Raw genomic sequence first — 144,179 nt, 5'->3', positions numbered from 1 at the left:
CTCTCACTTTCCTGAGAGACCTGAGGCCATTAGGCAGAACCTTTCTCAATGCCTCTCCTGTTGACTTTCATTCATCCTACTTTTTCCTCCTGTCTCTGAGGAAGGAGCACTTGTCTTTCTTGTCCTACGCTCTTGATCCTCGTCCCTCGGGGCTCCTCTGTAACTTTGCTCTGGTTATTGTTCCCTGTATTCTTCTGTTTTAAGGCTCTCCTCTCCTTTGGCTTTGTTCTTTCTACCTATAAGTGAGCACGCGTGCTCCGTTCCTCACAAAACAGCAACAACCACAAAAAGTCCTTTGACTCCTTTTATCCCTTGGAGCAAGTTTTCCATCTTTCTCTTTACCTTCAAATTTACTGAAAGAGAAAAATTAACCCATGATATGTTTTTCATGACTTTGTGATGGCCCAGTGGCTTTAGCCTTCTTTCTTCTCTGTGACCACCCCAGCATTCGACTCCATCGACAACCTCCCCTACCCCCACCTCTTTCTGGAATCTCTTCTCCCCTGATTTCTCTGAGGTTGCCCACACTTCGCTCTCTTCCCTTGGGGCCCTCTGACAACTCACTCTCTCTGACAACTCCTTCATGGATGCCTTTGGTTTCTCTCCCTCCACCTGTACAAACATGTAGGTATTTCCCTGGTCTCCGCCCTCAGTTCTCACCATGCTCTCCATATTCTCTGACCTTCGGTCATCTCTCTCCTCTAGCCTCATCACTCTGTGTAGATGGTCTCCAAATCAGTGTCTCTGATCCAAATCTCTGATACAACAAGCTTGTCCCAAATATTCAACCATCTCTGGAAATCTGAATATCTTATAGTGCCATAAACTCACTATGTCCCAAACTATGCTTACTTCTTCCTATAATCCCTCAACTTCTCCTACCACTGACTTACACTTTTCCCAACATTCTGCCTGAACACTCTAATGAGATCTTTGATTTCTCCCTCCCCATATCCAGTCAGTCACCAAGCCAAGGAAATCCTATACTCTTTTTATGTCTCCATTGGCCTCATCATTGAACATGCCCTTATTATATCTAAAAATATACATATCATGAAACATTTCATACACACAAACATGTATGATGTTATATTGTGGTTCCCAGCCTGCATGCAAGGCATCCAGGAGACCACAGTGAAATCGCAGGAGCACCACAGGATATTTTAAATTTTCAAGGGACGTCACACAATCTACTACTCTGAAGTTATTTGGAACTTGGAGCTAACTACTTAATAAACAAAACTGTTAGGTATTTGGTTTTGTTTCAGGACACTGAAAAATTTGCTGAAACACTAAGGGCACTTTGAACTGAGAGAGTTTGTGAAACTCTGATACATAGAGTTTCAAAGAAGATTACAATGACCGCCCATGTGCCTACAACACAGCACAAGAAATACAACATTTAAATACCATTTGAATGAGGACCAAGATGGTGACCACAGGAGGGTCCTGAACTTCCCTCCTCCCATAGATGTGCCAAATGTACAGCTACATACAGAGCAATTCCCTCTGAGAGAAATCCAGAAACCAGCTGAACGACTCCTTCACATCAGGTGTCTGAGAAAAAATCCACATCGAAGTGGGTAGGAAAGGCTGAGACACACTCTTACGTAAATCCCCAACCCTGGCACAATGCCGTACAATTGGCAGGGAACCCTCAACTGCCAGCTTCTCCCTGTGGAGTGAAGGGTTTGGACCCCATAACTAGCACCATAACTTAGAAGGCTCTCACCTGAGAGACAGGCCCCCAAAACACCTATCTCTGGAAGCCAATGGGGCTTGTGTCCATGAGACTGACAGGACTATAGAAAACAAAGAAGCAATTCTTAACCGGCATATGGGCACTGGCCGAGGCTATCTGCCCAGGGATCAGCACAGGAGAAGCAGGCAAAAATGCCCATCTCCCAGTCCTTCCCTGGAAGAGGATTGACTGCATACTTTACATCCTGCCACCTGAGGTCCAGGTTCTAGTTTGCAGGCATCTAGGAGATAGCTACAATCCTCCACGGAGCCCAGAGGAGCCAGTGGAGCTCCTACCACCTTCTCTCTCTGGCTCACTCCAACTATTAAATCAGATCACCAACATCTCTCTGGAAGGAGCTTGTACACATGCCTGCTGTCCCAGCTTTTGTGGCTGCCGTTCAAAGGATACTGTGTTGTATAATTAAAATTTGCTAAAAGAGTAGGACTTAAGTGTTTACACTCAAAAAGAAAAGGAAAAGGAAATATGTGAGTGATGAACGTATTAATTAACTTGATGGTGGGAATTCTTTCACAATACATACATACATCGAATCATCAGATTGTATATTTTAAATATATTACAATTTTATTTGTCAATTATACCTCAATAAAGTTGAAAATAAATTAAATTTAAAAAAATACTGTTTACGTCCACTGAGACTTCCTCCCTAATTACATCCTCTCCCCCTTTCTGTCCACCCTTGCCAGAAGTAACTATTGGCCTGAATTTTGCATTTGCAATTCTCTGGCTTTTCTTTGTAGTTTTTATTGCATATGATTGTGTTCTTAAAACATATACATACATACGCATATTTTTTAGATTTGCATGTCAACCTTCATCACAGTTTCCACCAAATGCTAACTGATCTCCTGGCTGATTTTCCTACCTCTTGCTTTACCCTATTGCCATTCCATATACTTCTCTGGTCTCTGATCAAGTCACGTCACTGCTCAACAGCCTTCAGGGACTCCCCATTCACCACTGAATCAATTTCCTTCACAACCTTAATATCCTGAGCTTCGCCACGTTCCTTAATTTCTCTGAGCCTCGGTTTCTTAATCTGTAATGTAGAAATGAAAATACTCACCTTGCAGGATTGTTTTGAGGATCAAATGAGACAATTATGTAAAGTGCACACCATGGGGCCTGACACATAGTAGGGGTGCAATATATTGGAGCTGATCTTCTTATTTTTATCACTCCTCCCCGAGCTGTTCTTTTCTTAATGATTATTATTACTCCTCTCTGAACTTTTCCCCAAGCCGTAGCACATGGCCCTGTACATAGTGAGTGCTCAGGAAACGTTTGTGGAATGTGAAATAAACCAGTCTTGGTCAACTCACACACAAGTTGATAATGCCCAGGGTAGGGACTCCTGTTAATGGGTCTTTGAAGAATCCCCAAAGGGAGGTCGATACTGTCTATTCTGAAAGGAGGGAGGAGGACACTGACTCTTGCTAAGGAAAGAAAATAAGATGTTATGAGATCTTTAAAACATTTTCAGTAGCATTGTGTGGGTATGGGCTTGGGCTGGGCTTCTCCTCCAGCTGGCTTTTGTCAGGCGTTAGTTGGCTGCACTCAAAGCAGAGCTGACTGCTTGGGAGGACTACAGGATTAGCTGGGCCCCCAGCTGGAGGGAGGGAACCCATTCCTCTGATGTGCACAGTTGCCTCGGGGCCTGGAACCCATTCCTTGCTCAGTTTCCAAGGGACTATTAAAGATCATGTAGACTTGGCAGGAGTCCTTGGTAAGCCCATGTCTTTGTGTGTGAACTGCTTGTTACTTGCTTCTTCCTCCAGGCTTTTTCAAAGAAGACGGAAGAAATTAATGGCTGTAAATGACTGAGGCCCTCTATGATGGTTTTATTTATGCATAATTTTGACAGGTTGTCTCCTTATTGAGAAATGGCGTGTTTCTTATCTTTTGAGAAAGATCGTTCTCATTAATCTGAGAAGTGGTACTATAAATGACGCTGAAGCAGGGCAACACGTAATCAGTCTTAGCAAAAATACACCCCAAGAGGCTTGTGGTCCCTACAGAACCACTTCATCTTTAATTTGGTTTGTTTCCCCAGTAGGTCCTCATCCCAGCCTCTCCATTACCACTGCCTGATCTTCAGACTTGCAAAGAGAAGTTGCCATTTGTTTTCTAAGGAGTGCCATGTTTTAGAAACTATGCACATACTGAAAAGCAGAACAACTTGCATACATGTGCAACTATTTGAACGTAATTGCACATGTATATTAATATATATCTATATATCAATTCAACAAAGTAGAAGAGTGTTCTATGATAAGAAATGCATATTAATTACTCAAAAAAATGATAAAAGTTTATCTCCTATCTTGGGTAGCACAGAGTGACTTATCCAATGTCAGTGGTTATGCTAACATTTACTTTAGCAAAGAGATAATTACAAGGGTTGAAAAGCCTATTGAACCCATCAGATTGTCCACACATCAGCTGGTTTTCATCCAAACCAGTTTATAATCTAAAACAGAAAAGTCTTTACTTTAGATGCAACCAAGGTCATAACCTTTTTTCTTTTGTTCTTAAAAAGGTTCCATGGCCTGAGTGACCCCAACCACTTTCACGTTGTCTCTGAACTTCTGAATGTGGCTCTGCTTCTCATGCCAGCAAGGCAAGGATGGGAGCCGACCAATTGCAATTCTAGTTGCAATTTCTGCCTGTGAGAAATGTTTCTATGGAGGCAGACATGGCCTCTCATGGGTGACAGGCTGAATGAGTTGTAAACTATATTTGAAGAGCCAATTCATAGGGTCCTGAAGGAGTAATAGGCAGGTTATCTCCATTTTTGTATGTTTTGTTTGAAAGTCTGGGTAACTCACAAAATAAGCCTTTTCTCAGAGATCTTAGTTATAGTTTGTGATTTGACGTTGAAAATACAGATACATTAGATGGTTTGAAACTTCTTGCTGACTTTTGTGAAAAAGCAATCAAATATCACTCAGATATGCTTCTCTGTACACAAAAATGTAAACAGTTGCGTCCAGAGCCAATGGTCTTTTTCCCACTGGCACTTGTCTCTGAGGTGCTTTGTCTTAATTTCAGATAGAACATCATTTGGCAGTGGCCTCTATCACTGAGGCTTTGCTCTGCCCACGCTTGGCATTATTAAGTAAATAATTGCTTATAGCAACTGGACAACTTCCTCTTTAAAGAAAACATTTTTTTTTGTAAAACAATTCTTTTGTGTGCCTAAAAATCGTTTGTAAAATAATTCCTCTTACTTACCCATTGTGTCATCTTCAATTTTCCTTAAAGCCTACCCAGAACACCTACATGGGTTTGCTACGCAATCGTGTAAAGTTTCAGGTTTGAACTTTCATGCTTTCAGCTAAACCTCACTTCCAGAAAGAGTGGGTGGCAGTTCCATCCTTCTCCTTTTCTCCGTTACTTCATTCATCCCTTCGTCTGACATTTATTGAGGTGTTCCTGTTTGCTGGGCACCACACTGGACTTTGTTGATCTCAAGATGAAAAAGACCCTCAATGGAAGAGGTGAATTTGTAAACAAATCATTGCAGCAGGGTCAGGTAATTGCCACCAGAGAGGCACTCTGGGGAGGGCCTGACCACCTTGCTTGAAGGAGTCAGAGAAGTTTCCACAAGGAGACGACATTCAAGCTCCATCTTGCAATGGTGTGCCAGGCAGAAGAGAAGGAAGGAAGGACTTTGAGGTTAAAAAATATCAGCATGAAAATGCAGGGGTGATATGTGGAGTATTTGGTGGTGCAAGGTGGGGAGTGGCAATTCATGACACATCCACACGTACAATCATGCGCCACATCACGACGTTTCAGTCAACAATGGACTGCATATATCACGGTGGTCCCATCAGATTCGTACCATATAGCCTACATGTGTAGTAGGCTATACCGTCTGGGTTTGTGTAAGTACACTCTATGATGTTTGCACAACAATGAAATCACCTAACGACACATTTCTCAGAATTTATCCCCGTTGTTAAGCAATGCATGACTGTATATAATCAAATGCCTACTATATGCCAAGCACTGGGCCAAATACATTTTATTCATGATCTCATTTAATTTTCATGCCAATGCTATGAGGTAGGAATTTTTAAATCATCATTTTACAAATGAGAAATGTATTATTGTTGCTACTTTACAGATGAGGCTCCACATGGTGAAGGGACGTACCTAAGGTCCTAGTGCACATCAGGTCTCATTAACATCAAAGCTTTTGCTCTTAGTGACTGTGTGAGCAGGCTCAGGCAAGGGGAAGAGGTCCTTCCATGCCATGTAAAGACTTTGGCCTTTATCTTGTTGGCAATGGGACACCATCAATGTGTTTCCATAGGGCAATGAAGCACTGTGATTAAGTTTCAAAAAGATAATGATATAGCAGGAATGCGGAAGAAGGGTTGAAGTGGGAAGAGACCAGTGACAGGGAAACCAGTTAGGAGGACATGAAAATAGTCTAGGTAAGGAATAGTGAGGCCCTGAACTAAGGCAGGAGTGACAGAGCAGCAAAGATGGAGATGAGAGATAATTCAGAAAATAGAAAGGATATATGCAGAGTGGTGGGTGGCCAGGGTTACCGGGTTCTTTGTTGCAACCCACAGAACCTATGTATTCGATCTAGTTTAAGAAGAAAATGAAATTGCTAAATGAAATAACAGAGCTTACAGAGTTTTCTGGAGAGCCAGAGAATCAGATCTGCAAGTCGCAGCTAAGAGAAGTGACTGAATTGCATCAAACTGCACTGGTTTAAGGCACCGAGGTATTCGTTTCCTCTTGCTGCTATACCAAATTACTGCAAACTTAGTAGTCTAAGACAACACAAATGTATTCTCTTATAGTTCTGAAAGTCAGAAGTCCAAAAGGGGTCTCACTGGTCTAAAATCAAGGTGTTGACAGGGCTGTGTTCCTTTCTGGAGGCTCTAGGGGAGAGTCGTTTTCTTTGTCTTTTCCAGCTTCTAGAGGGCGCCTGCATTTCTTGGCTCATGGCCCCTCCCTCCATCTTCATAGCCAGCAGAATGACATCTTCAAATCTCTCTTTCTCTCTGACTTCTGCTTTCATTGTCACATCTCCTTCCCTTCCTCTGCTTCCATCATCGAATCACCTTCTCTGACTCTGACCCTCCTGCTTTCCAAGGACTCTATGGGTTACATCAGGCCCACCCACATGGTTCAGGATAATCTGCTCATCTCAAGATCCTGAGTTTGATCACATCTGCCATGTGAGGTCACATATTCATATTCAGGTTCTGAAGTGTCAGACATGGACATCTTTGAAAGGTCATTATCCTGCCTACCACAGTAGCTTATCCCTCAAATTCTGGGCTCAGACCTCTACCCAAAGGACCTCACCACCCCTGTCTGTGAAATGTTACCGCATCCACCCTTACCAGGATGGCTTCAGCACAGGCCTTCTGGCCTTCTTCATGTCCACAGCTTCCAAATCACAGTCTCACATGGTTGTATGCAATCAGCGGAGTCAGGATCACGTGCCCAAACCTTAGCTACAAAGGAGGCTTGGACAGCAAGTTCTGACTTCTTCCTTAGGGACAAGCAGGCTCCTAAGAGGCAGTGCTCAAAAGTTGCTAGATGGTCAAAAATATGACAGATATCTACTAAACCTAGTCAAACCTCAGGTCATGGCATGGGTTTGGTTGTGAGTACCTCACTGAAGAGAGCATTTGCAAACTGGAACCAGGATAGCAGGGATGGTGAGGAAGCCTGACACCATGATTCAGGGGTATTTATAGATTTGGGGACATAAGGCCAGTCTTCAAGTCGCACGATTGATGTTTCCTAATGGTGAAGGAAGGGCTTGCCCAAGGAAGAGAGATTGGACTTGTGTGTCTCCAAAAGGCGATACTGGGACTACAGGGTGATATAGTAGCAGAGTGTTCTGCCTCTCAATCAGCGTGCCCCAAGGACAGACAATGGCCCCAGCAGGTGACGGGGTTGCTGTCACTTAAAGTTTTGAGGCAGAAGCAGATGACAATATGTTAGGGCACAAAGAAGGGATTCAAATATCAGATGAGGATTGTGCTAGATGGCTTCTAAGTTTTCATCATTTTGTTCTTACCTAATAACCCAGTTATTGGTAGGTACTAAGGGCCAAATCATAATTCTACATGAAAGCAGTACTTTTAAGGAGAAAATGCTTGATTTTTTTTTATCTTGTCTTTATATTTAATTTTCTGATTCCTGATTCCTTACTTTCTTTTTTAACAGTAACTAAGTAACATTTTTAAAACAGTATAGCTTGTTCCCAATCTGACTCCAAAGTCTGGTTTTTATCTCGGGCCTTCTGCGGTGTTGGAAGACTTGACATGCCTTTTGTGTTCTGTAATGTCTTCATCTGAGCAACGGGCCTGGAATGGTTGATCCCCCAGTGCCGATGCCAAATGTTGACTGGATAGAAGTTGATGAATTTATATAGGAACTAAGCGGTTCCAATCTCTTTTCTTTTTCTATGTATGCGATTCCCTGTCTGCATTCCAACCTTCGTAGAGAAGCCCTGGTCAGCTGCCCCAGTTTATCACCTCCATGCAGAGGTGGCGGGGCAGGCTTGGGGCTGGGAGTGGGGGCCACGTTAACCTACTTCTTTCCACACTGCTCATAGGGTTACAATTTACACACGCACACAAAATATGTTTTGGAAAGTTACTTTGCAAAACTGTGAGTCTAATGCAAGGCATACACACATTTCTAAGCTAAAAGTCAAAGTTTTTTTGCTTGGATTTAACCTAACCTTCTTTTGTTCTAATCCAAACTCCACATTGCTTGACATGACACAGATTTCCTGAGTGATCGAGGCACCATTAGTAACAGGCACTTAGGCCGTTGTGTCCTTTCTTGTAAAATGGGAAAAACAACTTCTGTTCATCTGCAAAGCGCAATAATGGATAGGTTTGCAGATAAGATGCCATGGTTTCTGAAACCGTCATGGACCCTGTGTTCAAAGAGTGGTGTATGTGTGCGTGTGTGTGTGTGTGTGTATGTGTGTGCATGTGTGCGATGGGGGTGAGGATAGGGAAGGGGTATAGGAAGCTGCAAAAATAATTTTAAAAAATTTCTTAGTGCTTTGCTGACCCTCTTCAACCAACTTTTAACCCAAATAACGAAAAGCAATTATGTGGTACATTCACAGGCATTTATTTATTTTTTCCTTTATTCTTAGAAAGCATTCCTTCTGGGTTGTTTTGTTTTAGTTCTGAGCAGACAGCTATGCTGTGTGAGAATAGAGGGAATCTTCATGAGCAGGTGTTGCAATCAAATAAAATTTACAACAAAAGATAGTCTGACAGATATTCACGATATGGATAATACCTCCAGCCTGCACAGTGATTAGCTAGAAACGCTAAGCAATGATTCCTATAAATGACTGTAATTAGTAATCTTTTAACACAGCTAAACCAACTCATGGTGTCTCTTAGAATTTCTCTGGAATCTATAAATAGAATATGTTAAGCATCCCCCGACAGTCTAATTCTCCCGCAGAGACCCTGCCTTGTTTCTCTGTCTCCACTCCCTACTCCCTTTCTTTCTCCTTCCTCCACCGATCTCTCTCCTGCAGCCAACCCAGCTCAAACAGTACTTTTCACTCTCAATTTTTCTCTCCTTTTCATTAAAAGAGAAAAATTTTGCATCTGATCCCCCCTGCCCCAGCCAAGTGGGCAGAGTTGCACGTGCCCATGACCTCTTTCTTAAAGACTCCCTACGGGGCACCCCAGCTGTCTCTACTCCCCAGCCCTGCAGGGAGCAGGTGGGCTCAGGAGTCCAGGTGGCCACGGGCTAGCTGGGGCGGGATGTGGTGGCCAAACCACAGCAGACATTTCTTTACCATGAGCCTATACACTAGTGAGGAAAGAGTGAGGTAGGCAGGAAGGAGGCTGGGCAAAGGGGTGGAGAATGGATAGAGGAAACCAGCTGGCCAGGAGACCTGTGCCCCTCAGAGCATTAACCCCACGGCCCCACCCCCTGCTCCAGGACAGTAAGGCTGCGGCCAAGGCAAATGACCGTGCACTCTTACAACTCACCTGCTCCCCCCATAGCTCACTCAGAGCTGCAGAAAGACAAGCAAGCCAGCTGTTCCCACCTCCAATTATATGCAGATTCAAAATGTTTAGAGGTCAAATGTTAGAGAGAAGAGAGAGGATGAAGCTACTGAGCATTTGAAGTGCAGCCCAAGAGAGGGTAATCAGACCGCACTGCGCCACCTGGGCAGTGCAAGAGTCTCATCTCCTCCCCTCTACCCTCCTGGCGTGCCTCCTACCCTCCACTTGCTCTCCCCTAACCCGCACACACACACTCAGACACCTTCAGTTCCCTGAGGTCGCATGTCAGAGGCAGTTATGGGGATTGGAAAACAGTAAGAGGCTTCTGAAACCTAAAGAGGTAGAATGCGGACTTTTTCCAAAACGCTTTCTGTTTACTGCTCCCGGCCCTGCAGCCATTGTGCCCCTACCTCCCAAGCCCCGCCGTCTATCGGGCTCCCCAAGTCTGAAGGCACAAGGTAGCTAAAAGGAGCTCTAATTCCTTCCTTCCTTCGCCTCAAGGAAGCTGCTAACAAGACAGATCATTCTCATTGTCTCAGCAATCTCATCGGCTTCTGCTCTGGTCCTTTTCCCGTGATTAGCCATGTCCTCTCTCCTCGAATTTCCCTGGGATTCTCTTCTGTTGCCACTGACTTCTTGTCCCTGGTACAAAGAACCCAGACCTGTACCTGTCTGCTTTCTGGCTGGCAAGCCAGGTTAGGTTAGACTGGCTTGCTTTTGCCTTAGGGGCTGGGGGAGGCATAACAAGCCAGAAGAGGGACCAGGAGCATCGACCACCAAAAGGAGGAATGATCACAACTTGACTGTTTCATCTTTACAATTGCCAACACTTTCAATACAGTATCTGATATTCATTCAACAAATCGCTATGGAGGGCCACCTCTGTGCAGTCACTGTTCTGGACTCTGGAGTTACAGAGGGAAAAAGACAAAGTCCCTGACCTCGTGAAGCTTCCATTCTAGTGGAGGAGACAGGCAATAGACAATAAACATACAGTAGAAAACCAGCTAGTGTAGTGAACATTTATCATTCTTTTTGGCTGCCCAGAATCTGAACCTCCATCCTGGGTCTGGAGATTCCCTGCCTCATGGAGTCTTGTGGGGATGCAGAGCCCATGGCCCACTACATAGAAACCAAAGATAGTGGTTTGATCAGCCTCCCTTGTAGAATGAGTCAAGACACACTGGCCCACACTTTGGGTCAGGACCCAGGGCCTGCAGAAAATCTCTGCTCGTGGTGCCAGCATCTGCAGTGAGGTGGAGACTCCAGGGCACTGGAGGCAGTGGGGTGCAGCAGAGCTAGTGTCTGGGACAATGGCATTGGTGACATAAGCTGTGGCAACGGGACAGCAGAGTTCTCACCAACTGGTGTGATACATGCATTGTTCTTGGCTATGAACCACTGAGCCTTCCCAACCATTCCTTGTGCTCCCAAAGTCTATTAATAAATCCCTCTTCTTAAACTAGCCAGGGTTTCTCGTGATTTCACCTAAGGCCAGGTAACACTTAATACGGGTAGTTACAAGAGCAGTGACAAAAACAAAGGGAGATGAGGGGATGGAGAATGATGGGAGGCTATTTTATTTAAGTGGTCAAACAAGCCTTTCTCTGGACTTTTAAGTCTCTCCAGAAAGCAAGAGAGCAAAGCCGCGTGAAAACCTGGGGAAAGAGAACCCCAGAGAGAGGCCCCCAGTGCAGATGTGAGGCGTAACCAGCTTGAGTCTAAGGAAAGCCAAGAGGGCCAGCGTGCCTAGAGCGGAGATATACATCATATAAGTTGAAGTCGGAAGGACAAGCAGGCACCAGAGCCGGGGCTAGAGCTGGCTAGACCATTGCATGGAGTTTGAATTTCAGTCTGTGTGAGGGAAGCCCCTGGGTGGTTTCGAGCAGGAGACGACATGGTCTGGAAGTTAAAAAGAATGCCCTGGCTGCTGTATGGAGAACGGCTCGTAGGCAGGACAAGAGTGGAAGCAGAAAGACCGGAGACTATTGTGGCAATCCAGGAGCGAGGTGGTGTGGCTGGTCTTCATCAAGGCCTAGGGTATTTGAGGTAGGGGTGGTGAGAGGAGGTCAGATGAGGAATACATTTTGAAGATGGAGCTGACAGGCCTCATTGTGGATTAGATGTGGGGTTGGAAGGAAAGAGAGGAGTCAGGCATGACTGCAAAGTTTTGGGACTCAGCCACTTACTGAGATGGGGAGATTAAGAGAAAAGCTGGTTGGCGCTCGGGGAGGACGAGATCAAGAGTTCGGCTTTATCTTCTGTAACGTCATGTGTAATGCTGCATGATCTCCTTAATTTTTGACGGACTATAGTTTATTTAATCAGTCCCCTGTTTTTCATCATTTAGGTTGGTTCCAGAATTTTCCTCTTATCAAAATTTTGTTAAAGCAAAGATTTTTATACATCCATGATTATGATTATAAGCTTAGAATATATTTCTAGATGTGAAATTTCTGGGTCAAAGGATGGCTTAAGACTTTTGATACATATTGTCAAATTGTCCTCAGGAAAATCACAACTAGTTACATTCTGCCAGCAATGGATGTGTGCCAGTTTCTTTACGTCTTATCAACGCTGACAATATTTTAGAAAAAGTTTACAATTTGACTAGCCATAAATTTCACTGTTTCAGTTTGCACTTCCTTGATTGTTAGTGAAGCCAAACATTTTATACACTTATTGACTATTTCTTCTTTTGTGAATTATTTGCCCTTTGCCAATTTTTAATTGGAATTCCACCTTTTTCTTATTTATTTGTAAGAACAATTTATATATTAGAGATAAGAAAATTTGATTTCATATACTTGCAATTTTTCCCCCAGATTTCTCATCTGCTTTTAAATATAGTTTATGTTTAATTTTTAAAATATACATATTCTACCTTTTTAGAAGTTGATTATGAGGTATTTCATACATTTTTTAAATTTCTACTGTATATAGCACCTTTTTCATTTTATCTTTGAATTTTTTACTGCTAGGACAAGTATTAATTTACATATATTTATTTTCTAACTGACTATTGTCTGATATCTCTTTTATATTATTTTCTTTTTCAATAGGTTCTCTTTGGTTTGTGGTGTAGATAATTACATCACCTGCAAATAATAATTTCACCCTCCTTTCTTCTATACCCTCCCCTGATTTTATTTAATTGGCTAGAACCTCCTCATCGTTGCTTAAATAGCATCAAGATGGCCAACTTCTTCCATTCTTCCCGACCTTTAACGTGAAGGCCCCTGTTTTTCCACTATTCTACATGGTGTTGACTACTGGGTCTACATTAATGTTCCATCATTTATTTATTTAAGTAGTAATCTTTAAAAAAAAAGAAAAGAAAAGAAAGAGTTCAGCTTTAGATCCAGTGAGTGTGAAACACCTATTAGACGTCCCAGGGGGATGCAGAGTCGGCAGTTGGCTGTAAGAATCTGGAGTTCAGGGGCAAAGCCAGAGCCGGACTAAGCATGTGGGATTCCTCAGCACAGAGAGGGAATTTATAGCCATGAAACTTGGTGTGTTCACCCAGGGGTGAATGTGCCTAGAGAAGAGGGGCCTCAGGACAGAGCTCTGGGGAACCCAGATGATGAGATTACAAAGACGAAGAGGATCCAGCAAGGGGACCGAGAAACAGGAAGAAAACCCAGGCTGCCGTGTCCTGGAAGTCAAGAAAAGAAAACGATTTACAACGACCCTGTGGGCTTCCAGAAAATGCTTGTATCCAGCAGGTAAAGAGACTGAGGCTCAGAGAGGCTGGGCCACCTGTTTCAGAGCTCGGCCCAGTACCTCTTCCAGAAGAGGCCCCCCGACTCCAGAATGTGCTTCACTCCACACAGGGCAGGCAGCAGTGTGGCCACACACCATGCCCGCCCCCTTTCTCTCTGAAAAGAGCTCATTGTAACTTCTTTAGGAAGGAAACACCTTCATCAGGAGGAACATGATTCACTTCCTGTTAGAACAGATCTAACAGATCCTAAGTCTGTTAGAACAGACTTAGGATCAAGCTCCATGCCAGCCCCACGCCCACAGGGAGCAATGAAGCAAAGAGGAGAAAGGGGTACCCCAGATGCACGCCTGTGGAAGTGGGTTTAGCAGGAAAGTCTCTGGAGAGCTTAGAGCATGGGGTGCTGCAGCTTGCACATGCAGCTTCTCTCAACCAGAAACTCTCCTCTCTCCTCCACGAGTCTGTCCTCTTGAAGGGTCTGAGAAGTGGCATAAAGGCAGTCTGTCTGGGTGCTTTGTGGGTGGGTTAGTTTAACCCTTAGAAGCCTGCCAGCTCTTTCCAGGGAAGGTTAAAGCCAATCATTCTTTCAGTCATTCAACAAACTCTGCTGAGCACCTACTTTGTGGTAGGCCCTTTGCTGGGTATGGGGACACAGCAGTAAAGAAAAAAGATTGTTTCACATCCCCCTGAACTTAGAGTCTAGTGGGAGAAATTAAACAACCACACAAACACCTCTATAATCACAAATGTAATGAGGCCCTAAGGGAAAGTTCCCGGGGCATATGATGGCGGTCCTGATGGAGGCCAGGCAGGGATTCCTGCCTGCAGAAGTAATAGAATCTGTAAAAGCAGGAGGGAGGAGGGCAGGAATTTGCCCCCTGGGCTTTTAGAAGATGGCCAGTCACTGTTGTGCCATAGCAAGGATGCTTTTGGTCCCGAAAGCCCAGATCAAATAGTGGAAGAGGAAAATGGGTCACCTATTCCTGGCAGGAACTGAGAAGCTGAATCTGGCAGCCTAAGGCGGCTGGTATGGGGAGTATTCTCCGGCAGCAGCGTGGGGTCCAGGTTCCTGAAGCAGAAATGACAATATCTACCATCACAGCAAATAATTGTGACTCTTTTGCTAAAAGAAGAGCAGAGAATCGTATAATAGTTCTATTTTTAATTTTTTGAGGAACCTCCATACTGTTTTCCATAACGGCTGTACTAGTTTACGTTCCTGCTAGCAGTGCACAAGGCTGCTCTTTTCTCCACATCCTCACCAACACTTATCTTTTGTCTTTTTGATAATAGCCACCCCGACAGGTGTGAGGTGATATCTCCTTGTGGTTTTGATTTGCATTTCCCTGATGATTAGAGATGCTGAGCACCATTCGAATTTCTTCTCTTGAGAAGTGTCTATTTTTTTATATGTCAAAAATATTCAATTAGCTGTTAAAAAAAAAAAAAAAGAAGAGGAGCAGAAGGAATGTCTATGCCTCTCGTGAAAGTCAAGGGAGAGATTCCAGACAGGCTTCTTTAGGGTTGCGACTGTCTCGGTAGCTTAAGTATACCCAGTTAGTCTGCTTAGTCTGTGCCCCGCAAACACGTACCCCGCAGACACACACCCCTGTCACCTCCACACACAGACTCACACTCCCACAGAGCTGAGGACAGAGAAAACTGTTAGGGAAGGAAAGTATAGGCTACCTCAAATAACTTATATGCTTTGGATTCAAGTGTTCTTTTATTTAACTTTCTGGGTAGCTGAATAAGCTAAACATTCCTTTTATGGGTGAAAATACCTTAGTCCCTTTTTGTACATGAATCTAATACACCAAAGATTATTAAATTGTTCGTGGACAAATAAGGAAATTGAATTTTATTCTGAATTTCAGTTTTCATTGTTATGAAAACTGTTTCAGTTTCAGTTTCATTGTTATGTTTGTATCTATAGGAGGTTGGGTTGAATGTATGGAAAAGATAAAGGCTTATTTGGATATAGGGTATTATAATTCCCAAGGTGTTTACACTACATTGCTGCATTTGATCGATGCAATTGTCCTGTGAATTAGGCAAGAAACGGTTCAGTTTTACAGATAAGGAAACTTAGGTCCTGAGACTTTAAATGACTTACTCAAAGGTCAGATAATTCATTTGTTTGGTTTTTTCCCATCATATTCCTCTGTGCTATCTTCAGGGCTCTAGAATGGAAGTTACGTATGTTTTAAACTAAATTCCTAGTTGTCTTAATATTCACCTCTTCCTAAAATCATGGTGCAAAAACTAAAATCTGTCTAACAAAGAACTCTAAATTTATTGTTTGTCTGGATAATTAAATTTTATTATATTTTGTTTTAATCCTGTTAATGAAATTACACAAATAGCCCAGGAGATCTCCCCTAGAGTCCCAAATAAAATACACATGGATCATATACACGTCCAGCTCAATTACACGGTGGTTCCAAACTCTTAATTTCAACCTTTCGTTGGAATGAAAATCTTTACTTTTTTTTCACCAGGTTTTTTTTTTTAACGGCTAAAGAAAGGAGTGGGGGTGGCGTGTATGGCGGCATCTTTGTCTCTTTTGACAATCAGCAGCGCCATCTACTGTCAAGAAATAAAATCATGAAGCATTACAATAACAATGAAAATTAGGGCTTCATGAGGGAAAGATAGTTTTATACCCCGGGGAATTTAACTGATATAGATTTGTGTACCCACATTTTTATTTTAGAGCACAACATCCTTAAGCAACTTACAGAAGGAGCCAGATGAAATTAAAATATTATTTATGTATTGCTTAACTTTGGAAAAGGATAAAAACGGGGTGAGGGTCAGCTAAATTACTTAGTAGATATGCGACTTCTCCCACCCTCAGTCTCTTCATCTGTAAAATAGGAATAATTGTACTTAAAAGGTTATTTTGTTGATTAAATGACATATGGAAAGTTTATCCCAAAGCTAGCAGAACAAGGTAACTGCTGTTAAATGACACTGACTAAGCACATGTTAAGTATCAGTCTGTCCTAGGTACTTTCTTCACAGCAATCCTGTGAGATGGAGAGATTCGAGAGAGCAGGTACTGTGTCCAAGATTACACAGCTAAGTGACAGCCGGGTTTAAATCCAATTTTTCGTCTAGTTCCAAAGTTGTTCTCATTCCTGTTAATTCAAAAACATGGCTCTGAATCCCCTTCTGATATCTTTCTGTGGATGTTCGCTCTGAGGCCATCAATGAGAATATGCTTTTCATGTATTGATATGGGCCCCATCCTTTGTGGTCTGATGCATGTATCTCATTGTATAGATGTGCCAAGTTTGCCTAACCATGCAATACATACATGCTGTCTTGACATGAGTGCAGCCATGTTTGGCCGCTCCATTGACCTACAGCCACCAGCACAAAAAGAAATATAAAAGCTGCTTTCTGTGTGGTGGGAACTGGCCTTTTCCCGGGAACTGGCCTTTCTCTCACGGAGGGAGTTGCAAGTTGTAACATTTCAAGGCTCTTGGAGCGTCGTAGCACGGGATGGACTGGCCATCTGTGCCGGGCTGGGATGATAACCAAAGAGAACAATGCACGTACACAACTACTGGGCCGGGATGTTAGCCAGGGGGCTCAGTGCACGTACGCCACTGATAACCATTTTGTACATGGGAACACTAAATGCTTGCTCTGCAAACTCTGTAATTGCTTACTCTGAAAATTACTGATGGTATAAAAACTGCTGGAAACTGAGACCCGGTGAGAGTTCCACCTGTGGAAGGGACACCTTGCCCAGGACGTGTGATCCTTGCCCAGCCGTGTCGATTGACAGGGCTCTCCCGGCAGTGGGGCGTGGATGTTGTGAGTAACTGATTTGATGTGAAGCAATTGATTTGATATGAAGTAATTGATTTGATGTGTTCTCTTTTTGGTCAACCTGGTGTTTCTCTTTCTGGTTGATTTGTGTCATTTCTCTTCAGCCGATGTGGGTGTTTTCCCTTTCCAGTCGGGCTGATGTTTTTTCCCTCTTAATATTTGACCTATTTGGATCTGTTTGCAGACTGTCACCTTTACTATCCTCTATATAATAAAATATACCTTCAGTCCATTTGTTTGGAGTGGAAAGTGTCTTTTACGTCTCCGATCGAATCCCCGAACCTCTCATAACACATGCTTAAGAAAGTAATTTCAGGAAGACTGTCAGAGAGTTTCATATGCAACCTTGATCATAACCAAGGACAAAATTGATGATAAACCTACAGTTCCACATGTTCTCGTTGCGTTTTATATGGATTTCTCTGTTACTATTATCTCATTGTGTTATCAAAGTTTTATACAAAGCTATCTTTCTTTCTGCAATAGAATTCCTCAAGGGCAGAATTCATGCTTGTTAAATGAATGAATGGATGAATGAAAAATGATTATGTTATTATTTCTCCCAGGATAGAGCTATGATGCCTCTGTAAGGTCTTTGAGGACAGAGACCTGAAATTCTCCCTGCTCCAGCACATAGTGATTATTCATTTGAGATTTATTGACTGAAATTGAATCATATTGGCTAAAAATTGTCCTCAAGGTATTTCCTTGCAGACAAACCACTTTAGAATGCCATTTTTTCTCCATTTTTTTTTTTTTTTTTTTTTTTTGGTGAGGAAGATTGTCCCTGAGCTAACATCTGTGCCGATCTTCTACTTTGCGTGCGGGATGCTGACACGGCATGGCTTGACGAGCAGTGTGTAGATCTGCGCCCAGGATCCGAACGCTCAAACCCCAGGCCGCCGAAGCAGAGCGCACAAACTTAACCACTATGCCACTGGGCCAGCCCCCATTCTTTCTCCTTTTTAATAACTAAATCCAAAGAGTATTTCTTTTAATTCAGATTTCTTCTTTAGGGAATGTGAGAAGATTTTACTGAGATTTAAAAATATCAACAATTAGAAACTGATAAAATGCATATATAAATCACAAAATTTTACTACTAAAGTTGCTTTTAAAACTAAGGGTGTTTTGCCACTCATCTGTTTAAAAAAAAAGAAGAAGAAGAAACCTACTGCATAGAAGCGTTTTGAGTATTCTGTGAAATAACGTGTGTAGAGCGTCTAGGACAGGGCTTACTCACTTCATTCTTACACTTAACAGTATATTTCCTGAGGTCCCACTGTCTGCGAGAGAGACAGTGTTTTAGACACTGATGGGACGACAGTAAACAAGAGAGATAAAATTCTACCCTCATGAACCTTCCATGGGAGATGGGGGTGGAAGGGCAGGAAGGGAATCTGACAAAGAATCTAACGAAAAGTGCTATAGAGAAGAGTCAGGCAGGGGCAGGAGACCAGAGCGCCAGGAGGCGCTGGTTTAGATAGATCAGTCATTGAGGGTCTCGCTGAGCGGTGATACTGGAGCGAAGAGCTGATAAGGAGAGAGTGCAGCATGGGGATATCTGGGAAAAAGCATTTCCGTCCCAGAGGACAGGAGAGATAAGGGTCCCCTAAGATGGAAGTATGCTTGGCTTAATAAACTCTAAGAGGTGTTCCTTCCCACTTCTGCTCCCACACCTGAGCCCTTTGGTTTTCCCAGTGGTGGCTCCCATGGTCATACTGATTTAAGATGCGTAAGTATTGGCCATGTCTGCATGTAGATGTAAGGACCTCATTGACAAAGACCTGGTCCTTGCAGTGTGCCTCAAAGGATATAAAGAAAAGTAGCCAAATTGAAGTTCTCCGTGGCAAACTTCAATTGAATTGAAGACCCTTTCTGCTTTATGGCTATTTGATTTACCATGTTGTGAAAGGTGACTGGGTTTCCAGGTTAAACCTCAAGACCCCACTTAACATCTAAAGTAGATGGAATGTGGGGGATTTGCAATAGAATACAGTAGAAAACACCTCTGTTACCAGCATATATAGCACAATGTCCTAACTTCCATTTCAGTTCTGACATTCTATAATTCTATGATATGTAAAAGGAGCAAAGGGAAAATTCATTACTTTTAGTAGAGGTTGAATGGGCCTTTGTGAGTTGACCTAGAGACCCAACAAACACTTATACCATTCTCCCTACAGAAAAATGAGTTCTGGGTTTCAAATGCTACACTGATGGATGTTCTGAACACAGACCATTCGTGAATTGGAGACTTCCTGTGGTGGATGAGAGTGTCCCTGGTGACAGTGGACAGGAAGAAATTAAAGAGCAAAGCCAAGAACTACTGTAGCTGGAACACTATGGGGGAAACACTAATCATGACAGCAAGCCAGATACAGAGTCCTCAGAGGGATGCAAGCTACAAAATTGCATGGCGAGTGCTGTTAAAACATAAGGCAGCAAACCACAATTTGGAGAACACACTGCAAGCCTTCTGTAGAAGTCAACTGATCAAGCTCTGGAAGAGAGTCTAAAAATATTAGTGTGCCTTTCTCTTTAAATATTGGGGGTACATGCCCTTCTCCCTAGGCAGCCTGAGGTGTCATCTGTCTCTAGGATTAAGATTGTTACAGCAGGAATGCAAAGTGGGGAAAAAATTGATATTTGGAATAACACCTTCAGTTGTTCAAAATAGGATTTTGTAGCAAAACACCAGTCTGGAAAATCAAGCCTAATTCAGAGTTAGAGAAAGTTGTTCCAAATTCTTTTATTTCCTTTTTTAACATATTAAAGTCCACACAGGACCGTAAAAGTCCATATAGGAAATAAAAAAGAAGTGAAAGGAAATTCTTTCTTTTTAGACTGGGGAAGTGTAGGAAAGAGAAAGGAGGAGGAAGCTGATGGAGTAGGTTAGACGACAAGCTTCTTCATATTCCCTTCATACTTCTTCATACTCTTATACTTCATACTCCCTTGGTGCAAGGAAACTTGCACCAGTGAATGTGAATCAGCTCACTGCTTTATTCATCGAGAAAATCATATTAAAAATCTTTTAAAAGTTAGCTGACCTACACAGTGTGCTCAGCGACATAGTAAAAACTGAATGATATCAAGGCCAACACGTTCAACTCAAATCGTTCTCTTTATTACGTATTAACATGGACGCTGAGCTATAACAATAACAACCGTTTCTTGATAAGGTATGATGGTTATTGAGGGGACCTATAATTACTGTCACTACAATGTGTAGAAACTGTGATTCTAAGCTTCTAACTTTTGTGCTTGCTCTTTGATCTTGTCTACCATTGAAGAGCATGCTGCCTGCCTTCCTTGCATGGCAGTATTATGATCATTAAAAATATTGAGGCCATCAAACAAATAAGCAAGTCTGGCTGTCCAGTTCACATCTACAAAAGCTGGAACTAAATTGGCTTCTTACCTTGGAGAAACGCTATGAGTTCATTTCATAGTTCAAACATTCTTGACTTGATGATCTTAATCCAGCAAATTGGAGGAACGTTATCACCAAACATCTTATGCATTTGGTAGAATGCTTTGAATTTTTCCATTGAAAGACAATTCACACATAAGAAATCCATGGATATGGAATCCATCTCTCTCCCTGAAAGATCATTTAAATATTCCACAGTAATGGGGGAAGAAAATAGTAGAACTTCTACTTTCATTTTTAATTAAATTTTATTAATGTTTAATATTCAAAATATCAGTAGAATTGTACATAATTCATAAATAAATATACATGTACTGGGGATGTGAGCTCCAACAATTTTTGCTGATTGGGGTACATAATCAGTAAAGTTTGGAGTCCACTGGATTAGAAGACAGAAATACCAGGATATTTTAGCCTGATACAATTAAAGATTTAATTTCTTTAATTCCCCTTGGACTGATTCCTGCTGATTATATCCTGCCACGTATGTATATCTATATGGAAAAAGAATGTTTATGATATAGACTTTGAATATTTCCAGACTTGTGACCATGATTTCTCATACTAAAGTAATAAAGTCGTTTCTGATTATGATTTAGTTTGCCATGTAGCTTAACTATAGGGGAAATATGTACATGATCCAGCCCATTTTTCTTATTGGGAACTGAGTAGTTGACATTTTGGTGTTTACTTCAGTCTCCTGAAGTTAGTCTCTAACCACAGTTAGTCTCTGAGGGTTTGAGGAGTCTGAGGCTTTCTCTTTGGGGATCCTGGAACGAGGTGACTCGGGCAGGAGTGATCCAGCAAAGATCCGCCAGCCACCTAGGATCTTCTTTTTAACCAGTGGTTTCCAAACTGTGCTTCCGGAGCCCTGCCCCTCCACAGTGTTCTGCATTCTACCCCACCTCCACCTTATAGTTCTGCCTCAATCCCTTTTCTATTTTCAGCTTTGGCATAAGATTTGCTTCTAAGAAAAGTTGGAAAACCACTTCCTTACCCGACTGCCACCATTTGCATTGCTTTCAACGCTGAGTTCTCTGGTTTCGTCGAATTGTACCTGTAAATCTACAGACACGTCTTTTCTCGGATGAGCGTTTCTTTACCAGGCTCCATTTGTCTGCCTCCACATCAGATAAAGGAACAGTTTGTATGAAAAATTGAGCTGAAGGAAGGGATTTGAAGCCAAGCCCACAGAAATGCACCTGAAGACTCAGAGAATTGACTGGATCCCCTTTTCCTTCCTTTCATATCCTGTTTGGGGCTCGTATTGATGGCTAAACCCCGGCTTGATATCTCAATATCGTAAAATGCTTTGCAGTCTGCACAGAACTTTACCATGCCCAATTGTATTTGATTCTCACAACAGCCCCATGCTGGGCAGTAATTATTATTACCCATTTTACAAACAAGGAGACCAAAGAAACTCAGAGGGGTTCAATAACCTGCCCGCACCCCTTTTGAAGTCAGGCCCTCAGACTTTAAGTTCAACGTTGCATCTTAAAGTCCCTTGAATAAAGACAGTGCCCTCTTTTGTTTGACTTAGTGGGAAGCAGCCCAGTGAAACTTAGTGATTTATGTTTACCTCTGAAGCGAGTAGGTGGCAGCACTCTAGATTAGGTGGAGGCTGAAAGGAAATATAAGGCAGGCTCCAGGGAGCTTGCTGCCTTGTCAGTAAAACAACACATATGCACATGAAACTCTTAAAGAAAAATAGAAGAATCCATCCTATTTTGTCATCAGGATGTACCAATTTCCCTACATAGGTAATATCAGAGGAGTACAGTTCACTGCAACCTTGCCTTTTCAACAGTAAGTGAAATAAATACAAAACCCAGCAGTAGAAAGTTTACTTTTTGGATGTGTACCCATAAACTGGGAGAAAGAATGGGATGACAGATTTATTTAATGGGGAAGAAGGATTTCCCAGGATTGGAAAAGAATATGGAAGAAAGAAGAGCAACCTATTCTGATTGTAGCATTGGGAGAGGCATGAAATTCAGGTAAGGCGTGTCTGCTGAACCTGCCAAGGAAAGGAGTTATGAGAAGACGACTCTAGACATCTTCAGATTTGTCCTCACCTGTCTGGGTTTTTCTGCATGGTTTTCCTCTGTGGAGGAAGACACTAAATAACTTTTCATATTTCATGATTTTATGATCTTTTTGACTGCCATATATGTAAGGAGATGAAAATATTTTTATTATTTCAGTGGCTGGTAGGTGAATTCCTCGTCACAGGAGTTTCATCCTTGTTGGGAAAGTACTCCATTGGGCCACTCAGAGTAAGTTAGTCTCTGGCCGGTTGGGGGTGGCCGCGTGGGCTGGTGCCAAGGTAGAATGGGAAGGGCATAGAGTGCAAGGGGATGGGATTGTCTGCCCCCTAGTGGAGGGATGGAGGTGAAGTTAGAAAGTGGAGGACGGAGAAGGGAGGATACAGGAGATGGCAGAATGTGAACTGTGACATCACACGACTCCCTCCTCTGTGACACCATTAACTTCAAGAGATGATTGAGGAGAAAGACCAGTTACAGAAACCTCCAAGGGCCTGAGTTTCCAGGCCGACGGGAGGCAAAACAGAGGAACATTTGTGAGTGAAAGATCTCAGCCAGGTTCCATTAGAAAGTTTCCTAAATCCTTTCAAAGGACAGGGAGGCCTCAGCTGACATCCAGGTTCCATAGTTACTCACTTTAAGACTTTTTATATCAGAACCAATACAAATTGCTTGCTTTTCTAGTTTTTAAGTTTAGGGGGAGGTTGTACTAGGTATCTTTTTGGTCCTCCTCAACTCAAGACACCATAATTCTTTTTATTTTCTAAATTACAGTTTCTGAAAATCTGGTCTTTGAAGGCCCTCCAGGTGGTCTGTGGCTGCCCAAATGCAATGAGTAGGTTTCGTTTGGAGAGTATTTTCTGCTAGAGATTTGAGTTCTCCATAAAAGGGTACAGAAATAGATATTTGAAAATTATAACCACAGAGATGGTTACATACTAGGCAAACACTTCAAATGATATGGTGTGTGTGCATTTGTGTGTGTGTTTTCTGTGGCTGCAAGCAGAAGCTTTGAGGTAGGTGGTCCAATGATTCCTTCAGTGTGGGTCACGGTCTGAAACCTCATTTGAGATGAAGTTAAGCCAAACACTTCTAAGATGCTAAGAAATCAAATCACTTTGTTACAGAATCTTTAAAACAGCTATTTGTAATGGATATTTCAACTGAGAAAATATCTTGACCCTAAACTTTTGCAATGCATTTCTGACCATAACGGAGGGATATCTTGGCCACATTACCCTCATGTCCAATTTTATTTCTAGTAGTATAAATAGCCACTCAGCTTAGAGGTTTAGTGCCCCTATTTTAGGGGATGGTTTGGAAAGAAATTGGATAGAAAATCCATTCTCAGAAAGGGTCTTTTGAAAACCTTCGTTAACCCTTATCATTGTACCTATTTTCTAACTTCAATATAAAGAAACGTTGTCCTATTCATTGGTTCAAATCCATGGCAAGAGTGCAGATCACTCAGATAGCAAGAATTTGGTGGCACTATAGTTTTATCTAACCTCCCAAAGTCATAAAAAACAGATATGGCTGCTAGAACCGTAAAAGAAAAACACTGTGAACATCGTCAACAAACTAGGTGAAAACAAATTCTCCCAACCCCAGAATATGGGCGGTGTGCCAAAACATGAGATAGCACCAGGGCCTGAGAGAGAAACAAAAGTCCAGAAAGATCTTATGAGCCAGAGGATCGATAAATTACCAGCAAAACTCACCCTGAAAGGAGAGGACCACACACTGTGTGAGAACCTAGGTGAGCAAATTAAAAAACATGCAGTGAGAAAGGCTCCAATATGGTGGGGAAGGTGGCTGGACTGTGCTGCTGTGGTAGGCTGAATCACAACCCCCCGAAACGTGTCCACATTCTAATCCCTGGAACCTGTCAATATGTTTCCTTACATGGCAAGGAGACTTAGCAGATATAACTGAGTTAAGGATCTTAAGATGGGGAGATTATCCTGAATTGTCCAAGTGGGCCTAATATTATCACCCTGCTTTCTGGAGGGAGGCAGGAGGATCAGAATCAGAAAGGAGATGTGACAACAGAGGCAGAGGTTGGAGTGGTGTGCTTTGAAGATAGAGGAAGGGGCCACAAGCCAAGAACTTAGGCAGCCAATAGAAACTGGAAAAAGCAAGGAAGTGGATTCTCCCCCAGTCTCCAGAAGGAGTCCAGCACTGCCTATATGTTGATTTTAGCCAAATGAAACTGTTTCAGACTTCTGACCTCCATTGTTTTAAGACACTGAGTTTGTGGTGATTTGTTATAGTAGTCATGGGAAACTAAGACAGATGGAAACTACATTTCCTAGAATCCCCTTTCGTGTCTGTCCTGGTTAGAGCTGGCCACAAGAAGAACTTGGACAAGATTTGGGAAGCAGAAGTGAGTGAAGCAGGAGCCATTTCTCTCTGAGGGTCTTGGTGATGAGATAAGATGCCCTGTAGGGTCCAGATTGGCCTCACGCTCCTCTGCTCCATGTCCAGCCCTTCTTCCAGACTGCAGGCCCTGCTGACCCATAGTGTCCCCAGGCCTCCCAGCAGATGCTTGGCTGTGAACCCACAGAGGCCATAGCTACATTGAGGCAAGAGCTTCCTAGACCTCTCCACAAGCTCCCTTTCAGAGCCCCACTTCAGCACTGGACACTTGGCTTCTCAGATTCCATTGCATTCTCCAACCTGTCCTCCACTACCAGAGCTTCGAGAAGATTAGTCAGATAACGTCGGTGTTACTCAAAGTGATTATGCCATTTACTTGTCAATGAGTGGAAGTTTCTATTGCCCCATAACCCCAACAACACTTGATATTGGCTGATTCTTAAATTTTGACCAATCTGTAAGCTATGTGCTGATATCTCCTTGTGGCTTCAATTTGCATTTCCCTGATAACTAATGAGGTTTTGTATCTTCTAATATTTTTAGTGGCCTTCTGGATTTCCTTGTCTCTGAAGTGCATGTGACTTTTCCTCATTTTCCTACTTGGTTGTCTCCCTTTTTCTTATTGATTCATGGTTCTTTCTATACTCTGGATATTCATCCTTTATCGATTATACATATTGCAAATATCCTATCCCACTGTGTGGCTTGCCTTTTCACTATCTTTAAAAATTTCCTAACTTTGATGTAGTCAAATTTATCAGTTTTGTTTTAACGGTTAGTGCTTATTGTGCATATACTAAAACCCAGAAATGCTACTCCTAGGTATATACTCTAGAAAAACTCTTGCAAAATTCTCTAGGTACAAGAATATTCATAGTAGCATTGTTTCTAATAGGAAACAAAACAAAAGAAAACAAGAGCTGGAAGCTCCCTAAATGTCCACCAAGAGAGGAGATAAATCCACATAGGCAGGTCCATAGAAGATGATGAGCTTCAAACACATTCATCCACATGGATTTGTCTCACAAACATACTGTTAACTGGAAAAATCATTCCTTTTATGAAAAATTCAAAATCAGCCTGAGTTAAATAATGTATTGTTTAGGGATTAAAAACAGAGGTGTTAAGCTTTAAAGAGAAGGAAAGGAGCACTTCAGGATTAAGGTTACCTCTGGGGAGAGGGAGGGGCTGTGAGATGAAAGGGGCACATGAGGGGCTTCGAAGGTGCTAGCGACTTTCTCCTTTTTAACCTAAGAGGTGTTTGCACAGCTGTTTGCTTTATTATTATTCTTTGAAATGAGCATATGTTTTACATACTCATTGTCATATGATCTATTTTCCCAATAAAACATTTTAACAGATATTATTCTCCTAACAATCATATTTGTCATCCTGGTTTAAGGGAGCTGAATAGAAGATTCTGAATACTTTAAGGGAGCAGTTCCCACAAGCCAGCCTGAAGCTGTTGCATCAGAATCACGTGGGTTGTGGGTTAAAACTGAGACTGCCAGCCCCCATCAGGCTACAGAATCAGAATGTTCATGCTGGGGCCGAGGAATCGTTGTCATTGTGCCCAGATAATTTTCTACCTAGATATGTCAGGCCATCCCAGAGCATCCAGTCCTCGCAGTCATCTTTCTGAGGGCATCGGTGGCTCCCTACCTCCCTCTCGTGGCTGGTTTTTCCACCCAACCTGAGCAGAGGAAGCCAGCTAAGATGAGCAAGGAAGCAGACAGATTCTGTTCTAGGAAGTGGTCTGTCCGAGTTTGGCGGCAGCTCTGGACTTGCCAAAACAGAGTGTCTAGAACCAATTAGCTTATCTAGTATTTCTATTGAAGTCCTGAGTGCTCTAGCTCAGCTTACTTGCCTGTAACTTACCTGTGCTCCTCCTGACAGGGAAGATCTCATGGACCCATAGACCCCTCTTATCTGCTCCAGACCCTCCTGTCACCTGGTCCTCCCTGCCCACGGAGATGCCCCAACTCTGGATCCTGCCTCCCAAATTGGACCCATCATCCGCACACACCTGCCTTACATCATCTGGTCTCCTTTTCTGCCTGAACAAACATCTGTGGTCTAACTAGACCCCTGGTCCTGGGCTCTCCCGCATGATCCTGTCCTGTCCTGCCCTTTGACTTCCACAAGACCAAGGCTGATAAGAGGGTAAGAATCAAAAGCCACAGAGAAATGCAGCCCTGAGACAGATGAATGCCCTGAGGCTGCAGTGGACTTGCTCAGTGCCTGCTGCTTCCCCCACCCCCATCCTCCTTCCTCCTTCTTCTTTCTCCCCTCCTCAATCGGTCAGTTTCTGATTCCTGATATTGACCTCGGAATGGGCAGGTTCTCTCAGAAAAATCATGGAATTGGTGTAACTCAGAGGAGGAGCCTAGATCAGACCCCAGGGGCAAATTCCAAGTGCATCCCCAAGAGCCCCCATTCACTTTGCCACACCACTGTCCCCAGCTCAGACCCTGTGAAGAATCCTGAATTTAGTCCCTGTTATTATACATGGCCACTGTGAATGTATTATACATTCTCTTGACTGAATAAGTCCCTGCTTTGTCCCCAGGAAGTCATAACCCACCCAGTATAGTGTAATGTATAGTGTAATGATTAAAAATATGAATTTAGAATAAGAATTGGATTGGAATCTCTGATTGCTTATATGCTGGATGATCTTGGGACATTATTTTACCATCTCTAAACCTCAATTTCCCCATCTATAAAATGGGGATAATAATATCTAACTCAAAGTTTATTGTGATTATCAAATGAGACAGAGCATAAAATATGCTTATCACATTTCATACCCATGAAGTACTTAATAAATATTATTTGTTATTATTTATTACGAAGTCCGGACTTTTTAGGGCTCAAAAGGCTGTATCTTAGACTCGAGTGGAGTCATTTGGGGCCCTGGACAGCATCCATTGCCCAAAGGCTCCTTTGGAAACAGCCAGCTCGCCAGGAACTCTGTAGAGAATGCTCCTGTTTGATTCTATTCTGGCTGTCTCCTCCAAACTCCATAAAGACTCTGTCCCAGCAGCTGGAATCTTCCGCCAGGGATCACACCTGTCAGTCAAGTCAGCCAAGGCCATGCTCAATCAGGAGAGTGAACCCCCTTCCTTATATACTCTCCCGCTGGCTTTCTCCCTCTCCTCCTCACTGCTTTTCTCTCCCTTACGCCTTCATCCTGCTGAGAATGAGAACGAAATAATGTTTCACCCACACTCATCTACTGTCACTCAGAGTCTGGGGATTGAAGCTTCCTGGTTCAGAGAACACTGTTTTCTAATCAGGTGTCACATAGTTCCATGCTTCATATGTAATGGTTGAGTCCCTCAAAGAAACTCTTCAGAGCAGCCCAAGAAAACAAAACAAAACCAGAAAATGTGCTGGATATTGCTCTGTTGGGTAGTCCTCTGTGCACACATTCTGCACCACTGGCAGACCTCTGCTCCTACCCTCCACTCTGCTTGGCTTACTCAGCGCTTTCTTCCTCCTGCCCTCCCAAGTCACGTCTCTGTGATAAGGAGCATGTCCCACTCCTTGGGATACCTCCTACTTGAAGGTGGCAGCCCTGTCTGCCGAGAGGGCCCATTCCTAGGGACTATGGCGTTGACCAGAATTCACACCCAAAGCAGCATTTCCTGACTCATTTGGGGATGTTTCCTTAAGTCATCCATCTGTTCTCCAGGACATAGGGCCTGGAGACTCTTTATTCATAGTTAGACATTGGGGAAAATGAAAACCTCACAGTAACTTGAGATAAGTAACCTCACAGTAACCTGAGATAAGTAACCTCACAGTAACCTGAGTAAGACCCGAGATATGGACTCAACTTTGCACTCATTGGCTTGGTAAGTATTTTCCCCTCTCTGGTTCCTCATCTGCCAAATAGAGGGCTAGGCTGGATGGTCTAAGAGGCCTCTTCCAGCTCTGATGGGTTGACACCGGGTTCACCAGTGCACAAGATGTCACACCTGTTCTTCCCGCAGCACTGCCCTTCTGAGAAGCTCCCGGCATTCGGACAACACGCCTGTCTGCTTTATTCTCCGATGCAACTTCAAGGCTAGGTCCTTGACTCAGCTAAGACACAGATCCTATAAGACGACTTGCTTGAAATCATAAAGTAAATCAGCTTTAGAGGCCAAACCAGCAACCCAGTTCTCCCTCCCAGGTTTATTTCAAGACTGCCCAAGACTAAAACAACCCCCGCTGCCACTACCCCCACAAAAATTCTTGATAGGTTTACATCCATGCAAAATTTCTTTTTAACTGAAGTTTTAACTTTCAAAATAGTGTATATTTAAACATGTAGATTGTCATCATTCAAAACTCTTCCTTTAACCTGCATGAAACATGCCTGAAAGAACATTTAGAACTTGTGGTGAAACTATATCATCCTTTTCTTTCAATGTTCTTTTTTTAAACAAGAAAATTCAGTTTGAATACACGATGCACATGGTACTTAGGGCTTGGTGGCACTGATTTGACTTGGGGTACTTAGTATTCGAAGCCCTTCGTTTAAGAAACTGAGTGCTTTATATGCAAGGCTCACTGGCACAGAAACCCACATTGGCTCAGCTCTGAGTACTGAATCCTCAAACCAGTCAGGCTCCCAGGAGGGAAAACTACTGAAAGCAAACATTTTTTCCCAAGGCAACATTATCTTATCTCTGACTTTGTTCCCTTATCTAAGAAGAGAGGATCAAATTCTTCCTGCTTTCCCAGAGCTGTACTGTTGGAAGCAATTTTGATTTCTCAATCTCAACTTGCATTCAACTTTGTGAAAGGACATTAGGGATTCTGCAAGATTTCATGGTCAGGAAGTCTCTTTTTAGATATTTATGCTTAATTGTGTCACCATCATTGTTACAAATTGGCCAATCTGTCTCAGAAAGTTATGCATACCCCACTCAGGTAGGAAAGCAGGCAAGGGTTTCTAAAACCCTGTGGGATGGAGAGCGAGTGGGGGAGGCAGAAGTGCTGAGAGGGTCATAAATCAGAAAAAGCTTATGGTTGGGCCACAGAAGAAACAAAATGCTAGACCTTGAAACTAAAGGCCATGGAAAAGACCACAGACATCAGCAGCTGAAACCAGAGCATGAGTCCAGAGAGGGGAGGGGATGGGGTTTGGGCCCTGAAACAAACTCCCTGTCATGGGAAGTGATTCAGAAACAGAGCATGGCCACACCAGGGGTATGCCAGGGTGATACACGAGCCTCCCCAGGAGCTTAGCTCACTCTCAGGGAAGAGAGAGAAGTGACTGGCCAGGGAGGGGAAGAGTCCAGACTTAAATTCTGGAAGTGACTGAGTTACCTTGAATAGGCAATTTTGATTTCTTCCGTCATGATGCTAGCCAGAATTAAGGGTTCTACCACTAAATGCAGTCACAGATTAATAAAGTGACACTTCTGCATGTTTGAATCTTATGACTGAAAGACTTACCTGCTATACTAGCAATGTTTTGTTTTATCGAAGGATGTTGTAGTGGATCTCTATAAGGATCCACTAACTTCCTAATTCCCACATCGTTTTGTAAAGATAAATGCTAGAATCTTTTTTTTTAAGTGCCATGAGACATGGAGCAAATTTTTCGTGTCCACTTGGAAATTTGTTTCTATATGTGTCGTTTGTCAGAGAAAAAACATTAAGTTGTTTTTATATGAATACAGAATGTGATTTGTGCAGAAAAAAAAATCTTTCTTGACCTCCTATATTATTTAGGCCTCTGTTATGTTTCTGGCAACATAATATGTTACTGGGACACATTCTCCTTTTTAATACAGGCCTTACTCCTTAAAGTGCAAAAGCATGTTAGCGGGAGGGCTAGCTCAGCTCATGCTCAGCATCACATTCCCTGAAGTCAGGTAATCAACTAGAATTACTGTCAGGAGGTAGGAAACATCTGGGCCTGAGCTGTTCTGATGTGAAGTCAGGTTTAGAAATCCAACTCACTTTTGTTGAAACATTTAAAGGAAGATACTCAATCTGTTAAGAAACAATTGTGTCTTCTCGCCCACAAGGTTTACTGCACAATTGCCATTCCCCTCCCTGTTCTTGCCATTTGATAGAATGTCAATGAGATGCTGCTTCCCTCAACAGAGGTACAAATGACAGTTACTTGTTTTTCTAAAATAGATCCCTTTCAGCTGTGGCATGGGTATGATCAGTTATGGCCATTGAGACATAAGGAACATCTGGGGAAATTTTCACTCATAAAAAAGAAAGAGATGAATGAGAAGAGCCTCCTTCTTCCCTCCTGCCTTTTGAAGCAGTTGTGAGAGGGCATGATTCCTGGAACTGTGGCAGCTATCTTGCAACCATGAGGATACAGGCCTAGGATGAAAGTCAATATGCTGTGGATAGCAGCATGGAAATATGGAAAGTCCCTGGGCTCCTAATGACACTGCTGAGATGCTGAATCAACCTGACCTCTAGAATTTTGGAGATGTGAGATAATAAAAATTCTTAGTGTTTAAGACACTTCAAGTTAGTTTTCTGGTACTTACAGCCAGAAGCATCCAAACGATACATTAAAAGTCATAGAAAGGAGAAGTAATTCCCATAAGCTATGAAAATGGGATAAAAATGTTTTAGATTGTGTTCTAATCTTCCTGCTGTGATTCTATTGGATCTAGAAAAATTGGACAGGGAGAATCACACAGATGAGTATTCAGATACCATGATTAGATATCCATTAAAATTATTTTAAACATTTATAGACAAAAAGCAAATTTTAGTTTACCTATAATAATTCTCAATGCTTTGACTTGTTTTAAAAGTCATATTTTCTTTTTTCTTAAAAAAATCATACTCTTCAGGCCCAATTTCTTTCCTTACAGATTTTTGAGTCTACCTTGTATAACACCCTCAAGGCGCTATTCCTGAGAGCTCTCCTCTTTCAAAAGTGCTCACCCACCTGGTTACCATTTTCTCCTGTCCTCTTTCTCTTAATTTACCTCTCCCAATCCTGCTGAAGGCGTCTGAACCATAGGCTTTTACATCAACCACAGAATATATAAGAATTCTTGTTTCAGCAAAAAATCTGGCCTGAGTCTGCCAGCAATTGGTAGTTCCTACAAAGATATTCTTAGACTCCATAGTGTATGAAAATGCAGCAATAATTTAGGATACTGTGATTGGATAGATAGTGATGTTGCTTAAAAATTCTTCAGGACAAGAAGTCTCTTAATACAGTTATGTTAGTATATTATTGTATGACATGAAACATTAAAGAAAGTATTGTATAAAGACAAGAGAGGGACAGAGAAGATGTTATCCAATACATACCCTAGGCATTTTAGATCCACTATTGTGTATTGCAGAGTTCCACCTCTGGATGTTGGTTACATCCATTTCTGGCCAATGAGCTGTAAGCATAAGTTTCATGAGACAGCTTTTCTTTCCTGGTAACTGGAATCCTGTCTGTCTCTCTCTTCTTCCTGCATTGAGCAAGACAAGCATTAGGACCAAAAGCCAACTCTAGGATGATAGAACAGAAAGATAGAGTCTGCCTTTGATGGCATCATTGATTGACAAGTCAATGCCAGCAACCACTTTTCTCTTTTTTAAAGTTACTGTTAGTCAGATTATTCTATTGTTATTCCTTATAGTTGGAAGTATTCCTAAGATATATATTTTTCCACTTTCTCCTTCAGGCAAAAATTCTCAGACCTCACTACATTTAGAGCATGTGACCAAACAAACCCATGAAAGTATCAAATACATTCTCTACTATCAACCATAGATGTATAATTCCTCCTGCGTGTCCTCCTCCTCATCATCCTTTACCTAGAGATTTACAACTGCTAATGGTGAGCATGTGGCTTTCACCAATGAAAAATTTCCTGCGTTTATAGAATTCAATGGTGGAAGAAAAAATACTCCAACTACCGAAATTAGAAAGCAGAAAGTCCCATAGGCTGGGGAAAACACATCATTATCTCGAATATCATATCATATTCAAGAGACTGGCAGACCTGGTAAATCCATACAGACAATGAAGTTGGTCTGTTGACTCAACATATTAGCCTATATATAACCCAGATTTCACCAAGACTCCCCAAATAGTGAGTATAAGTAACATTACATTAATATTAGTACTCATTTGATGATTCCTTGTCCCCAGTTGCTGATACAGGATCTCAATTCCCTAAAAATTAGGATATCCCATGCATTTCTGGAAGTTCCCAGGAGGTGTCTTATATATCCTTACAAACTTTTAGAAAAGACTCTGGGCCTCCTCTCAGTATGACGTGTACACTGATCATCTGCTGTCTCCCAGTGGACACCAGGACTCGGTATCTGCCCCAGGATTCGGCCCTGGTCCTCTGGACTTCACATTATGTACATTAGAGTCTTCCTGGTGGCAAGATAATCTTCATGCCCTTCACCCTGAATCTCATTTGTCACTCAGGACCAAAGAACGCCATTTCATGAAGCCCTTCACTAGGGAGACCATATTGAGACCAGACCATCCTCTTCATCTCATTATCTTTCTCTAGGTTCCCAACCTCCTCCCTTTTACTTTGTGTGAACAGAATTTTATTATAAGTAAACTCTTCAGCGACTGCTCTATTAGTTCACAAAATAAGCCCAGTCATGCCCAATGCCAGCACACTTTATCTCCACGTCCCCTGCTACTTCCCCAGTCCACACCACCATCACTGTCCACTGGATGAACTAAACAGCCTCCCAGCTGGACTCTCTGCTTCTATGTTTGTCTCCCACTCCATTCTCAGAGTATCTAGGATGATCCTTTAAAAATGAAAATCAGATCCTTGTACTCCCTTGCTTCCCACTGTACTTAGAATGAAATCCAAACTCCTTTGACAGTCTCTATCATGTGGCCCCTGCCTATACCTCCAGCCCCATCCTGTACCACTGTCCCTCCATCTTATGGTGCAGCTACACCAGCCTTCTCCTCCTTCATCTAGCACTCTAAGCTCATCCCCACTCTAGCACCCTGGCCCAGCTGTTACCTTTGTTTGTATTGTTTTTCACTTAGATCTCCCATGGCATTCAGATCTCAGCTTAGAGGCCTTCTCTCCGTGAGGTTTTCTCTGACCACTCAGTTTAAATTTGCCCTTCTGTCGCATTCTTCTGTTTCATTTGGCCATAGCCCTTAGCTCCGCCATCTTGTTTGGGAGTCACTGGCTTGTTTATTGTCTCTCTCCCAACGAGAACATCGTTGCCCTGAGTCACTGTGTGTCTTGTTCACTGCTGCATTGCCAGACCCCAGAACAATGCCAGGCACATAGTAGGTGTTCAGTGGACCCTCAGATACAGCCTGGGTCATAAACATACAGCCTCAGTCCATAGACTTGCAGCGAAATCCTTTAAGTCACATAAACATGCCTTTTTCCTTTCAAGGCCCCAAAGGGCATACTGTGGAATATGTTTACATAAAGTCTTCATAAAGAAATCAGGGCAGTATTTCCATGAACAGGGTCCAGTACGAAGTAATTCTAGATATAAGGACAACTTTAAACATGTGCCTAAATGATATCATTTCAGGGGTTATGACACCACCTCCTGTCCCTAAAATTCATCTAGGGCAGAATTTCTCAACTTTGGCACTATTGACATTTGGGCCTGATAATTCTTTATTATAGAGGGCTGTCTTGGATGTTGAAAGATGTTTAGTGGCATTCCTGACCTTTCCCTCCTAGATATTAGTATCTCCTCCCCAGTCATGACAACCAAAAATGTCTCCAGAATTTGTCCTGGGGGGAAAATTTTTCTGGGGTTGAGAACTACTGCCTAGGGTTTGTTGAGGTGAAAAGCCCATAATCAGAGCTATTAAAATGCAGCTTCCTCTAGAAGCGGCCTCGTTTTACTCTTACTTCATCATTCTCTCACTTATTCAACAATTAATTATTCAGTAGATGCCATGGACCAGAACCAGAAATAAGCGGTGGAGATACAAAAGCCATGGAGACATACAGTGCGTGCCTCTGCACGCTTCCATACTTGTGAGGTCTCAGATTGAGAAACAGACAAGTGCCAAATGGAGGGCCAAGGGTCGTAATGGAGGAAGTATGGGGGTCAAGGAAGGCCAGAGGAAGGCTAGAGAGGATTTGTCAAATCTTTTCTGGAGGACTCATTTTCAATAGGTCTGAGTGCTGAGGTGGGAAGGGGTGCAGAAAGGGAGACAAGGGGCCTGTAAAGACAACTCATTTGGCAAGTTGGGAAAGGTTTGGTGGCGTTTTTATAGAGTGAGATTTTAGCAGTCCCAACATATCAAGTCTACAAAGTCTTTCTTTGGTATGCAATCTCTGTATTTACTTAACAATCTTACTGAAGTTCAAAATTTAATGTTCAAAGGGTTGCCACCACCCTTAGAAGACTAAGAGGAAATCAAAGTAAAGGAGCTTTTAGGTCTGCTTTTCAGGGTAAAAGGAATCCCTGATTCCTTCCATGGATGTGGTCAGGTCCAGCTTGAAGAGAGGAACAGGCACAGGGGTTGGGGGTGGGGCTTATAACAGTCCAGGGTGTGCATTTGTCTGGAGTGTTCCTGGTTGCCTCTGGAGGTGGAAGGCAGGGGGGTGAGGATTGGGAGATGATTCTATTTAATCAGCTAGTTTTTTATCCATTAACAGTACATTGTGACCATTTCCAGTTTTCATATATATACCAATACATAGTTCTCAAAGAGCAGACCCCAAATCAGCAGCATGGGAAACTCGGAGAAACGTAAATCCTCAGGCCCCACAGCAGACTTATTGAATCAGAATCAAGTCTTGAGTTTTAATAAGTGCTCCAGGTGATTCTGATACATATTAAAGTTGGAGAACCACTGATTTGTATCATCACCCTTGACTGCATAACATATCACTGATTGTATTACTTTATTAGTAAAAATATTTTCAAATTATGATAAGCAAATAAGACTTATTTTAAAAATTTAATAATGCTGTTCTCCTTGATTAGAAGTATAAGAAATCCTAGAGTTTGCTCATTAGTGCTATTACATTGTAAAAATAAATTAATTTAATTTGGCCATTCCTCCAGGAACCTATTTGATTCAGGTAACAGCCCGCAGGGAACACCTACAGGGAAATAATCTTTCCCATCTTTCCTTTGGGTGAAATATTGGCATTGGAGTCTCTGAAAATTACTAAGGTAACTAATTAAAGCTGGATTATATTAAGTTTGGAAAAGCACCAAACCATTTCTTCTTCCTATGCAGAAGAATACCAATAGACCTATACGATGAACACTAAGACATCCACGTCTTAACAGGGAGCTGAATCAGAACTAGGAAGAGTAAGTTCTTATGGTGAGTTCCAAACATCTCAGAAATAGATTCCTCTAATGTCAACTCATCTGCATATAAATATGGAACGAATTTATTTCTCCAAACTGCTGGCAATTGTGTTCCATCAAATCCCCTTTGTCTACTGCATAGTGGGTACCCTTAACCATATTGCAGCCTGACCCCATATGGAAATGTAGGGAAATGGAAATGTAGCCTAGTTAACATTTCAGTCTTCGGTCCAGAAGGTCTATGGGCAGGCTGGACTTGTTCTCCATGGCTCCCGCTCCATCCTTCCTCTCCTTCCTTCCTCCCTTTTCTGCTGCTTTGTTATCAGCACAAGTAAGAGAGGCCGGAGAATAGATGCTTCCTTATGTGGCTCCCATATGCTAGCTGCCTTCTGCCTAGTTGGTTTTGATGCTCCCTTCAACAGAAAGAGCTTCTGTTGGAGGTGGCCAGCGGGTCAATTCAGGTCCTGTCCTCCTGTCTCTTAGTCATCACAGCTGATCTAACTCATTGAATCATTGTAGCCTGGGTGTGGGCAAGTGGAGGGCACACCTGACCCTACTGGTGTGAACACAGTCCAAAACAGCTCCTATGGGTAATGGCAATCTCTTTTTCAATTTGAATGGGTATTCTGGCTCACCACCCAGCTGAGGGCACAATGCCACATTTTTTGTGCCACATTTTTCTCCGCTCCTTATTACGGTCCCCAGTATGTCTGCAGCCCCCAATCACCTCCCTTACTCTGGGGAGTGTGGGCACTGATAGAGTCTCTCTTCAGTTTTTCTTGGGAACATTTCTCTCTCTCCAGCTGGCCACCTTACCTTGCCATCCTCCTCAGGGTTCTTCCCAGACTCTGCAGCATAGGGTGCAGGACAGCAAGCCCTGACTCTGAAGATGTCCAGCTGGAGATGAAGAGGACAGACACCCATTTTTGCATCACAAGCAATTCTCTTGGCAAACTCCCACCCATTCATAAGTCCCGCAGCTACAAGAGGGTCATGGAGCATCTAGCCTCTCTTTACAAACACTGCACTCCCCCGGGTGGTATTTCTCCCTCCACAGACTCAAGAACCAAGTTGAAGTGTGTGAACGGGGGGAGAGGGTCTGCTGGCAGTTGTGGAGATGGCCCCTCTTCGCAAGCCCAGTAGGGAAGTGGCTGTTGTTCTTTCAACTTAGAGTGTGGGTTACTTAGCACTTCTTGTTTTCAGCTAAGGGTCCTATCACCAATTCTCGGAAAAACAAGAATGATCCCATTGGCTCCTTTGCTCTTTCTGGAGGTTCACAAGCCCTACTTCCTTCTCCTCTGTCCTCTCAGTACCATCCTCTCAGTGCCTGGTCTCCAATTCTAGTTCTGCTCCTAATATGGGTTTCTCTGGCACCCTGTTTGTGGTGCTTTTAGATGGCTTTTGCAGCCATGACAGATGAAATTAAAGACTTACTTATTATCCTGGATATTTAGATATTGTAAACATACATGGAGACAGAGTGGGCAGCCTTTGTACTATTTTTCATGACCTAGATTTTCTTTTTTTGCTCTTTTCCTCTTCCTACCACAACTCTTAATGAATTATCCCTGTGTGATTTCCTTCAATGATCTGATTGATGATCTCAGATAGTTAGTCTAATAAGCGCCTAAAACCATAGTGTTCAAGATAAACAAAAAGTCCTAAGAGGGCTATTCTCTTTGAATTGGAATCTTGAGAATGGTTCCTCAAGCAACTCATATTGCAAATATGGGCCTCCCTTATCTTTGCTGATTATGGCATAAATTCAAAGGCTGCCAAATTTTATCATTCTTTTATTCCTGAGATATACCTCAAGAGGCTCCTACTTTGTGTGAGAATAGTTGTTAGAAATTGAGGCAATATCTTGAAAAGTACATTTTCAATTGATCAAGTGTTTTGAACCTACACACTTAAATTTTCCTTGTCGGTTAGTCCAAACTTCCACTTGAAAGTGTAAATGCTTGCTCTGTTTGGGCACAAGTGTGACAGATTTTCCCCCAAGCTATGCTAATAAAGGTCACAAGCACACCCATCCCCCACAAGGCCTCTGACTTTATCTGTAGAATCCTAGAAATGCTCCTGTAGATGTCACCTGAAGGTTTTTGAAAATCTAAGTGACCTCCGTTAAGTCCCATCTACATCTTTGAATTTATAAACACACTACAGAACCTAGAGCTAAAATATGAATAAACTGTGTTTTCCAGAAAAGCACTGGACTGGAAAATCTGAAGACAACTGGAAATCAACGCTAGTTGAAGATATTGAACGTGCTTTATCGTCTTTAAGATATTGAGGATGTTTCATAAAAAACTGGGTATTTCTACAAAGCAACTAGTATTTTGCTAGTCACTTATTAATAAAGGGTAGCATTTTTGTTCTTTAATGTTTTTAAGTTTCCTTTCCAACTAAGTAAAATAAATAATGCACAAGGGGGAAACTTAAAATCAACTTCTTATTTTGTGCACTGAGAATTAATTAGCACTATCTTATCTTCCTATGTACTCCTTGTCTGAACCTAAGCTTGCTATCACTGTCCAGCCAACACACAGCAGAAAAATACACTAGCAACTAGGCTTGAGCAGGAGAGGGGAGAAAGCCGTCATTTGTGAGTGAAGATCTCTGAGCTTCTATTTACTGTGTGACCTGGATAAGTCGCACTTAATCTCTGAGAGGCTGCATCTGCAAAATGGAGATGAAAATCCGTGCTCTGCCTGTCTCAGAGATTGGGGTGACAATCAAACACAATCATGTGAGAGTTCTTTGAATGCTCCAAAGTGTCCCATGAAGGCAAAGTGTCATGTGTCTGATAAAGGAGGCAGAAAGCATTCCCATCCTCTTGCAACAAATCTTTGATTGTACCTACTGGATATATACATCCTGAGAATTAACTTGTAGGAGAACAGGAATTCAGCAAGGAGAGAGCGATTGTGAGGCAAATGATTAATCTGGATGATAACAATTAACCTGTTGGCCAAGTACGAAAGAGCAGGTGCTGCTCATATGATCATTGCCTCACTTCAGGCCAAGAAGGCTTCTAGCACACGTGGGCTCTGAGAGCTGCCAAACAGGACCCAGAGCCCAGAGTGCACCTGTCGCAAGACATTGGAGAAGCAAAGACAGTTTCCTCTCATGCTCAGAGAAAGGGAACTATTTTCTTATCTCTCTCTGGCAGGAGAAATCACAAGGAGAACCTCTAGTGAAGTACTCAGTTTCCAAAACCTGAATTTCATTTGGTTCCTTTTAACCAATGGTCTTTGAATCTCTTTTTACATAAAAGAACAAAAAGGAATAAAGAAAAGATTCAACAGTGGCTCCTCTAGGATAACGCTGCCTCATCTCATTTTTACTTTAGAAATTCAGGAGTAAATCATGGCCCATACTGCCACATGCATTGTTTCTGAAAGGGTGGTCCATGCAACATCTGCTTGGAATAATATTTTGAAATGCTAACTCCTGGGCCCCATCTCAGAACTAACAATCTGAAGCTTTGGTGGTCAGAGAATCTACAAAATCAGCAAGGAACCTAGTTGATTTATATGCACATAAATATCCCAATCTTTCAGTGTGCCATCTTGATTACAAATGCTACCTAAAAGATTTAGTGGGCCTTGCAAAGCAGAAACCGGTGACACTAAAACATTTTAAAGTATACACTTATTTAGAAAGAATTCCAAACATTGGATAGTATAATTCTGATGAGAAAACTAGTTTGATAAACAGAGCTGGCTTTAGGCAAAATTTAGGTTTCTGAGGTAAGGTCAAAAGTTCCCATTTAATTTTGGAAACTTCATTTCTCCTTTCTCAGCTTTCTTACAATTCCATATTCCATCATCAATGGGACTTTCTCCTCTGTAAGCTTCCTTACCTGGCATTAGCCAATTAAAAAAATTTTTTTAAGCTATCACATAGGCTGGTCACATATGTGCAAACTTGCCAAAACTTCCAGTTGACAAGTAAAGAATTCAGATACCTAGATATTTTAATTTACCCATCAATCTATTTATTCATTCGTGATATGTTACTGAATGTCAAGTACTGAGGGGAGAAAAATGAATAAGACATGGCCCATGCTTTTAAGAGAAGGTACCCAAACTTAGAGATTAAGAACTTACATTCTTTCGATGTTGGAGCATTGCTAAACCAGCCCGCCCAAGCATTATTTAATTCTCAAGGAAAATGTGTTTGTGTTTGACCGTGCTATCTACTGTTAATTAAGGGTTGAGATTCTATGAGGTTACATGTTAATTTATAGACCTACCAGCAACTAGTGGGTAGAGGCCAGGAATGCTGCTAAACATCCTACAACGGAGAATTCTCCCTACGACAAATAATTCTCTAGTCCCCAAAGTCAATAGGACTGGGGTTGACAAACCCTATTCTAAAGAGATCAAAAGCCACTGATCTGGGAAATCAGGAGACCTTCGTCCTCCTTGGTGAGAGCAGTTTTAGTGGTTTCTGCAGTGGGATGATAAATGGTTTGGAAGTCAGGAAGTGAAGCCTGTGAGTGGAAATTTTTCTCTTAAAGTTTTTCGTAGTAAAGGGTGTGAGACAAGGTAGCAAAACAGGAGGGGAGGCAGTGTTAATGGAAGGTTTTTTTAGGTAGGATAATTGTTTGTACTAAAGTATTTTAAAGTATTTGTATCAACTGAAATGTTCATTTTTCATTTAGATGTTTGATGCCTTTGAAGCCGCAACTTAAGCCACAGTGGCAATATATTATTTTGATGAAAGATCTTTACAGTTTCTACATCTTAAAAAGGGGAGAAAATAATACTACTTATTTATGGTCATGTCTCCATAATCGCAAACATTTAGCAAAGGAAAATAATGACAGTGCCTTTATGTCTCAAATTGGATTCTCACAATTAAATATTTTCTGAAAATCTTTGAAGCTATCATCACTCTGTAAAGTCTTATTGTATTTCTGTATGTAAATATCTAAATTATTCAAATTAGTGTGTTAACAGTCTTTCATTTATTAAATGCAGACACTCTTTGAGTCATGCTTCTTGTACCAGGAGTGACTAGCCAGTCATTATGTCCAGAAGAAAAGTTCCTCTCAGCGCTCTTCTGCTTGAGAAATGGGAGGTTTCCATTACCAAGAGAGGGAGTAAATGTCATTACTGTCAGAATTGTCTTTTTTTTTTTTTTTTAAGGAGTGTAGAGGGTTTTTTTTTTTTTGCCTTAAGTGAGAAAGTTAAGGAGCCCTGTGGGTAAATGGTTAGTTCTTTTTTTTTGCTAGAAATCTGGCAGAGTCTGTGCTTGTGGGTAGGAAGAATTTTTTTTAATTAGCTGGTAAGCAGATGCCATAGCTGAAAGGTAAGTCTCTCTTTTAATTGGACAGTTATTAGCTACTGCAGCTGGCAGGGAAAAGTCCACTTTTTTTTTTTTTTTAAAGTGGAAAACAGCCAAGGCCATACCAACAGACTGGTGATTTCCTGACATCGGCAGTTCAGAGTTCGAATTCAGCTGAAAACCATACGGTATGTTATCATATAGATTATGAAGGATTTTGTGGGTTACTTAGGAAACAAACCACAATTTATAAGCACGGTTTTCATAAGATATGTTCCAAGTTCTTTTTTTTTTTTTCAAATTTATTTATTTATTTATTTATTTTTCCCCCAAAGCCCCAGTAGATAGTTGTACGTCATGGTTGCACATCCTTCTAGTTGCTGTATGTGGGACACGGCCTCAGCATGAACAGAGAAGCGGTGCCTCAGTGCGCGCCCGGGATCTGAACCCGGGCCGCCAGCAGCGGAGTGCGCGCACTTAACAGCTAAGCCAAGGGGCCAGCTGTTCCAAGTTCTAAACAATCAAACTACGATTATTTTGGATCGCAATACATGTGGGTTGGTTACTTGCTTTATGAGGCAAGCTTTCTTCTAAAATCATTACAGTGGTGAATTTCAATTTTCATTCTTTTCTAGATTCACTTCTCTGAGTGAGAATATAAATATGTCTTAATTATAATGATTAGATTACAATTATTATAAAATGGAAAAAGTTTTAACAATGAGTTGTTATTACCGTGTCTCGGTTGCAGCATGAAGTGGGTTCTCTCTGTAGATTTTTCTGCATACCACTAAGAGGCTGTCTCTATCCACTGGACAATTTCTTGAAAGAGATCTGCTCCTAAGGGGAAAATGACTTTTCTTTGTATAATCTGAGGACAGTGGGTCTGGAAAACTGCTAACCTAAATTATTCCTAACAGAACTTTGTACAAAATTGACTTACCACCCAAGTCCAAAATGAAATCTTTTGCTCTACTTATATATAGTTAAAACTATCCAGTTATTTTAATTAATTTGTGCATACATGCATTGTAACAATATTTTGTGTAATTTGACTTTATTTTTAATCTGCCACGAACAGTAAAACTGACCTTGGCTTGTGAAGTTGACTTATATATTGTCAAGGATGTCCCTGAACATTTTCCCTCAAGATGAAGAAAGAATGCAGAAGGGAGGGGCAAAGTTGCTCTTTAATCTGAATTTGTTGAGTTCCATTTTAGAGTGTATCCAAGGCTGTACTTTGAACAGGCTGATCATAGAAAATCAGTGTAAGAATGTGACTTACAAAATCTCCTGCAATTTCTAAAGAAACTTCATTCCTATCTTGAAGTGTCACAGAAAAACTGCTGATAATCATTGAGCAAGGCTAGTTTCAATCAGGCAAGGTATACACCTTTCTGAAAATGACTGTTTCTTCATTGAACAAAAGTTTAATTTTTCTAACCAAACAGCAAGTTTCTACTAAGAATTCTATGTTTTAATGAGCTAGGTATATTTTCAAAAAATTGATTCAACATTGAATTGCTAAGTAGTGTTACATAAATATTGTTGCCAACTTTTCTTTCATATACATCTTTCTAAAATATCGTTTCTGATTTATTCAGTACAGGAATATTGGTTCAACTGTTTTATTGTATTTAAGTGATTAATAGTTTACTACACTGATAAGAATAATAAGAATTTTCACATATTGAGGTATATGAGGAAGCCATTCTGGTTTAAATCTGATTCGGTCTAAAACTTGTTTTTCCCAGAGCAACCTGACTAATGGCCCACCTAATATGCATTGTACAACTGCTTCAACCATTTCCCCAAAGCAAAGAATTCACTCTTTAAAGAGGGATGAAGGTCTCCCTTTCTCTGATGCCAATATCAGTTCTTTGAAGATAAGCTTTTCTTCCCTGAGAACCAAGATCAAGCTGACCTGCTGTGAATGTGCTAAACCTCGGCAAAACACGTCCTTGTGACTTTGGGGAAAAAATATTATATTCCTGTCATGCTTGTTGTATGTTCTTTATTCTGAAACAGTATATAACCATGCTGTAAACCACGTTTCTCTGGAGTGCTTTCTTCCCTGGACAAGATAACACTTCTGGGCTAGTCTTCAGCATTAGCACATTAAATATCACTCTCTTTCTCTTATCTATAGATTGGTTATTGATTGTTTGCACCGACAACACTAATCACTTAGTCTTATCGAAATATTTAATAAGCTTATCCTCATGCCTTTTTTGAAGAAAGCATTTTTGCCTTGGAAGGTCTAATTTAGTCATAGTTATCGTTCAGAAATTTTTTTGGTAATTTTCTTGTGTTCTAGGGATCTCTTAAATTTAAAAAAAAATAGAAAAAACTGTTTACATTAGATACAGTATTATTTTTCCTCTTTTCCCCAAATCCTATTCCTAGCCTAACCTGAATATAATAGACCCACCATAATTGTATAGCTTAGAGATAATGGTATCCCCTACAGGGAAGCCTTCCGTGGGGTAAGCGCTCCAAGCTGGAGATTCAGTCCCTCCTGTAAGAGGAGCAGTGAAGGCTGAACCCCAATAACCCCAAATATTCTTCTGTCCAGGGGAATATTGCCAATTGGAATTGGTATTCAACCAATGCCAATATTGGTTGAATATTACCAACAGAGAGTTGGTAAGGCCCTCTTCTGCAGACAGAAGAATATCACGTGAGAATGTGCTATGATGTGCTTACAAAGGGCGCTATGAAGGTTACCCTTCAAACGTTCTGTCAGAGGCAGCAAGGCCTGGTTCACAGGGAGTGGTTAGGAGGGAAGGCTCTCAGACAAAGCTAGGTTTGATTTGCCTCTAAAACTGACTGTGTGGCCTGGGACAAGTTTCTTTACCTCTTTAAGCCTCATTTTCCTCACCTGTAATGATATTTACCTCACTGGATTGTTGGGAACATGGAATAAGATAATTCATGTAGGGGCTGGCCCCATGGTGTAGTGGTTAAAGCTTGGTGCACTCCACTTCAGTGGCCCGGGGTTCGCAGGTCCAGATCCGGGGCATGGACCTACACCACTTGCAGCCATGCTGTGGTAGCAACCCACATACAAAATAGAGGAAGACTGGCATGGATGTTAGCTCAGGGCCAGTCTTCCTCAGCAAAATAAAAAAAAAAAAGGTAATTCATGTAAAGAACAAAGCAGGAACTGAGTATAAGACTCAATCAATGTTTTTGCTGCAGCTGCTGTTGTTCGCTCTCCTCACAGTTCACAGGAGAACGTGGAGCTCCCGTTATGCCTGCTGGCTCCTCCCTCCACCCCTGCTCTCGTCTGTACAAGCAGCCTTGAATCTCTCCTCTCTCTCTCAGTGGTTATTGTGTTCTTCATTTTAAAATAATTTCTTCAGTTATTTAGCAACAAATTACTCTCTTCACCCCAGCCTGCAAAAGACTTTGCTGTTTTGGGGTAGGAGTTGGGGATGACATGGTGGTACTAATCATACTCTCAGCTCAGCCCTCAGTTTACAGATGAAGAAATTCAGGGTGAATTAGAAAACTTGAAGAGCAAAAATGTAATGTATTGGAAGGTAAATTGTAATATCTGACCATCACTAATTCCTGAGCTTTGGAGTAAAATCCAGATCAAATTTCTAGAACAAAAAAAAGAGTATATCTTCTCAAGAAAATGGAGGCAAAACTCTTGATTGCCTTCTGACTAAATAGTTCATTTTCCCTTAATGGTCTATTGACTGAGTAAACTGACAGATGATAAAAGGATTTGGAAATAATTACACGACAAGGAACTCTAAGAATAGTTAGCCATGGAGTATACTGGTAACCGTTACAGGGCTAACACTAACTGTCATTTAATTGCTTCCTGGAAATAAAACCACAGATAAAACCCAAGGAAAAGAAAAACACACACACAAACCCTTGACACACTTCTCCTATTACTACTATATGAAGGGCTACAAATTTCTTAATGCTTTCCTCTTGAGTGTTCGTGTTACTTTTGGAGAAATGTTTTCAAATATTTAGCTAATATAGAGTACACGCACTGTGCCAGGCTCTGGGGATACAAAGGTAAACACATTCTTGCCTTGAAGATGTTCATAGTCTCGCGGACACAACAGTCACTGACTAAGCAGTAACAATACAGTGACATGAGGGAGGCGTGCTGAGAGACAGCAGGGAGGGGTTTTGTATTCATTTAAACTCCTTACCCTTCCACAAAAGTCTTGACGGGACACAGATGATTACTCATTTGGGGGAGGAAGAGAATGTGTAGAGCAGTTGCTCAAGTGAAGTGGATGAGACTGGATGAATTGGTTTTTGACAGGTGGCAAAGTGCAGGGTATTCCAGGCACAGACAGCAGCCTGAAAAGGACACAGAGACTGGAAAATGGGTGGCTTAGGGAAACATGATGAGGTAGTTTGGCTATAGCTGAAGTATTGGATGATGCCTGGTGAAAATGGTGGGGAAAAGCTGGAAAAGTGAGTGGGGACATATTGTGAAGGGCCTGATGGTCACTGGGGCCAGATGATTGTAATGCTGTGCTAGGTGTGATGAATAAAGTGTCTTAGGGGACCAGCCCAGCGGCACGGTGATTAAGTTTGGCATGCTCCACTTTGGTGGCCTGGGGTTTGCAGGTTTGGATCCTGGGCATGGACCTACACGCCGCTCATCAAGCCATGCTGTGGCAGCATCCCATATAAAAAGTAGAGGAAGATTGGCACAGATGTTAGCTCAGGGCCAATCTTCCTCACCAAAAAAATTATTAAAAAAAAAAGTCATAGTTTGGGCTGCTATAACAAATTACCATAGATTCAGTAGCTTAAAAAACAAATATTTATTTCTCACAGTTCTAGAGGCTGGAAATTCAAGATCATAGTGACACTATGGTTGAGTTCTGGTGAGGATCCTCTTTTGGGTTGCAGACAGCTGGCTGCTTGTTATATCCTCACATAGTACAAATAGAAAGAACTCTGGTCTCTCACTCTTCTTCTAAGGGCATTAATTCCATTCATGAGCGCTCCAACCTCATGACCTAATTAGTGCCCAAAGGCCCCACCTCCAAATACTATCACATTGGGGGTTAAGGCTTGAACATGAGTTTTGGGAGAACACAAACATTCAGTCCATGATAGACAGCAACTGCGAGATTCCTAGTGGTTTTCTTTTGTTTTTTATTCAGAAGTTCCTTTAAGACTGTACAGTCCTAGGAGGAGGGAGGAGGGTGAGAAGGGGGAGGCATTTCTTTTTTATGTCTTCCCTACAACAGTGCCTGGCAATGATAGCTTCTCTCTGTGCTAGTTTTAACTTTACCAAAGGTCAATGGTTATCACTGAGTTTCTACCTCTTAGATAATTTTTACCGATCAAGGAACAGAATGAAAAGTATTCAAGGGCAGGCAGAGGAACAAGTGTTACACAGGTGCACAGGAAGAGTCCAGCTATTTTACCCTACCTCCTGAACTTGAAGAACAAGTCAGTGCCAGCTGCCATCTTCTTCCTGGAGCAGAGAGTTGGTAAGGCCCTGTTCTCAGCCCACACGCCATATTTTTCTTAAGGACCTCTTCTGTGCTGTGTGCTGGGGATGCAGCACTGAATAACTCAGTGGGTTCCTCTGGAAAAGCTTAAATCTCAAGGTGCCTTAAGCTTCTTTTAAGTATTAATGAAGAGACAGTAAAGTTTCTTTTGTCACCAAATCTTGTTTAAAAAAAAACAATTATCACTATGCATGACAGGTTTACATTATATTGTATTCTGGTTAAATAAATCAAATATTAGCATTATATTGTAATACTTTTGCAAACCATAATAAAATGGGAGTCAAAGCAGTTCTTAGAAGGGAGTGCTTTACTAGTTTCAAATCTTAGAGATTAAGGTTTGTTGTCTTGCAAAATATAACTTAGTTTTAATAAAATGACTATGCTTAGGCTTACTTATTCTTCAGTGCAGCTTGCTTAAAGTTCAACATACATCTTACAGACTTAAAAGATCCTACAGAATCCCCATCAGTAAATAGTGTTGTATGGATGTAATATCAGCCTTCTGATTTTTCATAGAGGAGTTTTTTTGGTAAATAGGAGCGTACTCGTTTTTAATTTCGTTCAGTACATTGGTGAGGAATTTAGTAATCAAGACTAAGTTCTCTGCAAGCCTAGATTTCAAGCTCCACGTGAGGACAGTACAGAAGGGAGTGGGTGTGCAGTTTTTAAGAGTTTATTTGGCATAATTTTATTTTCATTATACAAACCACAGAAAGTGAAGCTGAGTAAACTCTCCAACGTTAAGCATCTGAGAAGATAATGGTTTTCATCCAAAGGCAACTAAGAGTGGTGGGGGGACCAACAGGTTGCGGAGTTTGCTCATTAAAAGGGAATGTGAGTTCAAGTGAAGTTAGGAAACGTGGCGGCGGACATGATTACTAATCAGTGCAAGACGTCTGCGGTTGACTGTCATGCGGAGGAAAGTTCAGGTTGCGGCCGGAGAGGGGCACAAAAGAAGGGCTGGGGGAGCGGGAAGGAAGCGGGGTGAGGGCAGGTTCGGGGAGCGGCAGCGATGGGAGGCAGCGCGCTGGGAGGTGGAAAGTGCGCGCCGAGCCTCCGGCCGAGCCGGGCGCGGGGGTCTGGGGGAAGACGGGCTTCGAGGGGAGGCGGCAGCCAGGCGACAATGTCCGGTGCGGGCCGAGGCGCCCGGCGGAGCGCCGTTTTCTTCTGTGAAAGGTGTGCCGGGCACCCGCCCGGGGAGCCGAGCCCCGCGGGAAGAGGCGGGTGCCGCGGGGCGTGCGGCCGCGGGCTCCTCCCCCGGCGCCTCCGCTATTTGGGTCAGGACGCGGCGGCCGCGGCGCCGGACCTCGGGACCCGCGGGCTCCGGGGCTCCTGTTTGCCCGCCTCTTGCCGCCCACCCGCCCCGCCCGCAGGCCCGCGGTCCCCGGTCTCCGACAGCAGAGAGGCCTGCGCGGCGAGTACAGGTGCGTGCGGAGGTGGGCAATGGGCAGCTGGCCCGGCGGCTCAGGCCGGGGGCGCCCGAAGGGCTGCGGCAGCACTTCCGGCGGCGGCCACTGCACTTCCGGGTGCGCGGCGTACTTCGACCCCGCGCGCCTGTGGAGTGTCCTCCCGCGGGCGGGCGGCCGCTGCTGTGCCTTCTCCCGGTGGCAGAGCGAGCCGGCAGCGCCTTCCCCGGGCTCGGCCCTCGATGAGCTGGCGCCTCGGCAGCTTCAGCCCCGGAAGTCCCCGGAACTTCGCGCCCGCCGCCCGCCGTGGGGTGCGTGGGGATCCGGCCGTGTGCTGCCGACCCGGCAGGTCCCTGCAAACCCCAAGGAGTTTCTGCTGGGGACACTTGCCTCCCCGCTGGCTCCCTGGGTCTTTCCTTTCACCCTCCAGCAGACGTTTTTCTGTTTTGTTTTGCTAAAACTTGAATTCTCTACCTTTTTTACAAAACGAAGGCCAGATTTTCAGTGCAACAAACATTTGCAAATAAGCCAAACATCAGGGAGCCCTAAATAAAAAAAATTATAAAATAGGAAAAATAATGAAAACCTGGTGAAATACGAGTATTAGAATTCGCTTAGAAAGTATCAGATTATCCAGGTCGCTGTGGGTAATCTGATCGCTAATGCAAGGTCTCAGAGCGATTCCCTTGGGAAACTTAAACCTCAGGCTTGTGTGTAACCGTAATGTTCCTTTACCTTTCTTGCAAGATTTTCATACACCCCCGAGTTTATCAAAGTTATGTATTGTATATATTTCCTCCTACGAATCTGCTGATGACTTAAGTGACTATATATGCTAGATATTGCTGAAAGCATTATAAATAACTTGGTAAAGCATAATTTCCTTATGTAAAAATTAATTTTAATTAAAGCTAGATAGAACACAGAATTAAATAATGTTCTCTGAAGTTAATTTTTCATGACAGTTTCTACAAAGGAATTTTAATATAGAAATTTCTTTAGAGTTGACATTTTGATGATTTATTATTTCAGTAGAACTCTTGATTCTCATCTCTGCAAAAACCTTTATTATAAATTAATTTTAGATGCCAATAACTTATATTAAAATAATGTCTATCATTTTTCGTTGTTATTACTAGTTACAAATTGAAACTTGTAACAGGAATAATACTTAGCATCTGATTATCAGGTCAATAGATTTTTTAATTATTGTGTTTTTATATTAAAATGCAAGTGTATACTACTAATTTGATAATTAACTGTATTAAAGTTATATAAATGACATAATATAACTTTTGAAATTATACTGCAGGCAAGCAAGTGTTGTGATTTATTACTTTTCTACATTACTTTTTAATGAATGGCATTTTTCAGATTACTGGCTTAAAAGCACATTCATTTTATACTGATATAAAACTCAAACATGGCTTCAGCTATTTGTGTCTAATTATGGTTATTTAAAACCGGTACCTGCTCCATTGATTCTAGTTTTTTTCCAAGGTGGTTTTTATAGTTCTGAAGTCATATTTCAGCTCTGAACATTTCTGCCCAGTCAGCATTCCCCTTCATGTCCTTGTTGATGCTTTCTGAACCTTCCTCATGCAGCAGTGCATCCAGGAGTTATGAAGGGTAACAGTTCTCACTTCCTAGTTGGATGACCCCTGGGTAAATGATTTGACAGCTGTGTGCCTCAGTTTGCTTATCTGCAAAATAGAGATAATAATAGGACCTGCCTCAAAGAGATAATTTGGGATTGGTATAATTCCTAAAGAAAAGGTCAAAGAAAAATTAATATTTTTGGAGGCCGGCCCTGTGGCCTAATGGTTAAGTTCAGTGCGCACCGCTTTGGCTGCTCAAGATCAATTCTGGGGTGTGGACCTACACCGCTGGTTGGCAGCCATGCTGTGGTGGAGACCCACATACAAAATGAAGATTGGCACAGATGTTAGCTCAGGGTGAATCTTCCTCAGCAAAAATAAATAAATAAATAAATATTCTTTCCCACCTGTTTAGACCTGGTACCGACTCAGGGATAAGATCTCTTTCCTTGTGGATTTTGACTTCCATTTATTTACTTATTAAATGAAAAAAATTTCAAACTAGGCTTTGTTTTTTAATGTAAAGTTCAAGGAAGGCCCAGCAGGAATTAGCCAAGAAAGCAATCAGAATAGGAAGATTTCTTTTGATAGACTTCAAGATCAGCATATGAACATCTTGCATTAATTTTTTTTATTGACAAAAAAGAGCAAAGATGATCAAGCTTGATGCATGATTATTAGATGTGATGCATATATAGGTCATGGGCAAATAGTGGCTTTTATTATCTGTTTGCCTTTTTGCAGTAATCTTTCAAAATAATTTTGTGTTGTGATATAATTTTATGGAAATAAAATTGACCAGCTAATAATAATAACCTACAATTTTAGCTAAATTACAAATTGATCTGAATCTACTGCTGGCATGCCTCCTGGATAGGATGGGAGTGGACAGATGGCTAGACTTACAGTTCACAGTTATACCAATTAGGGTAAAAATACTTTTTGCTTAAAAAATAATTTATTCCAGGCAGACTGTACCCTGAGGTCAGGCAGGCCAGATTAAGCACATGGGCTTTCTACTGGAACCCTTAGCTTCAGGAAAAGGGATTCTTAATTCTCATGGATATAATATTCACCAACGCCTGAGGTAGTTTCTGGAAGATTATTATTTTAAAATCATTACTCTTCTTTTACACTTAGATCTGTAATGAAATAGGGGATCCAAATAGAATACTTCCTGTGTTCATTGCATGTAGTCTAGTATATTACTCAGGATTCTAAAGAGACATTCTTTTAGGACTTCTTGGAAATGGATTCTTGCTGCTGCTGCTTTCTCTTCCATAGGGCGTCATTTGAAACATCACATTTAGTTGGCCATTTAGAGTATGAGAAACAATAATGCTTTGCCTGAGTATGTGGGATCATAGGATATAAACCACAGGAAGGCATATTTCAGCTATACAACTGAATTCAGAATTTGCCTCTTTCTGATGCTCATTCCTGCATTCTCACTGTCAGCTGTTTATTTTGTGTCTTATTTCACTTAGAACAATGAAGCAATCAAAGAGAACTTGCATAAGCTTCCACCATCACATCTACCCACCTTCCTGAGTCTGCTCACATAATCTGCCTTTTCTTTCATTGCTCTGAATGAACGGTTTGTGTTTCCACCAAAGGTCAACCTCTGCCCTTGTGCACTAGAGACCATCCATCCGTTTTGCCTTCTCGAGTTTACTGATGCAGCATTTCTCTCATCTTTCTTTTGCTTCATTAATTTATCATCTTATTTTTTTATTTTTTTGTTTATTGCAGTAACATTGGTTTATAATATTGTATAAGTTGCAGGTATACATCATTATAATCTGTTGCTGCATGGATTACATCATGTTCTCATGTTCACCACCCAAATACTAATTACAATCCATCACCACACACATGTGCCTAATTATCCCTTTCAACCTCCCCCCTCCCCTCTTCCCCTCTGGTAACCACCAAGCCATTCTCTGTCTGTATGTGTGTGTTTGTTGTTGTTATTATCTACTACTTAATGAGTGAGATCATACGGTATTTGACCTTCTCCCTCTGACTTATTTCACTTTGTATAATACCCTCAATGTCCATCCATGTTGTCACAAATGGCTGGATTTCATCGTTCCTTATGGCTGAGTAGTATTCCATTGTGTGTATATACCACATCTTTATCCATTCGTCCCTTGATGGGCACTTGGGTTGCTTCCAAGTCTTGGCTATTGTGAATAACGCTGCAATGAACACAGGGGTGCATGTATCTTTACGCATTGGTGTTTTCACGTTCTTTGGATAGCTGGATCGTATGGTAGTGGAATAGCTGGATCGTATGGTAGTTCTATCCTTAATTTTTTGAGGAATCTCCATGCTGTTTTCCATAGTGGCTGCACCAGTTTGCAGCCACCAGTGTATGAGAGTTCCCTTCTCTCCACATCCTCTTCAACACTTGTTTCCTGTCTTGTTAATTATAGCCAATCTGGCGGGCATGAGGTGATATCTCGTAGTTTTGATTTGCATTTCCCTGATAATTAATGATGTTGAACATCTTTTCGTGTGCCTGTTGGCCATCTGTGTATCTTCTTTGGAGAAATGTCTGTTCAGGTCTTTTGCCCATTTTTTAATTGGGTTGTTAGTTTTTTTCTTGTTGAGATGCATGAGTTCTTTATATATTTTGGAGATTAACCCCTTATCAGGTATATAGTTTGCAAATATCTTCTCCCAATTGTTAGATTGTCTTGTCGTTTTGTTGATGGTTTCTTTTGCTGTGCAGGAGATGTTTAGTTTGATGTAGTCCCATTTGTTTATTTTTTCTCTTGTTTCTGTTGCCCGGTTAGACATGGTGCTTGAAAATATGTTGCTAAGACTGATGTCAAAGAGTCTACTGCCTATGTTTTATTCTAGAAGTTTCATGATTTCAGGTCTTACTTTCAAGTCTTTAATCCATTTTGAGTTAATTTTTGTATATAATGTAAGGTAATGGTTTACTTTTATTTTTTTGCATGTGGGACAACACCATTTGTTGAAGAGACTTTCCTTTCTCCATTGTATATTCTTGGATCCTTTGTTGAAGATTAGCTGTCCAAAGATGTGTGGGTTTATTTCCAGGCTTTTGATTCTATTCCATTGATCTGTGTGTCTGTTTTTGTGCCAGTACCATGCTGTTTTGGTTACTGTAGCTTTGTAGTATATTTTGAAATCAGGGAGTGTGATACCTCCAGTTTTGTTCTTTTTTCTCAGGACTCCTTTAGTTATTCGGGGTCTTTTGTTGTTCCGTATAAATTTTAGGATTCTTTGTTCTATTTCTGTGAAAAGTGTTGTTGGAACTTTGATAGGGATTGCATTGAATCTATAGATGGCTTTAGGAGGTATGGACATCTTAACTATGTTAATTCTTCCAATCCAAGAGCACGGAATATCTTTCCATTTCTTTGTGTCTTCTTCAGTTTCTTTCAGCAATGTTTTATAGTTTTCAGTGTACAGATCTTTCAGCTCTTTGGTTAAGTTTATTCCTAGATATTTTATTCTTTTTGTTGCAATTGTAAGTGAGATTGTATTCTTAATTTCTCTTTCTGCTACTTCGTTGTTAGTGTATAGAAATGCAACTGATTTTTGTATGTTGATTTTGTATCCTGCAACTCTACCGTATTCATTTATTACTTCTAAAAGTTTTCTGGTGGATTCTTTAGGGTTTTCTATATATAAAATCATGTCGTCTGCCAATAGTGAGAGTTTCACGTCTTCCTTTCCAATTTGGATCCCTTTTATTTCTTTTTCTTGCCTGATTGCTCTGGCTAGGACTTCCAGTACTATGGTAAATAGGAGTGGTGAGCGTGGGCATCCTTGTCTGGTTCCTGTTCTTAGAGGGATAGCTTTCAGTTTTTTACCATTGAGGATGATATTAGCTGTGTGTTTGTCACATATGGCCTTTATTATGTTGAGGTACTTTCCTTCTATACCCATTTTATTCAGAGTTTTTATCATAAATGGATGCTGTATCTTGTCAAATGCTTTCTCTGCATCTATTGAGATGATCATGTGATTTTTATTCTTCATTTTATTAATGTGGTGTATCACGATTGATTTGCGAATGTTGAACCATCCCTGCATCCCTGGAATAAATCCCACCTGATCATGGAGTATAATCTTTTTAATATATTGTTGTATGTGATTTACTAGTATTTTGTTGAGGATTTTTGCATCAATGTTCATCAGTGATATTGGCCTGTAATTTTCTTTTTTTTGTGTTGTCATTGTCTGGTTTTGGTATCAGGGTAATGTTGGCTTCGTAGAATGAGTTAAGGTAGGCTGCCCCCGTGGCTTAGCGGTTGAGTGTGCGCGCTCTGCTACTGGTGGCCCTGGTTCGGATCCTCGGCGCACACCGACGCATCGCTTCTCCGGCCATGCTGAGGCCGTGTCCCACATACAGCAACTAGAAGGATGTGCAGCTATGACATACAACTATCTACTGGGGCTTTGGGGAAAAAAAGGAGGAGGATTGGCAGTGGATGTTAGCTCAGATCTGGTCTTCCTCAGCAAAAAGAGGAGGGTTACTATGGATGTTAGCTGAGGGCTGATCTTTCTCACAAAAAAAAAAAAAAAAGAATGAGTTAGGGAGCTTCCCCTCCTCCTCAATTTTTTGGAAGAGTTTGAAAGTATAGTTATTAAGTCTTCTTTGAATGTGTGGTAGAACTCACCAGGGAAGCCATCTAGTCCTGGACTTTTATTTTTGGGGAGGTTTTTGATTACTGTTTCGATCTCCTTACTGGTGATTGGTCTATTCAAATTCTCTATTTCTTCTTGACCCAGTTTTGGAAGGTTGTATGAGTCTAAGAATTTATCCATTTCTTCCAGATTATCAAGTTGGTTGACATCTGGCTTTTCATAGTATTCTATTATAATCTTTTTGTGTGTGTGTGTGAGGAAGATCAGCCCTGAGCTAATATCCATGCCAGTCCTCCTCTTTTTGCTGAGGAGGACCAGCCCTGAGCTAACATCTATTGCCAATCCTCCCTCCTCCTTTTTTTTTCCCCCTTTTTCTCCCCAAAGCCCCAGTAGATAGTTGTATGTCGTAGTTGCACATCCTGCTAGTTGCTGTATTTGGGATGCCGCCTCAGCATGGCTGGGCAAGCAGTGTGTCGGTGCACACCCGGATCCGAACCCAGGCTGCCAGTAGCAGAGCGTGCGCACTTAACCACTAAGCCATGGGGCCAACTCCCTCTTATAATCTTTTGTATTTTTGAGGTGTCCGTTGTAATTTCTCCTCTTTCATTTCTGATTTTACTTATTCGAGCCTTCTCTCTTTTTTTCTTGGTGAGTCTAGCTAAAGGTTTGTCAATTTTGTTTATCTTCTCAAAGAACCAGCTCTTGGTTTTATTAATTTTTTCTATTTTTTTTTAGTCTCTATTACATTTATTTCTGCTCTGATTTTTATTATTTCCCTTCTGCTACTGATTTTGGGCTTTGTTTGTTCTTCTTTTTCCAGTTCCTTTAAGTGCATTGTTAGATTGTTTATTTGAGGTTTTTCTTGTTTGTTGAGATAGGCCTGTATTGCTATAAACTTCCCTCTTAGAACTGCTTTTGCTGTATCCCATAAATTCTGGCATGTTGTATTTTCGTTTTCATTTGTCTCCAAGTATTTTTTGATTTCTCCTTTGATTTCTTCATTGACTCAATCGTTCTTCAGTAGCATTTTGTTTAATCTCCACATATTTGTGGCTTTTCTGATTTTCTTCCTATAGTTGATTTCTAGTTTCATACCGTTGTGGTCAGAAAAGATACTTGGTATTATTTCAGTCTTCTTAAATTTATGGAGACTTGTTTTGTGGCCTAATATGTGATCAATCCTGGAGAATATTCCATGTGCATTTGAAAAGAATGTGTGTTCTTCGGTTTTTGGATGAAATGCTCTGTATATATCTACTAGGTCCATCTGTTCTAGTGTGTCATTTAGGGCCAATGTTCCTTATTGATCTTTTGTTTGGATGATCTATCTGTTGGTGTAAGTGGAGTGTTCAAGTCCCCTACTATTATTGTGTTACTGTCTATTTCTCTTTTTATGTCTGTTAATAATTGCTTTACATATTTAGGTGCTCCTGCATTGGATGCATAGATATTTATAAGTGTTATGTCCTCTTGTTGGATTGTTCCCTTGATCATTATGTAGTGCTCTTCTTTGTCTCTTTTTACAGTTTTTGTTTTAAAGTCTATTTTGTCTGATATGAGTATTGCTACCCCAACTTTCTTTTCATTGCCATTAGCATGGAGTATCTTTTTCCATCCCTTTACTTTCAGTTTGTGAGTGTCTTTAGGTCTGAAGTGTGACTCTTGTACGCAACATATATATGGGTCTTACATATATATGGGTCTTGTTTTTTAATCCAGTCAGCCACCCTATGCCTTTTAATTGGAGCATTTAGTCCGTTGACATTTAAAGTAGCTATTGATAAGTATGTATTTACTGCCATTTTTTAACTTTTTTTTCTCAGTGTTTTAGTAGTTCTTCTCTGCTCCTTTCTTCTTCTCTTGCTCTCCTCCCTTGTGGTTTGATGGCTTTCTTTAGTATTATGTTTGAGTTCCTTTCTCTTAGTTTTTTGTGTATTTATTATAGGTTTCTGGTTTGTGATTACAATGGGGTTCATATATAGTAACCTATGTATATAGCAGTCTATATTAAGTTGATAGTCTCTTTAGTTTGACCTCTGTCTGAAAGCTCTACTCTTTAACTCCCCTCCTCCCACATTTTATGTTTTTGATATTATATCTAACCTCTTTTTTGTGCATTTGTATCCATTACCCTCTTATCATGGAAATAGATAATTTTTCCTATTTGTGGTCTTCTCTTTTCCCCTTAAATGAGTCCCTTTAGCATTTCTTGTAGTACTGGTTTCTTGGTGACAAACTCCTTTAATTTTTGCTTGTCTGGGAAACTTTTTATCTCTCCTTCCATTTTGAATGATAACCTTGCTGGGTAGAGTATTCTTGGATGTAGATTTTTTCCTTTTAGCACTTTAAATATATCATGCCACTCTCTTCTAGCCTGTAAAGTTTCTGCTGAGAAGTCAGCTGATAGTCTTATGGGGTTTCCTTTGTATGTAACTTGGCTTTCTCTTGTGGCTCTTAGGATTCTCTCTATCTTTAATTCTGGACATTTTAGTTATGATGTGTCTTGGTGTGGACCTCTTTGAGTTTATCTTGTTTGGGGCTCTCTGTGCTTCCTGTACCTGCATGTCTGTTTCCTTCCTTAGGTTAGAGAAGTTTTCAGCAATTATTTCTTTAAATAGATTCTTTGCCCCTTTGTCTCGCTCTTCTCCTTCTGGGACGCCTATAACATGGATGTTAGTGTGCTTGGTGTTGTCCCAGAGGTCCCTTAGACTGTCCTCACTCTTTTTAATTCTTTTTTCTTTTATCTGTTCAGCTTGGGTGATTTCTTCTAGTCTTTCGTCCAGCTCGCAGATCCGTTGTTCTGTATCCTCTACTCTGCTTTTGAGTCCCTCTAGTGAATTTTTCATTTCCAGTATTGTATTCTTCATTTCTGATTGGTTCTTTTTTATATCTTCCGTTTCTTTGTTGACGTTCTCACTGAGTTCATCCATTCTCCTCCCAAGATCAGTGAGCACCCTTAACACTCTTTGTTTGAAGTCTCTGTTGGGTAGGTTGCTCATTTCTGTTTCACTTAGTTCCTTTTCTGGGTTTTTTTCCTGTTCCCTTACTTGGAACATGTTCCTTTTCCTCCTCATTTTGCCTCTTTCCCTGTGCTTGTGTCTATGTATTAGGTAGATCAGCTACATCTCCTGCTCTCAGAGAGGTGACCTTATATAAGTGATCCCTTATGAGGCCTTGCAGTGTGCTTCCCTCTGTTCCAAATGTTCCAGGAGTGACCCCTATGTGGGCTATGTGTGTCCTTCTGTTGTGGCGGGGTTGTTCTTCCCATAGGTGCCCAGGGAGGCTGAGCTATGCCCCTGGCCAGCTGTTGTAATGCTTAGCTGCTTGTAGTTGTTGTGGGCCCTTCAGTCTCTTTATCGGGTGTGGGGAGCCCCAGCACAGTTGGCTGCAAGGTCTAATAGCACGTTCTATTGCCATATTTCTATTAAGTGAGTAGGCCCCCAGCGTGGCAGGTTGTTAGGCTCAGGGGCTTACTATAATTGCTATAAGCCTCTAGCCTTTAGGTCTCTTGTCAGCTCTCTGAGGATTGCAGCCGGGTGGGGCTGGCCTCAAGCACGGGAGTACCCAATTGTTTCAGGCTTTGGATGGTGGGGCCAACCCCCTATGTGGCTCTTTGAGAAGCACAAGTCTTCTGCAGCTGACAAGTCCCACCGCCCACAGGTCCACACACACAGTCAACACAGTCCTGCCCCGTGTGAACGCCCTGATCTCCTGAAGTGCGCTCAGTCTCTCCAAGGCGGGAGCCCCACACATTCTGCCACCGCCTCACACTCTCCACTGGCTACTTGTGCACGCCCTGCCCACAGAGGTGGACCCAGTCGCAAGGCTATGGAGAATCCAGGCAGCTCTCTTAGCAGGCCAACAAGTTGCCCGAGGGCTTGTTGTTGGGTGGGGCCAGTCCCTAGGGTGGGCTGCCTGCCCTGGCTGAACTGGATTAAATCAGTGCTCTAGTGGGTGGGGCAGACGCTGGGCTAGCAGGCCACAGGGTGAACTCCAATGATGTCTGCCCGCGTCTGTGTCAGCACGCCCACACCAGGCCACAACAATGGCCGCCACCAATGTCCCAGTCCCTGGAGCGGTCTCACCTCTCACCGAGATGCGCTCAGAGCCTATCTGGTGAGTCTCTTTTCACCAAAGGGCTGTGCACCTTTCTTTCTGGTGATTTTAGGTTGCTTTCTGAAATGGGTGAGTTTGTGTGTGGGCCCTTTAAGAGCTGGTTTTAATTTCTTTGTGAACCAGCTTTTCTGGTGGTACTCCCCAATGTTTTAGTAGCAAGCAAAGTCAGATATTATGCCACGCGTCTCGATTGTGCTGGGTCCAAAAAATACCTATAGCGGGGACACTCCCTGGCTCAGGGCCCTCTCCTCCAGGGAGGGCTGCGGACCTTTGGGCTGCTCCTGGGCAGCTATGAAGCTGGTGGCTTGCGGAGGCGGTGGTTTTTCTCTCCAGAAGGGATTTCTGCCTCTTCCACCTCGATTAGCATTGTCGTTTGTTGCAGGAGTTCCTCTTATCCAGTTTTCAGTTCTCTCTCGGGTAATTTTTCCAAGAGTAGTTGTAAATTGGCTGTGTCCTCTGGAGGAGGTGAGTTCAGAGTCTGCCTACGCCGCCATCTTGACTTCTCCTCCCTATCTTCTTTTTTTAAAAAGAAATTGGATCTTTTCTATTGGCAAAGAGAAATACTGTTATTTCGCCATCTTTGGGCGCCATTTTCCCATATAGTCATGACATCATTTATTTTCTTTCTTTGTTTTGTATTTGCCATTTGTTCTTTTTTCACTCTTTCCTGACTTCTTTGGGACTAATTGAATATCTTTAGTATTCTATTTTTATCTCCACTATTGGCTTATTATTTATACCTTTGTGGAGTTTTTCTTGTTGCTGTTATTGTTTGTTTTTTCAGTGGTTGCCCTTGGGTTTACAACTGTGCATCTTTTTTTTGTGTGTGTGTGAGGAAGATTAGCCCTGAGCTAACATCCAATGCCAATCCTCCTCATTTTGTTTTTTGTTTTTTTTTTTTTGCTGAGGAAGATTGGCCTTGGGCTAACATCTGTGCCCATCCTCCTCTACTTTATATGGGATGCCACTACAGCATGGCTTGACAAGCGGTACATCGGTGCATGCCCGGGATCTCAACCTGCGAACCCCGGGCCGCCGAAGCAGAGCGTGCACACTTAACCACTACGCCACCACACCGGCCCTAGACCCGTGCATCTTTAACATTATTATTAACACTGCATTATAATCTGAGACCCTTGTAACAGTATATTCTGTTTGTCCCTTCCCATCCTGTGGGCTGTTGTTATGCTCCTTTTTTACTTCTACACATATTATAAACTCCATGATATGTTATTATCATTTTTGCTGTAATAAGAAAATATTTTATAAAGACATCTTAAAATGAGAAAAATGACTTTTATTTTTACCCACATATTTGCCACTACTGGTGCTCTTCATCCTTTGTGTAGGTCCAAGTTTCTGTCTGTTATCTTTTTCCTTCTGCCTGAAGAACCTCTGTTAGCATTTCTTGTAGTGCACGTCTGTTGGCAGTGAATTCTCTCAACTTCTCTTTGTCTGTGAAAGCCTTTATTTTACCCTCATCTTTGAAAAATATTTTACTGGGTATAGAAATGTAAGTTGATAGTTTCTTTCAGCACTTTAAAGATGTCACTCCATTGTTTTCTTGCTTGAATAGTTTCTGAGGTGACGTGTCTGAAACATCTGCTGTAATCTTATCTTCTCTGTATACAATGTATCTTTTTTCCACTGGCTACTTTTAAGATTTCTTTTTTTATCACTGGTTTTCAGTGTTTTAATACTGTTGTGCCTTGGTTTGGTTTTCTTTACTTACTCTTCTTGGATTATGTTGGTCTTCTTGGATCTCTGGTTTTATAGGTTTTGTCCAATTTGGAAATTTTTTGGCCATTTTTCCTTTAGATATTTTTTGTCCCCCTCCCCTCCTTCTTCTCTGTAACTTGAACTATGTATGTTTTAGAGTGCTTGATGTTGCCTCATAGGCCCTGCTTGGTTTTTTGTTTTAGTTTTAGTCTTTTTTTTTTTTTTTTTTAAATCTGTGTGCTTCAATTTGGATGGTGTCTTAGTCCATTTGGGCTGCTATAACAAAAACAAGACTGGATGGCTTATAAACAACAGAAATTTATTTCTCACAGTTTGGGAGGCTAAGAAATCCAAGATCAAGGAGCCAGCAGATTCAGCGTCTTGTGAGGGCTCACTTCTTGGTTCGTAGACCACACCTTCTCACTGTAATCTTACATGGTAGGAGGGATGAGGAGCTCTCTGGGGTTTCTTTTATAAGGGCCCTAGTCCCATTTATGAGGGTTCTATCTCCTAAAGGCCCTACCTCCTAATACCATCACCTTGGGAATTAAGATTTCAACCTATGAATTTGGAGGTGACACAAATATTTAGTCTGTAGCAGATGGTTTCTATTGCTTTGTCTTCAGGTTTGCTGACTGTTTTTTCCCATAGTTTTTTCCTGCTGTTAATCTCATTCTATAAAATTTTACTTCAGATATTTCATTTTTTATCTCTAGAAGTTCTATTTGGTTCTGCTTAATACTTTATATTTCTCTCCTCATCATGTTTATGTTTTCCTTTAACATATTTTTAATATTTATATTAAATAGTGAACATATTTGTAATAGTTGTTTTAACATACTTGTCTGCTAATTATATCATCTCTGTCATTTTCCTGCTTATTTACATGTCTAATAATTTTTGATTCAATGATCAGCATTGTGATTTTATGTTGTTAAGTTCTGAATTTTTTCTATTCCTTTAAAGAGTGATGGACTTTCTCGTGAAGGCAGTTAAATTACTTGTGAATCGGTTTGATCCTTTGGAGGCTCGTTTTTAATCCATTTTAGGGGAGGTCTAAATAGCCTTAACTTGAGAGTTAATTTAGCCCCATTTCCAAGGCATTACCTGTCTGAAGTCTCTGCTGAAAGCCTCAGGTGTTTCATAAACACTCTCTACTCTGGCTGGTGGGAACTTACACCTCCCATTTCTGTGTAATCTTTGGGAATAGTTCAGCTTATAGCTCGGTGGTAATTGTTCGTTCCCTGGAAATTGTTCTTTGCTTGGCCTGATGAGGCTTCACTCCATGCACATGCAGACTAGTATTCAGTTAAAGGTTTAAGGAGACCCCTGTGCATATTTCTGGAGCTCTTTCTCTGCATGCTTCCCTCATCTTCAGAACTATGCCACACAAATCCTATGTGCTTCAGTTTCTCTGAACTTTAATCTCTGTTCAGCTCAGTGAGACTACTAGGCTCTGTTTTGGTTTTTCCCTCCCTGTGCCGTAGTCTAGAAATTGCCTACGGTTGGAAATCTGGGGAGATCTTGGGACTTACCTCATTTGTTTCCTTTTTCTCAGGGATCCTAGGTGGCAGTGCTGTAATAATCTGTTCCTCAAGAAAGTGTCAGGAAAAACAAACCAAAAAATTTGCAAATTTAATTTCTTGTAATGGACAGTTTACCATTATTTGTAACATTTTTCGCAAGTTACTAACAAAATTTAATACAAGTGTTTACCTGTTTACAAAATAGGGGAAATTGATGGGAAAAGAATTTTGGGAACTTCAAAGTCTGTAAAAAAGCCTTACTATATTTTACTCTGATTACAAAAGTTTATCATAGTACTAACATACTTATTGGCATTTTAAAGTCTCAGAAGGAAAGGGGGGCTTTATATTACTGTTTTCCTTTAATGGTCTTCTGATTTTAAGAACAGAGATAAGCAGTAAAACTAGTGAAGATGGGATATACTAAAGAAAGCTTATGATGCGTTTAGTCAAAGTAGCTGAGTTTATATGGAATTAGGTGGGCAAAGCTTGGACCTTGAATGCAAAACGGCCCAAGTTCTGAAGGAGAAAGGAGTCAAAGAAATGACTTTTTTGTTACTTAAAGAAAGGGAAAATATGAAAGAAAATAAAAACATTAAGACCTTAGGCAGAAATAGAAATGTAAGGAGCAGAGGAATTCTGGGTCAGAAGAAGAAAGAAGATGAAGCCTGCACATATGTTGGCATTTCTGCTTTCCGTGCAGAATAAAACAGAGATAGGGTGGGTTCCAAACTTGCCAAAGCTCTCTAATATATTTTATACCCTAAAGCCCTGGGCTTTTAAAATGTTGTTTATCATTCTAAGTTTAAATACAAATGTGAACTAGGTGCTAAGGAAGGGCTTGTTCTTGGCCTTCCTTAGAGATTAGATAAGATCCAGAAATCAACACACTAATTTTATACAAATAAAAGGTTCAGACACAGTTAAGCATAGCTTGAATTCTTAAGTAGTTTTTTCAGAAATATACAATGATGCTTTTACCTCTATCACACCCTTTAAAAATATAAGTAAAGAGTAAATTTCAGATCTGTCATGTAGAATACAAATTTCCATTGGGCCACATACATTATAGAGGTAATTACTTATAATATATTTTTGTATGATTTATCAAGTGTTTTTTTTTTGTGTGATGATGTAGACTTGGCCTCTGTTGATTTAAAAAGCTCTAATATTTTTGTCTTGGGCAAAGACAAAAATCAACATTCATTTACATTTATGCTTTTAATTTTAGAAACAAAAACCAAGAAATGCCTCATTCCACAAACAAAGAGCTGATACTTGGCATCATGGTGGGAACTACTGGAATCAGCTTGCTTCTTTTGTGGTACCACAAGGTTCGTAAACCAAGGACCGCAATGAATTTACCTAAATTTCTTTCTCTGGGTAATACATTTCATTCAATGACTTTGCAAGATGAAGTGCGTAATGGCCAAGGAGCAGCAGCGATCTTTCAAGGAAGGCAAATTCAGATATTGGAGAAGTTAAATGAATTACTGACAAATATGGAAGAACTCAAAGAAGAAATCAGAGTTCTTAAAGAAGCCATTCCAAAGCTGGAGGAATATATACAAGGTGAACTTGGAGGGAAGATAACTGTTCATAAGATAAGTCCTCAGCACAGAGCTAGAAAAAAAAGACTTGCCACAGTTCAAAGTTCCGGGACCAGTAATAGTTCAGAGGAAGCGGAAAGTGAAGGAGGGTGAGTTTCTTTAAGATGTTTCCATGTTGAATGGATTATTTATTGCATTATTGCTATTATTTAGGCACTTTTATTATGCATCCCCAGTCATATGTTCTGCTACTAAGAAGACATACAAAAGAGTCATTATTTTGGCTTACATTACTATTAAAACCATTTTCAATAGAGGTCAGTATTTCAGATAGTTTATACCGCGTTGACAAAAAGAATATAAGTAACTTACTAGTGCTAGGTGGCATCAAGTGAGTACTGAGGAAGACATGTTTGCCAAAATGTGTAACCTGTTTTTATATGTGGCCACTGTGTGGCCCCTTATATAAGAACTGTCCAATAAGTGCTGACTAGTAGAACTTTCCCTGATGATGGAAATGGTCTAAATCTGTGCTGCCCAATATGGTAGCCACTAGCCACGTGTGGCTGTTAAGCACTTGAAATGTAGCTAGTGCAACTGAGAAAATGAATTTTTAATTTTTTAAATTGTGTTAATTTAAATTTAAATAGCCACATGGGACCAGTGGCTACTGAAACTGGGCAGTGCAGACCAAAAAAGATTTTCTGAGAAGGTACGAGTGATTCAGTTTCATTCTCGCATGGGGTAATCCATTGAATTCTAAAAGCAAGAATAAAAATAATATTTTTTAGAGAAAAACAAATGATTTATGAATAAAGAAATTGTGTCTGACTAGTGTTTTTGAAGAGTAAAATAAGCAAGTAAATAAAGAAGCCCTAGTGAATATGACGTAGCCTAAAATTCTTTAGAGCAGGGACCCTATGTTTTCATTGTTGTACTCCTAACTCATTATTGTTGTGCCTAGGGCATAGGAGATGCCAGCAAATATTTCTTGAATGAATGAGTGATCTGCTAAATTATCATGGATTTGGAAGAAGGGATCTGGAGAGAGGAAACAAAGCTTAGGGATAAAAGGGTGGTTTCGTAGATAAAGAAATGTAAATGGTTGATCAGGTCTTTGAGGTCGATGCTAGCACTGGCATTAGCATCTTGATATACGAACTGGAGAAATAACTATATGCAAAGTTTTTCAATTAGGAAAGAGCCACAAATGATAGATCTAGATAACAAGAAGGTCTTAAAAATTTGTGTTCCTGAACAAAAAAAGTGGTAGACTGGTTTTAAAATAGGCAATGGAATGTTTGAAAGGAATCTAAAATAGTTCTAAATAGTTCAGAACTGTAACTCACAAAAGAGACTTGTTAATTATTATAGGTATAGAGAACAGCAGCTTAGTTCCCTAATAAAGACAAAAATCCCAACATAACATTGAGCATCATTGAGAGTAACTGAAGACAAACCAATGGTCATCTTACCTTTATGTAAATCTGTGGCGTTTCCTCATCAGGAGGCCTGTGTGCAGTTTGGCAGTCACATCTTAGGAAGGACATAATGGAACTAAGGACTGGCCAGAGAAGATCCACTAGACTGAGAGGGGAGATGGCAGCCCTGGTAAAGGAGTGTGGGCCAAAAGGATGAGTGGCCCTTAATCTAAAAAGACCCTGGTCAAGTTGAGCACAGGCTTGTTCAAGAAATCCTAAAGTTCTGGAAAGAGAAGCAAACTTGGATAAGTTTAGGACAAATAAAAAGAAGATAATTATGGGACTTGATTTTAACTTCAAGTAGTGCATAGACATAAATTATTTATGTGGGTTCAAGAAGGATTTGTGAAATTTATGAATCACAGTCACAGATGGCTGATAAGAAAAACTAGACATATCAAAACTTTAAGATTGATGTCAAGTAAGACATTCCCTCCCCTTGCTGATCCTGGGTGTCTTTGTCAGCAGTAGAATACTAGAAGAGATGTAATCGAGCCCCAATGACTTAGACTAGATTACGGTGACTGCCACCTGATAAAGTGGAGGCAGAGAAACTTTTTCCTATCTAGCTGTATTTCAGAAAAATAAACAAAACAAGCAAACAGAAACTTAATTTGTTTTTTTTTTTTTTTGAGAGAAAGGAATAAGATACAGAAAGATTTAACACATCTGTCTATACCTAGAAACAAACTTTTTAAATAAAAAATAATAATTTTTTAAAAACAAGATCTTTGTAAAGTATATTAGTGTAAATTTTAGATTGCCGTGGGACAGAGATGACTGGTCATGGCAAGATACAGTCATAGCCCATTACCACATTTAAGATGGGATGTATCCTAGATTCATAGTGTCCTTGAGAGCAAAATTAAAACATGAAAGGACAATTACATGTTCCATATGTAAAATTTATCTTTTGCAATAGGTACCTAGAGATTTTGACTTCTTTTAGTAAAACAGATGTCAGTCACAATTTGCTGATACTATTAGTTTTAGACAAGAAAAGAAAAAATCTAATTATATCCTTAGTTGTCAAAAACTTCAGTGGGTAGATTAGTAGAACGCATTTTCTGTAAGCATTATTAGAATCTTCTGCATGCCTCTGTTAGTACATAGCATGCATCATCATGGACTTAGGGATTTATGCCTTTTTTGGACTCAGCTAACTTCATTTAATTAGTTGTGGAGGTCATGATGACTGAGGCTCAGATTCTCATACTGTGACGATCAGAGGGCCTGCCAAGGTTCTTCCTTTTCCTTCTTAGCACTAGTGTGAACATCTTGGAAGGCATCTTTGTTTCTTGGTAATATTATGTTTCAACTGATTTTGGTTTTGCCCCTGCTCCAAGACTTGGAATCAGCTATTACCTTTGCAGCATTGGTTCCTTTCAGTGAGAAACAGTACTAGATACCAAAATCTGGGTGTATGGAGGAATACTGTTTTTAGGCAGGATGATACCAGAGGCTGCTTTGGCCGCCTTTAGGACAGGGTAAAAGAAAAATAGTTTTAAATATTTTTAAGGTCACTAGTTCACATTGTTGTTTTAGTTTAAATTTAAGTCCTCCCTTATTTCTGAAAACTTTTTAGTTCATTTTCTTTTTTAAGCTTCCCACTTCTCTTTTCTCTGTCAACCTTTACCTGTATTGCTCTATCAAACTACGGGTTTAAAAAGTGTTATTTAAATCACAATGTTATGTAAAGCTTTAGAACCCTCCCTTTCACAAGTTAAATCTTATTCCAGTTTAGATTAAAGTAATACTCTATAATAAATTCATTATTTTTCCATCTTGTGTGGGCTTTAAGAAGAATACATGTGTTCAAAATTAGACAATTCTGTTAGGTAAAGCAGAGTTGTATAGTGACCCTATGGGCCTTCTTTCTTTTTTTCTTGACTTAGGTATTTTCATTTTAGTGTTACGTTCATATGATACCTTTAGATAGTATCAACAGACACAATACTGACTGTTTGAAAAGAAAAAGAAACCCCACAAATCTGCCCCCAAAAGAACACCAGCATAATCCAAGCCATAATACACTAGTGCCTTAGATGATATTATTTTATAAATAACAGAGGATGGTGATGAAAGTGAGACCACAGAAAGAACAGGCTTTTGCGGTTTTATTTAAAACTCCTTAAACTTTCATTTGCATGAGCCAAAATATAAACTTTGCTTTTTTGCATTTATGTTTTTATTCTCACCATTATTTACTTCTGCCAAGTCAGTTTTAGTATTGAACTTCAATTTTCAAGGCCTTGAGAGAAAGACAAATTCAGATATTCCTTATGTGGTGATTTTGTATTCTTTCATGTTGTACAAGTACAGATTTGCAAAAAAAAAATTTGTTTTTTGTTTCAGATCTTATTTTTAATAAAACATTACACGTATAATTGAAATCTTTGTACTCCTTTCTCTCAGAGGTAACCGTCATCTTGAAGTTGGTATGCATTCTTCCTTTGAGAGTTTTAATGTTCCTCCTATGTGTGCATGTTTACATAAACCATGAATAAATGGTCTTTGGTTCTTAAATTTACATAAATGGCATTATATGTACATAACATTTTGTAACTTGCTATTTCATCAAATGTCTTTTGAGATTTTTCCATATCGATATATATAAACTTATTTCATTCTTTTCAGTTGCTATGCTGCATTCTAGTCTATGAATATGCCTTAATTTGTTTTCTTACTGATAGATGTTTAGGTCACTATTTTTTTGCTCTTATAAACAATGTTTTATTGAACACTTTTCTTCATAATTCTTTAGGTACAGTGAAATATTTTGAAAGAACTTAGAAGTGGAATTGCTGGGTTATAGACTAATTTATATTGTTATTGTGTATGATTCAATTATTCTTCAGAGTCTAGCAATTCACAATCCTATAAGCAGTGTATGAGAATTCTTATTTTCCTGTACAAATTCTTATATTGTTAGAGTTTTTAATTTTAGCCAACCTAATGGCGATGAAGTGGTAACTAATTATTATTTCAGTTTGCATCCCCTGAACACTAATAAAATTGGGCATCTTTTCATAGTTTATTTGCCATTTAGGTCTTCTCATCTATGAATTGATTTAAAAAACTAAAGGAAGGGTAACACTAACAGTTTATTCATTCAACGAGAGTGTCTTCTCTGTGCGAGGTGCTGTGTAGGCTCCCTAGACACAGCAGGGAACAAAGTCGCACAAGTCTAACAGATTTTTTTAAAAATGAAACAGAATGTTAAAGAGGGATGCTCTCAGTCTCAGTTATAACCAGAGGCCCAAAGGCCAAGAACAAAAGTGCCAAGTACCGTCGCATTCTAGAGCCAAGTGCTAGACCCTCCTAGGCAGGACTTGCTAAGAGATGGAAGCCACTGCTAGCATGAGCAGTCACCCACCTGCAGCCTATGAAAGGAAGCGGCCGAAGGGCTGAGAGATGCATTTCTTTGGGGGAAAGTTGTTCATGTGCTGGGCATCTTACCAGTATGTGTGTGATGCTGAATGCTGTAGGAATGGATGACACTGCTCAGGCAGAATGTGTAGCGTGGGAAGAGAGAAGTTGGAGTACAGAGCCTTTTGGAGCCAGTACTGAGGGAGTGGGCAGAAGTGGATGAGCCTGCAAAAGAAAGACTGAAGACTGGTCAAAGAAGTTGGAACAGAACCAGAGGAGAAAGATGTCACAGAAAGCGAGAGAGGACAAGGTTTCAAGAACAGTGGTGAAGGCCACCGGTTTTGGAATCATTCTGACCCAAATATTCCTGGCTCAGTGCCTAAGTGGCTATGTAACTTCACTTCTCCAAACCTGAATCTATTCATCTTAAAATGTGGTTAATAATACGTATCTTACATCACTTTAAGTCTTAAATAAGATGATATAAGAGACTTTGCACTGTGTCTAATCCATAGTAACTTCCAAAAAAAACTTGAGTTATTTTACCAATAATATGGAAGTGATCAAATATATTAAATACATTAGAATGAGGATTGGCAAACTTTTTCTATAAGAATTTTAGGCTTTGAGGATGATACTGTCTCTGTCTAAACTACTCAACTCTGTCTTGTAGCTTGAAAGCAGCCATAGACAATGTGGGTGTGGCTGTCGTCCAATAAAACTTTATTTACAAAACCAGGTGGCAAGCAGATTAGGCCCCCAGGGTGCAGTTTGCCCACCTCTGATGTAGAAAAGTACACTTAATAGTAGCCTTTCAGTTGTAATGTTTTGGGTCAAGTAAAACGAAGACTGAACTGTGTTTCCTGGATTTGGGTCTTAGGAGGTCGTTTATTGTTGAGCTTTGCAGGAGCAGTTGGCAGGTAGTGATGAGTACAGAAACCTGATCTAGGCCTGGACAAGTGCACGAGAGGTAAAGATGTGGACAGCAGGATGGTAGACCCTTATTTCACGGAACTTGACTTTGAATAGAAGGAGAGTGCATAATGCAAGAAGGGGATATCAGGTTCAGAGAAGATTTATTTTTTTGTTTTGTTTTTGGTTTTGTTTCAACCTGAGAGGCACCTGTGAATATTTATAGCTGCAGAGAGGAAGCCAATACAGAGAGTGAGAGTAAAAATGTAGGAGAGGTCTTTTTTTTCCAAGTCAGAAACGAAAACAAAGAGGAAATAACCCATGAAACAAGGTGTGGTGGCCTGGCCCTTTTAGCAGCGGTCCACCTTAGGTAGTGAGCTAACATGTAGAAAAAAGAGAACTTTATCACTTGCAGACTCTCAGGAAATTTTATTAATCTCAAGATAGTATTTGGTAACATGGGAATTGACAGTATAAATTCTCTAACACTCTCACTCCAAATAAAGTAGCACTAGCTTGGAAAAGGTTACATAGGTTAAGCCCTATTCTGCGTTGCCTCATCTTCCTGGTCAGTGCCCCCATTACCATAACATTTATAAATATAATGACCAATGGGTTATTAAGAAAGATGGGAAGAACAAGCTTGTAAATTCTTTCGTTTCTGAAACAAATATTTATCGAGCACTGACTATGAGCTATGCTCTTATAGGTGGTATAGTAGTGACACGCCCCTGCACTCGTAGAGCTTACATTCCCTTGGCTTTTACCTCCAATTTGGAGACATTTGTCTTTAGAAGCCTCATCAAGTGATCTTCCTTCTTGTGCTTTGTTCACAACTTGAAGGGCACTACATTCATCCATTCTACGATAAGTCCACAAATGAATCTGGGTGCTGCTGGCGTCATGGCACCAAGGATAATACTTAGATTCCTGACTGTCCTCTCCAAGTCCCAGGACAAATAGATACGATTCATACAAAAATTATGGTGATTCTACATGTCATGTAAGGGAAAGGAAAAGATTCCAGTTCTGTGACTGCACAGATACTATAGAAGAAAGTGGAAGTCAACTCCATCAATAATTTTTTCCTGTCATAAATGTTTTATATTCATTATCTCATTTAGTCCACACAGTAACTCTCTGAGGAAGATGATACTATTATCCTCATTTTCAAGATAAGGAAATGGAGTCTGAGAAAGATTAGGTTGCTCACTAGTAAGGGGCAGAGTCTGTACACGGTGCTGCACTGCCTCTTTCCTTCCTCATCCCCGTTTAAGAAAGTGCAAGGTGTCAGAGTGCTCTGAAAGCATTATCCTAGGAGATAAAGTAGGGAAGGATAAGGCCAATGTGTGTATGAAATACCTGCTGAATTCAGACTTCACCTCCCAAGGTGGCTACTCAAGTATAAAACTCACTCAATTCCATCTGAGTGCCCTTTTAACCCTACTCTAAGTAAGGAGGAGCGTGTGGGTTCATACATACTGTGTCATTGATTATAAGATGAACATTTTTTCACATTTTAACATCTCCTAAATCATGATATGTATTACCACCCATTAATAGGATCATATTGCTGCATCGTAGTTTAACTGGCAATGTTTTTTTCCTTTCTTGCAACTGATAGTGTTTTTGATTCTATGAAATACAAGGTTGAAACAGATGCCTTTTTGGGTGTAAGAGCCAGAAGTTGAATGAGTTTCTGCCTTAAAACCCTGGTTTTCTCAGGGAAGAAGGTCTGTAGGTCATCTTCTAGAGTGGAGGAGAGTGTACGCTGAGACGTTTGAGGGAGGGCAGTGAGATTCTTGACTCCTCTCTTCCCAATACCACCCCCTCTGCCATCCTCTATCAATTTCCAAGTCTTAGGGCTTTGACCTCCTTAAGAGCCTACACTAATGTGTTTACTGGGGTGTCTCTAGTGCTTAGCACAGTGCCTGGCATATTATAGATGATCATTAAATATTTGCATTAATAAATGAATGAACATATGAACGAAGAAAGTTTGGAAGAGCAGTTGTGGGGAGTGGAAGAGGGCGTCAACTAGAAACAAGAGTAAGGATTACCCTGCAGGCTGTTGCCCCAGTTGAGGTTCCAGACTGTATACCAGTATGCACTGTTGCGTGATTTTTTCCCCTAATTCTTGGCATTTCATATATGAGAGTAGAGAAGTCAGAGGGCTGAATTGATACAAATTAGGAGCTTTGCAGGGTGAGTTAGAGAGGAAAAGACTGAGGATGTTGAGAATTCAGATCAGGAATGTCGTCTAATGTTGCTGAAACACATCTGTACTTACTTGTTGCCTAAAATATATACTTTTTTGTTTCTTTTGTTTTTAAATTACTTCCAGGGCCAGCCCGGTGGCGTAGTGGTTAAGTTCACAGGCTCCGCTTTGGCGGCCCGGGGTTCGCGGGTTCGGACCCCAGGCGTGGACACATGCACCGCTTATCAAGCCATGCTGTGGCAGGTGTCCCACATATAAAAGTAGAGGAAGGTGGGCACAGATGTTAGCCCAGGGCCAATCTTCCTCACCAAAAATAGGAGGATTGGCAACAGATGTTAGGCCAGGGCTCATCTTCCTCACAAAAAAAAAAAAAAAAAAATTCCAGTTTGTTATTAGATCAGTTCAAATCCTTGATTGTGTACTGTTTCTTTATCTTTACTAGACTGCATTTAGCAACTATATAGTGAATTAATTTTATTAACCTTCTTTCTTTCAAAATGAACTAATAGTGGATAAGAAAATTCTAGAAATAGACTATGAAATTATTTGACAATCCCCAAGGAATATTTTTTCTACCTTCCAAGTCACATACAGATAACCATGCTATCTGAGTAACAAACTACAAACAGCGAACCTATGTGGATTGAGTTTAATATTGTAATGAAAAAAAAATGAGAGTTAACCTGGTACTAATTTAGCAATGAACATTATTGTTATTTTGCATAATTAAGCATATTTGATAAGCCATTTATACAAATACAATAAGTAATGTAATAGATTGAATAATTTACATTCACTACACTCAGATTGGTTAAAGATGTAACCGTATATTACTGTATAATTGAATTTCGAGTAGCTCATTTTTTGTTTTGGATAATGTGGGAAAACTTGAGTTTGCCATTTCAAGTTAACTCAGTCAATTCCAGTTTAGAGCTAGTCTTTTTGTGTTAAAGATTCAGTCATAATCTATTGTTTCAATTTACAAAAGATGTCCTTTTGGAAAAGGTACTCATGGATCTTAGTGTGACTTAGGAACAGTAGACAACAATCTCACAAGAAAGGGAAAAAAATAATAGATTGCTGTAGTGAAAGACAGTGCTCCCTGGGCTTCTTATTCTCCTATACGTGTTCCTAGGTGTGCCAAGAATGTAGGGCCTTGACCACTCTTTTTTTTTTTCCCCTTGATTTTTTAAAAATTGAGACATTATTTTTTAGAGCAGTTTTAGTTTCACAGCAAAATTGAGGGGAAGATACAGAGATTTCCCATATACCCCTTACCTCCACACATGCATAGCCTACACCATTATCAACATCCAGCACCAGAGTGGTACATTTGTTACAGTTGATGAACCTACATTGATACACCATAATCACCCAAAGTCCATAGTTTACATTATGGTTCACTCTTGGTGTTGTACATTCTGTGAGTTTGGACAAATGTATAATGACATGTATCCATCATTATGGTATTGTACAGAGTATTTTCACTGCCCTAAAAATCCGCTGTGCTCCACCTGTTCATCCTTTCCTCCCCCTCAACCCCTAGCAACCAATGATCTTTTTACTATCTCTATAGTTTTGCCTTTTCCAGAATGGCATATGTGTTGGAATCATAGAGCGTGTAGCCTTTTCAGTTTGGCTTCTTTTACTTAGTAATATGCATTTAAGTTTCCTCCATATCTCTTTATGACTTCGTAATCATTGCTTTTTAGTGCCGAATAACTTTCCATTGTCTGTATATACCACAGTTTATTTATCCATTCACCTACTAAAGGACATCTTGGCTGCTTCCGAGTTTTGGCAGTTATGAAGATAGCTGCTATAAACATCCGTGTGCAAGTTTTTGAGTGGACATAAGTTTTCATCTCATTTGGGTAAATACCAAGGCATGATTGCTGGATTGTATGGTAAGACTGTTTAGTTTTGTAAGAAACCTCCAAACTGTCTTCCCAAGTGGTTGTACCATTTTGCATTCCCACCAGTGATGAATGAGAGTTCCTGTTGTTCCACATCCTCGACAGCATTTCATGTTGTTAGTGTTCTGGATTTTGACCATTCTAAGAGGTATGTAGTGGTATCCCATTGCTTTAATTTGCACTTCTCTGATGACATATGATGTGGGGCATCTTTTCACATGCTTATTTGCCATCGGTATATCTTCTTCGGTGAGGTGTCAGGGTCTTTGGCCCCTTTTTAAGTTGGGTTGTTCGTTTTCTTATTGTTGAGTTTTGAGTGTTCTTTGTATATTTTGGATAATAGTCATTTTTCAGATGTATATTTTGCAAATATTTTCTTCCAGTCTGTGGCTTTTTATTCTCTTGACATTGTCTTTCGCAGAGCAGAAGCTTATCAATTATTTCTTTCATGGACCTTGCCTTTGGTATTAGATCTAAAAAATCATTGCCATAACCAAATTTATCAAGGTTTTCTCTGTGTTATCTTCTAGGAGTTTTATAGTTGTGCATTTTATATTTAGGTCTGTGGTCCATTTTGAGTTAATTTTTGTGAAGGGTGTAAGGTCTGCGTGACCACTCTTTATCCAGGCCATTTCTCAGGTTGTAGTGAGAAACCTTAAGGAATGAGGTCACGTTTCCCTCCGGAACCAACAGCAGATTTAGCAGATTTGCTTACTGCTTGCTGTAAAAGTGGTGGATTCCCTGAGCTCGGTGTTCCTTTCTTTGTAATACAACTCACTGCGAATGCAAGAGTTGTGTGGTGGGCCCTCTGCATTGCCCTGTGGGACCTGGAGTCAAGGAGAACCAACACAAATATGCTGTGATCACACTGCTTGGTTTGCTGTGAGTGATAAAGTCCTCTGTCTGTGACCCAGCTGGTGTGTCTCTACCAGCATCCATGAAATAGTCACAGATTAATCTATTAGCTTGTATGTAGGATAAAATCAAATTATAATCTGACAATGATATGGTGAGAATTAGAGAGCTTTAGGCTTCTGGAAAGGAATTTGTTCAAGGGTTTACCAAAGAAGATTGTTGGGAAGGGAACAAAAGCAGGAGGTAGTAGTAGGGTATTTAGAATATTGAGAAGTAAAAAAATTATATTTGAGGTGGTGTTTTATGTCATAAGAGGCTATACACATACACCTATTATATGGGCAGTGCTCCAGGTTGGTTTGGAAAAGGAGAGGACAGTATTTCTTTTCTAATAACTCTGTTAATCTTGCCTTTAAATGAGTATATGTTGTTTCAAGGGATTATAAACAGTGGTACAGTAGATCTCCATAATCTGTGCATGAGGGCCACAGAATCAGATGGCACTATTTACTGCCAAGGTAGAGGAAGCTTGTTTCACTCTGGGGGACAGCGACATTTGTAATTTAGGCTTTTTTCCCCCATCTCAATATATCTTCGGACCAAAGTCTGTAACAGTCACTTTTCCTTATCAGTGGAGGATGTAAAAACTTGGAGTAAATAGTGTTCAACTAAAAGAAGAATGAGTTAGTAGGCCAGGTGTGTGGAGAGGGCAGCTAATGAGGGAGACAATCCCAAGTAAAGGATTATGCAGATATCATATATGTTATTGCCTTCATCCTGCTGTTTTCTCGTCCCTTGATTTGTTGGCTAACTCCTTGAACGTAATGAAGTTAGAACACCCATTCCACAGTCATGTGAACTGCAGCTTTTCAGAAAGGTGAGCCACAGAACAATTTTATTCTAAACTGATGTCATTAGATTCTAGAGTCTGCTGTCATCAGATTCTGTGTTATTGCCATGTTAATTCCACATGCAGCTTAAGCATTCAGTCTTCTGACCTGTTCCACCTACACAGGGCATTTTATGGCTTAAGGATGAAGGCTTAGAGAGGAAGGGAGAGATTTACTTTGGATTAAATTCAATATGGGAAAATGCTTAAGGTAAGCTTTTAAAAAGAAAAAACACTTCTCCATATGTTTCATGTGCTAAAGAACATTGAAATATTCATAAACCAAGCTTTAATGCTTCCTTTAGTTTCCCAGAATAATATCTGGAATATCTAGATATTTACCTGAAATACTCTCTCCAGAGAGGTTTTGCTTCATCCATGGTTAATATTTTAAAATGCATTAGTCAACAGAGTATAAATTTATTCTACTTAACGCCTTTAAATATAGTAGTGTCGTAGTCTCAAACAGATATTATGATTTATTATATTTAAAACAGGAAGTTCTACCTTTTCCTTGAAGGAATCCTTTAGTTCTGGTGCCCTGTCATATGTTTCCCCTGATCTTTCTTTCTGCCTGCTTCCCTGAGTCTTTCGACTTATCTTCCCAAGGTTTAATAGACTGGGCAGGTACTGTGTAGGTAGTTAGAGATAATCTTTTAGACTTAGGCATTCTTTTGGGTATATCTGTGTGACCATCAACTTCAGCTGCAGTAATTTTTTTATTCCCTGTGGTTTCCGTATTGATAAGGTAGATATCATTCTTCAGGAGGCTTGGCAGGTTTCCACCTCTGCTCTCTATCTTTTTTCCTCATTTGACACTTTTCTCACTCTAGCTGCTGCCAAGAGGACCAGAGCTTCCAACCAAATTGTCCTGCAAAGCCAGTTACTTCAGATCCCCTGCACCATGGAGCCTCTTCTATTACTCAACCAACTATATCTCTTGATCTTAAAAAAACTCGGCCTTCTGCAATACGTAAAGTCATTCCACCTAGAGGAAATAAAAATTTATCTCGATCAAATAAATCTACTCACTCATCTTTCTCTGGAAGAACACGTTCTTTATGTATTCAGTTTCAGAAAAGCAATGCTTCTCTTCGTCATCAACAAAGTAGAGCCAACTTTGATGCTCAAGAAGGAAGTTCCAGTGATTTAAAATCTTCCTCAGACCATTTTGGCTTTAGATCTCAAAGACTTTTCTCTGCTCCTAGACTAAGTATAGTTACCTGTTATGAGAGTGCTACTCTTTTTGACCTTCAATCAAGTAATAAGAGCATTTTTAATCCAGATGAAATTGAAATGATTTCTAAAGACTCAAGTATTATTAATGCTGAAAAATATATAAGCTGTGGTTCTCCTGAATATAACTTTAAACATTTTATGAATTTTGGAACAAAAGCTAATTCGGCCCGTCAGAACTCTGTTGATAGAAGCACCTATCAACAAAGCACACCAACCATCCTTTCTTTTCCAACTATTATTTCCTATTCCTATCAACAAAATGGAATTGCCACTGATAGTCAAAAAAGAGACCAATTAAGGAAAGATTCCCTTCATCCTGGTTCTCAAAGTCACAGTACAAATCATTCTCCAGCTATGATTCAACAGCATCCTGCTAAAACTTCCCCCATTCTCCATAATGTTGGATTTTCTTCATTTTGTAAAAATACTCATAGCTTTACCCCAGCAAAAAATGAAGTTACTTCAGGTCCTTTTGAAGATGAAAACATTGCTATCTCGTCTCAAGATCAAGACAGATCTTCACCTATTGAAATTCCTAAAATAAGGTCAACTCAGACTTTACCCTCCCTTAGAAGGGCAGCTCAAATCAGTTTTCCCACCAGGCACACTCTATAGTCTGTAGAAATCACTGCTCAGGTCTCACAGACATTTCCTCCCTTACTAAACTTCACTGCATTCACTGAAAAACATCTCTATGTTGTAGTCTAAATTTAACTTTGCTGTATTTTTTGAAAGATAGTTTATTAACATTATTGGAATATGGAAGTCAAAGATTATTCATCTGTTTCAGGCTTTTAACAGATTTACTGCTTACAGATTGACTAGTCCCAAATTTCTGAGTGACTATTGTAATACTTCTGTGGTGGAAAATAACATCAAGCTTTGATATGTAGGTCTTCTAAATGTATTGCATTCTTTGAGAGTTTAACATCTTCTTTTATCCTGCTCTAATCATTAGAGATAGTATTCCTATATAATCTGCAGAGCTATATTTGTCAATTCACAAATTTTCATTTATATTAGCCTTGCTAGCTATATTTCTCATGCTACACATTCCACTGACAATGTTTTTACTAATACAAGGATCAAATCATAAGTAAAAGCATATTGTAATGGAAATATGTAGAATACATTGAAACCAGATATTTTAACTAAATTTTAATACACATTTGTGTATACATATGTCTGAGAATTCAGAGAACTCTGAAATCAGAGATAAAAATTTATATATTAGGCTTTTTGTGTGTTTTTTTGCTGAGGAAGATTTGCACTGAGCTAACATCTGTTGCCATTCTTCCTCTATTTTGTGTATGAGTCACTGCCACAGCATGGCTGCTGACAAGTGGTGTAGGTCTGTGCCTGGAACCTAACCCAGGCCGCCAAAGCGGAGCTTTCCGAACTTAACCAATAGGCCACCAGGCCACCACCCCTTTTTTATTTTTAAAAGCGAATATGTTTCAAATTTTTTCCAAAATTTTTATTTAAATAAGATTTTTATTTTAGAAAGTATTTCCAAAAATTTTATTTTTAAGGGTATTTTTCAGATTTTTTCCATTATATAAAACAAAGTTTATAAATATATATCAGAATAACTAGTGAATGGAAAATGCGTGTAGGCAATTAAAAACACTTAAGTTAGACTATAATTAGTCTTTGTAGAGGAAAGGAATTTGCATTATTTTCAATTATTTGTCATAATAAAATGCCCCTAAATCTATATCATTGGGCTAAGATGTTATTTTTACTTTTTTGTTTTTCTCCTCCTTTTAGCCTGTATCCTTAAAAAATTTTTTTTATTTTAGTTCTTTTTTATTTTTTGTTGATGTCATAATAGTTTATAACATTCTGAAATTTCAGTTGTACATTATTACTAATTTGTTCTCCTTGTTCATGTGTTTGTTTATCTTCCACGTATGGAAATCGTATGGTGTTTGTCTTTGTCTGGCTTACTTTGTTTAACATAATACCCTTAAGGTCCATCCATGTTGTTACAAATGGGACGATTTTGTCTTATTTTTTATGACTGAGTAGTATTCCCTTGTATATATACCACATTTTCTTTATCCATTCATCAGTCACTGGACACTTGGATTGCTTCCATGGCTTTGCTATTGTGAACAATGCTGCAGTGAACATAGGGGTGCATAAATCTCTTTGAATTGTTGATTTCAAGTTCCTTGGGTAAATACCCAGTAGTGGGATAGGTGGATTATGTGATATTTCTATTATTAATTTTTTGAGAAATCTTCATACTGTTTTGCGTAGTGGCTGCACCAGTTTGCATTCCCACCAGCAGTGTATGAGGGTTCCCTTTTCTCTACATCCTCTCCAATATTTGTTGTTTTTTGTCTTGGTAATTATACCCATTCTGACAGGTGTTTAAGGTGATGTCTCATTGTAGTTTTGATTTATATTTCCCTAATAATTGGTGATGTTGAACATCTTTTCATGTGCCTGTTGGCCATCTGTATATCTTCTTTGGAAAAATGTCTGTTCATGTCCTCTGCCCATTTTTTATTGTGTTGTTTTTTTGTTGTTGAGTTGTATGAGTTCTTTATATATTTTGGAGATTAACCCCTTGTTGGATATATGATTTGCAAATATTTTCTTCCAGTTGGTGAGTTGTCTTTTTCGTTTTGTTCGTAGTTTGCTTTGCCTTGCAGAAGCTCTTTTGTCTGAGGTAGTCCCATTTGTTTATTTTTTATTTTGTTTCCCTTGCCTGAGTAGACATGGTATTCAAAAAGATGCTGCAAAGACCCATGTCAAAGAGTGTACTGCCTATATTTTCTTCTAGGAGTTTTATGATTTCAGGTCTTACCTTCAAGTCTTTAATCACTGTGAGTTAATTATTGTGTATGGTGAAAGATAATGGTCTACTTTCATTCTTTTGCATGTCGCTATCCATTTTTCCCAACAACATTTATTGAAAAGACTTTCCTTTCTCCATTGTATGTTCTTGGCTCCTTTGTCGAAGATTAGCTGTCTATAGTGTGTGGTTTTATTTCTGGGCTTTCAATTCTGTTCCATTGATCTGTATGTCTGTTTTTGTGCCAGTACCATGCTGTTTTGATTACTATAGCTTTGCAGTATATTTTTGAAGTCAAGGATTGTGGTGCCTCCAGCTTTGTTCTTTTTTCTCAGGATTCTTTTAGTTATTCAGGGTCTTTTTTTGCCCCACATGAATTGTAATATTCTTTGCTCTATTTCCGTGAAGAATGTCATTGGGATTCAGGTTAGGATTGCATTGAATCTGTAGATTGCTTTAGGTAGTATGGACAGTTTAACTACCTTTAGTCTTCCAATCTGTGTGCATGGAATATCCTTCCATTTCTTTATATCATCATCAATTTCTTTCAATAATGTCTTATAGTTTTCGCTGTATAGGTCTTTCACCTCCTTGACTATTCCTAGATATTTTATTCTTTTTGTTGTGATTGTAATTGGGATTATATTCTTGAGTTCTCTTTCTGTTGGTTCATTATTAGTGTATAGAAATGCAACTGATTTCTGTAAATTTATTTTATACCCTGCAACTTTGCTGTAGTTGTTGATTATTTCTAATAGTTTTCCAATGTATTCTTTAGGGTTTTCTGTATATAAAATCATGTCGTCTGCAAACAGTGAGAGTTTCACTCTGTTGCAATTTGGATACCTTTTATTTCTTTTTCTTGCCTAATTGCTCTGGCCAAAACATCCAGTACTATGTTGGATAAGAGTGGTGAGAGTGGGCACCCTTGTCTTGTTCCTGTTCTCAGAGGGATGGCTTTCAGTTTTTCCCCATTGAGTATGATGTCGGCTGTGGGTTTGTCATATATGGCCTTTATTATTTTGAGGTACTTTCCTTCTATACCCATTTTGTCAAGAGTTTTTATCATAAAAGGAGATTGGATGTTCTCAAATGCTTTCTCTACTTCTATTGAGATGATCATGTGATTTTTATTCCTCATTTTGTTAATGTTTTGTATCACATCGTTGATTTGTGGATATTGAACCATCCCTGTGTCTCTGGTATAAATCCTACTTGATCTTGGTGTATGATCCTTTTAATGAATTGCTGTATTCAGTTTGCCAATATTTTGTTGAGGATTTTTGTATCTATGTTCATCAGCAATATTGGCCTGTAATTTTCCTTCTTTGTATTGTCCTTGTCTGGCTTTGGGATCAGGGTGATGTTCGCCTCGTAGAATGTGTTAGGAAGTGTTTTGTCTTCTTTAATTTTTTAGAAGAGTTTGAGAAGGATATGTATTAAATCTTCTTTGAATGTTTGGTAGAATTCTCCAGAGAGGTGATCTGGTCCTGGACTTTTTTTGGGAAGATGTTTTTGATTACTGTTTCAATCTCTTTACTTGTGACTGGTCTATTCAGATTCTCTATTTCTTCTTGATTCAGTTTGGGAGGTTGCATGAGTCTAAGAATTTATCCATTTCTTCTAGGTTATCCAATTTGTTGGCATATAGTTTTTCATAGTAGTCTCATGTAATACTTTGTTTTTCTGTGGTATCCATTGTAATTTCTTCTCTTTCATTTCTAATTTTATTGATTTGAGCCCTCTCTCTTTTTTTCTTAGTCTGGCTAAGGGTTTGTCAATTTTGTTTATCTTCTCAAAGAACCAGCTCTTAATTTCATTGATCCTTTCTACTGTTTTTTTGGTTTCAATTTCATTTATTTCTGCTCTGATTTTTATTATTTCCCTCATTCTGCTGACTTTGGGCTTTGTTTGTTCTTCTTTTTCTACTTCTGTTAGGTGTAGTTTAAGATGACTTATTTGAGATTTTTCTTGTTTGTTGAGGTGAGCCTGTATTGCTATGAATTTCCATCTTAGGACTGCTTTTGTTGCATCCCATAAGAGTTAGTATGATGTATTTTCCTTTTCATTTGTCTCCAGATATTTTTTCATTTCTCCTTTGATTTCTTCATTGATCTAATTGTTGTTCAGTAGCATGTTCTTTAGTCTCCACATATTTGTGACTTTCCGTGCTTTTCTCTTGAATTGATTTTTAGTTTCATAGCATTATGGTTGGAAAAGATGCTTGAGGGGCTGGCCCGGTGGCATAGCAGTTAAGTTAACATGCTCTGCTTCGGCAGCCCAGGGTTTGCAGGTTCAGATCTTGGGCACGGACCTGCTTACGGCTTATCAAGCCATGCTGTGGCGGTGTCCCATATAAAATGGAGGAAGATGGGCACGGATGTTAGCCCAGGGCCAATCTTCCTCAGCAGGAGGAGGAAGATTGGCAATAGGTGTTAGCTCAGGGCTAATCTTCCTCACACACACACACACAAAAGATGCTCGATATGATTTTAATCTTCTTAAATTTATTGAGGCTTGCTTCAACAGAGAATCCTCTGTTGGTTAATGAATATCTCTTTAATTGTAACTTAGTGGGGAGAGTCTAAGGGAACAACTCACTCCACCAGGATGCTGACATCACCGAGTATGGCTTTTTCTTGATTGAACATTCACTTGGTTGCTGCAAATCCTTAAATACTTTCTATGTCTCCCACAAAACTGTTTCAATCTCTCTTGTTCATTTACTATTTCCATGGAGGAACAAGGGCATAGAGTTTCCTAATGCACCATCTTGCTGACATCAGTCTCTCTTAGCATGTATCTTTTGGGAAAAAAAAAAGGGTTGGAGGGCAGTGAGGTGTCAGGTAAGGCAGCGCAAAAGGAACTGAAGCTGAGTGCCTGATGTGAGGAGAGACCACAGTGCTATAGCCGGGCAAGTTTTTGCCTATTCTGATGCAGCTCTCTACTGATATACTTCTGTAAATACGCTACTTTATTTTCATGGTAAATAATATCATTTTCTCTTTAAATAATGTAACCATGCCTTCAGAGATGCTATTATTGCTATAGAAGCAAGTAATTGGTTGTGCCGAAATAAAGGAATAGGGAAAATGGCATAGTTCTTACTCAAAGTGGGAACAGAACGTGGGGCCTGAAAAGTACATGAGGAGACAAGTGTTTGTAAGTAAATTTGACATTTTTGGGTGAGCTTCTCCATGCCTGTTAAAAGAGTGTTGAAAATTCTATTTGATATCTGATAATCTATGAAGTGATTTTTGTGTGTGTGCCCAAGTATAAATCTAAGCTCTAACCCAAAGTTAATACATATGGTTGAATTTTCCCAGGCATATTTAGATATGCCCTATTTTTAAAATTTGCTTTCACAACTTTCTCATAATTTTTTGAGAAATGCCCGGTTTATAAGTAGAAGATTCCTGTCCAAAGTGGGAAAACAATTTTTTCACACTTATGTGTTTTTTAATGTGGGAAAGAGACTAGCCTAGATGTTCTCTTTTGTTTTGTTGGCCAGTTTGTCTTATGCCAGTACCACATTGACTTACTAGAGTCTTATCCTTTATACTGTGGTCCTGATATTTGTTCTTTACAATTGTCTTGGCTCTTCTTGCACTTGCCCTTCTATATTAATTTTAAAGTCAGGTAAGTTCCATAGGAGAACACCATTGTGGTTTTGATTGGAATTGTTTTTAAAGTGTAGATTAATTTGGGGCCATTGAAATCATTTCAATGTTAAGTTGTTCTGTCCATGGATATGATATCTTTTTGCATTCATTTAGGTACTCTTTAATGTCCTTGGATGATTTTTTGTAATTTTCTAAAGAAAAGTCTTAAAAAACTTTTGTCGAATTTTTTCCTAGGTGCCATATATTTTCCCTACTATTATAAATGTTATATTTTATAAAGTTACATTTTCTAACTTGTCTTATAGATATAAGAACACAATTGATTTTCAAAAATTGATTATAGGGGGCCGGCCCTGTGGCTTAGTGGTTAAGTGTGCGCTCCGCACTACTGGCGGCCCGGGTTTGGATCCTGGGTGCACACCGACGCACCACTTGTCTGGCCATGCTGAGGTGGCGTCCCACATACAGCAACTAGAAGGATGTGCAACTATGACATACAACCATCTACTGGGGCTTTGGGGAGAAAAAGTTAAAAAAAAACAGGAGGAGGATTGGCAATAGATGTTGGCTCAGGGCTGATCTTCCTTGCAAAAAAATAAAATAAAATAAAAAATAAAATACCATTAAAAATAGATTATATATGTTAATTAGTTTTATTTACTGTAAATTCTGTTAGGTTTTTTTATTCTGTTAAATAATCTTTAGATTATCAAACAGTTCTGTTTCTTCTTTCCCAATTCTTACAATCTTTATTTGTTTTTCTTTTAATATTGTGTTAACAGGACCTGCAGTACAATGTTGAATAGAAGGAACAATATTGGACATCCTTCTCTAGTCCTAATTTTAATGCTTCTAATATTCCATCATTAAGTGTGAAATGTATTATAGTTTTTGGTATATAAACTTTATCAGCTTATATACCAGAGGTTCAGAAGTCCTCTTCTATTCCTTGTTTATGGGTTTGGTATTTCTTTTTTCCTGAGATGATGTTGGATTTATTGAAAAAAATTTTTTTGATGACCACTGAAATGATCATATAGTTTTTCTCCTTTTATCTGTTGTGCTACAGAAATTTTCTTTTTTAAAAAAAAAAAAATCATGTAGCTTATCATTTTATTTTTTAGTTATTTTTTTCCCCAAAGCCCCAGTAGATAGTTGTACATCATAGGTGCACATCCTTCTAGTTGCTGTATGTGGGACGTGGCCTCAGCATGGCCGGAGAAGTGGTGCGTCGTGCGCACCTGGGATCGGTGCACGCCCGGGATCCGAACCCGGGCTGCCAGCAGCGGAGCGCGCGCACGTAACCGCTAACCTATGGGGCCGGCCCAGAAATTTTCCAATGTTAAGCTGTGCTTGTCATTCTTAGGATAAACTCAATGTGGTTATGATGCATTCTTCCATGTTTCTTGCAGTTTTTTGGTTAATATTTTATTGAGAATTTTCGCATCTATGCTTATGTGTGAAATTGGCCTATAATTTTCATTTCATACTACCCCTGTTTGGTTTTGGTATCAGTTTTGGTAGCTTCATAAAATGAGCTAAGGTGTGTTCCTTCTTTTTTAGTTCTTTAGAAAAATTTGAGTAAGTCTCATGGATATTTGGTGGAAATCACTATGTACTATGTTCACTATGAACACGCAAAACTATGTTCTCTGTGTATGTGTATGTGTGTGTATGTAATAGATATATAAATTCTACTTTATTTATGGCTATAGAAATATTCAAATTTTTTTTCTTTTTTTCTCATAAAAAATAACATCTTTGTTGAGCTATTATTCATATACCGCAAAATTTACCCTTTTAAAGTGTACATTTTGGTAGGTTTTAGTTTATTCAGAGTTGTACAGCCGTCACCACTATCTAATTTCCAAACACTTTCATCTCCACAAAAAGAAACCCTTTACCCACTCATTCTCTATCTACCCTCATCCCTAGCCCTGTCAACCATTAATCTACTTTCTGTTTCCATGGCTTTGCTTATTCTGTACATTTCATAAAATGGAATCATACAATATGTGACCTTTCACTTAGCATAATTGTTCAAAGTTCATTCATGTTGTATCATGCATCAGTACTTTATTCTTTTTTATTATTGAATAATATTTCATTGTTTACTCATTTTGTTTCCACATTCATCAGTTGATGGGCATTTGAGTTGTTTTTATTTTTTGGCTATTATGAATAATGTTTTTACTAACATTTCTGTACAGGTTTTTGTGTGGACATATGTTTTAAATTCTTTCGGATATGTGCTTAGGAGAGTAATTGCTCAGTCGTATGGTAACTCTTTGTTTAACATTTTGAGGAACTGCTGAATTGTTTTCTAAACCTGATGCACCATTTTACAATCCCATCAGCAATGTAGGAAGGTTCCAATTTTTTTACATCCTTATCGACACTTGTTATTGTCTCTTTTATTTTAGCCATTCTAGAAGGTATGAAGTAATATTTCATTGTAGTTTTGACTTGTATTTCCTTAATCACTAATGATATTGAGCATCTTTTCATGTGTTTATTGGCCATTTGTTTTCATCTTTTGGAGAAGTAGCTATTCGAATCCTTTTCTTATTTTTAAATTGAGTTATTTGTCTTTTTATTATTGAGTTGTAAGAATTCTTTATGTATTCTATATCCAAGTCCCTTATCAGATATATGATTTGTAAGTATTTTCTTCCATTCTGTGAAATATCTTTTCATTTTCTTGATGATGTCCTTTGAAGCACAAAGGTTTTAAATTTTGATAAAATCCATTTTATCTTTTTTTCTGTTGTCACTTGTGCTTGTAGTGTCTTCTCTACAAAACCATTGCCTAATCCACTGTCACAAATATTTGCTCCTGTGTTTTCTTATAAGAATTTTATAGTTTTAGCTCTTATATTTAACGTTTTGATCCATTTTGAGTTAACATTTATATATGGTGTGAGGTAAGGGTTCAACTTCATTCTTCTGCATGTGGATATCCATTTGTCCTGTACCATTTATTGAAAATATTATTGTTTCCTGTACTGAATTGTTTTGGTACTCTTGTCAAAATAAATTGACCATAAATGTAAGGGTTTTTATCTGGACCCTTAATTCTTAATAGACCCTTAATCTCTATTCTGTATGTCTGTCCTTATGCCAGTACGACACTGTCTTGATTACTGTGGCTTTATAGTAAATTTTGAAATCTGGAAGTGTGAATTCTCTAACTTTGCTCTTTTATGAGATTATTTTTGCTACTCTGGGTCCCTTGCACTTCCATATGAAATTTAGGATCAGCTTGTCAACTTCTGAAAAGAAAAAAGGTGCCAGCTGAGATTTTGATAGGAATTGCTTTGAATCTGTAGATAAATTTGGGAGTATTGCCATCTTACCTATTCAAAGTCTTCCAATCCATGAGCATGAGATTTCTTTTCATGTATTTAGATCTTTAATTTCAACAGTGTTTTGTAGTTTTCAGTATACAAGTTTTGCACATCTTTTGTTCAATGTATTCCTAAGAATTTTATCCTTTTTAATAATATTTTAAGTGAAATTATTTTCTTCATTTCATTTTGCAATGTTCATTGCTAATGTATAGAAATACAATTGATTTTTATATGTTTATCTTGTATCTTGCATCCTTGTTGAACTGGTTTATTAGTTCTAATATTTTTTTTGTACATTCCTTACGATTTTCTGTAAACAAGATTATGTCATCTGTGAATCAAAATAACTTTACTTCTTTCTTTCCAATCTGGACACCTTTTTTTTTCATTTTCTTGACTAATTGATTGGTTTCTTCTTGAGCAGTTTTAGTTGATTATATTTTTCCAGGTGGTTATCTATTTCATTTACACTTCAAATGTATAAGCATAAAATTGTTCATGGTAGGCTGTTATTTAAAATCTGTGCTCCATCTGTAGTAATAATGGCCTTTGTTTCATTCCTGATGCTGTTTATAATGACTTCTGCTTTCTTTCTTTTCTTACATTCTCTTATGTTTGAGGTGTGAATTTTTAAAATTCTTTTTAAATTTTTGAAATAAAATATATATGTAGAAAAGTACACAAATAACAAGTATATAGATGAATGAATTTTTACAAACAATACAACTGTGAAGTCAGCTTCCAGATTTAGAGACAGAATATTATCAGCACATCAGATATTCTGAACAGGCTCTCTTCTAGTCACTCCTTGCCCCCGGCCCCAACAGGGTAAACCCATCTTGATTTCTAAATGCATAAATTAAACATATTTTTCTACTTTATATAAATGAAATAATACACTATGTACTCTTTTTTGTCTAGCTTCTCTCAATTGACATTATCTTGTGATATTCACCCATTTTGTTGTGTGTAGTTGTAGATCATTCATTCTCGTTACTAAATATCCTTCCATTGTGTAAATATACCACATTATTTAAGCTTTCTATTCCTAATATGCATTTAGGTTCCTGGTTATGGACTATTATGATTGGAAACACTTATGTACACATTTCTTTTGGATATATGCCTAGGAGTGAAATTACTGGATCCATAGAGTATGCATATGCCAGCTTTAGGGTATATTGCTAAATATATTTCCAAAGTGATTGTACCAATTTACACTCCCATCACCCATGTATGAGAGCTCCATTTTCTCCACTTCCTCACCAACCCATGGTATTTTTGTCTTTTTCATTTTAGCCATTCTGGTAAGCATATGGTTAGAGGTGTATTTTTAAATTATTTTTAAATATTGGGGTTTTTTCTCCTACTATTTAGTGGTGATTTTTCATTTAGTTGCATTGTGAACGGAGAATATGGTCTATGTAAGATTGTTTGTTATCGTTTGTGGGTTGCTTCATGGCCTTGTGTACATGGCAGTTTTCATAAATATTCTGTAAGTGCTAGAAAAGAAGATGTTCTCCTGATGTTCGATGTCTAGTTCTATATATGTTGGTTGGATTTTAGCTTGGTAATTTTGATGTTTAAATTGTATCCTTACTATTTTTCATATACTTTCTCAGTTACTTAGAATGTTATGTTAAAAATCTCCCATTCTGATAGTGGATTTAATTTCTCTTTGTATATCTGTTAATTTGTTTTTATATGTTTGAGGTTTGTGTTTTCAGATGCATGGAAGTCTAAAACTGCTCCTTCCTCATGAACTGAACCATTTGGGGTGTTTTGTGTCCCTCTTTAAATTTAATGCTTTTTACTCTCAAGAATATTGTGTTCAATATTAATCTAGTTACTTTCTTTTGGTTATCATTTTCTTGCTGTATCTCAGTTGCATAGAATTGGATGAAAAACTATCTTAGCTCAGGCAAACTCTGATTATTGGTCCATACATGTGCCACTTTTACTTATTTATTTATTTGTTATAAATAATATAATAAGCATCCGTGAAACCACGTCCCAAAACAAAAGCTACAACCTAGACAATAATGCTCATCAAACCATTTGTCTCCCGTGCCTCACTTCACCTGAGGGTAACTGTCATCCTAAATCTATAATCTTTATTGTTCATTCTTTGCTTTCCTTTGTATATAATTTTATTGTGTATATTCTTTAAAAATAACATTTAATTTTGATTGTTTTTAGAGAAAGGGGATCATACTGTATATAATTTTAGATGCTTATTTTTCCACTTAATATAGATTTGCTAAGATTCCTCCATATTTTGCATATCACTGTATTTCTTTCATTTTGACTGTTGTGTAATATTTATCCACTCTCTTGATAGGCTTCTAGGTTGTTTCCTGGTATTTACTATTGTGAAAGTACTGTTGTGTCTGTTCTTACACATAGCTCCTTTTGTAAATGTACAAGAGACTTGGGTTGCTGGGTCCTAGGCTATATGAAAGTTCAGTATTAAGAGATAATGCCAAAGTGCTTTCCTAACTGGTTTCACCAATTTACATTCATATCAGACCCTGTGGATTGACTTCCTCTTCAACATTTGGTATTATCAGACTTTTCAAATTTTGTAAATGAAACAAGTGTAGAACAGTATCTCTCTGTGGTCTTTATTGTATTTCTCTGATCACTAGTGAATGTTGAACAACTTTTCTTATGTTTTTTGCCTATATGTATTTTCTCATTTGAAAAAGCCTATTTATTTCTTTTGAGTATATTTCTATTGAGTTTACCGTGTTTTTGTTAATGAATTTTAGGAAATATTTATGTATTCTTGATATTAATGTTCTCCAATTGTATGTGTTGCAAAATATCTATTCCTGGGTTTTAATCTGTGTTTTGCATTTTTGAAAGTGTCTTTTGATTAGCAGCAGTTTTTCATTTTAATATAGTCAAATTGATTTATCATTTATAATTTATAATTATTTACAGTTAATGCTTTTGTATCTTGGTTAAGAAAATCTCTTACCCCTAGGACTAAAATATATTCACCCTTATTTTCTACTTAAGAGTTTAAAAAATTATTTTTAACACTTAATTCCGTATACCATCTAGGGTTATTTTTTGAATATTATAAGGCAGAGATTCAATTTCATCCTTTTCCGTAGAGATAACGATTTTTTTTCAGCTCAATCCCTTAATTTCCCCCTGATCTGACATGCTAACTCTGTCATGTACCACATTTCCATTCATGTATGGGTCTGTTTCTGGGCTCTATTGTATTCCGTCAGTCATGCATCTATCCTCATACCAAGGCACACTGTCTTTAATTATTGTAGCTTCGTAGTATCTGGTGAGGTAAGAATGCCCTCCCTCCTCTCTTTCTTCAAGTGTGCTTTGGCTATTCTAGGCTCTTTACTTTTCCATATAACTTTTAGAATGATCTTATTAAATTTCATGGAAATTAATTGTATTGAATCTGTAGATTAATCTGGAGAGATTTTACATATTTATAATATTAATGTTTCCAGCCATGAACAGGATATATTTTTCCATGAATTTAGGTCATTTTATAAACATCTTTTAATACATCTTTTATAATATTCTCCATAGAATCTTCATGATATCTTTCATTAGATTTATTCCTAGGTGTTTCATATTCTCTGACATCATTGTAAATGAAATATTTTATTTGATTATGTTTTTTAGGTTTTTTTGCTGCTAATATATGGAAGTGAAACTAACTTTCATATGTTAATCTTCTGTGCAGCCAACTTGCTAAAGTTTCCCATAATATCATAATTTGTAGATTTGTTTAATGTTTTCTGTGTAAATAATCATATCATCTGCAATAATAAGAAGGTTATATGAACAAGGATGTGAAACAGGCAAGGAAGTAAACTATGTGGATACCCAGGGAAGAACGTACCAGGTAGAAAGAACAGCAAATACAAAGATATTAAAGCAGGAACGTGACTGATGTGCTCAAGGCATATCAAGGAAGCCAGAGGGCCTAGAATGCCCTGAGCAAGCAGGAGAGTGGCAGGAGATGAGGTCAGAGGTGTTGGACTAGATTATGTAGGGCCTTGAAGACCACTGGATGGACTTAGGTTTTCACTCGGATTTGGGCATCCATTGGAGAGTTTTGATCAAAGGGTGGCATGATTTGATTCAGGTTTTTAAGGACCATTCTGGCTATTGTGTTGAGAATAAACCATAACAGTCAAGGACTAAAGCAGGGAGACATGATAGAGGCCATTGCAGAAATCCAGATGAGATGATGGCTTAGACCAGGGCAGTAGTGGGTAGAGGTGGTGATAAGTGGCTAGATTCTGGATGTATTTTAAAGATAGAACCAACAGGAATTTCTAACAGACTGGATGTTGTTTAGGAGAGAAAAAAGAAGTCAAGGATGATTCTAAGTTTTTCGGTTTGAGCAACTGGAAGATGAAGTCTCCATTAATGTTCTTAAAGAAGTTGAATATCATTTTATATAGTGTCATCTTTATAAGGACTTCGAAAGAAATTTATTTTGAGTCTTGGTATTGGAAATAGTTACATTTCACTCAAGAACTTGCCTCATTTGTATCTTTGTTAGTATCTGTTGGGGACTGTGACTACGTTGGCTGCTAGAAAATGTAGAACCACATTTGTGTCCCTCGTAGCAAGGATATAGATATCTAAAGTATATGTATTTTTTTTTTATTGACCTCACTTACATTTGGCCTTGTTTTTATCTTTTCTCACTACTTCTAATTTGTTTTCTTGTATGTTATATATCCTTGTATACCTCCTTAAAATATTTTTAGAACAGAACAGGGTTTGAATAAATGAAGACAAGTTGTTTGCACTGTATGCCACCAAAAAGGAAGTGTGGGAGGTAGCATGAATTTTTGAAAACTTAACTGAGAGTTAGAACATCATCATGAACTATAAATAATATAAATATAGATGTGTGTGTGTGTATATTACCTATATATAGTATATATATATGTTTGAGTGCCTACTGGGTTCCTACAACTCTGTATTATCCATTCAACAATATTCAGTGAGTATCCACTATATGTCAGGTGCTGTTTTATGCACTTGATACATCAGTTAATAAAATAAGGAAACCTGTTCTCAGTGAGCATGCATTCTAGTGGGGGAGATACTGACAAAAGATAGCACTTGTAGTAGATTAGTAAATTATACAGTATGTTAGAAGATGGTACGTACTACAGAAAAAAAAAATGTCAAGCATGGTAAGGGAGATTGGAGGTGAAAGGAATGTGGGTGGGTTAGAGTGTGGAGGTTGCAGCATTAAATAGAGTGGTCTGGATAGGCCACGTTGAGAAGATGACATTGGAGCACAGACTTGAAGGAGGTGAGGACATGAGTTATGTGCCCGTCTGAGGGAAGAGCAGTTCGTCAGAGGGAACAGCACGCAATGTTCCTGAGGTAGGAGTGTACCTGGCACATTTAAGGAACGGCTAGGTAGCCAGTATGGAGTTGAATGAGTGAGAAGAGTGATAGGAAACAAGGTCAGAAAGATGATGGGGTTGGAACACAAGTCTCATAGGGCCTTGTAGACTGTTGTTAGGACTTGAGCTTTTTCTCTGAGTTAAAGGGGGCACCATTGCAGGGTTTCAAGCATAAGGGTGGAATGACTTGACTTGCGTTTTAAAAGGATCACTCTGGCTATTATAGTATAACTTTCAAGGGAGTTAATGATTATTTTTGCAATTTTAGGTATATTACAGCTAATACTGACACAGAAGAACAGAGTTTTCCAGTCCCTAAGGCATTTAACGCACACATAGAAGAATTAAATTTAGATGTCCTTCTTCAGAAGGCAGATAGTTTACGTATGGATGAGTCTAGCAAGATGGAGAGTTTTGAACTACTTTGTGACCACAAAGAAAAGGTAAGAGATATGTGATAATAATATGTTTGTATAGGTTTACTTTTTGATGTAACCTACTATCCCATTCGTGTTATGACTGTAACAATTGTGTCACAGTTTACACAAGCTAAATGATTGGTGCAAAATTTTTCTATGACTAAAATGTTTTAAAAGTAAATATAAGAGTTTATTAGGCTCTAAGATCATAAAAATGAGAACCAGAGATATGATTATACAGATTTATTTGATTTTTATTAATTCGATATATTTAATAAATATTTTATAACGGATAAAAAACAAGATATACTGCTTCTCTCGGGGGAGGAAAAGCTACATTTTAAGTTTTCCATCTTATAGTTATTAATATAACAGCCATCGGTATTTCAGTCTATTTCTACCTATGGTTATTTTTCAGTGTTTAGTGTTGGACTGAATTGGGAAAGCCCATCCCTCTCACCATCACTACCAAAAAAACAAAAAAGGGTTTGCAATATCCAAAGGAGCAATAAATCTTTTTCTTTCCCATGAGCAATTTAAGTCTAGCCTTTGTCTGAGGATTTAGCAGCTCTAAACACGTTGTCTAAAAGTTTTTAAATCTCCAAGATCATATTTAGGTAATTTAGGTAAAAAATGTGACTGCTCTTTTGAGTACATGTGATCCGTAACACCGTACAGATAGATATTATCTGAAATGCTTGTTGAGGCATCATACTGATAACTTAGAAAGGAAATCAGAAGAAAATACCACAGCCCAGGGAGAATTTATAGATTCTGGCACCTATCAATTCTTTCTCTTCTGTGGAGGTGTGGAGCTAGTGTCTGGATAATATTAATTGGTTTTAAGATTAAAATGTAACACTATATTAAATCACATTTTGTAGCCTTGAATATTTGAATTTAAAATGTTATATGCAACAGATGGTTACTAGTCTTATCAGAGTGATCATTTTGTAATGTATATAAATGTTGAATCACTGTGTTGTACACCTGAAACTAATATGATATTGTATGTCAACTATACTTCAATAAAAAATAAATAAATAAAAATAAAATAAAATGTTATATGCACATGAATAGATTTAGTCATCTATAAGTACCAGTTTACCTGCCTAATTTTTTAAAAGTTGCAGTGGAAAACATTTATAGTGTGGTCAAGTTATTGAGTTAATCTAATGTGCAATTCTATCTTTTCTTTTCAGTTTAGAGATGAAATAGAGTTTATTTGGCGGTTTGCTCGTGCTTATGGAGACATGTACGAGTTATCTACAAATACTCAAGAAAAGAAACATTATGCTAATATTGGTAAGTATTTTGTAAAGATTTATTATCCTCAAGTGACAACTATTATCTGTAATAAACCACTAATGAATTTTTTAATTAAAGCTAAATTTTCTTAGCTAAAAGCAATATGTTTAATCTATTTCAGTATTTCCTGATACTAAAAAATACTCATAGTCTGACAGAAAGGTTTTTTTGACTAAAGTATATGTTTTTAAAAATATTTGAGCATTAGAATAGGCAACTGAAAAACCCAAATTTCAGCTTTTAAAGTTTATAAAATTACAGAAAGATGAGACAATAAGTGGTGATGTTTTGAGAAGCAATAATAGGCAGAGGACAGCTGTCTTCAGCAGTCATCTTTCACCACAATTAAAATAATGCTCCTTACTTCCTGTGACATAGAACTCCAGGTACCGTGAAGAAGTAACCATTCAGACGTCAGTGTTTTTTCAGATTAGTCTTGATAAAACAACATTAGCCTTGGGTTGATAATTGTTTAAGCTGAGTGATGAGTACATGGCGGCTCATTATACTGTCCTCTATACTTTTTTGCATATTTTTGAAATTTTCCATAATAACAGCAACAAAAGAAAAAGCCAGAATATCAAATCGTCTATACATATATCTCTCACCTTAACTTTCACTGAACATCAAAATTCTTTCTTGCAAAAAGCCCCTTAACTCCCATCTCTCTGAGGTTCAGCGTAGTAATTTGACATCAAAACTTCTTTAACTCTTTTATTGCAAAGTCTTCTCTTTTCCAAGCTTTCCTTCTCTAGATTTCGTGAGGAAGAAACAGCAAGGAGATAATGATACTGCAGATCTCCTTTCAGTCTAGTTCCCTGTCATTTTTATTTCCAAGAAGGAAATATTTCCAAACTCCTCGTAATTATATTTCTTCCACTTGTAGATTTCCTTGCCAATTGACCTCTGCACTTTAATTCTCTCTCAATGGGAGGAGGATGGGAGGAATTCCATCCTCTTGTTCTTTGCATATTCATCATCAGCTTTGTGGGGCAATTTTTCTATAGCAATGTCTTGCAGGCCATATACAAAATGGAATTCTAGAGACGACATTTATTAACGTGAAGGTAAATAAAAATTTAACCAAAGAGAACAGACTGATTTATTTTCATATCTACTGAGAAAATCAAGGATAGCTGTAAACTGTTCCAACATTCATCAATATGAAACACATTTTTTTTCCTTAAGCACCTGCCCTACCCTGGGCATTAGGGCTCCTCCTGTATTAGGAGGTAGAACTATGAAAGCAAAATAGACATGTTCTCAGACTGCAGAGGAGCTCCTGGCTTTGTGGGGGAGGCAGTATTATTCAAATAATCATACACAGAAAGAAACAAACTGAAATAAGTTGCTAGTAAAGAAGACTGCAGGGTGTTAAGAGAGTGTATAACAGAAAGAGGCTAGGACGGCAGGGTGGGGTGATGCAGGGACATCTTTCCTATGGAAGTGACAGTTTCACATAGGTAAGATTACTTGGGGTCTCTATTTTAAAATGGAGTGGGAGTTTAATTGAGTTAATGTATGAGATGGTGAAAATGGAAAAAGAAATAGGCTGGAGGAAATTTGGGGACAAGAATGGAGCATAGATTGGAATAAGAAATATCCAAAAAAAGAGAAAAGTTTATAGTGTCAAAGAAAAAGAGGTGAAGCCTCAGATACGTCATTCAGATATTGAAATAAATTTAAAAGAATTCCTTTTTTTCACCCATTTAAGAAATATTTGTTTGAGATTACTATGTCCAGGAACAATGTTAAAATGAAGGGTGGAGGGAAGGAGTGAGAGAAGGAGGGACATAAATGTCATTAAGGTGGTGCTGCATGAAGGAACTTACTATATGGATCAATATGGGGTCAGCTAATGTAATTCAGTGTGCAGGTGGTCAGTGCCCAGGAAAGGTGATGACAGGACACTGGAGCTGAGCCCAGCCCTGGAAGGACATTGGAATTCAGGGTGAGGGAGGAAGAGTGCTGAATGTTACTCCTCGTGATAGTATCTTTGACATTGGTGTGCCGAGGGAAGGTTTGATTGCTGGAGAGTGCAGAATTCTTTCGTAAAACTCAAAATGGGCTATATCATTATGCAGTACATCTTTTGAATACTGTGATTGATCATAACTTGTATGCCAAATAAAATCTGAATCTTGTATCTAAAGGCACATTATTACACTTTCTAGAATTAAATGAAATGATCGCTACAAATGCCTCAAATAGATCACAAAATACAATTTTGTAAGAGAAATAGCTTCCTTTTCAGCCTTCAGCTGCATAAATGAGGCTGCGAAACCAGTCTGTGTACTGCCAGCTTCCTTGTGTGGTCTCAGAGTGGTGGAAGCTCCTCTCTCTTAGGCTTGTGGTAGTGCGCTAAAAGCTATTTTTGTTCATTTGGCAATGTAGCTAAAATGTTGATTTAGTTTTTAATGTTCGTAAGTTAAAAAGTATTTATTTTTCAATCATTCATTTACAGATTACTAACTCTTTTAATATATGTCCACAGTGTAATATCAGTTATTATCAAAATACTTCACTTTTTAATTTTTTCCGGTTTATGTAAATTTCTGCACAGGGTAGTTCTCTTAATAGATAAAGCTATAAAGTACCACTTTAACAAATAGAGAATGGTTTTAGAATAAAAGATTCTTATTTATAAAGATTATCTCAACTACTTATTTAGAAGGGCATTTTGCAGATTATTGGATTTTCTCTCCAAGGCAAAAAAAAAAAAAAAAATGGAGCAGGGGAAAAAGGAGATGGTAAAAACAAAGCAGTCCCTTTTGGAGAAAGATTTTCAGAATGTGGTTCAGTTTTGTTGTAAGCGTTTAGATTGTTCAAGCCAATAGACAAACCTGTATCCAAAGTAATTATTACATTGTTAAAAGTTATTCTAAAACTAAGTAAAATGGTCTGGGAGAATTATTTCTGTACTGAGCCTCTTTATTATCGTGAGTGATGAGGCGAGAGCTCTGGGATGCCTTCCCTTACCCTTTAGGTAGAGTTACTCACCCTCTTCTCTGCTCTCTTTTTTGTCTTGCTTTTACCTTTTTGCTTGTAATTTGTTTGTTTATATACCTCTGCCTACTGAACTGTGAACCCTTGGAGGGCAAGGACTGTCTTATTTGACTTTTTATTCTGAGAGGCTCACATAATATGGCACTTAGAAGGCACGCAGTAAATATTTGTTGAGTTAATTATAAAACAATTTTTATTAACACTTCTGAGTAATGATTGACTTTTCTTGCGCTTGGTTAAATCGCCTACTCCAGTGAGTCTCAAACTTGAGCCTACATCAGAATCACTAGAGGCTCCTTAAAACAGATTGCTGAGTCCCAGAGTTTGTGATGGAGGAAGTCTCCTGTGTGGCCAAAAATGTGCTTTGCTAAGAAGTTTCCAGGTGATGCTTCTGGTCTTGGGACCCTACTTTAGGAAGCACTGACTTAATTCAATAATCCACCTCCCACCGATGCACATGAAGGTACTAAGCGTAAGTACATTTATCTTTCAGGAAAGACGTTAGGTGAAAAAGCTATTACCAGAGCACCCATGAATGGACACTGTCATCTCTGGTAAGTACATAGAATTTATGCAGCCTATTTAAATTCTAATATGCCTTTTTGTAAATTCAAATGGACTGAAAAAATATTTTTGATCCATTTAACCTGCCACATTCACTGAAAAATATGATAGGAGATAGCGCAGTGACCGTTCTTGTTCTGTTTATTCTCATGTATTTTTTCAGTGTGCATATTTTAAATATATTTAAGGTAAACTTTCACTGAAGATTTCATAAGTGAATCTACCAAGTCCAATGGCTTTGAACATGATAAATTCTAATTAAATCTAACTTAATATAACATTTTGTGTGAAAACAAATACTAAAATGATGCCATGTTTCTAAGCAAAATGTAGAAAGAATGCTTCTAGGGATAAAAGCACACCAGTCATTTCTTACACCTTGATGAGTCAAGGTGTACAAATTCCACAGGCCAAAGAAAAGCCATTTATAATATAAGACAACTCAGACAAAGGGAATTTAATTAGTTGGGTGGATATCTTTGGGGCAAAAAAAATTTGTTCTTGAGTGTGTTTTGTTCTGGATCCTTTGTATGTTTAGAATTATAAATCACAAATAAGAAGAAATGTATTGTTGTTAATTAACACTTCTTTTTAGTCATAGTTGCATTTCTACAATATTTTTTAGTTCCTTGGTTTTTTTTCTCCCCAGCAGTTCTGGTACTTCAGATGCTAGGGAGATACAGAAATAAATTAATTTGTGACCTCTCTCTCACACCTAGGTTTCTAGAAGTCCACCCTTCTTTGGGATTATTTTATTATTCTTGGGCACCCTTAGGCAAAAATCTCTCTCGAAGTGGCTCCCTTTCTGTAGGTCCACATTTGTCTCTCAGGAAATTCGTTTTTGCCCCACCAGCTCTGAAGTGCAAAGCATTTCCCCAAAGCAGACCTGTTTCTTTACTCTGCCACCAGCAGGGGGAGCTCCACTCACACACTCATCTTAAAACTTCCCTGGGCAGGAGTTAGGTAAAATTTTTTATGTCCTCCAAACACCAAGGGACACATACCAAAATAAGAATAAGTCTTTTGAAGCTGCCCTCACCTGGCTTAAGATGAGATGTAAGCTTGCCCCTTGCCCTCTCCCATGAGAAGGTGGTAGGTGGAACCCAAGTACCCTAACAGTTCTATCCACAGAAATCCCCACTCCACGTCTCTTCCTCCACCAGTGAATTCTTGCCTTCTCTTATATGGCTTGGAGATGGGTGAAGGGCTAAGCCTGGCAGAACCTGTGGATAATTTCCTTAGCGTGTCGTGCGTGGGTAGTAGAGAGTCTTGCTTTAGGAATTGGAGTATGTACAGATAAAGTATTATTCTGTGCTCTTGGTGCCCCTGCCACGACTCTGGGGGAGAGGTAATTTTGCGGTTAACGTTCTGATACGTGCCTTTAAGATTATTTCCTCAGTATGTAAGAGTCTTGGCTATTATTTCTATAGCCAACTTTACCATCTTCATCTAATTGGCATAATACTAATATTAATAAATTAACTTATATATGCATTAAGGTACTTCTTCCACTCTTCGTTGTAACTGTAATGAACTTACACTGATCAAGCCACACTTTCTTCATTTCCTTTGATTTTGGAGGTGTTTGGGAGCTGGTTAGCCAGCTTTGGATGCAGAAAGGACACCGCGGTCCTACTCCTAGCTTTAAGCTGTGCCTCTTCCTCCTCCTTCTCCTCCTGCTCTTCCTCTGTTGTCCTCTTCCTTCTCCCATACTGCATCTGCGTCCATGAAGAATCGCGTTAAAAATTTACATGTAATATTAATCCTCAATTTGAGAACATTTATTATCAATTTGAGCTTCCAAATTTTCATAGAAGAATGATGTTGAATGTTCTCTGAGGGCTTCATAAGGACCTTGAAATCCATCTTGTGAGGACAGATTATGCTTAACTCTTCCTTAGTGGGTTTCCTGTCTTCCACTCATCTGGCTGCTGCTCTTTTGTTAATCTTCTTTCACATTTTGTTGTGAACTAATTGCCTTGTTTATAAGCTTGGGATTTGACCCCAAGGTTAAATCTTATCAACACAGACACATACACACACTCACACACACAGAGTAATTATTCTATTGTGTTTCACATGATTTCTTATTCAGTATCAGTTTTTACTTTAAAAAAAATTAAAATCTAATCAGCTGATAAAATTTAATAAATTTGAATGTCAATTTTATCTTAATTCTTACATGGTCATCTCAATAGATGCAGAGAAGGCATTTGACAAGATACAACATCCGTTTATGATAAAAACTCTCGACAAAATGGGTATAGAAGGAAAGTACCTCAACATAATAAAAGCTATTTATGACAAGCCCACAGCCAACATCATACTCAACAGGGAAAGGCTGAAAGCCATTCCTCTGAGAACAGGAACGAAGCAGGGCTGCCCACTCTCACCACTCCTATTCAACATAGTACTGGAGGTTTTGGCCAGAGCAATTAGGCAAGAAAAAGGAATAAAAGGAATCCAAATAGGCAACGAAGAAGTGAAACTCTCACTATTTGCAGATGACATGATTTTATATATAGAAAACCCTAAAGAATCCATTGGAAAACTATTAGAAATAATCAACAACTACAAAGTCGCAGCAACAAAGCAAAGTCGCAGGGTACAAAATCAATCTACAAAAATCAGTTGCGTTTCTGTATGCTAATAACGAACTAACAGAAAGAGAGCTCAAAAAGATAATACCATTTACAATTGCATCAAAAAGAATAAAATATCTAGGAATAAATCTTACCAAGGAGATGAAAGACCTATACAATGAAAACTATAAGACATTATTGAAAGAAATCGATGATGACATAAAGAAATGGAAAGACATCCCATGCACATAGATTGGAAGAATAAACATAGTTAAAATGTCTATATTACCTAAAGCAATCTACAGATTCAATGCAATCCCAATCAGAATCCCAATGACATTCTTCACGGAAATAGAAAAAAGAATACTAAAATTCATAGGGGCAACAAAAGACCCCAAATAGCTAAAGCAATCCTAAGAAAAAAGAACAAAGCTGGAGGCATCACAATCCCTGACTTCAAAACATGCTACAAAGCAATAGTAATCAAAACAGCATGGTACTGGTACAAAAACACACACACAGATCAATGGAACAGAATTGAAAGCCCAGAAATAAAACCACACATATACGGACAGCTAATTTTTGACAAAGGAGCTAAGAACATACAATGGAGAAAGGAAAGTCTCTTCAATAAATGGTGTTGAGAAAACTGGACAGCCACATGCAAAAGAATGAAAGTGGACCATCTTTTATTGCCATTCACAAAAATTAACTCAAAATGGATCAAAGACCTGAAGGTGAGACCTGAAACTATAAAACTCATAGAAGAAAATATAGGCAACACACTATTTGACATTGGTCATAAAGGAATCTTTTCGGATGACATGCCTACCCAGACTAGGGAAACTAAAGAAAAAATAAGCAAGTGGGTCTTTATCAGATTAAAGAGCTTCTACAAGACAAACAAAACCAGAATCAAGATGAACAGACAACCCACCAGCTGGGAGGAAATATTTGCAAAACATATATCTGACAAGGGATTAATCTCCATAACATATAAAGAACTCACACAACTGAACAACAAAAAAACAAACAACCCGATCAAAAAATGGGCAGAGGAAATGAACAGACACTTCTCCAAAGAAGATATACAGATGGCCAATAGGCACATGAAAAGATGTTAAACATCACTAATCATCAGGGAAATGCAAATCAAAACAACACTAAGATATCACCTCGCACCCGTTAGAATGGCTATAATCACCAAGACAAAAAACAACAAATGTTGGAGAGGATGGGGAAAAACAGGAACCCTCATACACAGCTGGTGGGAATGCAAACTGGTGCAGCCTCTATGGAAAACAGTATGGAGATTCCTCAAAGAATTAAAAATAGAAATACCCTATGATCCAGCTATCCCATTACTGGGAATCTATCCAACGAACCTGAAATCAACAATCCAAAGAGGCTTATGCACCCCTATGTTCATTGCAGCATTATTCACTATAGCCAAGAAGTGGAAGCAACCTAAATGTCCCTCAACTGATGATTGGATCAAGAAGAGTGATATATATATATAATGGAATACTACTCAGCCATAAAAAAAGACAAAATCATCCCATTTGCAGCAACATGGATGGGCCTGGAGGGTATTATGTTAAGCCAAATAAGCCAGAAAGAGAAAGACAAACACTGTATGATCTCACTCTTATGTGGAATATAAACCAACACATGGACAGAGAAAGCTCTATTGTGGTTACCAGGTGCAATGCGGGTAGGGGGTGGGCACAAGGGGTGAAGGGAGACATACATATGGTGATGGACAAACAAAAATGTACAACCCAAAATTTCACGATGTTATAAACTATTAAAACATCAATAAAAAATATTAAAATCTAATCAGCTGATAAAATTTAATAAATTTGAATGTCAATTTTATCTTAATTCTTAGAATGTATTATAATGTATCTACTGAATGCAAGAGTTCTCATTCAATTAAATAGTAGAGGTTTAGGGGGATGAAAAAAAGAAAAATTAAAACTTAGTCTTGAGAAGCAACAGGTGAAATTTAGATTGACTGATTCCATAATTAACTGTAATAAAATGGCATGAAAAGGTCTTCTGCTGGGACCTTTCAGTGTGTTAAGACATTTTCTCATTCGTTCAGCATAAATGGCAAGCTATAGCCTCTAGGCCAAATCCAACTGCCAGCTTTTGTAAATAAGTTTATTGGAGTACAGCCACGCCCATACATTTGTGCACAGCGGTGAAGTTGAGTAGTTACAACAGGGACTCTCTGACCCCAAAGCCTGAAATGTTTGCTGCCTAGCCCTGTAGCAAAAGTTTGCAGACCTGTGGTTTACAGGGTCATGTGATGCTTTATAAGCCTTCAGTTTGAAATAAAAGATGTAATCTTTAGGAATAATTATCGTAAAGGATTTACATTGAGGGAATAATTGAAAAACAAAAGACTTGTTTTTCATCTCCATCTTTTCCAAAACGAAATTGCTTTGTAACTTTAAGGCTACTTAAGCATTCTATAAAATTCTGTTGTTTTTGTTGTACCAGCCTGAAATACTTCAAGCATCAAGACAGTAAAATCACCAATAGACTTGGAGTTTGTTAGCCAAATAGGCCTGATTTTAATTATAATGTCTTAAGTATTTGTTGTGCTCTACCATTCACAAATTATGTCCACATGCCTTATAGGCATTTACAGAACAACCTGTTTCCATTTTATAGAGAGGGTAAACAAGGCAGTGTGTGTGTGTGTGTGTGTGTGTGTGTGTGTGTGATGTGTTGAGTAGTAACCAAGGGTCACACAATAAGTGGAAAAACAAAAACCATGTATTATATTCTTATGTACTCGGTATTTCTTCTTTACATTATTCTTCCTCTCAGTATAAATAGCATTGATGCTAAATCAAAAGTGCTGCAGGGAAACTAATGGAGTTATTTTAGTAGTGTTGAAACAAGAATGTTTGCCAGTTATTAAAGATATATTCAATATCAGTGCAAAGAAAAGACAGAATTTTTGTCAAAGCATGTATAGTTAGCACGACCTCTAGATGGAGGTAATAGACCATATTGTGAACTAACTTTCTTGTGAGTTCCCATCAACCTGAGAGTTTACGAAATAAAATTTTAAATTACATTTTTAAAGATGAACAATGTAAAAACACACACAGACACACGCGCGCGCACACACACACACAAACATAAGTGGAATCAATTGCCAGAAAAGAAGTATTGAACCTTTGGAAAAAGTAGTTTTGTGAAAAATATAAGACTCTAGTGACAGATTACTTATAGGGAAAAATGTACATATATCATATAGTAGTATTCATAAATCATGGTTTTTTTCTTTTTTCCTTCACTCAAAGTAACTTGGAGAGAATGTGCTGAGAGAGCACTGTAAAGCGTAGAGAGGTGCATAAGTAGTTCTGATTTTCAGAGAATAGAAGATTGATTCCACCACCATAGATTAGTGAACATAGACTCTTTTCCTTTGATTCCAGTGCTAATAGTTGAGTTGTTCTGTGAATCTCTGGATGAGGAAGTTCAAATAGGCCCAACATAGATTTTTATAAAAATGTGACATGATCTGTTTTTTATTTCTTTGCTAGTAGATAGAGTAGGAAAATTGAGCTCATATATCTAGATTTAAGCAAGACAAGACAAGTTCCCTCATAACGTTCTTGTGGACAAGATGCAGAAGTGTGGGCAAGCTTCTGGGTTACCCATGCTGACAGAAGGGTTTGAGCCTCAGTTGTGCGATGAAATAACTGTTGACAATATCGTTGTCAGTCTGGAGATGATTCTAGGGTTCCAGGTTTAGATATTAGACACTAGTGTGTTCGGTTATTTTGTCAGTGGCTGAAGATATAGGAGGTATGCTTATAAACATTGCAAATAACACAAAATTCGGAGAAACAGGGTGTATGATTGATGACATTAGTAATTCAAAAGATTTTCACATGTTGAAAGAGATACTGAACAAGGTGTTAATTAATAGGGATAAATATGGAAGGAGGGTTGGAAAGAAGTGCCAAAATTGAAGGACATTGGGGGAAAACAGGTGGAAATTTAAAGAAAGTATGGGGTTTACTTAATATTAATGTATTAATTTTGGTTCATTGTGAAAATTATGTATCAATATTGTATGTCAGTATTGGACAGTTGTGATAAATGTACTATAGTAATGTAAAATGTGAACAATAGAGAAAACTGGATATGGGTATAGGGAAACTCCCCATACTATCTTTGCAACTTCCCTGTAAATCTCAAGCTATTTTAAAATAAAAGATTATTTTTTTTAAAAGTGGCCTAACGGGGCTGGCATGGTGGCACGAGCGGTTAAGTGCACGCGCTCCGCTGCGGCGGCCCGGGGTTCGCCGGTTCGGCCCCCAGGTGCGCACCAAGGCACCGCTTGTCAGGCCATGCTGTGGCGGCGTCCCATATAAACTGGAGGAAGGTGGGCATGGATGTTAGCCCAGGGCCAGTCTTCCTTAGCAAAAAGAGGAGTATTGGCAGATGTTAGCTCAGGGCCGATCTTCCTCACAAAAAAAAAAAAAAGTGGCCTAAGTTTTTAAGTCCAAATAAGTTGGAAATGATAATGCCCATAACAAAAATGGGGTGTTTGGCAATGTAGTTGTGTGGAATTTTGCTCCACAGTCTGGAACTCTGTGGGAGGAATGAGAGAACAGAATGACAGGGAGCATTTCAAAAGAACGTGTGAGGCCGCAGACGGCAATAGCAGTTTTCACAGGGGAGCCAAGAGTCTTTTTCCCGTTTCTTATCTTAAATGCTCAATCTCTGGTGGGTGCAGAGATATATGTGAAATACAGTCTGATTTTAGAATTTGTGAGTAGTTGTATTTCCTAATCTAGTTAAAATTCTCACATCTCTTATTAGGGTGATTTAGTCATCACTCTGGTTTCTACTGTAGCAGATTCCATTGATTATATAAAAAACGAAAATTAAGAGGTCAAAGAAGTAATAACTGAAAAGTGGCCATTTTATTGGTTGTGCATAAAGTGTGTGAATTATGTGATCTTTTGTGTCCAGGAATGATCTTACTGTTCCAAATTAAGAAAATTGTTCACTTCATTTCTGTACTTGAAGATTATGCTTATCCACAGAAACAATCAAGATAAATAACACCCAAAATTACGTTTTTCATTTCACTTATGACAATGCAAGTAAAAATTAACACCTAGTCTTGAAGTATTTAGGTAAATGAATATTTTGCCTCAAACAGAAACACTCTGAAATACTCTGAAGACTTTTACATAGACAGAAACACTCTGAACGTGAAAAGTAATATATCCCTCAGTTTTTAGAGTAAGCATTTGCTAATCAAGTATTGCACTCAATTTATAGTCAAATAATTATTTATGTAAATTTTGTATTTCCAATGGAAAAAAAGTAGATAATCCATGAGATGCACTATTCTAGTAATGCACTGTGTCCATGGAAGAATTGAAGGACATGGGGAATTTTTTGAAAAAGCATATTCTAAAATTACATTTGACTTTGTTTGTAGTCATGATATTTATTTTTATTTTCAAATGACATTAAAGGAGGCCAAGAAATTTTTATTTTTATTTTTATTAACAACAGGGATCTGTCAACACAATACATTTTTCAGTTTAATACTTTTGTGATTAGACTTTTTCTGAGAGCCTCCTTGTGACTTTGATGTTCCTGATGGTAATAGCGGCAGCTAACATTTCTTGAAACTCACTCTGTGCCAGGCACTATTCTAAGCAATCGCATGTTTTAGGTATTTTACCCTCACAACACGTGTATGAGATAGATGGTGTTAGTATCCCCAGTTATAGACGAGGAAACCGACCTCATGTTAATGTCAAGTATTGTTTTTAGGGCCTTTGCTTCTATATGAATACTTTTGTTAAATATTAGTGAGTACTTTAGAGATATTTTTTAAATATTACATTTGGTGGTATTTGATTAAAAGTTCACATGATATCCACTGTTTTTATTCTTTTCAGGTACGCGGTTTTGTGTGGCTACGTATCTGAGTTTGAGGGCTTACAAAACAAAATCAACTATGGACATCGCTTCAAGGTATTTCTTGATATTAAAAATGTTTTAATGTAGCTATATGTTCCATTAACAGGTACAAACCAAATTATTCAACAAATTAATCTCTAGGAATTTATCTTTTTCATTTAAATGAAATGATAGTCATTTTTTTTTATTTTGGTGAGGAAGATCAGCCCTGAGCGAACATCCATGCCAATCCTCCTCGTTTTTCTGAGGAAGACTGGCCCTGAGCTAACATCTGTGCCAAGCTTCCTCCACTTTATGTGGGATGCTGCCACAGCATGGCCTGACAAGCAGTGTGTCGGTGTGCACCCGGGATCCAAACCCAGGCCACCAGCAGCGAAGTGCACGCACTTAACCGCTACGCCATGGGGCTGGCCCTGAAATGATAGTCTTTAAATAGTACTGTGCCAAAAAGAATCAAATTATTTGTGTGATTAAAGATTATTATTATTCTAGATGCTGAAAGAAGTCACGTAGTAGATGAGTATTATTTATTCAAAGATACAGGATTGGGGCCAGCCTGGTGGTGTAGTGGTTAAGCTAAGTTTGCGCATTCTGCTTCGGCAGCCCAGGGTTCGCGGGTTTGGATCCCAGGTGCGGAGCTATCAAGCCATGCTGTGGCAGGCATCCCACATATAAAGCAGGGCACAGATGTTAGCCCAGGGCCAATCTTCCTCAGTAAAAAGGAGGATTGGCCACAAATGTTAGCTCAGGGCTAATCTCCCTCACCAAAAAAAATATATATATATTTATATATATAGAAGATTAGCCTTTTGGTCATGAGCTCTGCATGTTGATTTGGTGGGCGGAGTAGAATCCAATCTAGGGCTTAAATCTACCACGATGGATGAGTAAAATAAGTAATGCATTTACACATCATTCATAATGTGCTTCTAGTTATAATAGCTCAATAAATAACCTCTCAGGGTCAAATAGTTATAGGGATGGGCAAAGAATTCTTTGTTTGCCAGCTCCCTGTAACCGTTTTGATAATGTCAGTGGAGTAGATTCCTCTCCCACCCAGTTCTGCTATTCTTTCCCCCATTATACCCTAATTATTTGATATTTGCCTCTGAATCAATAAGTATTAGCTAGGCAAGTCATGGACAGACAAAAATGTGACTCGGATGTTTCCTATTTTTATAGTGATATTTTGACTTTATCTGTAGCCTTATTAAATCATATTCACAGTTCTGGTTCTAGTTGTAGCAATCATTTTTAGTAAATGAATTATTGATAAGACTTAATTATATTAATGGTAGGGATTGAAGAGGGGAAAGAAACAACATGGGAAAGCTCCTTTGAATTTACTGGGCACAGTTCCCTTCAACACCTCCTGAAACTGGGGAGATGATATTTCTGTCACATTTTCTTTCAGGAACATCTAGATAAAGCAATCCAATTTTTACCTGAAGAACCCTTTTTGTATTACCTCAAGGGAAGATACTGTTATACTGTAAGTTGAATGCTTTTATTTATAAATCTTATTTGAATATACTATGGTTACATGATGTATTTTCAGTGACTTATTCTTTTACTGTTTTATGTAGCGCTTACTGTGGGGAAAATGATAAAATCAATACATACTTTTCGAGTTTGTAACTTATGTATTAAGTTATATACAGCATGTATGTGCTGTATACTTTACATATGCATGTATACTTTTTCCTTTCCTGCCCTTCCCTTCCCCTGCAGCAGTCATACTGACTCCCTTCGTGCTCTCTCAGGTGATCTGCCGCCGACCCACCTGCGCCCTCTACTGGTGCACTATTCTCTGTTTCCTGGGAGGACTTTTTTCAGTTATGGGAGCTTAATGAGCATAAATTATGTGCTCACTGGGCAGAAAATAAATACAACACTGCCCTGGTCATCAAGGAACTTAGTTTAGAAGGGGACATGAGATGTATAGAGATAAATAAAGGCAGCTGGTAAGTCTAAGACCCAGTGTCTTAAATGACATTCATTCATGGGAAATTAGCAGAACGTGAAAATATATCTTAACAGATGCATGAAAAAATTACCATGAAGAGAAATGCTGTTTCTGGATGAGAAAATTAGGGGAGGCAAAAGAGGAAGCTTTTTAATTGAGACTTGAAGAGGGTTAGGGATGAAGAAGGAAGCTTGCTTTTATTGAACACCTGCTATTTATCAGATGTGCATTTTATACTTTATATTTCTTATCTTGTTTAACTCTTATAACAGCCCTGGAAGCAGTTTTTATTAGGCCAGTTTTAAATATTAAGAATCTGATTCTTCATGAAGGCAGGAGACCTCCCCTAAGATTTACAAACCATTGAGTCAACTTCACATGAGTCTGGGCCTTGAATGTACCTTACTTGTTTAGGCTTAAAAAAGCCAAGAAGGAAATTTTAATTCAAAATGGAATTGCATGTTCAATCCATAGATAAATGGCAGAAGCTAATGCTAACCCTCCCTGGAGGAACGTACCTTCACACAGGCCTTAAAAACTCTTACAGAGTGACCCAACAATAATGGGCTTACAGTCAAAAATAATAGAATATACAAAGATATAAGCCATCAGGAATGATAGTCAACAGAAACGAAAAAAGAATAGAAATAGATCTAAAAGGACTTCAGATTTTGGAAGCATGGAATGCAAAAGATTAAACAGTTATCCATATAATGTGTTTTTAAAAATTAGAAGAATTAGGGGGAAAAATGGATGGGGAACATGAGACTACAAAAATGACCAGGTAGATTTGAAAAAGATGAAACAATTTTTGGTACAAAAAGTGTATTATTTGATGCTAAAAGAAAACTCAATGGAAAAATTTAGCACTGCTAAAGAAAGAATTAGCAAACTTGAAGATAAATCTGAAAAAGTTGCCTGCAATGCAGCACAGAGGAACAAAGATAGAAAATATGAAGGAGAGATGAAAAGACATGGAAGGTAAGTAAGGATACCACATGGTGGTAAATTTTCACCCACCTCTTCTGGTTAATTAATAGAATAAGAAAAACAAACAAACAAAAAAAGAATTAGTAAGTATGTAAAACATTGGAGCCTCACATTTAATAACCTTGATCTAATAAACATATATGAAAATATGTACCTAGCCATTGGAGGATACACATTTTTCAGGCATATATAGAATGTTTACAAAACTGTCTATATATGAGATCATGAAGCAAGTCTTAATAAATTTCAAAGAATTGATATCATACGGGTTTTCTGATCATAATGCAATTAAAGTAGAAGTTAAAAAAACAACTTAAAAAATGTAAATCTTGAAATTAGAAATAATAGGAAATGATAATTACAACCACAAGGAGATACCATTTTATTCCTACTCATTTGATAAAATTTAAAAATATCAATATGACATATTGCAAGAATATAGAGCCACAGAAATTCTTACATTGTTGTGGGAGCATAAATTGGCACAACCACTTTGGAAACAATTGCATATTATCTTTTAAATTTAATTATTTGCCTACCATATGACCCACACTGCTGCCTACCCTAGAGAGAAAGAAACTCTTGTGTATGTGCTTCAGAAGTCATGTACAAGAATGCCTGTGGCAGCCATGTTCCTAAGAGCAAAAAAATGGAAAGGACCCAAACGTCAATTGACAAAAGAGTGGATGAAAAATTGTTGATGTATGTTTTAATGATGGAATATTTCACAGTTATTTAAAAGACTGAACTTCAGTTACACTTACCAACCAGGATGAAATCTTAAAACTATAATGTTGAGTGAAAAAATAACTCGTAGAAGGAAATAAACAACATATTTTTTTTAAAGGTCAAAAAAAGCAAAAATAATCATAGCAATAAGTAACATTATGTAGAAAAGCAAGCGAATAATTTTTTTTTAAATAGAGGTTAATGGCTGCCTGGAAACCTTGAAGATGGGATTGGATTGGGTGGAAGACGCGTGATGGGGCTGGGGAGAGCATCAACTGCATCATGCCCTTTTAAGTATTCATTTCTGAATCCATTTAATCTTTTATGATAAACACCTAATATTCATCTCTGGGAAAAATAAAAAATATTAAAAAGAAAGCAAAAAATAAATGGTAATATGAAGTTTAACTTTGTTGGTTATTGGTTAAAAAAAAAACTTCTCCTAGATTGTAAATATGTATACTGGGCCCTCACTCTACACTCCCTCTGGGTTGAGGATCCTCATTCTGTTTACATCTCTGAGATGCTGCGCTCTAGGTCGAGTTGGCAGCATGGAGTCGGCAGGAAGAGAGCAAAAGCAGGGTCCTGTTGCCACTACACTCAGTGCAAAAAATATGACCTTGCGGTCATCTCAGAATCATGAACCAGACAAACAAACAAGATCTGCATTGTTCCCCCCCTCTGCCTACTTTTCTCTGATTGAACACAGATCTCCTTATCATGAGTATTTCAAATTGTTTTTTTAACCAGTGCTTTTAGAGCTCATAGTTTGTTAGAATTATGAAAAAGGAAGGCAAAATATTAATACCATAAAGGTGACATCTTTCATATGTATTATTTATGGATATGTATTTATATTTATATATGTTATATTATACACATATACATACATATATACATACACACACGTACCTAACTGGGGAGATTATTCATTCAGAAGGTGAATAGCTTTCTAAGAATGATGTTGCTATGTATTTGCAGGTCTCAAAACTGAGCTGGATTGAGAAAAAAATGGCTGCTACTCTATTTGGAAAAATACCATCCTCAACTGTAGAGGAAGCTTTGCAAAATTTCCTTAAGGTATATTTTGTCTATCTATTCTTTTAGTGTCAGACTAGCTACTATCTGCACCGTTCCCTCCTACGCTTGTCGCCAAGGAAATCTTTCTCTTGTCCATTTATAGATCTCTAACTGAAGCCCGGGGGTGAATCCTAGTTTTGGCATGTTGTGTTTTAAGCCTCTCATAATGTGACTTATGTCTTAAATCTACATTACTTCTTGGAGCAGCTAGTCATGCCCCGGGTCCTAGTTTTGGTAGCCCTTACTACCAAATCCAAGAGCAACTCTCCAGGGCGTGCGAACATGTGCAAAAGCATTCATGTCCTGATTATTAGACTTTGTCCCAAATACCCCTGATTAGCCTCATATAGAAACAGTTTAATCTTAAAGAGCTGAAAGATGCCAAAAGGAAGAGTTATTTTAAAAGCCACTCTATAAGTTGCGGACAGTTCTATGGAACATTCTTGGGGCATCAGACCAAACCAGTATTTCAATCCTGACTTAAAAATGTATAATTGGCTGTGTTAATAAAATGCTGAACAGTCATACGTGTGTGTGCACGTGTAAATGTGTAATATTCTCCCCGTGTACTCAGCTTCATATTGAGCTAATCCCGTCAACTTTCCCTGGAACCAATTATAGAATCTTATAGATACTCAGATGTTTTTTATTTCCCCACCTACCTATTGCAGATTTATAACAATATAGACCAAATCAGGCGCTGAACTGTATTGTCCAACATATTGTACATGTTAATATTTTTGTTGTATTGTAGGGATCAATTTTGTAGAACCAAGAGGGGAATTTAGAGATCATATGGTCTAAGATGGCAAATAGGTTTCATCGCACTTTCCATTTCTGAACAAGGGCTAGCGGCTGCCTAGAGTGCTTTGTGAAAAATAAGTGTTCTGAGATCAAGCACGAGCCCAACAGAAAAGAGTTCAGGGGATAAGGGCACAAGGACCATACATTTCTTATTTTTTACTTAATATCCTCTTTTTTGTTTTATAAAAAAGGAATCAAGACCTCGGCAATTTAATTTTTTCCAGTGTCACATGATGGCAAATCAAAGATATGAATGAAATCTAAGACCACATCATCCCCATATCTTCACTTTTTTCTACCACTGAGAATTTGGTCTCCCATTTTAAATTTTATAAGCATATAGATCATGGTATATTTAAGATAAATGATTTATAAAAGGTGCTAAGTTAATTAGCAAAAATGTCACATGAACTTGAAATTCATTTCTTCATGGTATCAAAGTTATAACTGGGGAGTCAGGTTTTCGGGACGCTGCACAAAAGTTCTTAAGGTGCTAATGTACCTGAAATATTACACAGATAAAATCGAAAGTGGTAAGAGGTGCAATAATGTAGAGGTAATGATTACAAACTGGAACCAGACCACCTAGTTAGATCCCAGTTCTCCCACTTACTGGCTGCTGAACATTGGGCAAGTTACTGAGCCTCTTTCTCTCAATTTAGTCAGTAACCTGGAGATAATAGACCTGACTTACAGTGTTATTGTGAAGATTAAATAAGTTAATACAAATAAATGGCTGAGGGAGTGCCCAGCACCCAGTAAAGTGCTCAATAAAAGCTCACAGAATTTTAACTTCATTAAAATGTAAACACCTTGGCAAACCATCTTGGGGACTTCACCATTCAGTCATGACTTAGATTCTGTCTGAAAATGCATTCTGCGGAACTTGTCAAGAGAGTGAGGAGGCATCAGGAATGCTTCTCCCCATATTTACTGCAGCAGCTGAGGGTGCTGCGGAGCTAGAGGGCTGAGGGCTAAGGGTGTGGAGGAGCTGAGAAATCCGGGAGGTGGAGGGGAGGAAAAGGAAACAGCACAGACTGTGGGTCCCACCCCCTGGAGGGTCAGGAACCCCTGGACCTGACAGAAGGTGTTGTTGAAACCCAGACTGTAGGATTCCTGCCCCCCTCTCTCTCCCTACAAAGAGGGTTCACAGGGGCCAGGAATGTTTCCCCAGAGCCATCCACTTTGGTCCTATAGGGATCAAGAGCACTGGCTTTAGAATCACACAGTTTGAGACCTGAGCCTTTTCCTGTCTGTGTGACCTGGGCATGTTTCTTTGTTTCTCCTAATCTTAAATTCCTCATCTGTAAAGAGGGTATAATAATAACCTATTTTGTATGGTTTGCGTGAAGATTGCATAAAATAATACCTGTAATTTTCTTGGCCCAGGGTCTAGCATGTAAAATGCTCTGACTAAAAATAAATGTTAGCAAGGGCCAGCCTGATGGCACAGGGGTTAAGTGCACGTGCTCCGCTTCGGCGGCCCAGGGTTCGCAAGTTTGGATCCTGGGCGCGCACTGATGCACCACTTGTCAGGCCATGCTGTGGCAGCATCCCATATAAAGTGGAGGAAGATGGGCACAGACGTTAGCCCAGGGCCAATCTTCCTCAGCAAAAAAGAGGAGGATTGGCATTGGATGTTAGCTCAGGGCTAGTCTTCCTCACAAAAATAAATAAATAAATAAAAATAAAAAATAAATGTTAGCTGCTATTCTTTTGCTCTTATAACAAGTGAAATCTGGTCCTCCACAGCCTCAAAACATCTAGGGAGGTGGTTTTAGATCAGCTGTCATCTACGAATGCCCTGTGGGAATTCTTGCAAACTATAGCATGCTTTCCACCTCATCCAAAATTCTGGCATGATTCTCTTGGGCAGTGGTTCTCAACCTTGGCTATACATTTGAATCATCTGGAGAGCTTTAAAAAGGTGCCAGCCCAGGTACCCCTGGAGGAAGTGGAAGAAGGCAAGGAGAACGCCTCTCCTTCCCCAGTGACAGGGACCCTGGGACCGGGACCATGTGGCTCTCTGAGAGGAGGAAGGGGCAGCTCTCTGCATGAAAATTGTTGCTCTCCAAGTTCTCTCACAGCCTGTGGGAAATTCCCATACAGAGGAGACTGAACTGTTGTGGGGGTGTCTTCATCAAGCCTGCACCGCAGGACAGCAGATAGTGAAGGAAGAACCCCGGGATCAGGCAGGTGAAAGAAAGAGCCCCTCCCCCCACCTGGAGCACCAGCACAGCCAGTGGGCCAGAGCACCCACAGATCGTGGTGGGCTTAGAATACACAGCTCTTGACCCCCACCTGGTGGCAGCAGGTGGAAGCTGCAACCAGATATTTTCAGAATGAGGAAAAATAAGCCCATCCCTCAAGCAGTATGCAAAAATATATTAAATCTCAAGACCAGAAGGAAAATGACAAGCATCCAGAAATCAATCCTGAAGGCACAGAAAATTATAACCTAAATGACAGAGAATTCAAAATAGCTATCATAAAAAAGCTCAATGAACTACAAGAAAATACAGATAGACAATTCAATGAAATCAGGAACTTCTTCACAAAAGAGATTAAAACTATAGAGAAAAACTAATTAGAAATGTTGGAGATGAAAAACACAATGGAGGAGATAAAGAAAAATCTGGAATCCTTAAAGAACAGAGCTGACAATATGGAAGAAAGAATTAGCAATATTGAGAATAGGAATGCAGAAATGCTCCAGGTGGAGGAGGAGAGAGAACTAAGACTAAAAAGAAATAAAGAAATTCTCTGAGAAATATCCAACTGATATTGATGATCTGATAGATCATCCAGACAGAAAGTCAAGAAGGAAGTAGTAGACTTAAACGAAAAACTAGATGAGATGGACTTAATAGATATACAGAGAGCACTCCATCCAAACACAGCTGATTACATGTTCTTCTCAGGCGCACATGGAATATTCTCAAGGATAGACTGTATGTTGGGAAACAAGGCAAGCCTCTGTGAATTTAAGAAGATTGAAATGATAACAAGCATCTTTTCCAACCATAATGCTATGAAACTAGAAATCAACTACAAGAAAAAAACTGGGAAATTGACAAAGATTTGGAGAGTAAACAACACGCTACTGAACAACAAATGGATCATTGAAGAAATTAAAGGAGAAATCAAAAAATATGTGGAGACAATGGAAAATTAAAATACACCATACCAACTCATATGGGATGCAGCAAAAGTGGTCCTGAGAGAGAAACTCATAGCAATACAGGCCCACCTTAACAAACAAGAAAAATCCCAAATAAGCAACCTTAAACTACACCTAAAGAATTAGAAAAAGAAGGACAAACAAAGCCCAAAGTTAGCAGAAGGAGGGAAATAATAAAAATTAGAGCAGAAATAAATGAAGTTGAAACCGAAAAAACAGTAGAAAGGATCAATGAAACAAAAGCTGGTTCTTTGAGAAGATAAACAAAATTGACAAACCCTTAGCCAGACTCACTAAGAAAGAAAGAGAGAAGGCTCAAATCAATAAAATTAGAAGTGAAAGAAGAAAAATCACAACGGATACCACAGAAATACAAGAGATTGTAAGAGAATACTATGAAAAACTATATGCCAACAAATTGGACAGTCTAGAAGAAATGGATAAATTCTTAGACTCATGCAACCTCCCAAACTGAATCGAGAAGAAATAGAGAATCTGAATAGACCAATCACAAGTAAAGAGATTGAAGCAGTAATCAAAAACCTCCTGAAAAATAAAAGTCCAGGACCAGATGGCTTCTCTGGAGAATTTTACCAAACATTTAAAGAAGATTTAATACCTATCCTTCTCAAACTATTCCAAAAAATAGTGGAAGATGGAACACTTCCTAACACATCCTATGAGGCCAATGTCACCCTGATACCAAAGACAGACAAGGACAATACAAAGAAGGAAAATTATAAGCCAATATCACTGATGAACATAGATGCAAAAATCCTCAACAAAATATTGGCAAACTGAATGCAGCAACACATTAAAAGGATCATACACCATGATCAAGTGGGATTTATATCAGAGACACAGGGATGGTTCAACATCCACAAATCAATCAGTGTGATACACTACCTTAACAGAACGAGGAATAAAAACCATTTGATCATCTCAATAGATGCAGAGAAAGCATTTGACAAGGTACAGCATCCATTTATGATAAAAACTCAACAAAATGAGCATAGAAGGAAAGTACCTCAACATAATAAAGGCCATACATGACAAACCCACAGCCAACATCATACTCAATGGAGAAAAACTGAAAGCCATTCCTCTAAGAACAAGAACAAGACAAGGATACCCACTCTTGCCACTCTTATTCAGCCTAGTACTGGAGGTTTTGGCCAGAGCAATTAGGCAAGAAAAAGGAATAAAAGGAATCCAAATAGGCAATGAAGAAGTGAAACTCTCGCTGTTTGCAGATGACATGATTTTATATACAGAAAACCCTAAAGAATCCATTGGAAAACTATTAGAAATAATCAACAACTACAGTCAAGTTGCCAGGTACAAAATCAACTTACAAAAATCAGTTGCATTTCTATACACTAATAATGAACTAACAGAAAGACAACTCAAGAAGACAATCCCATTTACAATCGCAACAAAAAGAATAAAATATCTAGGAATAAATTTAACCAAGGGGGTGAAAGACCTATGCAATGAAAACTATAAGACATTATTGAAAGAAATCAATGATGACATAAAGAAATGGAAAGATATCCCATGCACATGGATTGTAAGAATAAACATAGTTAAAATGTCCATACTACCTCAAGCAATCTACAGATTCAGTGCAATCCCAATCAGAATCCCAATGACATTCTTCACGGACATAGAACAAGGAATACTAAAATTCATATGGGGCAACAAAAGACCCCGAATAGCTAAAGCAATTCTGATAAAAAAGCACAAAGCTGGAGGCATCACAATCCCTGACTTCAAAATATACTACAAAGCTATAGTAATTAAAACAGCATGGGGGCGGGGCTGGTGGCGTAGTGGTTAAGTTTACGTGCTCTGCTTCAGCAGCCCAGGGTTCACAGGTTCGGATCCCAGGTGTGGACCAACGCACCACTTGTCAAGCCGTGCTATGGCGGTATCCCATATAAAATAGAGGAAGATGGGCATGGATATTAGCCCAGGGCCAATCTTCCTCAGCAAAAAGAGGAGGATTGGTAACGGATGTTAGCTCAGGGCTGATCTTCCTCACAAAAAGAAACAAAAACAAAACAGCATGGTATTGATAAAAAAACCAGACACACTGATCAATGGAACAGAATTGAAAGCCCAGAAATAAAACCACATATCTACGGACAGCTAATCTTCGACAAAGGAGCTGAGAACATACAATGGAGAGAGGAAATTCTCTTCAATAAATAGTGCTGGGAAAACTGGAGAGCCACATCCAAAAGAATGAAAGTAGACTATTTTCTTTTACCATACACAAAAATTAACTCAAAATGGATCAAAGACTTGAAGGTAAGACCTCAAACTATAAAACTCCTGGAGGAAGACATAGGCAGTACACTCTTTGACATGGGTCATAGAGGGATCTTTTCTAATTCCATGTCTACTCAGACAAGGGAAAGAAAAGAAAAAATAAACAAGTGGGACTTCATCAGACTAAAGAGCTTCTGCAAGGCAAATGAAACCAGGATCAAAATGAAAAGACAACCCACCAGCTAGGAGAAAATAGTTGCAAATCATATATCCAACAAAGGATTAATCTCCATAAAATATAAAGAACTCACACAACTGAACAACAAAAAAGCAAACAACCCGATCAAAAAATTGGCAGAGGATATGAACAGACATTTTTCCAAGGAAGATATACAGATGGCCAATAGGCACATGAAAAGATGTTCAACATCACTAATCATTAGGAAAATGCAGATCAAAACTACACTAAGATATCACCTTACACACATTAGAATGGCTATAATCACCAAGAAAAAAAATAACAAATGTTGGAGAGGTTGTGGAGAAACAGGAACCCTAATTTGCTGCTGGTGGGAATGCAAACTGGTGCAGCCTCTATGGAAAACAGTATGGAGATTCCTCAAAAAATTAAAAATAGAAATACCTTATGATCCAGCTATCCCACTACTGGGTATTTATCCAAAGAACCTGAAATCAACAATCCAAAGAGGCTTATGCACCCCTATGTTCATTGCAGCATTATTCACTATAGCCAAGAGGTGGAAGCAACCCAAGTGTCCCTCGACTGATGATTGAATAAAGCAGATGTGGTATATATATACAGTGGAATACTACCCAGCCATAAAAAAAGATGAAATTGTCCCATTTGCAACAACATGGATGGACCTGAGAGTATTATGTTAAATGAAATAGGCCAGATAGAAAAAGACAAACAGTGCATGATTTCACTCATATGTGGAAGATAAACTAACACACGGACAGAGAGAACAGTTTGGTGGTTACCGGGAGAAGGAGGTGGGGGGGTGGGCACAAGGGGTGAAGGGGTGCATTTATATGGTGACTGACAAACAATAATGTACAACTAAAATTTCACAATGTTGTAAACTATTATGACATCAATAAAAAAAAATGCCAGCCCAGGCCACAACCCAGACTAATTATTTCAGAATATCTGAATATATTAAGGTATAGTTTATATACAATAAAATGCACCCATTTTAAGTGTGCAGTTCAGTGAAGTTTGACAAATTTGTATACTCATGTAACCAGCATCATTTCAAGAGATAGAACATTTCCGTCACGCTAAAGTTATCTTTGCCCCTTTGCTGTTTGCTGTCAATTCCTCCCACCCCCTTCTCCAAGCAACCACTGATCTGCCTTCTGTCTCTATAGATTAATTAGTTTTGCCTATTCTAAAATTTTATATAAATGGAATTGTAGAGCTTGTACTTTGTGTGTATGTGGCTTCTTTTGCTCAGCATAATGTTTTGAGATTAATTCATTTTATTGAATGTATCAGTAGTTGATTTTTATTGTCTAGAAATATTCCACTATATAAATATACCACAATTTGCTTCTGCATTTACTTATCGGTGAACGTTTGAGTTGTTTTCAGTTGGGGCTATTCTGAATAGGGCTTCTGTGAACACTTATATGCGAGCTTTTGTGTAGACATTTTAAAATTTTTCTTGAGTAAGTACCTAGGAGTAGAATTGTTGGGTCGTATGGCAAGTGTTTTTAAAGCTTGATCAGTGTTTCTAAAGCTCTCAAGGCAATGCCAGTGTGCAGCCCATGGCATGGTTGAGGACCACTGGACCAGTGGATGGGTGTGTGTAGTAGATGACAGGTGTGGCAATGTTGGGGGACAGGCCACCCTGATCTCACCCACTGTTTGCCATCATATGATCCCTGAATCTCCGTTAGTGGTTTCACCAGCTGCAGAGCCTTCTTCTGTGTCTTGATATGATGGAGGGCTGCTGCATGAGCTTATGAGATGATTTAAAACAAAGCTAATTTATTTAGCAACGTTTATTAAGCACATACCTAGTACCAAACAGAGTGTCTAATATAAAGAACACAGAAACGATCAACACAGCTCCTGCCTCCAGGGAAACTGGACAGCCAAGACCAAGTAAACAAGTGCAATAATCTCTGCCAGGTGTTATGAAAGAGTGTTCTAAGAGCCTAGCTAGAAACTGCCCCTTAATTAGAACATTGTACTGAGTAACACTACCTTCCTCGTTATTCAGCTAAGGCCTTTGGTAAAACGTCAGAATCCGCTACATTTTAGGAATTTGGTGTTGTTAGTAGCCTGCCTGTGTTCCTTTGGGCTTCTTTTTTTTAACCATGAGAGCAAAAAGATGTTCTGATTTATAATCATTCTGGTTAATTAAACATAAGTGTTAAGGTATATATGCAGAATTAAAATGCCAACAATAACGAAATAAGAAGCTGCTTTTGTGCACATGTTGGGGCAAGTTATCTAGATAGGATTTGGACAGAACCGGGGCAACTACTGGACAGAGAAGAAGATACAATTGAATGAAATTTAATCTAGGTCCTTCTTGTTAGAATGACTCAAGAAATGCACTTAGTAAACTTGAGTAGAAATGGAAATAATTGGACAAGAGAGAAGCAGCAGGAGAACCAGACTCCATCAGCACTATGGATGGCTCTAGAGGGCTTTCAAGGCTCTAACCAGGACTGAATTTAACAACTTCCTTCAGTCTGTTGGCAGCCTTGCTGTCTCACTGGCCGGTTCTAGCCAGATCTACACACTGTTCATCTACTCAATCTTAAAGAGTTACACCCAGTCTGGCTCCCCAGCTCAAGAGACTTGGTCCCCCTCCTCCCAGGACCCTTCCCTTTCGACTCTGTAGAGAGTAAATGTCCTTTACAAGACATGTGTTCTCACAAGGTGTTGGAGCACTCCTCCGCACCCTGGGTCTTGGATTCCCCTGTTGGTATCCACCTTTAAAATGTATGTATCCTTTCACTCATCAGCTTACCTTCTAGGAATCTCTCCTGCAGATATAATCACACTTGTACACAAGCATATGGGAGCAAGTATGTTCATTGATCGTTATTAGTAATAGTGAAAAATAAGTCTAAAAGTTTAATAGGGAATGCTTAATTTAATTATGGTATATGTGTAGTATGAAATATGGCTCTTAGGAACAATGAGGTAGATCTGTGTATGCTAACACGAAAATGTATCTGTGATATGTGGTGTAGAAAAACATTTTGGACCGATACGTAGAAAATGGTCCCTTCTTTTTTTTTGGTGAGGAAGACTGGCCCTGAGCTAACATCTGTTGCCAATCTTTCTCTTTTTGCTTGAGGAAGATTGTCCCTGAGCTAACATCCGTTCCAGTCTTCCTCTATTTTGTATGTGGGACACCGCCACAGCATTGCTTGATGAGCAGTCCGCGCCTGGGATCCAAAACCGCAAACCCTGGGCCACCACAGCGGAGTGCGCGAACTTAACCACTACGTCACCGGGCCAGCCCCCTCTCTTTTTTTTTTCCAAAAACCAATATGGGTTTTTTTTGGTTTGCCTGTGCCTGGTAAAAGGTCTGGTAGGATGGATGTCAAACTGTTGAGAGTGGTTACCCCTGGGGAGTGAGATTGAAGTTGAGAATAAAATTGGAATGGAGAAACTTTTACTTTTTAATTTTGGAAATGTCTGGATTGTTTGTATCTTGTAAAAAAAATAGCATGTTTTGTAAATTTTTAAAAGTATTCATCTTCTGTTGGGTCCTACATCCCTCCGGGTTGCAGACTGGGGTCAGGTTGGGAGCTTACTTGCCTAGGCCTTTACAACAGCAAAAGCTGGCTCTGATACGAAGACTGACTTTGGTTCTAAGAAGAGCTGTCTGGTAGTAATACCATATACCTGAAAGAATTCTTATTTACTGGAGATAAAGAAAAGAAACTGGTACATAGAGGTTAGTAGATGAGGAGTAAAGTACCTTCATAACACCCACTTATTAAAATCTGCACATAGGTCTACTACTCGGATTAGTTGTTTCAGGATCTGTCTTTTCTTTAAAAGTACTTGATGTGATGGACTTCAGATATTATTCCTCTCACGTGGAATGTGTTGAAATCAAGTATTAATGTAGTGGAAGATGCTTGTCATGGGATACCAGTCACGCTCTACTCTGGTTTCCTCAGTAGATTGTAAACTGTAGAGGACTTGTCCTGGGCAGAGTGTTTCACCAGTTGTTTTTGTTCTTGAAAGGGAAAGAGAGAAAGGATAAAGAAGGAAAAGAGAGGAAGATGCTTATACAAAGGAATTCCCAGACCTTAAAGTAGCTCGTTGCTTTGTAAGCTTTCTGACCATAATAATAATTTCATTTTAATGGATAAGCTCAAAAGCTGTATTTCCACCCAAAGGATACTTGAAATGATAAAACACTTCGGATGTGACACAGCCAACCTAAATTCTTGGGGCAATTTGGTTAATATTTGACTTATTGAAATATATCTTCTTCATTTGTTGTTACTGTCATCATTTTAATATTGCCCTTATTCTCTTTTCTGTATTCTCTGAAAATCAGGTTGAAGAACTACACCCTGGTTTTTCTAAGTCCAATTACGTGTTCTTGGCCAAGGTAATAAAGACCATTCTTTTTCAGATCACTTTGAATCCATTACATAAAAATGTGATTACCTTTAATATTGATTATTTTTCATTTCTAGTGTTATATCGATCTTGAACAAATTGATGATGCTGTGAAGTTCTGTGATTTGGCAGTGTTGCTTCCTTGTGTAACCAAAGAAGTAAGTCCAAACGGTGGCAGTGAGTGCCGTTATTTTGTCACTACTAATCCAGCTTCAGACATGAACAACTGGCTTAGACACATCTGGAGTTTTCTTCTATCCTAAAACATTTTGACTTGGATTTAACGTGTACTATGAACTTTTTAAATTGCTATAGGTACCCATTCACCGGTAGATCCCTTGTATCTTAAAGGGACGTGCAAATCATGGGCTAGCAGGTAAAACATCCTGATGCTTGTTAGTTGTTACAAGTGGGGAATGGGATAAGCCCCACTAGGAAGGAGGGAGCACAGCATAATTCTGGGGAGCTGGTGATTAAACTACCATAGGCGGCAAACAGGCTAGACAGGCTGCCCATCCTGGAGCAAGAGCAGTGTCCTGGGGTTGCCGTCATCAGTCCCCAGCTCACAGCAGCATGCGGCTATCCTATCCAATGCCATGAAGAAGAGGAAAAATGTGTACTGACGTTTTCTTGGTCTTTGAACACCATTAATGAAAAACTTGCATTGATTCTTGCCCTTTTTTCACTAATTCAGGATTCTAGATGTGCTCTAAGTTTTAGGAGTTGCACAGAGTTTAATAGCTCTCTCTGTTCCTGCGAGCCATTTACTGATATTGTGGGAATAAAAGGAAATAGATAAATGTTTTCCTGCTCCGTTCTCATACCACCAGACATTGTCATCCTCCGAATCACCAACTGAAAAGAAATACCCAGAAATAAGCACTCCTCTTCTTCTCTGTTGGAGCAATACAAGCTCCAACGTTTGCTGTGATCTGGAATATAAACATGTAAGACATGCCTATTGCCCCTAGGAGCTTGTAGCCTCGAAGAGAGCATAAAATATATTTCCAAGTAACTATAGCTCAGAGTAGAAAGCATGAAGTGCTAAGAGAGGTACAAATAATTGGCTATGGAGAGGCTGGCTCTGTGGCGTAGCGGTTAAGTGCACGTGCTCCCCTGCTGGTGGCCCGGGGTTCGGATCCCAGGCGTGCACCAACACACCACTTCTCAAGCCATGCTGTGGTGGCATCCCACATAAAGTGGAGGAAGATGGGCATGATGTTAGCCCAGGGCCAGTCTTCCTCAGCAAAAAGAGGAGGATTGGCATGGGTGTTAGCTCAGGGCTGATCTTCCTCACAAAAAACAAAACAAAACAAAAAAACAAATAATTGGCTATGGAAATATTGAAAAGGGAGAGATTATTTTCTCAAAGAAGAGATCAGGTAGCATCAGAGGTGGACTTTAAAGATGCATGTAATGTGGAGATGTGGGCGAAGCACGTCATGGATCATGAACAAAGGCACAGAGGTGGAAAAGCAAAGGTTTGGTTGCCTGGAGAGGAAGGAGTGTTCAGGGCAGAGATGGGAAATAAGGCTGAAAAGGGGAAGTGAAACAAGACCTTCCCAGGCACTTCAGGGTTCCGGGATGCCTGTGTCTGCACACAGGGCCAACCAGGCCCCACTGGCCTCTCAGCAACCACCTGTGCAAGGTCTTGGGCCACCTCTATGTGTCTCCCAGATGTTTGGGATTTCCTACAGGGTCGATTGTCCTTCTAACTCGGATCACTCAGTTGGTTCTGTTGGTTAAAAAGAGGCGCAAAACAGCACAGTCTCAGTAACAGCACTCCTCTAGAATATGGTTTGTGTCATTTTTTTCAGCAGAAAACAGATTTTGTCCCTCTAGTTGCTTGCTCCATGTTGGTGATTGGGACCTACTGTCTTTTATGTCTCTGCTGAATGGTATCAGTTTGGGTTACATGCAGTCATTTTAAGCAAGGTGTCTATGCATTCTTATTAGAATATGAGATTAGAATACAATATGATAATAAGGTGTAATACCTGGTTTGACATGCAAATGTTTATGCATGAAATTTAGAGCTCTCACAGAAGGGCTAAATCTGGACCATCCTCAGGGCTTGGTCATTAGTCCCTAAGTCTCTTGTCTCCTCTCCCCTTTCCTCCTCCCTACCTCCCCAAACCTATCCTCCATGGCTTCAAATGTTATCTACCTGCCAGGGGTCCTCAAATTTATATCTCTAGACTTCTCTTCTGAGCTCTAGACCTGATTCTCTTGATTATCCAGCTTCCTACTTGACATCTCCACTTTGCTATCTTGCAGGCATCTCAAACTTAACTCGTCATCAGCCCTTTGGATCTGCTTTTCCTCCATCTTCCCCTCTTAGTAAATGACACTTCCATCCACTCAATTGGGAAAGCTAGGAATCCTTGACACCTCCTTCTCCCTCAGCCCCCCATCCCAGACATCCACCCAGCCAGCAGGTTCTCAGAATTCCTCCTCTAAAACATGCCTTGAGCCGTCCAACCTCTCTCTCTAATGCCACCACTCTGATCAGGGCGCCCCACTCCCTTTCACCTGAACTACGGTTGTGCCGGCCTCCCAAGTGGTCTCCTCACAGCCTCCTTGCCTGCATGAGGTCCTTCTTGGCTCTCTATAGCAGCCAAAGCAACAGATTAAACATAAACCTCAACGTGTCACTTCCCTGCTTTAAAACCCTTTGCTTTTAGGATGAAGTTCAGAATTTTTAGGATGCCCTTCAAGGCTCTAATCTAACTCCTACCAATCTCTCAAGCTTCATATGTTCCCCTCTCTCCCCGCCTCTGCACCATGTTCTTCCCTGCCTAGCACCCTTAGGACATACTGTTCCTTCTTCCTGAAACAGTTCCACCCAAACCCTCCACTCCCGTGGCCAGCTTTATTCCTGCTCATCCTTCAAGCCTCACCATGAATGTCATTTCTTCAAGAAAGACTTCCTTGACACCCCCAGGCAGGAAAGTACCTGATACTTTTCCTTCCTATCATTCAGCACCAATGTGATTATATAGTTGTGTGTGTGCTTGTTCCATGAAAGTAGCAGCTCGGTGTGCTTCATTTGCCACTCCATTCCTAGTTCCTGGCATGTAGTAAACACTCAGTATGTATTGGTAGGAAGAAAAGACTAACACCATACAAATAAAAGTAATAGCGCGAATAGTAATAATAAATAGGATTGATAATAAATGTAACTAAGAAAGCTGGACACTGTGGAAATATTTATATAACAAGCAAAAGAACATTAGCAAATATTTCCCACATTTTTTTTCCAGTGATGTTTCTATTTGTATTCCTACCACTTTTATTTCAACTAGTAAATGTACTGTCAGGAGTACCTCAATTTCCTTTTCAACTAGAAAATAGTATGAGGTGAGTTATCTGTAGTACCCCCCCATCTCTATATAAGTCTTTCCAGACTGAAATATACCCCATTAGTGATTTTGCTGACCAGTTTATTCATTTTCAAAATGTCTAGCAATGGCACTAAGTACAATGAAGACAAGCCAGCCATCAGTTTTCTCTCCCTTATGTGAACTTGCATAACGTATTTGCTTCTTTCTTGTGGCACTTGTGACCTCTTCCTGGCATTGTAGTCATTTGTGAACATGTCTTCTGTCCTTCTGAGGGGGCTCTCAGCTCATCACACTGCACTTGATATTGGGAATGTCAGCCCTTGGGCTCTGGAGCCCAGGTTCATGCGTGTAAGCAGCTTTACATTCCCAGAACTTGACACTACAGTGTTACATTATTCATGTGGGCTTTTCTTGACCCTAGGAAGGTAATCTCAGGTCCTGAGAAACATGCCTTTTTTTAAAATAAAAGGGATTCCTGTGTCTAAGGCAATGTGAGAATGATTGCTGAATGAAATCATGACTATACCAGCAGACTTGAAAGTGGTTTGTCTGGAGGAAGTATTCAAGTTATTGACCTGGACTATGCTGAGAGAACCCAAAATATAAAAAGCATTCCATAATGTTTTGTTTTACAATGAGGGATGCACTAACTTGGTAAAGAAAAAAACTATTTTAAAATTGTTGTAATATTTTGAAGTGACATTAGTCACTCTTCTAAGACAAACTCTTATAGGATAGTAAATACAATGTATCAGAAACAACTGCAGAAGAAGTTGGGGGAGTAAATACAATGTATCAGAAACAACTGCAGAAGAAGTTTTCTGGGAGTACTGAGAGGAAGAATACTTCTTCATATTTACAAGTGGGGTAGTTGTCTATGAAGTTACCTGTTGTTTCAAGTCCTGGGCTGCATTTCCAAGCTGTTATGTAGATTGAGAATCATCCCTCTCATTAATAACCACTCTTAGTAATAAAATCCTAATCCTGTTTTAAATGTTCTATCTTAATTAAGACCTCATCTTTGATTATCTTAATTAAGACATTGGTTTTTCAGATAGGGTTAGAAAATATAATTAGTCAACAAATGTTCCCCCTGCCTTCCTGTTACAGGAATGTGACAGCTCAGAGTGATGAATGGGTCACTTATAGAAATCCAGCAATGTCGTCCAGGGTCTCATTTGATAGAAGTTCTTATTTGCCTATTTCTTTCTGGTTTGAACTTATTTCTTATAGATTAACTTATCTGTGCTATCCATGCCTGGAGAATTTATTCTTCCTTGTACATTAAAAAAAATTAATAAGGCCGTTGCAGGATGGACAGACTTTTCCCAATGTCTGAACAGACATTTTCATGAGTGGCAGGCAGGGAGTGTTACTCTGTGTACAACCCCCTATTTCTACTCTTTGGCTCTTACCTTCTATTCATTTACACTCAAACCGTATTATTTCTTAAGCTTTCTCAATAGATATTGGCCTTGGTTGTATTCTTTAAGTTGATGTTAAAAACATGTTAAAGTTTTTTAGACCTCCATTTAATTAATTTTCTTAAAATAACTGATGATATAGCATCAGTTTGGGATCAGTCATCTTTAACCAGTACTCAGTCTAGTAAAGTTGATGTTTGATAGTTGTTACCCAAATGCTAGGAGTATAACAATTTAATATAAATGTCTCTTATTTATCCAAAGTCTTTAGCAGACAGCATTGATGTCTTTTCCCAAAACATGTATCTCCCAACACTTTCAGATCAAATAAATCTATATTTTTTAATGTGTGTTTCAGTGAGTGAAAAAGATTATTTATTTCTATTACAAATATGGGGATGCTCTATTAGAGGCTTGAGATATAAGGAGAAAAAAACAAATAGTATCTTTGCCACCATGAATTCTGTGGTCTAGTGGAGAAGGCAGGCCCTGAACAAGTAATAGCAATGAAGTGTGATGAGTGTTATGGAAATGAAAGCACAGAGATTTATGAGAAAATAAAACTGGGACTGCAACCTGGACTAGGGGCTAAGAAAGGCCTTCCTGAGGTTTGGATATGTAACCTGAGATTCTAAGGAAATTCGAATTTAAACCCAGTGGTTTAAATCTTTAAGACTTGCTTGGGAGTGGGAGCTTGTTAAAAATACAGATTCCTGGCCTTTTTCTGCAGTGGGAAAGAAGGTCTGAGCTGCAGAGTGTGGTGACACCAACCCCAATATCAATGTGATCACACTCAAGTTTCCATGTATTTGGATTCTGCTCTGCCAGTTAGTGCTCAGACTGTCCCTGGGTGAAAAAAACAGAAGAAGACAGGTGGTGGCTGAATTCTTGACATCGCAACCTCAGGAAATGATGACCTTTGAGAACATGCTGTGGACTTTATTCAGAAGGAGTAGGTCTGGTGGACCCATCTCAGAGGAAGCTGTACAGAGATGTGATGCTGGAGAAGATCAGTCATCTGGTCTCCCTGGGGTGTAAGCTCTGAAAATCAGATAGGACTTCCTAGTTGATGCAAGGGGAAGAGCTGTGGGGGGAAGGAAGAGGATTTCCCTAAGGCCAGAGCCCAGGCAGGAAGATCTTAAAAACCAAAACATAACTTCCATGTGGAATATCTGTAGAAACGAACTATGTGTATGTCGTAGTAAGACTCATGAGAGTGAGCCCTCTGATTGGGATAAGTTAGGAATGCAGCACAGTCACATGACTTCAATATGAGGTGAGAGAAAGTGTGCTGTCTCAGCAGAAAGGCTTGGATGGTTTGAATCTGGGGAAGAAAAGAATAACCTGAGCTCAAAACTAAAATCTGAGTTCTTATAAGAGGACATTTGCACAAATATGGTCCATATACCAAGTTCTTGAAAGATAATGGAGACCTCAAAATTAATCAGATAGCTATGCAGTTGACATACTACAAAGGAAAATCTTCTGTTTATGCAGGAGAGTAACACACTATGTGAATGTAACCAGTGTGGCAAAGACTTTAACTGGAGATTATCACTAAATGACCAGCATAGAATTCATATGTAAAAAAATGACTAGATAAATGGATGTGGGCAAACCTTTAACAGCCTCTCATCTTTTCCTCAATAGCATAGATTTCACACTGGAGAGGACTTCTTTGAGTATAAGGAGAATGGGGATATATTCACTCTCGGCTCAACATTGACTCAACATGTGTTAACTCACACTGAGGATAAGCCCTACAAATGTAATGAATGTGGGAAACACTTCAACAAGAGAGCTTCCTTTTGTTCACACCAGAGAACCCACACAGGCGAGAAACCCTTTGTCTGTGATTAGTGTGGAAATGCCTTCAGTAACAATTCATCCTTCCAATGATATGAGTAAATTCATACTGCAGAGAAACCATATGAATATCATCTATGAGGGAAAACCTTTAGTTGATGCTCGAACCTTAGCCATCATGAGACAATGCACACTGGAGAGAAGCCCTATAAATATAATGAATGTGGGAAACACTTCAGCCAAATCTCAAGCCTTGGTATACACAATATATTCCAAGTAAAACAGGAAGGAAAGCAGCAAGTCTTTACCAGGAGGAGGAAGACATTTAGGAAATACCAGATCATTCATGTTAGAGAAGCAATTCAATGAGATAAACATGGGAAAACCTTTACTCATAACAGCAACACTCCAGGACGTGAGAGCATTCTCATTCTACAAAACACTGTCAGTGTCCTGAAGGAAAGAAAATCTTTAGTGGTCATATATACCTTAGTCAACCTTAAAGTTCTCGCACTGGAGTTCCTCAGGCCTCAAGTCAATGTACAAATGCCTTCATCTGGAACTTATATAAGAAATCTCTTACTGGAAAAAAAAATCTATCAATAACCCTTTAGAACACACTTCAACATATAATTTAGACTTTTGCCAAATGGCATGTTACTGAAAACAATGTAGTATAAAGATGTAGAACTGTGATACATTCTGGGAAACGTTGAATGCAGGATTTGGTAAGATGTAGTAAGAAATGAGATAACCTCTCTTCACTGGATGAATAAAAGTTGTTGATGAAAAATCTGATACGTTAGTATTTGTTTTTAAAAATCATGAAACATGCTGAGTATTGAGGCATTTTTCCTTTATTACATCACTGTTGATCAGTTGATCAGTTTCCATTTTTTATGCAACTCTAAACATATTTACAAAGACTTTGCTCAATTAGAAAACAACTTTTAATGTAACTGAAAAAAATTTACAACACAAAATAATGTGTTCTAATTATTATATTAGTGTTTAAATATGTATCTACATGGCAAAGGTGAATAGAAACATGGACAAGTAAGGACACACTTTGTAAGTGATTCACATATCCCAGGTGATACTGATGTGGGTGGTATACACACCATACTTTATGAAACACTAGAAAACACATAAAGGCTTGGAGGTGAGAAATATGATACATAAAAGCACTGAATCAAGTGTACAATATGGCTGAAATGTTGAGTACTAGAGGGAGAGAAGAGATGAGAACCTTGTATTCCTTTTTCTTAAAGGCAAGGGAAACCTATTAGAGGGTCTTAAGCCACAAGTAACACAATGAGTTTTTTTTTTTTTAATTTTTTGTTTATTGCAGTAACATTAGTTTATAACATTGTAAAAATTTCAGGTGTACATCATTGTACTTCTATTTCTGCATAGATTACATCATGTTCACCACCAAAATACTAATTACAACCCATCACCACACACATGTACCAAATTATCCCTTTCACCCTCCTCCCTCCCCCCTTCCCCTCTGGTAACCACAAATCCAATCTCTGTCCCTATGTGTTTGTTTATTGTTGTTATTATCTACTACTTAATGAAGGAAATCATGCGGTATTTGACCTTCTCCCTCTGACTTATTTCACTTTGCATTATACCCTCAATGTCCATCCATGATGTCACAAATGGCTGGATTTCATCGTTTCTTATGGCTGAGTAGTATTCCATTGTGTATATATACCACAGCTTCTTTATCCATTCATCCCTTGATGGGCACTTAGGTTGCTTCCAAGTCTTGGCTATTGTGAATAACGCTGCAATGAACACATGGGTGCATGTACCTTTACAAATTGGTGTTTTCAAGTTCTTTGGATAAATACCCAGCAGTGGGATGGCTGGATCATATGGTAGTTCTATCCTTGATTTTTTGAGGAATCTCCATACTGTTTTCCATAGTGGCTGCACCAGTTTGCACTCCCACCAGCAGTGTATGAGAGTTCCCTTCTCTCCACATCCTCTCCAACACATGTTGTTTCCTGTCTTGTTAATTATAGCCATTCTGACGGGCGTGAGGTGATATCTCATTGTAGTTTTGATTTGCATTTCCCGAATAGTTAATGATTTTGAACATCTTTTCATGTGTCTGTTGGCCATCTGTATATCTTCTTTGGAGAAATGTCTGTTCAGGTCCTTTGCCCATTTTTTAATTGGGTTGGTAGTTTTTTTGTTGGTAAGATGCATGAGTTCTTTATATATTTTGGAGATTAAGCCCTTATCAGAAGTATGGTTTGCAAATATCTTCTCCCAATTGTTAGGTTGTCTTTTCATTTTGTTGATGGTTTCCTTTGCTGTGCAGAAGCTTTTTAGTTTGATGTAGTCCCATTTGTTTATTTTTTCTATTGTTTCTCTTGCCCGGTCAGAAGTGGTGTTTGAGAAGATGTTGCTAAGACTGATGTCGAAGAGCGTACTGCCTATGTTTTCTTCTAGAAGTTTCATAGTTTCAGGTCTTACATTCAAGTCTTTAATCCATTTGGAGTTAATTTTTGTGTATGGTGTAAGGTAAGGGTCTACTTTCATTTTTTTGCATATGGCTATCCAGTTTTCCCAACACCATTTGTTGAAGAGACTTTCTTTTCCCCATTGTATGTTCTTGGCTCCTTTGTCAAAGATTAGCTGTCCATAGATGTGTGGGTTTATTTCTGGGCTTTCGATTCTATTCCATTGATCTGTGTGTCTGTTTTTGTGCCAGTACCATGCTGTTTTGGTTACTACAGCTTTGTAGTATATTTTGAAATCAGGGAGTGTGATACTTCCAGCTTTGTTCTTTTTTCTCAGGATTCCTTTAGCTATTCGGGGTCTTTTGTTGTTCCATATAAATTTTAGGATTCTTTGTTCTATTTCTGTGAAAAATGTTGTTGGAACTTTGATAGGGATTGCATTGAATCTATAGATGGCTTTAGGAAGTATGGACATCTTAACTATGTTAATTCTTCCAATCCAAGAGCACGGAATATCTTTCCATTTCTTTGTGTCTTCTTCAATTTCTTTCAGAAATGTTTTATAGTTTTCGGTGTACAGATCTTTCAGCTCTTTGGTTAAGTTTATTCCTAGGTATTTTATTCTTTTTGTTGCAATTGTAAATGGGATGGTATTCTTAATTTCTATTTCTGCTACTTCGTTGTTAGTGTACAGAAATGCAACTGATTTTTGTATGTTGATTTTGTATCCTGCAACTTTACCATATTTGTTTATTACTTCTAAAAGTTTTCTGGTGGATTCTTTAGGGTTTTCTATATATAAAATCATGTCATCTGCAAATAGTGAGAGTTTCACTTCTTCCTTTCCAATTTGGATCCCTTTTATTTCTTTCTCTTGCCTGATTGCTCTGGCTAGGACTTCCAGTACTATGTTAAATAGGAGTGGTGACAGTGGGCATCCTTGTCTGGTTCCTGTTCTTAGAGGGATGGCTTTCAGTTTTTCACCATTGAGGATGATATTAGCTGTGGGTTTCTCATATATGGTCTTTATTATGTTGAGGTACTTTCCTTCTATCCCCATTTTATTCAGAGTTTTTATCATAAATGCATGCTGTATCTTGTCAAATGCTTTCTCTGCATCTATTGAGTAATCATGTGATTTTTATTCTTCATTTTATTAATGTGGTGTATTACGTTGATTGATTTGCGAATGTTAAACCATCCCTGCATCCCTGGAATAAATCCCACTTGATCATGGTGTATAATCTTTTTAACGTATTGTTGTATGCGATTTGCTAGTATTTTATTGAGGATTTTTGCATCGATGTTCATCAGTGATATTGGCCTGTAATTTTCTTTTTTTGTGTTGTCCTTGTCTGGTTTTGGTATCAGGGTAATGTCAGCTTCGTAGAATGAGTTAGGGAGCTTCCCCCCCTCCTCAATTTTTTGGAAGAGTTTGAGAAGGATAGGTATTAAGTCTTCTTCGAATGTTTGGTAGAATTCACCAGGGAAGCCGTCTGGTCCTGGACTTTTATTTTTGGGGAGGTTTGTGATTACTGTTTTGATCTCCTTACTGGTGATTGGTCTATTCAAATTCTCTACTTCTTCTTGATCCAGTTTTGGAAGGTTGTATGATTCTAAGAATTTATCCATTTCTTCCATATTGTCGAATTGGTTGGCATGTAGCTTTTCATAGTATTCTCTTATAATCTTTTGTATTTCTGAGGTGTCTGTTGTAACCTCTCCTCTTTCATTTCTGATTTTACTTATTTGTGCCTTCTCTCTTTTTTTCTTGGTGAGTCTAGCTAAAGGTTTGTCAATTTTGTTGATCTTTTCAAAGAACCAGCTCTTGGTTTTATTAATTTTTTCTATTGTTTTTTGGATCTCTATTTCATTTATTTCTGCTCTGATTTTTATTATTTCCCTTCTTCTACTGATTTTGGGCTTTGTTTGTTCTTCTTTTTCCAGTTCCTTCAGGTGCATTGTTAGATTGTTTATTTGAGATTTTTCTTGTTTGTTGAGATAGGCCTGTATTGCTATAAACTTCCCTCTTAGAACCGCTTTTGCTGTATCCCATAAATTCTGGCATGTCGTATTTTCATTTTCATTTGTCTCCAGGTATTTTTTGATTTCTTCTTTGATTTCTTCGTTAACCCAGTCGTTGTTCAGTAGCATTTTGTTTAATCTCCACGTATTTATGGCTTTTCTGATTTTCTTCCTATAGTTGATTTCTAGTTTCATACCATTGTGGTCAGAAAAGATGCTTGGTATTATTTCAATCTTCTTAAATTTATGGAGACTTGTTTTGTGGCCTAATATGTGATCAATCCTGGAGAATGTTCCATGTGCCTTTGAAAAGAACGTGTATTCTTCGGTTTTTGGATGGAATGCTCTGTATATATCTACTAGGTCCATCTGTTGTAGTGTGTCATTTAAGGCCAATGTTTCCTTACTGATCTTGTTTGGATGATCTATCCGTTGGTGTAAGTGGAGTGTTAAAGTCCCCTACTATTATTGTGTTACTGTCTATTTCTGTTTTTATGTCTGTTAATAATTGCTTTATATATTTAGGTGCACCTACATTGGGTGCGTAGATATTTACAAGTGTTATATCCTCTTGTTGGATTGTTCCCTTGATCATTATGTAATGCCCTTCTTTGTCTCTTTTTACAGTTTTTGTTTTAAAGTCTATTTTGTCTGATATGAGTACTGCTACCCCAGCTTTCTTTTCATTGCCATTTCCGTGGAGTATCTTTTTCCATCCCTTCACTTTCAGTTTGTGAGTGTCTTTAGGTCTGAAGTGTGTCTCTTGTATGCAGCATATATATGGGTCTTGTTTTTTTATCCAGTCAGCCACCCTATGCCTTTTAATTGGAGCATTTAGTCCATTGACGTTTAAAGTAGCTATTGATAAGTATGTACTTACTGCCATTTTTTAACTGTTTTTTTTTCTCAGTGTTTTAGTAGTCCTTCTCTGTTCCTTTCTTCTTCTATACAGAATTGATGGTCACTTTAGTTTGACCTCTGTCTGAAAGCTGTACTCTTTAACTCCCCTCCTCCCTCATGTTTTTGATATCATATCTAACCTCTTTGTTGTGCATTTGTATCCATTACATTCTAATCATGGAAATAGATAATTTTTCCTATTTGTGGTCTTTTCTTTTCCCCTTAAATCAGTCCCTTTAACATTTCTTGTAGCACTGGTTTCTTGGTGACAAACTCCTTTAATTTTTGCTTATCTGGGAAAATTTTGATCTCTCCTTCCATTTTGAATGATAACCTTGCTGGGTAGAGTATTCTTGGCTGTAAGTTTTTTCCTTTTAGCACTTTAAATATATCGTGCCGTTCTCTTCTAGCCTGTAAGGTTTCTGCAGAGAAGTCAGCTGATAGCCTTATGGGGTTTCCTTTGTACGTAACTTGACATTCTCTTGCGGCTTTTAGGATTCTCTCTTTATCTTTAATTCTGGACATTTTGATTATGATGTGTCTTGGTGTGGGCCTCTTTGGGTTTATCTTGTTTGGGGCTCTCTGTGCTTCCTGTACCTGGATGTCTGTTTCCTTCCTTAGGTTAGGGAAGTTTTCATCTATTATTTCTTGAAATAGATTCTCTGACCCCTTGTCTCGCTCTTCTCCTTCCGGGACACCTATAACACGGATGTTAGTGCGCTTGATGTTGTCCCAGAGGTCCCTTAGACTGTCCTCAGTCTTTTTAATTCTTTTCTCTTTTACCTGTTCACCTCGGGTAATTTCTTCTAGTCTTTCATCCAGCTCACAGATCCGTTCTTCTGTATCCTCTACTCTGCTTTTGAGTCCCTCTAATGAATTTTTCATTTCCAGTATTGTATTCTTCATTTCTGATTGGTTCTTTTTTATATCTTCCATTTCTTTGTTGACATTCTCACTGAGTTCATCTATTCTTCTCCCCAGATCAGTGAGCATCCTTAACACTCTTAGTTTGAACTCTCTGTCGGGTAGGTTGCTCATTTCTGTTTCACTTAGTTCCTTTTCTGGGGTTTTGTCCTGTTCCCTTACTTGGAATGTATTCTTTTGCCTCTTCATTTTGCCTCTTTCCCTGTGCTTGTGTCTACGTATTAGGTAGGTCAGCTACGTCTCCTGCTCTTGGATAGGTGACCTTATGTAAGTGATGGCTTAGGAGGCTTCCAGTGTGCTTCCCTCAGTTCTCAATGTTCCAGGGGTGACCCCTATGTGGGCTACGTGTGTCCTTCTGTTGTGGCCTGTTTGCTCTCCCTGTAGGCGCCCAGGGAGGCTGAGTTATGCTCCTGGCCAGCTGTTGTAATGCTCAGCTGCTTGTAGTTGTTGTGGGCCCTTCAGTCTCTTTATCAGGTGTGGGGATCCCCAGCACAGTTGGCTGCAAGTTCTAATACCACATTTGTGTTGCAGTATTTCTTTTAAGTGAGTAGGCCCCCACCGTGGCAGGTTGTTAGGCTCAGGGCCTTACAATTGCTGTAAGCCTCTAGCCTATTAGGTCTCTTGTCAGCTCTCTGAGGATTGCAGCTGGGTGGGGCTGGCCTCAGGCACAGGAGCACCCAATTGTTTCAGGTTTTGGAAGGTGGAGCAAACCTCCTATGTGGGTCTTTGAGAAGTACAAGTCTTCTGCAGCTGAGAAGCCCTGCCGCCCACAGGTCCACACACAGTCAACACAGTCTTGCCCCGTGTGAGCGCCCCGACCTCCCCAAGCGGACCCAGTCTCTCCACGGCGGGAGCCCCACACACTCTGCCACCGCCCCACACTCTCCACCCGCTCCTTGTGCACACCCTGCCCCGCTCAAGTCGGCTCAGTTGCCAGGCTGCAGAGAATCCAGTCACCAATCTATGCAGGCCCACAAGTTGCCTGAGGGCTTGTTGTTGGGTGGGGCCAGTCTCTAGGGTGGGCTGCCTGCCCTGGCTGAGCTGGATTAAATCCATGGTCTAGTGGGTGAGGCAGACCCTGGGCTAGCAGGCCTCAGGGAGAACTCCAATGGTGTCTGTGTCAGCACGCCCACACCAGGCCACAACAATGGCCGCCGCCAATGTCCCAGTCCCTGAAGAGGTCTCACCCCTCACCGAGATGCACTCAGGGCCTATTAGGTGAGTCTCTTGTCACCAAAGCACTGTACACCTTTCTTTCTGGTGATTTTAGGGTGCTTCCTGAAACGGGTGAGTTTGCGTGCGGGCCCTTTAAGAGCCAGTTTTAGTTTCTCTGTGAACCGGGTTTTCCGGGGGTACTCCCCAATGCTTTAGTAGCAGGCAAAGTCAGATATTATGCCGCTGGTCTCGATTGTGCTGGGTCCACAGTATGCCCACAGCGGGGGCGCTCCCCGGCTCAGGGCCCCGCGCCTCCAGGGAGGCTGCGTACCTGTGAGCTGCTCCCAGCGGCCGTGAAGCTGGCGGCTTGTGAAGACGGCGTTTTTCCTCTCCAGAAGGGAGTCTCTGCCTCTTCCACCTCAGTTAGGATTGTCCGTTGTTGCAGGAGTTCCTCTCATCCAGTTTTCAGTTCTGTCTCAGGGGTAATTTTTCCACGAGTAGTTGTAAATTGGCTGTGTCCACGGGAGGAGGTGAGTTCAGAGTCTGCTTACGCCGCCATCTTGAGTCCTCTCTCACAATGAGATTTTTAGAAGGGCACAGTAGCTACCATGTGGAGACTGATTTGGATTGGAGGGGAGCAAAATTGGAAGTAAAAATACCATTTAGGTGACTACTGCAATAACACAGAGATGAGATGTTGACCTGGACTAGGAGAATGGCAGTGAGGAATGAAGAGGAGAGGAAAGATTTAATAGATTCTCTACAAGACTTGAGATTGAATATCCAGGAGATGGAGGACTCAAGAATGACATGTTGGTTTTGGGCTTGGGAAACTGACCAGGGTAGATGGAGGTACCCTTTACAGGCACAGGGAATATTGGAGAACCAGGTTTGGTGGAGAAGGTGAGCTTAGTTTTGGACATTGTGAGTTTCTGTTAGATTTTCAAATCCATAAAGTGATTGGATATTTGGCATGTAAATGATGTCTGAAGCTACAAGTATGGCAGAGATCACCCAGGGAGGTTATGTAGTACGTGAAAAGCAGAGGGCAAAGGATCAACCCCCGAGAAACGCCAACATGATGGAATGGGCGAGGAAAAGGAACCTACAAGTGTGATTGAAAGAAGTGACCAGAGAAGACAGCCTCAGAAGCTAATGGATGGTGGAAGTGGTCAGCTCTGTCGGATGCTCTGGAGAAGTCAGGACAGAAGTGAGTCTGTTGAATTTAATGGTGTGTATTCATTGGTGATCTTAACCCAGACTGTTTCAGTGGAGCGGTAGAGGGGGAGAGAGTGCAGAGCTCCAGAGGTGAGAAAATGCAGTAGGTATGTGTAGACACCCTTCCAATAATTTGATGGGGAAGAGAGGAGAGATGTAAGATGGAAGTTAAAGGAGTGCTTGAGTTTAGAAATAGTTTTATTTTAGATGGGAAATACAGGAGCATATTTAAATGATAATGAGAAACGACCAGCAAAGAAGGAAGGGTTCAAGAAAGACTGGAGAGAGATGATTGATGGACTAAGGTCCTGAGGAGGCCAGAGAGAATGGGATCCAGAGCACATTAGGGTCCTCTTCATCACAGGCTAGATATAGAAGTCAATGGGTTTGTAGATTTGTGGATTTGTAGTGAACCAGGGAAGGTACCACAGAGGGAGAAAAGATTTTAGACTTTTAGTAAGATAGTACGTGGATTGGGAACCTAAGGTGGGTAGAAAGTAAGTCAAAGCAGGAGAAAGCTGTTAGAGAACAATAAGGAAAAAATTGCTTAATGAACCCTTGAAGTTGAAAAATTGGTGTATTGAGAGTAATTGGAAAAATGACCCAAAAAGATAGACAGTTGTGTTCAGGGAACAGGATTCCTATTCAGAGGTAGAGCAGTTTTAGGTCACAACACAGCCCAGGGTGTGCTCATGGGGGTGGTCAAGAAGGACATCAGAGATGAGGAGATGACCTTCTAAAAGGCTGGCATACACGGTTCATGTTGGGAGGGACCCAGTCTTCTAAAAGCCTGGGATACGCGGTCTGTGGGAACAATGAAGTTTCCAACAGTAATGGCAGAACTTGGTGTGGAGAGCATGACCCAGGTGCCAAAGTCATAAAAAATAAGTAAAAATTTCAAAAAAGAGGAGTTTAACAGCTATAACAAATGGTGGAGGGCACTTATTCTCCATTGGCTCTAACTCACCTTCCCCCAGTAATATCCCTCATCTTCTCCCCTACCCCCTAAAAAATATTCTCTTTGCAAATAGATTACTTGTTATACAAAAGTGAGTTCAAAACAAGTCTCGTAACAGGAGTTCCAGGGAGCTCCTTAGAAATGCCTGAGAAAAGAGGAGGAGTGGGAGGTTGAGTCAAGGGATAGAAGGCATAGAAGAGCAGTATTGGGGTGAGTATCAAAAGAGGATTAATGGTCTGAGGGATGCACATTTTGGGCAATGACAGAGGAAAGTATAATTCGAGGTGGTGGTTTTAGCTAGCTTTTGAGCTAAAGAGCCCTGCCAGTGCCCTCTATACAGAAATAAAATAAAATACTTGAGTGGACACCCTGGAAAGGAGGTGCATGTATGTGTGTTGGCAGTTGGATTGTGGTGGGAGTTGGGGGAATTCTTGTTTCTGGTGCATGAGTGCAAATATTACTAAGCCGTGATCTTAGTTTTAAATTTTTTATTATAGTTTATGCATATTCATTTCTTTAGGCACCTAATTGAAATAATTCTCTTATCTACGTTGTTCTTCTGTGAGAAATTGATTCCTGGATATGGGAACTGTTACTGTGTCCAGCATTTAACCACTTCTTTAGCAGGCATTTATTTAGGGCATTTTAGGTGCCAGGCCCTGAACTAGCCCTGGAGTTACAAAGAAAAATATGAATTATGGCTTTTTCACAAGTTCTTTTAAATAATACGTTAACATCCTAGACACATTAATCGTATTTTCTTACAACCTTCAAAAGATATTGATTTGATAGGTTCACTTCTAGTTAATCAGACACTGCAGTAGAATCAGTGTATTAATGTTTATGATTAAAACTATTGAAGAACTGCCAGTTTTAAAAAAAGTCTAGCTAACAGCTATTTCCAAAATCTGCTTTGTCCAGTTTTCCTCATCTGTTTATTTTAAATTTGTTAACAGTCCTTAGATCCTTTCTGATAGGTGCTCAGTAAATGTTTGTTAAATGCAAAAATCCATGGGAGTACGCTACACTATTTCTAACTTCCACACATGTTTTAAAGAAATAAGAATACATATGGAGTCCTATAAAACATATTACATGATTTTTAATCTTAAATATAAACTGCCTCATCAAGTCAATAATGAAATATGTATTTGCTTATCTGGATCTTACAGTGGAATCTAGAGCTAGGACTTTTTCCACATCTTATAGTTGAAGAAGAAAACAGTATTATCGTTAACACACTGGTGGGATCCCATGTGACAGCTTACATGGAAGGCTCGCTCCTTCCTCTCCCACCGCTCCAGACCTGCTGGAGGAAGAGCCTGGAAATAGCTCTCCTGTTACCCGCATTCTCAGAGATCTGAAGCATGCCTGGTCCTAAGAAATCCGCAGTTTGTTTGTAATGGTCTTTTAAAAAGTATCCCCTCACTCAACAAAAGTCTATTTCAAAGTACTTAGAGTATCAGGATGAACGTGTGAAATTTCATTGTGTATTTGTACTTTCTTTATAGGATAGAGATGCACAGAAAGAGGTGAAGAAAATAAGCACTTCCTTGAAGAGGTAAATAAAAGAACTTGCTCTTCAACAAATCAGATGTGGTCTACTAAAATTTAAACTAATCAAAGTTGTGTTTTTTATTATCCTTTTTTCTTTTTTGATGTAAAGGTAAATGTGCTCAGATTTGAAGGTAAAACCACGTTTCTGCAGAATGCATTCCAGTAGTAGCACTACAAAACTAATCATGTTATTTGGAGAAATCTATTTCCTATAATGTCAGTACAAAATGATCTTTAAACATGTATACTTTATATTTTTCCTATCAATAAACTGTGGTATTCAGAATATTTCTTTAAATAAAATATTTAATTTAATCCCATCTAAGTGTTCTGTTGTTGCTTCAATGGAGACTACAAAACAAGATAATTTCATTAATGTGGATGAAAAATGGGAAAAAAATGGGCAAAGGACATGATTAAGTTGTTGACTGTAGTGCCATCCAGTCTGTTCCAACTTCTAGCGACCCTGTGTACAGCAGAGCAGAAACCTGCCTGGTCTTTTTGCACCATCCTCTCACTTTCCAGTGCTATATCACCTAGTGCTCTGCTGCTTTTCGTAGGGTTTTCATGGCCAGTTTTTTCAGAATTGGGTGGCCAGTCCTTCTTCCTAGTCTGTCTTGGTCTGGAAGCTCCAGTGAAACCTGTCCACCATGGGTGACCCTGCTGGTACTTGAAATACCACTGGTATAACTTTCAGCATCACAGCAACCTGCAGCCACCACAGTATGACAACGACAGACAGATGGTGTGGTTTCCTGACCAGGAAACAAATCCTGGCCATAGCGGTGAGGTGCCGAATCTTAACCACTAGACCACCAAGGCTGGCTAAGTTGTTAATAGAAAAAAAAAAAAAAAAAAAGAGGAAATATATTGTAATTAGTAATCAGAGGACTGTGAATAAAATTACAATGAGATACTGTTTTACCGTCAAATTAGGAAGAATTTTTTTTTTTTCTTTTAAGAAACATTCGATGCTGGCAATGATGCCATGAGGTGGAACATTCTCATACACTGCTGGTGGGAGGGTATTTTGATGCAAACGTTTGGTTAAATGTATCCAGAGCCTTAAAAATGTATTAGCTCTTTAACCTTGTCATTTCTTTTCATGGAATAATCCTAAAGAGAAAAAGTACGATTATTTATGCACAAATGTTCATAGCAGCATTATTTATTCCAGCAAAAAACTATGTCCAACAAAAGAAAGCAGTTAACCATGTTAGAATATAACTATAATAGAATATTATTTTGATATTAAAAATAATTACAAAAATGATATAGGGAAATGCACACAGCATCTTAAGTGCCAAGTACAAGACAAAATAATATATACATATTATCTCAACTTTATGAAAATGTGACAGAAAACATCTATTGGAAATACACTAAAATGGTGGTAGTTCATATTTCTGTGGAGCTATGTATTATTTCTTTTATTGCCCAATTTTTAATAATAAACCAAAAGGATTTTTTTATAATTGAACTTGGCTGGCAATAATCTATAATGATTCTACCCTTTAATCAGCCTCATCCTGGAAATCAGGTCAAAACTTGAATTCCCTTTTTGCTATCTGAAATACTTGGACACACACACACACACACACACACACACATCTATACAACTCAAAATATCAAGCCCTGACCTAGTGATGCCAGTTAATTAAATTGAGCTACTTTCTCCTTCTCATGTTTTATAATGGCCCATCAAGATACCTGAATCAGTCCAACTGATTCTTCCCAAACTCTGACAACTGGTCTAACATTGAATCTACTGCTAGAAGGGGCAAGAGTCTTGCCGGTGCCCTCACGGATACACAGTGTCCACAAGGCTGTGGATACCTCTGGCTATCTCTAAACAGCTAAAAGAATGTACCCATTGAAACAGGTGATTCCAGCTAGCAGCAAATGACATAGAATCAACCACATTATAGACTCCGTGGGAGCAGCTCATTCCAGCAGAGAGCAGTACAAAGACTTGCACTAAGAAATATGAGGAACATCCAGACTACATTTCATGGATAATGTTGGGACTTGATACTCATAAATGGAACATGACATAAGATCTAACCAATCTTTATTTGTTTTAACAAAATTCCTATTTGGTCCCTGTAGTCAGTAGATCTTCAGTGGACAAGTTGATGCCCCTTGATTGAGTGATCGGTTTCTGGATAAGGACTTGACCCAATAGGAGTATAACACTCCTAAAAGTTATTTGAATCTTTTAAGTATTAGGAATTTCTGACACATTTGACAATTTCTCCAGCAGGTTGTTAACAGAGGAAATCTTCCTCCTCATCACGGTAATACTGTATCCCCTTCAAATTCACATTAAAGCCCTGCCGTGTGCTGCATTCCAGGGTCACACCTAGTCAGATCTAGTCTTCGTCAAATTATATAATCAAAGGGTCAGTGTGTGATGAGGCCTACTAAAGACAATTTCCACATTAAATCTCTCCCCTTCTAGAAGCTGAGTATTCTTGGCAGCACCAGATGTATATTATTACACTTACTCTGGTGGATTTCTCACAATGTGAACCATGTGTGAACTGTAGCTTTCCTTTCTGTGGTTACTTCACTCACCACTCATGCTGCTGACCTGAAAGAAGACAGATTAGCTGCAGAGTGTTTCTAAAATGATTTCTTCTGGTAGCTCACTAAGGCCGAGCTAATGGTACACCCTGCATCACAGATGAAGTACAAAAACTCCTAACTTTTCAAAAGACTTCTTGCACAGCTTTGGAAAGGGAAAGTTCTGATCCAGAACTTTGAATATGTTTAATTTCAGAAGATAATAAACTGTATGTTAAAATTTCTCATAAAACATTAAAAAAGTAACTTCATGTTCCACTAAAATTTTAACGATTGTCATGTCCATGTAATTTGCAATGTTGTTATCTTTCTTAATAAATAAAGAATGACCTTCATTGTAACGTGTAAAAAAGCTTTTCATTTGATAATATTTGTATTCTTTTGAATTGTAAAAAACAGTATTAACAGCTGGACAGGACCCTATAGACCAACCTTCTCATTTTACCAATAAACTGTTTAAGCTCTGATGCATAAGTAACAGGGACGGGGTCAGAGAACTGGTGACTGGCCAAGCCAGGACTGGGTTCCAGATCTTGGAATCTCATGGCTTCTGCACTGTTCTTTGAGCCCAGGGCTTTTTACATTTAACTGATTGGAATCCCTGGAGTAGATGAGGGGCTCTGAGAATGGTACCACTTGCATGGTTCTACCTGTTCTAAGTGCTTTACCTATATTAACTCATTTAATCCTCACAGTAACCCTATAAGGAAGGAACTTTTGTTATTACTCTATTTACAGGTAGAGGAGCTAAAGCACAAGATATTAAATACCATGCCTAGAACGTCATGAGATTTGAACTTGTGCAGTCTGCTCCAGAGTCCATGCCATAGTCTGAACAACTATGCAATCCTGCCAGCAAATGGGAGTGGAGGGGTGGGGAGTAAAAGACAGATGGTGGAAACAGAGCAGGGAAAAAAAGGAAGGAAGGGAAAGAAAGAAAGGGGGTATATAAAAAAAGAACAGTAGAGAGGGATTGTAAGGAAAGAAGGAAAAGAAAAGTGAGAGCAGACTTAAAAATCTTTGCTTGCATTTATTTTTTGGATATCGATACTCATTTTCTGGTTTCACATCATAAATTTGTATCTTGCATTATATTAAATCTGTTTTCATATTCCCTCCTTCTCCTCCTCCTAAGATACGGAAAGAGAAAAAAGGGGATGGTTAAGCCTGTTTTAAAAGACTTGCTCCACTAGATCTGTGTGTGCAGAGAAAGCCTCATTATGCACTGTGTGCGCAGTTAACAGGAATATTTTATTTCACAACTGAAGGCAAAGTCACGTTTTAGAACCAAGTATAGTTAATATCTTGATGTTCTGTCGTTTTTGCAGCTCCCAAACATATTTTGTTCTAGGTGCCTGAAGTCAAATCGTAAGATTTTTTTTTAAATAGATTTATTGAGGTATAATTGACATACAAAAAAATGCACCTATTTAAAGTGTATAATTTGATATGTTTTGAGATATATATATATATGTATATTCATGAAGCCATCACCACAAGATAACAAACATTTGCATCACCACAAAAGTTTCTTCATGCCCCTTTGCCATCCCTCTCCCGCCTCTCCCTGCACCTCCCATCCCCAGGCAACCATTGATCTGCTTTCTGTCACTATAAATTGCATTTTCTAGACTTTTATATAATTGGAATTGTACATCACGTACTCTCTTTTTTTTTTATTTCTTTCACTCAACATAATGATTTTGAGATTATGGTGGCAGGACTTTTCTTTCCCAATCTTCCTAAAAAGGGGCAGGAAAGCACCCTTCTCCCTACTTTGTCTGACAGCTGCTTGAACTGCCTGAGGTTGAAGGCGGAGGGTGGGTTATCTACTGGTGCAGTGAGTGGTGAGTCCACCTCCTCACAGGACTGGAACTCAGAAGCAGGAAAGCCAGCAGATGGAAGTCTGTTGCAACTTCCTGAGATTCCTCCATTTTTTAGTGTGTACTAATAGTTTATTCCTTTTTGTTGCTGAGTGGTATTTTATTGCATGGATATACCGCAGTTTTTTCCTTCATTCAGCTATTGATGAACAGTTGGGCTGTTTCCTATATTTGCTTATTACAAATAAATCTATGAATATTCATATAAATTCTTCAAATGGACACATGCTTTCATTTCTCTTGGATAAATGCTTAGAAGTAGAATGGCTGAATTGCATGGTAGATGGATGTCTAGCATTTTAAAAACTTGTCAAACTGTTTCCCAAAGTGGTTGTACCATTTTACACCCTCACCAGCAACGTGTGGGAGTTCCACTTCCTCTACCTTCTTAACAACGCTTGATGGGTACGGTCAGTCTTTTTACTTTTAGCTACTGCTCTAGGTGTGTAGTGATATCTAATTAGAGTTTTAATTTGCGTTTCCCTAGTGA

General features: G+C 39.2%; 1 protein-coding gene across 2 annotated transcripts; it reads left to right on the top strand.

Annotated features, from left to right (window-relative positions):
- The first annotated feature begins 48,619 nt into the window (after positions 1-48,619).
- On the top strand, positions 48,620-139,534 carry RMDN2 (regulator of microtubule dynamics 2). Of its 2 annotated transcripts, none has more exons than XM_058551409.1 (11): positions 48,620-48,728; positions 63,530-63,997; positions 92,192-92,366; positions 93,545-93,647; positions 97,150-97,210; positions 105,757-105,832; positions 107,193-107,270; positions 110,445-110,543; positions 121,365-121,418; positions 121,507-121,587; positions 139,175-139,534. In XM_058551409.1, exons 2-11 carry the CDS (start codon positions 63,546-63,548, stop codon positions 139,226-139,228), a joined length of 1,233 nt encoding a protein of 410 aa, XP_058407392.1. In that variant the 5' UTR covers positions 48,620-48,728; positions 63,530-63,545; the 3' UTR covers positions 139,229-139,534. The 2 variants fall into 2 exon arrangements, with proteins under 2 accessions (XP_058407392.1, XP_058407391.1); XM_058551408.1 differs by lacking the exon at positions 48,620-48,728 and adding an exon at positions 48,971-49,021.
- The last annotated feature ends 4,645 nt before the right edge of the window (positions 139,535-144,179 follow it).

The sequence above is a fragment of the Diceros bicornis genome, chromosome 12, assembly GCF_020826845.1.
Source record: "Diceros bicornis minor isolate mBicDic1 chromosome 12, mDicBic1.mat.cur, whole genome shotgun sequence".
In the NCBI taxonomy this organism is placed as follows: domain Eukaryota; kingdom Metazoa; phylum Chordata; class Mammalia; order Perissodactyla; family Rhinocerotidae; genus Diceros; species Diceros bicornis.
The sequence above is the reverse complement of the archived record's forward strand: the minus strand, read 5'-3'. Positions and strand labels throughout refer to the sequence as shown.

What these genes read in the sequence shown, in the direction of transcription:
- RMDN2 (XM_058551409.1), top strand. Translation starts at nt 63,546, where the DNA reads ATGCCTCATTCCACAAACAAAGAGCTGATACTTGGCATCATGGTGGGA. An exon ending in AATGGACACTGTCATCTCTG is followed by an intron (nt 97,211 to 105,756) that starts GTAAGTACATAG and finishes TATTCTTTTCAG; the next exon opens with GTACGCGGTTTTGTGTGGCT. An exon ending in ATTACGTGTTCTTGGCCAAG is followed by an intron (nt 121,419 to 121,506) that starts GTAATAAAGACC and finishes TTTCATTTCTAG; the next exon opens with TGTTATATCGATCTTGAACA.